The sequence below is a fragment of the Periophthalmus magnuspinnatus genome, chromosome 13 (assembly GCF_009829125.3).
Source record: "Periophthalmus magnuspinnatus isolate fPerMag1 chromosome 13, fPerMag1.2.pri, whole genome shotgun sequence".
NCBI classification, from domain to species: domain Eukaryota; kingdom Metazoa; phylum Chordata; class Actinopteri; order Gobiiformes; family Gobiidae; genus Periophthalmus; species Periophthalmus magnuspinnatus.
The window spans coordinates 5,451,087-5,595,265 of NC_047138.1; the positions used below are offsets into that span (position 1 = coordinate 5,451,087).

General features: G+C 39.7%; 3 protein-coding genes and 1 long non-coding RNA gene across 6 annotated transcripts; 1 reads left to right on the top strand and 3 right to left on the bottom strand.

Annotated features, from left to right (window-relative positions):
• Positions 1-1,771: 1,771 nt before the first annotated feature.
• Positions 1,772-81,154, bottom strand: cntn5 (contactin 5). Of its 3 annotated transcripts, none has more exons than XM_033977467.2 (25): positions 80,814-81,154; positions 62,511-62,591; positions 59,878-59,992; positions 51,371-51,574; positions 47,936-48,059; positions 47,661-47,836; positions 43,321-43,416; positions 40,085-40,288; positions 31,910-32,012; positions 27,835-28,016; positions 26,550-26,686; positions 26,262-26,391; positions 22,966-23,110; positions 19,987-20,114; positions 19,163-19,350; positions 18,290-18,410; positions 16,531-16,689; positions 13,766-13,915; positions 12,830-12,900; positions 6,828-7,062; positions 6,183-6,292; positions 5,378-5,564; positions 5,093-5,205; positions 3,622-3,790; positions 1,772-1,965 (listed from the first exon to the last, which is right to left on the bottom strand). In XM_033977467.2, the coding sequence occupies exons 3-25, from the start codon at positions 59,930-59,932 to the stop codon at positions 1,862-1,864; spliced, it is 3,291 nt and encodes a 1,096-aa protein (XP_033833358.1). In that variant the 5' UTR covers positions 59,933-59,992; positions 62,511-62,591; positions 80,814-81,154; the 3' UTR covers positions 1,772-1,861. The 3 variants fall into 3 exon arrangements, with proteins under 3 accessions (XP_033833358.1, XP_055081826.1, XP_055081825.1); XM_055225851.1 differs by having other exon boundaries at positions 18,290-18,407; positions 80,814-80,898; XM_055225850.1 differs by lacking the exon at positions 80,814-81,154 and adding an exon at positions 62,812-62,850.
• A 9,027-nt stretch (positions 81,155-90,181) lies between these two features.
• On the bottom strand, positions 90,182-93,538 carry LOC117380780 (uncharacterized). The gene is made up of 3 exons (XR_004542181.2): positions 93,489-93,538; positions 93,357-93,407; positions 90,182-92,900 (listed from the first exon to the last, which is right to left on the bottom strand). It is a non-coding gene; the product is annotated as an uncharacterized LOC117380780 (long non-coding RNA).
• A 39,158-nt stretch (positions 93,539-132,696) lies between these two features.
• Positions 132,697-137,140, top strand: LOC117380557 (F-box only protein 40). The gene is given in 4 exon segments (XM_033977384.2): positions 132,697-132,744; positions 132,857-132,903; positions 133,353-135,209; positions 136,463-137,140. Coding segments are annotated over 3 exon segments (2,046 nt in total). The 5' UTR covers positions 132,697-132,744; positions 132,857-132,897; the 3' UTR covers positions 136,646-137,140.
• Positions 137,141-137,197: 57 nt separating this feature from the next.
• On the bottom strand, positions 137,198-140,086 carry ttc36 (tetratricopeptide repeat domain 36). Its single transcript, XM_033977568.2, has 3 exons — positions 139,944-140,086; positions 139,539-139,727; positions 137,198-137,540 (listed from the first exon to the last, which is right to left on the bottom strand). The coding sequence occupies exons 1-3, from the start codon at positions 140,047-140,049 to the stop codon at positions 137,275-137,277; spliced, it is 561 nt and encodes a 186-aa protein (XP_033833459.1). The 5' UTR covers positions 140,050-140,086; the 3' UTR covers positions 137,198-137,274.
• Between the last annotated feature and the right edge of the window lie 4,093 nt (positions 140,087-144,179).

Sequence of the window (144,179 nt, forward strand, 5' to 3'; positions counted from 1 at the left end):
CTTCTGCCCAGCCAGAGATAAGGCTTAACTGCAGACAAGGCAAAAGAGGAGTCAGGGAGGAGCCGTACAGTCTTGAAGCTGCCCTTGTTGGCTGAGATGCACCTTTGTATAATAAGTTTTCTGGCACTCAAAACCATATACTTTAGAGGTGAGTAGAGCAGCAGACATTGTATTCAAGTAAGAGTAGTGTCACTTCAAGATAATATTACACCAGTAGAAGTACAAAGTAGTGATCCGAGAAGAGTTTAACAAGTTTTTGGAGAAACTACTAGTACTACTAAGTAAGGATAAACAGCTGTGGTTAGAAAATCTGATTAATATAAGATTTTTTGAGTTTGTGATCCTGTTTTTTCTGATTACTCACTCCACATTACATGTTTTATATGTCATTTAAGTAATCTCAAAGGTCCAGAAATAAGATTATAATCAGATGTCGGTGTGCACATGAACAAGGAAACTGTCTAAATCGGATCATTTTAAGTTTAACATAGCGCTTTTATCACTGGTCACTGGGAAGATAAACCTTTTACTCAAGTAAGCGAACCATTAAACTGCAATATGCATGACTTCAGCAGTAGTAAAAGATAAGTACATTTACTTGAGTTAATTAATAAATAAAATTGAACTTAAACGTAATGTGCAATCCACATCTGATGTACTTTCATGCAGCGGATATAACAGTACACGCTGAAGATGTTAAAGGCAAAAAACTCAAATATTACTGTAATTTTATGTATTATTTTGCAGGATATTGGGTGGCAAAGTAGTAGGAATGATTGTCTCTCGAAAAAGGTGGGTGTTGGGAGTTTGGTTTCAATACCTGGTCAAATGTGAAGTGTTTGAATATCCTCTGAGTGTTGTTGAGTTAATTATACCTTGGAAACACTGTTGAATAATTATCAAGAGCCCAAACTGAATCATCTGGGGGAAGAATTAAATGTATAAGTACTGTATGTATGAGTCAGGCCTTTGTCTAACTGATCACTGTCCAGTATACACCCTTATATTTAAACACAAACAAGAAAATACCACTTCTGCACCGTTGTTTTATCTTTCTGTGACACGATGCTGAAAAGAAATATATAAATAAAATCCAAAGATACAAAGAGGATATAAAAATATACATCACATTTATTTGTACTGACACAGAGTGCGTACAGAGTTATCTTTGTCTAATGATGTATTTGGGCACTACAGGTTCATCTCCGCTCCTTGCTTCCCTCACAATCCAACATTCAGTAGACCGTCATTAGCGGGCCTCGCGTTACTGCTACCAAAGACAAAGCCGACACACATCACCGTTGTTTTTGTTTTTTTTCTCTAAAGGTAACACATTGTACAAAAACCCACTTTGAAAAGAGAAAAGATTGTTGGTCGTATAAAAAATCTCCTCTTTTTTAATAATAAACAATGCACTTATCTTTACCAAGCTTCTGCTGCATTGTGATTTTGGCAGCCCAGGGGGTACATCAGGGTGTTAAAGTGATAGTAACAGGCCAGCTGATCCCTCTGTTACAAGCACCGCGGCGTTACAAGAACCGTCTGCGGCACGCCGAGCTCCAAACCAGTGTGCGCCATCTGGAAATGGGTTCTTAAGAGACCAATATGATTTCGAAGTAAACAGTCAAACATTTTTTCCTCACAATGTTCACTACAGTACAACACTACCGCCATGTTGGGAAGTCATGTCCACAGAGGAGAGAGTGATCAGGCTGCTGTTGGCTGCAGACTGTCCGGGACCCCCCTTGGGCGCGCTTTTACGGGCCCCCGAGGGATGGTTAAGGCCAAAGTTCGCGGTCAGAGCGACGAGGGAGCGGAAGACGAGCAGCTCCCTCCGAGGGCATGGGGTGGCACTGCGGCCTCACCATGACACTGAAGGCACCAGAACAACCAGCACGAGAGCAGTCCATGTTAAATTCAGGGGGAGGAAATGCACTGAGCACTGATGGTTTTTGGCTCGAACACCTGGAAGTAAATGGAGACATTCATCTCAACAAATCATTCATTCATACAGCTCTTTCCAATTAGACATAATAACACAACAATACAACAACAGAGAGATTTATGGCACCCGATTGTGGGATAACCAGACTGTGTAATAGAACAAGCAACGTTCTGAATGGCACTTTTGGGATAAATAAAAGTGTTAATTGATTAGTCTAAAGATAGAGGAGGTCTGGGACAGCTATCCATTTGCTTGTTTTCTGTGAATGTTGGTTCATCTGCTGCCCTTTACTGGTCAATGCCTGTTTCATTGTTTGATTTTCAGACTGTTTCTGTTGACGAAATTAACAATTGTGTGAAGGGCGACTGCTGCGATACTGGGCTTTACAAAAATAAGAGATAAGAGAAGGTTTATCTGTCCCGCAATGGGGAAATTACAATGTTGCAACACACAGGTTAAGAAGAGAATAGAAATAAACACTCAAAAATCAAGATAAATAAATATTAGAAAATCAACTTAAACACAACACTGTACAAGTAAAATAAAATAAAAAATAAAATAAAATAAAATAAAATAAAATAAAATAAAATAAAATAAAATAAAATAAAATAAAATAAAATAAAATAAAATAAAATAAAATAAAATAAAATAAAATAAAATAAAGGGCTACATCACTGTTTTGCTCAATAATATAATAATATACAATAAATCTAATTAAATGCTGTAAAACTACACATTACACGTCAGTTTGATTATCAGATATTCAGTGAAAGTTGAATACATAATCAGACAGCACATTTTCAGTGGATTAAATCGGGGAATTTTGGACTTGCTGAGGAGAAAAAAAAACTAAACATAATTGGGGAATAAGTGAGCAAGACTATAAAAACAACTATTGCCACATCACACATAAGATTCAGTTCATCTTTCGATTGGAAGTTAATTGTCTGGGGAAGAATAGGACGCTTTGTGTGGGAGAAGTAATTAAAAGAGTATTAGCCAAAGAAAACTTGGCTCTTACAGCAGCTGCAGTGCCTCAATTAAAGTCAGGGAATGTGAGAACACTATGGATAGATGTTAACTTGTTATCATAGAAAAACACTGAGCCTCATGCACCATAGCTTTATGAAACAGTTTATTATTAGGTACCTGTCTAATGGAAGATGGCATGATTTATACCTATTTTTGATCTGATTTGTTCATAAAAAAAAACATCCTAAGCTTGCACACTGGTTCATTGCAGCACTGATTATTTACTATTTGATTTAGTTTTAAATTTTTAATAGAATTGCAGAAAAAAATATGCAAAAGATCAAGGGTAAACATGTGAATAAAGTGTGTTAATGGATTCTAAGCTTAAGAAAACTGTAAATAAACACAATGCTAATAGAGTATATGGAAAACACTTATTAAAGCATGAAAAAAGACTTAAGTCATGATGAACAAATGGTTAATTACAAATGATTCAGACTTAGAAACTACTGAAATAATAACCTAACCCCTTAATTAACTACTTTCTAAGCCTGATCATTTGTTCATTTGCGAATTAAGTGTTTGTTCATGCTTTATTAAGACTAATTAAGATGTTATGTAGTACCCAGTATGTTCTTTACAACTGTTGAATCCCCACGTTTACGTTTCGTGTCTTGACAGAGTTCAGTTTGTAGCCGACTCACCAGAGGAAGTGACCAGTCTGACCTGGGAGCTGAGCGAGCCCTCTCCCCCCTCGCTCAGAGCGCGCACCTCGATGATGTAAGTGCCTCCCTCGGGCAGAGACAACATGGTGGAGGGGTTGATGGTCCTGGTGATCTGGTTATGTGGTCTGCCCTCCTGTCTCAGCATCACCTGCGGATTGGCAAACGAACAAAGAATAAATAGCAGTTTCAAAATACCTTCACACGCTAAGTCTATGGGAGAGTCAATGTTTGAGATTGTTTCATAGAATATATTTAACTCATGGCACCTGAAAACAATAAAGTGTAAAGAGTACACTTGTCCCTTGCTATATTGTGGTTCACCTTTCGTGGTCTCGCTGTTTTGCGGATTTTTCCAGTGCAATTCTACACGCTTTTTTACAGCGTATGAGCGTCCATCGTGTCCTGCGTCCTGATTGGCTAAGGGACTGTAGACCATTGTCCATCAGTCTCCTCCGTGCCGTGTCTCCTGTACTGTAATGCGTTCAGCCAAATTTACATAAACGTTGGATCGACACTACAGCGGAGCGACGCCAGGACGAAGACGCGCGGTCAGAGGAACTGTGAAATACGCGTGAGGCACTATTAATTGATTAAACAAGAGAGAAATGTGAGAAAATGTTCACCCCGGACTGAGAAAAGTGTATAAAGTGTGTGGTGAGGGGTTTTACAGCCTTAAATTATTCTAAAATATAAAAAAAAATTGTAAAAAATAAAGCTGATACTTCGCAGATTTGCCTATTGCTTGCCTATTGAGGGACCACTGTACGGTCATCATTTAATACTACTATAATAATAAAAGAAGATCAGTTTTTGTTTCATGTCTAATAAAGCCCAATAATTACAACAAATACAATTAACCATAAACCAAATATCTGTCAAAAAGCAAAATTCTACTATACAATTCTGACCAATCCTCTATGTGCAGTTTACAGTGTGTTGCCATGTGAATCCAGCCTCTTTTGAATCTTTTCTGGGTTAAATAGCAGAGCTGGACAGGAAACATGGAAGGAAAGATGGCACAAAGTACAGTAGGTCAGATACATACTGTACACGGCTCTTCCATTACGCTAATCGAGCCGGTAAATTGAAATAATCACTGTGTGTGACATCACTGTGTTGCCCGTGTTACTCTATAAAAATAGCTTCTATAATTACAGGTCAAATCACATTTCACGGATGAGAACATTTGTCAAACACTTTCGATTTGACTCCGATACAATCAACACGTGTAACTCCGCGGTGGAATAAGGAGCGAGCGTTTCATCATATTTAAGCTCGAAAGTAAATGTTATACTGGACATATTTTCAGTTGTGCGTCACTAAATCAGTTCAGCGCTTTGAGTTATGAATACGGTCGAAGAATATGTTACTAAAACCTCGGAAAACGATCCTGTTCTTGGATTATTTGCTGACAGGTGTAGTAGCGAGTCATTTTAGGTTACTTCTTTACCATGTACCCGATGACGTCAGATTCGTTGTCTTTGGCCTTCACGGGAGTCCAGCTCAGAGACACGTTGTTGCCCTCTTGAATCCACAGGAGATTACTGGGAGGCTGCGCTGGAGCTATAGAAAGTAACACAGGCGTTAGTACGTGGAAATACATCCTGTCAACAGACTTTTCAGCCAACTAGGTCAATTACTGCCACTTTTTTACCAGGGGACATCGAGCCAACTTAACATGTAACCTCCGTTTCCTGATATAGTAATGCATGATTAGTGTCAGCAGTGCACTCACGGGCTTTCCTCGTCCGAGCAGTGACAGCGGCGCTGGCAGGTCCCTGGCCGATGCTGTTGAAGCCTTTAACAGTGATGTGGTACAGGCTGTTGCTCTCTAGTCCTGACAACACCATCGACGTTTCATTTTTCACAGTGCGCTGTTTTTGTCCGGATTCTTCCTGTTCCGCGTCTTTCCAGTAGCTCACCTGTAAAAATAAACACATGTCAATCTTACACCTACAGGTAATCAAGACCTGCATAAGTCCCTGTGTATGAGGCCTGTGACTGTACTGTATAAACACTGAGACCTATAATTATGATCAGCCTCATGTTTCAACAGCGCCCAGATCTGGATTTACAAAGATAAGTTCAGGCGTCTGTCTCACAGTTGTATAAATCTACTAATCAGTGGTTAGTTCACAAACTTTTTAACAAATGCCTACGTTTTTGCACAGTATGAGTCAATAGATTGTAAGGGTTTTTTAATGAGCAGAGTTAATGAGAGTTTGAAGGTTGTGTAATGCCAACTACAGTCAATATCGTGTCCTTGTTATTTCACACAAAAAAAAACAAAAAACGTTGGTGACATTGATTTTGACTAATAAAATTTTAAATGTATTCAAATATCACAGCTGAAATATGCCGAGAGGGATTATGCACGAGTTTGAAAAATATGTTACTGGCAATATTCTTTTCATCGTTTACAATGTGAATAGATTACAAGGTACAGCGACGTTTTTTTTAATATATAAGTAAAAAAAAAAGTTGTGTTTTAATAGATGAGGCGACTTAGTGTTTGAAAACGATCATAAACCTGCTCTTACCTCATATCCTCGGGGTCGTCCAGGTCCAGGGTTTGGTGGTTTCCAAGTGACCTTCATTTCAGATGAGGAAATACTGTGTGCTTTAATGTCAGACGGAGCCTCTCTCGGTTCTGTCAAACAAATAGAATTCATTATGGATTGGACTATATTTTAAGATTTATTGTCCTAGTCGATTTTTAATTTTTTTTATCTAATGTTGGCACCAAACTGCCACTGATATACGTTAAATACAGTGGACTACTGCAAAGAGCTACTGTCTGTGGAAAATGTTATGATCATCAATAGAAAAGAAATAAATAAACAAAATATTATAGATTTAGGTCAAAATTTTATCTCGTCTTGTTTTTGTGGATACATTTCTTTTGTTATATTTCCTCTGGCGGGATCTGAGTCTCAGTCCTTATCTGCAAATTATTTCTGTGACTCATGTCTTTATTTTTTATGTTAAAAATAGAAAAAATAAATTTAAAAAATAAATAAAAATAAATACATATACATCCAATATTTATTTCAATATAAATAAATATTGTTAATTACTTATTTACTCATATTTTGTAACTATTTTGTGTATTAAAATAGGATACTGCATAAAAAATACACTTTATACAGTATTTTGCATAAATAAGCACAAGTACACACACTAACCTCCCTCAGCAGAGTGAATAACCACAACTTTGCTGAAAGGTCCATCTCCTTTGTTGTTGTAGACTCCAACTTTTACTTCAAAGGGCGTTAGTGGAGGGAAGGTCTCATCTCTGTATTTATACGTGGTGGAATCTGCGGAAGTCACCATCTTCTCTTTCCATCCTCTGCTCCCATTGGCCCGAAACGCCACGATGTAACCAAAGCCCTCTCCGTTCTGGAACTCCTCGGAGACCGGCTGAAATAACATGAAAAGAGAAAAAAAATTCCACATCTGAAGAGCTTATTAAAGTCAAGCAGCCCCTCTCACCAACTAGAAAATTCAAACACGAATTTCCCCCTCAAAGGTATTCTCATCTAACCAGATTTCAATTTATTATCCATTTGCCGTAACGGTCTGCCAGTGTTAATAAAGATGCAGGCAGTCTGAGTAATGGAAACAAATCATATCTCATTCTCTTGTGCCCCTTATGCCGCTATTTATCTTCTCATGTTTGACAGTCCGGGTTTGGGGGACACAGGTTTTTCGTGCGCTGGCTCGAATGTCTTTTCTGTGGTTCAGCCTGAAGTGGTTAAACCTGGGGATGTCTTCCACAGCTGCTCCTTAATCAAATCAGATGCCAATTTATTAAGTGAGCTCCGATTTAATTAAAGACTGAGCAACGGGGATTAAATCTTTGGCTAAATTTAATAATTGACAAACACCTGTACACCTGTTTTTGGCAAGATCTCCATAGCAGCCTCTGTTATGGCTAATTTGCATAAGCTTCAAAGTAATATTGTCTCCCTTAAGGGATCGTCCAAATGAGCCATTGAGTCTACTGGGGAAATGGCTCGAATGCAGATGTAGTTCACTTTATTTATTTAATAATTTTTTTCCCCAACAACGACTAATCACTACGGCTGCCTAATTACAAGGATGATCAGCAAAAGTGAATTAGCTTCTATCAGAGTTATTATCTGCGCTGGCAATGCTTTAAAGACCTGCCAAAGAATATGGGGCTTTTTAAAAAACAGCAAGAACAAATTAGCTAGTTAAGACAAAAACACTCGCAGCTCGGGGAATTGAAATGGTAGCGTGTGAGTGAAGATTAGGTCTAAAAAAAAGGGATGCTTTAAAATGAGCTACATGGGTGATATCCATTTTCCATTGTTCTTATCTGCTTTGCTACTGTGTAACAACAAACAAAAGATTTTATTTATACTTTTAGATTTAAATACAATGCACAGTATCTTAAGTATTTAGCTCCGTAATTATTGTCAACACAAGCTCATTTTTAATCCTGCAAAAAGAAAGTTATGGCTTTGATCCCTGACTCACCGACCGTGTGAATTTAAGCTCCATCCTCCAAAGACTCAGCCCTCATTAATGACTGGACATGTTTGGTTGACCAAGTGCATGAGTGTGTTTTTTAAAAAGTATTTAGTTAAGTCAGAAAACATAAACAACTTTGGGAGTCAAAATAGCCAAGAAAGAGTATGTGTTTAGAGTAAAAGGTGCTCTACAAAGTGAGCTGGGTGTGTGTGGGGCACTGCTGGGCTGACTGCCTCAGTGGGGCTGGCTGACTGTGGGGCATCACTAATGGTCCTCCCAGTGGCTCCAGGAGAAGACGCTGTCTCTCTCCATCCACTATAATGAGACGGCTGAATGAAGCTGCAGAGAGTGTTTAGTCATTCATCCTGCTTAATAACCCTGCCTACTATGGCCGTCCAGAGCGCTGACAACTCGCCACAGCCGAGTGGAGAGGCAGAGCTGCTCACACCCAGCTCACACCCAGCTCACACGCGCAACACTGCCAAAACGGGCCAACATTCCTGCTCCATCTACTTTAATATCCAACAGCATTGATCATTATCGGAGTCCTCAGAGTTTCCTGAAACATTCAAGATTAAACAGTTTTGTAATGCTGAGAGCTAAAAGATGGTTTAGGATGACATTTCCCTGTCACAGTGACACACTCCCACATCATTTCCAGTGTCTGACAGATGACAGAGCTGTTTCTTTTGTCACTGTTAAAGTGTGAACATATACATACTTAATCACTACAGTATTTACTGTCAGATAGTGACAGGTCTTGAAGTGTACTTAGCTTAATTGTCAATTTGACAAAAAAATCCTGTTCTGCCAGTGTTCTGCCAGAAAAACATTTTCATTTAAACAGCGAGTGTGTCGAACACCACATGTTTCATGACTAACCAGACTGCAGTTATAGCGTTTTGTATCTGGGCCACTGTGCCATCACAGTGTCCTATAAGATGTTGTGAGTGTAATATTAGCTGTGCTAATAGCCCTCCTGGGTTATAAATAGGCAATGGTTTACCACCAAACACAGCCCATCTGGAATGGACATTATCTCCCATAATGCACCTCTGAGGTGCTCTTCTCCTCACGTGAAGGTTATCGTCCCAGTGGCAGTTGGGCATCCATACTTAATAACTACAAGAATAACTGTCAGTATCCTGCACATCTGTTCGCTGGCCCCCTGTTAATATACCCTCATCTCAATTATAAATTCCCCCTTTTACTATGTGATTCGCTGCATGCTGTGGCCTGAGCACGGCTCTATGCAGAGCTGTCCAACAGTTCATCTATAACATCTTTACTTGAACGCCACATTTGGACTGAACAGACTCCGTTCTAATGCATTGTTAACATCCTTGAACTTCAAGGTGAACCACCATTGCTGGGTCTCTCCAGTGGGGCTGCATTTAAATTCAGTACATCTTAATCACTCCCCTGGCTAATGCTGCTCCGTGCGTACAAGCCCCGGCTGGCTTTCATCTGGCCACATAAGCACATTTTTCTGCGACCAAGTTGTGCCGCCAAAACCCTCGACCCTCACCCTGATGAGTTAAACACATTTGCAACAGAATAAGAAAGGACCTGTTCAATATGCAATGAGCAGTGATCTGCTCCTGACCTGCTCTAGTCTCACCTCACTTAGCTAATTTACTAGTCATCATAATCTTACTTTATTCATTCCTGGTATTTCATTTGCTTTGCTGGTATGGCTTTCTGCATATATTTCAAAATTTACGTTATGATAAAACAAGTACTCCAACAGTAAAAAGAGTCATTTTAAGAAGAATGCATTGTTTTTACCACTTTAATTTCCTCCGGGATGCGTTCTGTCATTTGTCTTGTGTCAGACTATTTTGTTTGTAGTAATTCAACTTCTGTTTTGAAGAAAATAGAATCTCCAACACACTCTCACAGCTTCACACATTTCTCAAGCACAGCGCGCAGCAGATGGGTCCGTATTGCTTCCCTCCGCAGTGTGTCGGGTCACACTGTCCTCACTACGGGCCCTCACCTGTGCCCCTTAAACTCCAAAGACCTCCTCTCCAAGCGCAGTGGAGCAGGCGAGACAGCGACCTCCACCCTTGAGTTATCCCCATGCTTATAATGTGGGTCTCTAATGCTTTGCTTATCACAGGGGTCAGTGCTTCCCGGGTCACGCCGCATCTCCACACCTGGGTGGTTTCGTCCGTGTCTGCTGGTTTGCGCTGATTTATGTGTGCCTCCGCCGCCTGTGGTTTGCCAAGAATATTTGTTTTAATCTATTTTTCTGCGTTGTTATATGCTAATAGTTTTCCCTTGTCGATTTCGCTCTCAAAGTTGTACGTTAAATCATTCATGCACGTTTGTTCTGTAGACACCGTTGCTCCAAATCTTTCAGTTTTTCCCTATACACACCTACAGCACTGTATCTACTTCAGTCACTGTTTTTATTTTTTATTTTTTTTCCCTCATTTAAAAATAGTGATGCACCTAAGATTTAGCCGTCAGCAAAATATCAAATAATGATCCACCGGTGTTCAACATGTTCTCCCTATATACTTCCTACAACAACTGTATATCTAGTCCCACTGTCAGATTTAGTTGTGTTTGTCCAAATAAAATGCGACGTATAAATTGCACATAAGCAAATAACATTCATTTCATACTAAGGTTATGTACAAAGTGTTAATATCCTGCTGTTTCTGCCCTAATGCACATATTTCCTATAACATGTTTGACTCAGACAGTCTCCCGCTGTGCGCTCTGTGGGTGCACTCTACATGAAGACCATAATTATTACACTATAGACATAGACAGTATGAATCAAACAAACAGATTAGAAGATGCTGTTTACAATCTACGCTGGCATTCAAAGCAACCAGGCAGCGAAAAAGCCGATATAATGCAAGTGACCTTATTTCTGAGGCTTTCCGAATACACCTGAGCACTCCAGATTCAAATTACATTTTTCTTAGTAGGTGAGGGAACGGAATGACAACCAAAAAACAAGTCCCAATCGAGTCAAAGCAAAACAGCTGCTATTAAAACAACCCCCAGTGATTTTAACCACCAATCATCTCCGCTGCGTCTGACAAGTATTCCCACGGATCAGGTGAAGATTTCTTAATAAATGACGTTTTTTTTCTGCAAGATTATGAACCAATATTTCCCGTATTTATTGCAAAGACAGTTATAGTCAAGGGGAATAAGTAAGTGTCAGTTTACAAGGAGTTTTTGCACGTTTAAAACCATAATCTTACTTATATTGCACGTAAGATTAAGCATTCCGGATAGGTTCAATAAACAAAATGTGTTTTCTAATATCCCTATGCAGTTGCTGTGCCTTGTTTATTTGGATCTGTGCCGTGTGTAGCAAATATTTACTTCCTCTCCAGTTTGCTTCAGGAATGAATTTTAATTGCCTGCGTATTATGAAGAATGTGACACTAATGCAGGATTTTATTGAGTACACTGTTAAAGAACTGACTAAATACCCCGGCTTTTGGATCCTTCTGAACACCCGTCTGAGCACATTGCCATTGTGTCTTAAAGATTTTCTGCTTGTGAATGATTAAAATGCAGTATCGCGAAAATATGCAACTGGAATGTTAAGTACCGGGCATGAACAAGTAGCATATTTTCATAAATTCTGTACATTCAATATATGGAATAGAGCGTAGCATTTTGATTACATCTGAAATGGTGAAAAAATACATATATGAATTAAGTTATAATCAATAAGTAGTATGTTGGCATGAATATTTATGGAGAAAATGCATGTTTACTGCTCTAACTGTTTACATGCAACTTATTTTTCGAACGCTTGTTTAGCATTTTGGCAATAGCTCTCGTAGAATTTTGGAGCGACATCCTACACTATATGAAAGCCAATGAAAGTGGAGCTTCAAGATTTATCTCAAAGAAATTAAGATGCATGATTTCTTTTCCAAATAATGAAATACTCCATTCGATTTCAGCATAAAACCTGCTAAACCTATAGTGAAAGATGTTTTGAAATGCATGTTACGCAGTTCATATTTGAGTCTTCTTTTGATGTTCATGCTCTTGGATGCCAAAAAATGTTAAAATTTTATTTATGAAACAAAACAAAACAAAAAAACAGTACAGTACAAAACATAACAGGACTTGACAAGAGAAAGAAACACGCAAAGGAGACAAAGAAACAGACAAGAAAATGATAAACCTGGTACAAAGCAGAGGACGAGAAACAGAAATAAAACAATGATGAGAGATTGGGGTGGGTTGAGGGGGCGGGTTGAGGGAGCGGGTTGAGGGGGCGGGCTGGGGGCTTACAATGACCTAATGTTTTATTATTGAGCAGGTAAAATGAATGAATGACTGAGTTTAGTTATGAAGTTATAACTAGCTTTGACATTCAGTTTCAGTGTTTTCTCTTTTCCTTTCTTCCCTTTTTTCCTTCTTCTTTTTTCTTTGAACGAATGATTGGATAACCTTCCCAACATCACTCCTGCCCTGTACTCAAGCTAATATACTATTTGTGTGCGTGTGTGTGGGGCAAGTCATGTCTAAAGTGCAAAAATGTTCATCCCGAGATGTTTCAGAAGCTGGTTAAAAATTTGCACTTGGACCAATAACTATGCATTCATTTAGTCCATCTGTCGGTTTAATGTGTAACCACTTTTCACATCCAGGACCTGTTGTTGTGCCCTTTCACTAGTCAAAAAGCTGCAACACGCCTTACCTCCCAGGAGATGACGAGCTCGTGCCGGCGGCCGTTCCCTCCGCTCACGTTGGCCGGTGCCACTGATGGGACTGTGTGAAATACAAAGGTCAACAATGCATCACTGACTTTTTGACACTAAACTTTTTCTTCCAAACATGAGCTGAAACACTGGTGATGGTTGTTAACTGTTGTAAGTGACCACATCGGAGCAATTTCACCCTAAATTAAACAATATTAATACAGTATGTTGAAAATCTCACTTGTATCTTGCACATTGCTGAGAGCGGCGTTAGAGATAGATCACCCCATCAGCGTGTGGTTACAGTAATTAGTCTATTAATCATGCTGAGACGATAGTACAGATTAAATAAGCCACATCCAAATGACCACTGACCTTTGTAATTATTCCATTTTGTCAACGAGAAGTGAGCAGCAAGTGAGGCACGATACCTCAATGAATTCTTACTCATCATAAATATTGTCTTCTATAAATTTCACTTGGGACTCAAATGAGCGATTCATCTAAATTGGTGGTGGCCAAAGATGTAGCAAGACTTTTTATATGCAAGAGGCTTGTTTTGGTTGAAATGGCTTCCATAAAATGATTTCAATTTGTGCCAAGTTACCGTTGTGCTTTATCAATCATAAAATGGAGACAGTATGCAAATGTTTCAGTCATTTACATAGAAAAACAAAAACAAGTCAAACCTATTTCAATATGTCACAGTCACAATAACATTAATTTGTACAAATAATTTCACTAAATGCCCTTGCAAAATCTTCAACTCTTCAAATTCACATAAGCTTCACATAAGCTGCTTATATTTGACTTCCTTCCTAATTAAAATATAAACAATGGGATATGACTTGTCCAAATAGCAAAACAGAAATATATGCACAGGCCTGGCTTCAATTTATTAAATAACAATAACAAGTAACGCCTGGGGCTTTTACCTGCTTCCTTAGTCCGCACAGCTCTGGAAGGTGCACTGGGGTCTCCAGTCCCGATGGCGTTGCTGGCAACTACCCTGAACTCGTACTCCACCCAAGGGTTAAGCTGCACGGCCACGGCTGACTCCAGGTCCCCAGTGACAGGCTCCGGCTCTATGCACGAGAAAACAGGACCTAGTTTAGCTTTGTCCACGTGTGTGGTGTGTGGGTATTTTTCCACCTACATAGAGGTCAGCTGGCCTCAATGTAAAGGCTGATTTATACCTCTGCGTCAGGGGTGCAGCCTGGCCTACAGCTACATGTGTGGGCTCAAGGGGCTGGTGCAGGGTATGGACAGGGTGAAGGGCATCCGGGCCAAATTGTATGTATGTGTTATGATTGTGTCAACAGTAAGACAAATAAAAACAGCTGTGGAAGGATTGAGTGACTGTGAACGCTGTTATTTGGGCAATGACCAAAGACTAGATGTAGACGCTGACGGAGTGTTTCACTTCACCCATAGAGTTCAGCTCCAGTCATAATGAAGCCAGTGTTATAGGAGCCAATTTGGAGCCAAATTTCATATTTGGAAATCTGAGTGTGCACTAAAAGAGCCACTCAGAAGCGAGGTTGCTGAAGGTGCTTGCTTCTTCCTTGCCTGCACCACTGGTTTGGCAGGAGACAGGCTCATCCAGCCCTGATAGCTGTCAGACAAATCTGTTGCTAACTCTAGCAGAGCTGACCTCGGGGAAAGTAGACACCTAATTCCTAATTGGTCTGCTATTACAAAATAGTGAAATTATAACATATTAATGTCAGAAGCCTGACAGCCGCAGTTACAGAAGGAGAGGAATGATGATTTTTCAATAGAAAGTGAATTGGAACCAGAGTTGATTGAGCCAAATAGCATCTATGCTCATTTCTGTCCATTTTACTGTCCATGGAAATGACGATTCATAGACCTTTTCAGCTCATACTGGGTGGAGAACTCATGAAACACTACAAAAACTAATCAGTGGCACAATATACTAAAATACACTTTATTTCTGCGATGGGAAAGAGGGTTACACTGGACTCATGGATCCAGAATGGTACATAACATACTTTTTGTATCTTCCCCAAGCCTGTATGAAAAACCATCAACAAAATCATTATTCAAATGATTTCATCTGAGGAGGCGGAGGGTTTGTGGTAGAAAGCCCAGAATGCAAAAAAAAAAAAAAAAAAAAAAATCTGCATAATATTTCGGATCCCTTTCTACTGTACTGCAACGATTCACCATTTTATTTAATCCACTGGAAAACGATGGCCTTTGTTGTAGTTGCCAATCCATTTCTCCAATTTCTTGTGACTTGGCGAGTTTTTAAACAGATGGTGGTGATACAAGAATCCTCAAAAAACTGGAAAAGAGCTTTATTAAGTTCAAAAAATTAAAATATGAATCAGTTTCCACAGATTTGTTCAGTAATTACACAAAACAAATCTGTATTCAATCAATTTTCACAGCGCAGACCAAAGACCCACAGTCATGAGTAATTAGAAAATCTTTGTGGGCAAAAATTCAAAGAACAATTTAATCAATCGAGCTACTATGGAATATGTTTACTATAATATAATATTGACTTTGCACATATTATGCATCTCAACGTAAAGTAAATAAATCAAAGGTCCTCTTATGTAAACAATATAAACTTTAGGAGCAGAATACATTTCCATAATACGGAAAGCTGTGTACATTACAGTGTACCAGCAGCTCTTCAAACATGAGCTGATAAGTGTGTTTGAAGAAGTACAGTTGAAGCTCAAACCTCTTTCAGCTAATCTTTACCAGTTCTGCTCTAACAAATACATCACAGGGTCAAAATGATGCTCTATCCAAATCAATTAAGCTTTTTTAAGGCTATGGGTGAAAGACTGTTCTGTGTTTAAGTCGGTGTGACGTTTCTGACATAGGGTTACAGGGTTTTCGCTCACTTATGTTGCTGTTTATCATGTAATCTTTTGAATACACACACAGCACATTATCTACCTCCTTGAGTGATGTGTACATATATTTAGGCTGCCCTTTCTGACAAAATCTCTCCCCATTCATTTAACTTTAGGCAGGAACAAACAGTACACTGACTTAATGATGACAGAAATGTAACAGATAACATTTGTGGTTGATGTGCACTACATAACCTTCAGTTTTAAACAAGTTCTAACATGTTCTACACCAACATAAAGTTATTTGGCTATGTAACAGCTTTAACAGAGTTTAAATTGTAAAATGGTAAATAGTCACATTTTTATATAGCACTTTTCCACCTTCAAGGCTCTCAAAGCACTTTACATCAAGGAACCACTCACCCATTCACACACACATTCACACATCAGAGTACACAGACACTGGGGGTAAGGCGGGTTAATGTCTTGCCCAAGGACACAACGGCAGCATTCGTCTGTGAGAGCTGGTATTGCGCCGCCAAACTGTGGGTCATTGTATCTGACCGTTCATCCATTTATTATCATGGTTTCACAAAAAATATGAAAAAGCTATTTCACTTTGAAATGTGTCAAACAAAATATTGAGCAAAGCTAATTGCACAGGTCAAGGTTTGATTGAATGCTTCTGATTCTTTAGTGAAAGAAATGATAGTCCTGTTGGCACCGCATCTCATTAATATGTGCATATATTGTGTTGAAAGACCTTGCTTTAAAAGAACTATAAAAAAGTGACAATGAATAGCTCTGCTGTGCCCCTGCTAAACCTCTAGATCTATAGTTTGTACTTGTTTGTTATTGATTACCTGTTTTGACGGTTTGCCAGCCTAATGAAAAGGGGCTGCGCGCCTGTATATTGTAGGTGCTGATGGGGCTGTGGTTGTCCAGACCGCACGTCCAAGAAAGTGTGGCTGTTGTGTCTGTGATCTCCTCCACTATGACCACACCAGGGGGACCGGGCGGACCTGTTGACAAGGAGACAGCCAAGACATGGGGCTTTAATTACAAGATTTAAATAGCCTCGCTTCAGGCGCTAGATAAGCACAAGCAGGCGTGCTCTGAGCAGGTCCGTATTGTGATGCTATTAGACACACTAATGGATGCAGCCGTGCAATCATTAAGAGGGATGTGTGCTACTACACGCTCACAGGGTGGACAATGCTCCTGTTGTTATTTTGCACAACAATAGAAAAGACGCACTGAATTCAACCAGAAGCCGCTCTGACATAAATTTGCGGCCAAGGATTTGTGGCTGATTAAAGGATATTGCAGCTTTCTTTTTTGGGAGGGGGATTCAGGGGCAGTCTGCCAGTTTTTGCTGAGCATGACTCGAGCTAGTTGTTGTGTTTTTGTACAGCTCAACATATGTTTACCTCTTTACTCAGAAGTACATCCAATCTGCAACTCCAGCAAATGTCTAAGGACTCGGGGGAGAACAGCTGTAAATGAAAGGCTGGCAGGTGGTGTGCTCAATGAAAACTAGTCTAACACGTCGCCAAATAGTGGCCATTCAAAGGGTCCAAGGTATTAGCATTTCATTTGGTGCAGCAGTGGGGACTGCCATCTCTCTAAAGAGCGCTTCATGCAGATAATGCACATCTGTGCATTAGTCCCTGAGGTGGACATGCGCTTTGTATTTCCAAAATCAAAATAAACAAGGGGAAATACACATACTATTTATCTCCTATTCCTATAATTAAACTATAAGCCACCTCAAGGCATCATCCGTAGTTCATTTGTATCATTATAAAACATTATTTGAATTCAGTCATAGTCAAGTCATAAAATAAAAGCATACAGTTTTATAAAGGGATCATTGATCAGACAGGGTAAGTATGATGTCCTTGATACATTTGCATTTCATTATTCAACTAAAATGATGCAGGGGCACTTCCTGGAGAGAGAGAGCTTCACCACAGAAGCAACTAAGTGTTTTCAGCTCTGGAGAAAAAAAGATTACACAAACACAATTGATTAAACAAAACAAACTGCAGATATGTTTTGATAGAGAAAACATTACAAATGGCTCTACATAATTGATTAAAACTGAAAGGCAACCACATATATTTGACAGTGTGGTATGAATACAACAAAAATTAAGATTTTACACAGCAACTTTGTCATTAGGAGATAATAGAGACCCGGAGCTACATGCGCTGTAATTGCTGAATGTAATTTTCAGCTTGAACAGATATGGCCTGAAAATGGGGTGATCACTTTTCTCATCAGTGTGTTCATGCATACACACTACATGTCTGTAGGCCACTCTTCCAGTGACCATAAAATAGGCCTGTTTGGTTAAAAGGGGCCAGGAGCTTTTCTGACCGATGTGCAAACCCCGAGCATCAGCTTGTAATTGGAGGCTTGTTTTGTAAAAACTACATTTCTTCTATAGCCCACAGTTGGACAAAGACATTTAAGTTAACGGACTCCCAATGGACTAAAACCTCCAAAACAAATTCACTACAAGAATACATTATGTTACAGGGCATTGGCTCCATTCAAGGGGACGGTGAATCAGTGGCTGTGTGAAAACAGTGCAGTGGTGCATTGATGAACACTCACCTCGTACAAGAAGTTCAGCCTCAGCAAACACAGTATCAGCACTAGTCTGGGCCCGGCACCCATATTTCCCAGCATGCTTCAGCAGAATGCTCCTAATCATCAGATCCACAGTGGAGGTCTGCTGCAGTGAGAACACAGGAGATAAAAAGTTGGGTCTTAGGAGTGCCTAAATGTGCTCAACAAGAAAAGTGTTATTCCCTTAAATGTCTAAGTGGTTTATGTGGCTTGAGACACTACTGTTTAATTCAGGTGCGCGTTGCCTCTACAATCTCTGGCTATCTGTATTTCCCTGAAATGAGAAATGCCTAAGGCAAGACTGAGAATAATTCAAGGTCTACAGGCAGCTGTTTAGCACAAAACCTGATTAAAATTGCAAACCATGCATCAGCTCAGAATGAGCCTGTAAAGAATTGCCACTGCAAATTGTCTTTTCCCAGAGCCCCTTGAATGAATCAGGGTACTCCATGACCTAAGGGAATTCAATTCAAGGGATATTTTAAAGAAGGGCTCCTGCCTAATAAATAATATGTATACATTCATCTTAACAGATATGGAAGTACTGCATTAGGTAATGGGGATTTACACAGTTCTGAATGTAATGTATAAAAATCAAAGTTAATGAGTACCTTTTTATAACATATAAAAAAAAAAAACACGGTATAAAGTGCAAGTTTCCCTGACTGTGTTTTGTAACATTTTAATACACAGGCGGATGCAAGTTTGAGCAATGCAGTACTACAATATCATAGAGTCCTCATTTAGGGTTATCATAGACCAATCATAGACAAATCCAGTATTTCACTGGGAACGGATCATTTACATTTACCAAGTGAAACACAGAACAAAATATACTGAAAACTTAAATGCTCTTACCTGTGCTCTGACTGTCTGGATGTACTCAAAATGGCCGCCTTCCTGGTGAAAGTTGATGGGTCGTTGGTTGAAGAACCACTGGAAAGCCACATCCAGAGAGGTGTCATGTGTGGCCTTACAGCTGAGCACCACACTCTCCCCCACAGTTACCTCCACTCTGCTGGGGTTCAGCTCCACACGCATGGCCTCTGCAAGCACAAAGCTGCTGCACTGTCACCCCAGGTTAACCACAGACTTCTATGGCACGAGGCAGGACTAACATGGACACATGAAACTACAGCCTTTTCAGCACAGAGCGTCCACTGCACCTGTGTTTCTAAATGTGCTGCTAAATGTGTGAGGTGAACACGTGAATCTAAAGTGCAGAGTGTATGTGGGAGTAAATGTTTTAGTGTTTGCAGTCCAGGTATCATCCCTAAAGCCCAGCCAGAGGCTGCATTGAGAAGTAGATGAATAGCATAATCACACTCCACTCAGTTTGGTATATATATTTACATTAAAATATATATTCTAATGTGGACATTTATTAATACATTTATTTGTAAAACATTTACATTTATATTACAAAAAATGCATGTCACTATTAATATCTTAGTGTGACAACAAACAGTTGGATCTAACCCCAATCCTGATCCACAAGTCTGCAGTGTGTCCTTGTAATATGATTCTTGAATGTGAGAGCCTTTGTGCACGGTTGAGTAAGCACAATATATTTCCTGGAGCCCAAGCAAAAGGCGGGGGTAAAAATGACATTGGGGACTATTTACTGGTGGCTGACTTGTGCTAATTTGGCAGAAAATAAAGGCCTCCAGGGCATCACTTACCTTTTACCCACAACATGGCCGTCATCTCCGCAGAGCCCAACTGGTTCTCTGCCCGGCACACGTAGTTGCCCTCGTCCGCTCGACTGGAGTTAACAATCCTTAGAGTGTTGTTCCGCAACAACATAATCCTGAAGAAAAGACAATCAATACTGGTATGAAGCACAAGTACATAGCAACAGATGCAATTCAAAGGGTGTATTTGTGAGCTTACAAGTGGTTAAATAGAATAGATTTGGGAAAAAAGAACAAAAACATACATTTCAGTTCAAACTACAGATACAGACAGAATTTTTTTTTTTTTTTTTTTTTTTTTTTTTTTTTTACTGCAGAGCACATTATATTACTTTAATAACTGCAGATTTTGCAGTTTTGTAATTGTGATTTTAAATAATTTATTGGTTGTAAATCTTTCAGGTTAAATTTGAATAACTGCCTATATACAACCTTAAATGGACAACATTTCAAGATTACTAACAATGTGTGTAACAATACCAAGCATAAATGTCATTCCAGACACACACTGGTGTTGGGGGAAAAAGCATCGTTAAAATGATGTATTTATTTCTTTGGGGGGCTCTCACAAAGATACAAACATGCTGCTTTGTTTTTCAAAAGGAAACCAAGCGTCCGTGCTGCCAAAACCTCAATACTGCTGCATTGAAAAGCTCCAAGCAAACAGAGTCAAAGTGAGATGAGCGGATCAGTGGGGTGTCCGCAGGGAAACACAAGTGCTATGGACTGCCACATAAAGACTAGCCCTGATAAACAGCACTCTGCAGTCTACCAGCTCCTTATGCAGCAAAAGAACCCTTTCACTTTTTAATATTTACTTGAGTTTGTAAATAACAAGAGCAGAATGAAGAGCTTCAAATCATATGTCATCACGCCTCAAAGTGTGAATGGATGAAGTGCGGTGAGCCCTCGCATTTAAAATAAAAACAACTTATCAATATTTATGTTTTTCTCACCAAGCAGCCAATACTGGAATAAATGTTTAGACTTTCCTCAACTGAGAAATCAATTTCAGTTTGAACCAAATATTCACAATGACACGCGTGAGGTGGCCCCATCTTTTAATTTAATCCCTATTTAAAACAATGAACGCTTTTATATTTGGTGAAATGATGAAATTGGCAGAAAATGAACTCATAAAGGCGTGACTATATTTTTCCACAGGCCGACCCCTCAGCCGCATCTGCAGCCGGGAGACACTTTTACACGAGGGCAAAAGTGACACTGAGGACACTGAGGTAGAAAGGACAGGATGAGGTTGACGGCTCACAATATGCAAATCATCCAGTCTTTTATTTGTAAAGAAATATTACGTCATTGTTGTCTAAAGCGACATCAAAGTCAGCAGTTTGAAAAAGCTTCATTATCATCAAATATTAAAAGAACAGGAACGCTTTTTTTCCCCCACAACAAACAACTTCAGGCTCAATGTTTGACTGTCAAAAAAGGCATCTGGCACATCCTTTCACACTAATGGGATTAATACTTTCTATTTAAGAGACAAAAGGCTTGAACATTAGCGGAAATCCATGTTAATTACAAACCTCCATTAAGTCGACACAGCTGTCAATGGCAGATAAACGTGAAGCCGCTTCGATCCCACCTCTGTTCTTCTAAGAATAGACCGTCTCTGTCTATGACTCTTCGCCCCACGCCGTGTCAGAAAATCTTTTCTGGAGTCACCCTGACCCACACCTTGAAAACGCTTAGCTCCACTCACCCTGCCTGCTATCGTCTCGTCGGATGCATTTTGGTTTTTTTTTCCTCCTGATGACACTGCTCAGTTCACTAATCCACGCAGTTAATTCACATCACTCCAAATGCCATTTTAGGCCATTAAATATCTTCACAGAGGCACTGGTACAAATCTTACGCTCCTCTGAGACAAGACTTTATCTGTGGTCGGATAAAAACAAGATCAACTGGTTTAAACAAGTATGAGTCTTCTTGTGGTTTGGGCCAACAACACTGAAAAATGGATTTGGGAGGCTTTGACAAATCTGTCAAAGACTTTATCAGATTTAGACAAGCTGGGGTCATTAATCACCATTTTAGGGCAACACAACCACTAACCTATTCCCATCCATCAGCTTAAACTAAAGTCAATGTAATGCCCCAATTAGCTTAGGAAATCACCTAACTTCCACAGTAAAAAAAAGCATTCACATTCACATTTGCATCTTGATGTCCCCTTAGAATCTGCATCTAGGTAGTTCTGAGTTGGTAGATGAGGTTTTGCTCATATAACAACAAGATTATATGAATTTCAAAATGCCAGCTGAGTCACTAGTGTCAGAGTCTTTCCACCTGTTCAGAGCCATATGATTAGTTTCTTATTGTCGAAACACCAGTCGACACGAGCCCGCTGCCCTAGTGCCAGGCTTTTAAACAGGCTGCTAAATCTGGCCTGATAAACACAGGTCGTGGTCTCTGCTCCGGAGTTGAGCCGCGGCACGCTGACTGATAATTCCTCTGGTGTCGCTTACTTTGATTGATGCTCCCTGGGCCTGCTCCCTCCTCTCTCGCTGCACAAGAGAGATGTTTCTCATAAAAGATGATGCATCAAACTGCATGTGAATGTGAAATGCAATTGTTCGCTTGAAACTGTCAGCAGCCATGACAGGGAGGTGCAGTAGAGGCAGTCTCAGGAGTTTTGCCGGGACCTGCAGTGTTTTGCTTTGGTTTTGACACTTAATTTTAGCTACAGTAATGAAAGTGTGATGTCTTATGGGCTAGACGCTCCCTAGGACTGAGTAGGATGCTACGGTCAGTAAAAAAAAAAAGACAGGACATCCACCCAAACCAAACATACGAAAAAAGGCATAGAATAAAAATAGAACTAGGACCCAGGTGTATCCAAAACCACTTCACACTAACATGTCCTTGAGCAAATTTAGCAGCAGTGAGTAAACAGCAATCCAAATAAACGTGAGTGATGCAGTCAGTAGTAAAAGTGCAGGGAAGTACCTTTTATTCGGCACGATTCGTCTGTCTCCCCTCTTCCATATAATCCGAGGTTTGGGAGAGGCTTTTGGTTTGCATTCAAGGAGCACGTCTTTTCCCAGGGTCGCAATAATGTGCATAGGGTTAGGTACGAAGACTGGGGGAGACGCTGTGTACGAAAAATAAATACAAACAGTGAACAGAACATTCAGTATCATCTTCAGTCTGTTTCACACATCCAAAAGTTGCCAGCACATCCGTTGCTCACACCCTGGATCAGTTAATTATTACTTTATTCATTCAAGTAAATCTGAAAGTTGCAGCTACTATTATCTAATTCTAAATGATCTAAAACAGTTGGATAAGAAAAGTTTTTATCTGTCACTCAATGGGAATTTTACAGTGTTGCTACAAAAAGTATTCAAATGTTGGATATTTAAGGAAACATAAACCTAAGATATACTTAAATATATGTTTGTTACAATTTGTGTCTGTTCAAATGTATATTCATAAATCAAGAGGAGTGTTGTTTTTGTTTTTTGTTTTTAAATCAAAATAATATTAACCCAGATAAAAAAACAGTAATAAAATAAAAAATAAATACATGTATCATTATTATTATTATTATTATTAATACTACTACTACTACTACTACTACTACTAATAATAATAATAATAATAAAACATTCCTCTTGATGGTCCCTAATTAACATTATTTTTTATATCTTCCAACAACTAACACCCCCCTTTAACTATTATAGTCAATTAACAGTGAAAGCCTGAGGAGCTGATGAGGACATGTAGCACAAACTCAGTCATGTTTCACATCGAGGCCAAGCAGCAGCTCTGAGGTGTTGTCTGTCGTGATTATTCAAATAGAGAATGACGTTTTATCTGTGATGTTACAAACAATGACAGTTCAATCCCATGTGGAGCTACAGGCCGACCTCTCTCCTTGCAACACTTGTGTCTCTGAGCCCAAATGCTCGCCTGAGTGGCAAAGGGTCCCTGTAGGCACCATGAGGATCGGAAAACAGAGCAGTTGCTGTGTGTATTTGTTTTAATCAAAATAGGAGCAAGCCCAGAGCTGGTGGCGGTGGTGGCAGCAGCAGTATAGCCTTACTGCTCTGCCCTCCCAGTGGAGCCAGATCTGGGACAAGATCAGAGTCATGAGGGCAGGCGGTGCCCCGTGTAGCCCCCGGTGATCACTCATCTGCGGGCGCTTATTATCCATGTAATCTCTCCTGATAGTGTTTGCTGTTGGACATCCCCACAGAGCACAGGTCACTGTGAAGACGTGTCTGGGGGGTTCACTTATGAAAACATTCATCACAGATTTCAAATAGCATCAGGGTGACTCCTGCTCTGAAGGGGAAAGCTTATTAAAGATTGCTTCTTCTTTAAGAGATGACAGGAACATGCCTCCAACAAGCACTCAGTGTATTTTAAAACTAATATTTATCTATCTTTCATAAAGGAATAGGGTAAAACTTGAATAATGTATCCATGTTTTAATGCAATGCTGTTAACATCAAGTTCAAGTTTGTAGTTACTCTACACTACAATACTACCACACTCTCTGATGATGTTTTAAAAAGTGAGATGATTTAAGCATTTTTAAACAGAAAAATGTGCATTGCTGTGTTTTATTGGTCAGGTTATATAGATATTGATAGATTTTAATCTCTAATAGCTTCTACCATGAAGAGTAAAACTGAAAATGTCTGAAAATGATTGGTTGTGTTTTGATATTTTGTGTGGTTTTAAATAGATATTTTGGTGCTACTTTTAATGTATTTTCATAAAGGACATTTGCAATAAAGACTTTTCAAAATGCCACCAATTCCCCTTCAAAAAGGGCATGCCATACAGACAGTAAATCAAACTGTCCCTTAGGGAAAAATGAAAGGGGAATGGGTGTCACCAGCTGTGTCCCAGTACAGGAGATGACAAGGAGAAAATAGTCCATCAAAGCACAACACTGGACAGCTATTCAGTACGACCGCTAAGTTTTTACCCCCGAGCCTTAAGTCTGCAGTGCACTGTTTCTTTGGCTTTAATCTGTCCAGTTCAAGGTAAATGTGTCCCATAATTCACTATGGGCACAGAAAAATAACTGTGGAGGTCAAAGTGCACTGGGTCTATGTCACTGATAAAGTCATCCTCTTTTTCACTAAACTATTCATTTGTAATATTAAAGTATAATTAATATCATGCTGTGCACACAATTTAGTCAGATGGGATAAATATACTTAAAATCCAACAATTACAGAAAATGTCAAAATGAATAAATTGGTGTGTGGACACAGTGGAGCAGAAGGATTCTGTAGGTGGTTCAAAGAAAAGAGGATTTAGCAGTGAACTAGGCTGTTATAGTTTTTCTTTATGATTCCATGGTCTTGAGTAGTTCCTTGTTCTTTGTGTATTAGCCTCTTTGGGACGTCTTTCTCAGTTCCCAGCTCGACTTTCCAGGACCTTTGCACAATACTTCACACTTGACATTACTTTTCCTGAATCACCATTATTCTTACTTTGAATGTGGTATTCATACCATTGTTCATAATTCAGGCTTCTGATTAAATAAGGAGCGTTGATAACTGGCTGAAGACTTGCTTTGTTTTGTAATAGATACAATGATGAGCACTGCGCTTCAATCACAAATTATAGAGAGGAAGATTAGATCATAATAGACTCATTAAACTTCATCACAGCCGCAGAGATGTCCTATTTCTTCTGTTGGCTTCCTACATTGAAAACGCCTTAAGTAATTTCCTCGGTGACACTATGGAAGTATTCCTGGTCATGCTGGCCTCGGTATGTGCAGACAGGGGTGTATATAAGGGTCCTTCTTTTATTCATGCCGTCCCCTGGCTGGGTTAAATCAGGGACCATTGATTGGCAATCAGCACATCTCACACTTCAGCGTCTCTCACTTGCATTTCAATCTACCGCTCCTATCATCCCCGGCCTTATTCACATGCCAATACTCACTCCATTTTATACTTACTGCAAGGCATCAAAACTGCCTCTTCACAAGACTGAAGAGTTACATCATAACATTCACATATGAGTCGTATTTACTAAAGGTAACGTTACAAATAATTTACATCAGTTACCCACAGATGGATTGAGCTTTATGTTGAGTAATCGTTCTGAATAATTAGCATTTGATTTTATTTTTTCTATTATTAAGTTAATGCTATTATTAAACTATACGTAGGGCTTGCTTAGATTGTTTGAGTGTTATTTGACTCATTTTTAATCATTTGTGTGCCATATATTGGTCTGAAAAGAACAGATAAGTAGGTGATGATGTATACCTAAAATCTTGAGCTCAGTGCTGGAATAGACGGCTCCGTATTTATTTTCAGCGATGCACTGGTACATTCCTGAGTCTGTCTGCTGCACTCTGTGAATGGTTAGCTCACCATTCACGATTTCTATACGAGCCTGCAACAAAAGACATATATGAAACCATTTTAATGTAGATATAGACTGTACAATATGCTAATGCTATGCACAGACATGATGTGGCTATATATAAGGAATAATTCATATGTTTTATGATCCAATCACCATAAGAACTAGTGCAGTCGCATTGTAGGTACCTGCGATGTCAAGGGCAGCCCATTAAGAAGCCAGCGATAGGTGGGCCGGGGCCTCCCTGTGGCCTTGCACTCCCACTGGAGTTTCTCTCCACTATCCATCTGAGTATCATTAATCATTCTGACCCATTGAGGGAGGGCTGGGGGAAAAAAAAGAAGACTTAAGAATAAAGTAATATATCTTTGCAACACATAAGACTCGAGAGGGAAGAAAAAAGTATGCACAAATACACTTAGAAATTCCTTACAAATGTAAAAAAAAAATTCAACACAAGAACAACCTTTGAGAACAGAGTGCTTCTGTTAAATGCATCTAAGCGGCTGCTGCTTTGTACTGCACACTGTCCTCTGCATAGCTCCCAGAGTGCTTTGAGCCATGCCCTTTAAGGAAACCGTATTCATGTTGGCCGTGTCATTCCTGTGAACGTTTTATATATAGGTATTTTTACATAGAATCGAGCCTAGGGGTTGGGAACAGAAGAGAAGCTTTTATTTCTTGAAGACCACAAAACAAGACGCTGAATTCGTTTATATAATATGGTGCAGAAATTTCCAGCTCAGCAGAGATTCATGCATAACATAAACAGTCTAACCTAAATTGCACTGTTTTATTTACAACCTATTATTCACATCCCTAAAGGTTATTTTGATCATTTTCTTTTGTCCATAGAATTGGATACAGTGTCAGGGGTGCTTTTATCAATACTGTCTATGTTTTGGCCTATTTGCATAATGTGCCTCTGCTCAATAGCCTCTGTGTGCTTTGATTGAATGTTTGTGGCCACAGAGGTGCGTCTCACAGCACAGGTTCAAGCTACTGGCTGACCTGAGTAAATTACATTTAACGTGAGCCTGCTACAAATTAGACTCCCTTTTCTCCTTGTGATGCCGACTGAAAAGAGTGCCAAGAACGGGGCTTTGGAAATGTGTCCAGACGAGGTAGAGGCACTCTGTTTTATTGGTCCTGGCCACAGTGAATAGCCAGAGAGAACAGAGGATAGTGAGTCAATGTGATCTCGACTGGCAAGACAATATTTAGTGCAATGTGGCCCGAGTGTATATCCCAAGTACTTTGGTACAATGCAATGCAGAAAACCTAGACAGTTTCAAATGCAACACATGGTTCTTATTGTTAGAAGTCACAAAAATAACCTGCTGGGACGTATTTTAGCCTGTAATGTCTATAGTAAATGATCATTATGGACATGCACAGTTACTAATACGATGGAAAACAATGCATGCAATGTGTAAAAGTGAACTGAGCAAAAGTAGACAACGTGGAACTTACTGTAGACCTGCAGATGACCTTTGAACGCAGTCCCTCCTCGTGGATTTTCAGCTTTGCATTCGTAAGTCCCTGAGTCGTCCAGCTGGATGTTGGGGATCTCCAGGACGGCCTGAGACTTCCTCAGCCTGGCCTTTTTGGGGATGTTACCATTTATCTTTCGCCATGTAATCGTTGGTACTGGGCTAAAAGAAAAAACAAAAAACATTGATTTTAGCCATTTTTTTCTACTTTTTTGCATAAAGAGATTCTTGCAGCTATGAACTAGAAGATACTATGCAAGAGAATGTTGGCAAAGTGGATTAGATGTACATTTCTTTATTTGCCTGTATGTATGTGTAGTTATCAGCTGACAGATTTGTTGTATGCAGATTATATTAAATTATAAATATACTTCAAGTACATGGCTTTTCTGATGCCGCGCTGAATATCAACCAAAGGATTTTCCGTGTTTATTTCAGCTCATGCATATTGGCTGATGACCTTTTAACTAATCACGGCATATTTACAGAAATGCTAATAACCTACACCATGTAATATTAGATAGCCACTCTTGAAGGACATCTGCAATATTAAAGCCAAGCTATTCCCACAGCCAGGACAGTTTTATGATTAGTGTTTGACTAATACCATCTCTCCCTGTTTATTCATGGATTCTCCTATAGGCCCTGACAATATACGGCTCACATCAGACGTAGACGGTCTGTCTATAGGCTATCACTGCGGCTCTCGTACGACAAGTGGATTTGACGGCGGTGTGAAAGATGGAAATTTGACACCGTACAAACCTCCTGTGAACCCATCAATCATTTTTTTTCGCCCAGATGAAAATGTTACACCCCTAAGCCTTTTTTTTATCTCGTCTAAATTCACAAGGACACTCGAGCGCTCTTGACTGAGATGGACTCAAATTAGAATTCAAAGCATGTTTTCGATTAAACAAAGAAACAAACAATTGTCGCTTTTCAATTTGGGTCACATTTGATTTTAGACTAACATTCCGTCTGATTTTCTCTTTCCTAAGTGTTTAGACATAGGAGTGTGGATTCTGTGTATATGCGACTGCAAAGGGATGGACAATGGTTGAAAATATAATTACAAATACAGAAATTTATGGATGTAAATCTTTCTTTTCACTATGACGTCTCTAACTGAACCCTGTATAGTACATGCATATCAATAAGACATAAGTATACTGCTATTTTTTAACGTACTCCAATGTCAAACACAACTTCCCTGTAACAAAACATCCCAAATCAAACCTATTGAAATAAACAGCTTGTGTGAATGCTTTTCTATATTGCTGATGTCAAGCTTTGCTCATGACCTTTCCTCCAAATGAATTCTTAACCTGCAGCGAAAAAGAGCAAACCCACAGGGACCAGGAGAAGCCTGAACATAAGTTTGAGTCTTCCTCAGTGTGGCAGGATTCAACTCTGGAGACAGAATAATGAGCGCCCAGGCAGCAGCGGACATGTTCAGAGACAAGGGGAAGAAAGCACGGGATATTCTGATGCTAGATTTATAACTTTGTCTAGGTCTTTCATACTCCAGTACAAATGCGCGGAACACTATACTTTAAACTACTTTTCAGCGTACAGACCCCGAGGTAGGCTTAACGGTGTCCAGACCAGCCAGTCCCTTCTAAACCGTAAAGAGCGTTAAACAATCCTGTTTTTCTTCTTTTGAGACGTTACAATCGCACTCGCTAATTTGGAGTGCAGTATGTATCCCTCAAATACTGAAGAACACATCTTATCTAAAATACTCTTGTGTTCTTTTACCTCGTATACCAAAGAGTTTCTGTGATTCGTTAAACCGCCTGTTCCAGACCCACACGTCTTTGCAAAGTAATGTAAAAGTGGTTTTGGTTGACCAGACAAACTTTTTAGATGACACCTTAATAATTAACATTTAGCACATCTGCCCATCAGTCATCTAAACATGTCATGTAATTAAACTTAAACTTAAATTAAACATCTGATTATGTCAAGATCCCAGTTTGTCTCGTGTTTTTGTGCTGTTTTCCCCCTCCCTTCTGTGTCAGAGCCTGGAGCTGGGTGGAGATTCTGGCTCCTCCCATTCACACCTGCAACTAACTGCCAATCAAGCTGCACCTGGGGAGAACAAAAGGAGCCAGGACCTGACACTCAGCGCCACATTGTCCGCGAATCCTACAGTTCTGCTTCTACAGTTTTTGCATTTTGCTACTCATTTCTAAGTTGGGTGTTTTTGCTCCTCGTCAGATCCCGCTCCCTGGAACCGCTCAGCTCCTCTGTCTTCGACCCAGCTCTCCACGACTGGCACGAACCTCACACCGTCCAACCCAGCTCACCTCTACTGGTACTTCTCATCTCTGACCCCGCTGCCCACGATCTACTCCTGGACTACTACAAACAACCCCGCTCTCAAATATCTAATCAACCTACCTTCATTTGCACATTAAAAACTGTAAAATAAACATTGTCAAACTGTTCCCTGAGTTCTGTCTCTTTGGAAACATCTTTGGTGTGTTTCAGATCATGAGAAACACAACAACATGACTAAACAATACTGTATTTACACCGACTGATTCTGACACGATTATAATCATTAAATAAAATACCCAGTTTGTTTAAATACTATGCTTTTTTAAATAACCAATATTAATACATGTTACAATAACTAATAATCAACTGTGAAATTGGGCTGCTTAAATATTAATTGAATTGAATGAGGCCATCAATATGAAATCCTTCGTCTCCTGGCCATTCTGGTCAAAACAACCCTTTTTTCATATTTCTCCTTCAGTTCACCTCCAGTGCAGTGCCACTGGTAAATACCACATCAAGAGTCTTTGACATTCACTTAGTGCCCTGCTGTAGTCTGCCGTGCCATCATACATATTGATCAGAGCCAGAACAAAACCCATTTTAACTTTAGTTTCAGAGCTATATAAAGAGTGGCATTTCTTAATTAGGTGCATTGATAAAGCATTCATCTCTTTGTAAAAGGGTACGTCACGAGGATTACTCTGACAGAGAGCTTTCACATTACAATTACTTGTCTGAGAAAGCAGGAGCTGACTTTGGATGTCCGTCCTACACACATCAGGAACACCTCTTCCGGTAATAGGAAGACATAAAGCATAGGAGGTTATAATGCACTGTCTATAGACTTAGGAAATGACTTTGCATAATGTGGGTAATTAATTGAAATCAGAGTAAACAATTACGAGGTCTGGAGTCAGCTGTAGATTAGAACATGTTTGTGCTGCAGATTCAGCAATGAATAATTCATACAGAATAATTATAAATAACATTGATTAGAAATGATAAAGGATGTTCTACAAGGAGAATTTGTTGGTTTGGCAAACAACAACTTCAAATCAAAAGTAAAACATATCTTTTTTCAATGTTATTAAGTCTGGATTCCACAGTTGTTTGATTTACTCCAGAGTAAAGATTAATTAAAATATCACGTTGGCAGTAAAGGCTAGTTAGTAAATGAGATGACTGCTTTAAGTCAGTTTAAACTCTGAAAATGATTGGCTGCAAGTGTATTTAAAATAGTAAGAAGGATGGAATAATTTAAAGCTCAGAAATGTCACTAAATCTCATTATAACAAAACACAAACAGAATTTTAGTCATTATTTCTAGTCTCTGTAGACAATGTGCATTCCCACTTGGCAGGAAATTATTTTTTTTTTTTTCTTTTCATAGACATAACCTTTAGTTTTCCTCGTTTATATCAGTCCCTAAATGCACCTATGGAAGCCCGGCTACATTAGGGCTCTCAATTATAAGAACACATGGTTCCCTTGGGCTGAATTCCCTATTCACTCTTCCCTACTATGCACTAACATGCCATCTAACAAGAGAGCTACAACACAGGCACTCCTGCACTCACTTAACATTCTGCCTCAAGACTATACTGCCCATTCAGGTAATGGAATAATATAATTTAGAGGACAGAGCCCAAACACAAACAGGATCTCAAAGCATTAGAACAATCCCAGGCTTTAGTGTATTGGATTTGGGTATTAATATGACAAAGTGGTGATACACAGTCTACAAGCGTTGCGATGCATTCACTTACTTTCCCAGAGCAAAGCACTCCAGCCTCACAGTGACTCCTTTTGCAGCGAGGACAGATGTGGGAAAATGCACTTCAATTTTGGGCTCGTATTCACCCATGACACCTAGAAAAGGTCAAAAGGGAGATTGCAGACATTAGAACCAAGCAGATCAAACCACACTTTTACGATAGCCATTTCTGCCTTTCACCGTGGTTCGAAGCAGGGTCTGGGAATTTAAATAATGACTTTATCCCTACTATTTCTACTGGCAATGCAACTGTCCAAAACGGATTAGACTCAAACTGTATAAAATGTAAACAGAAAAAGCTGACAAAAGTGTAATGGGAATCATTTGCATAGTAATACTCAGTGTCAGTTTAGACCATCGGGGTATCACTTGTGCTACTTTGTGAAACTTTCTGAAACGAGTGTAGGAGTTGGCAACAGGGACGTCAAGAATGTTCCACTAATCAATAAATGTGATTATACAGGTCACAGTAAACCATACAAACTAAGTCATAATAGTGCATTTGTGTTTTTATACGGCACTTCTCCCGGTGATGACTGGACCCTAGATGCTCCTCCTGTGCCCTGATCCTGTTCTGTGGACCCAGACCCTCCCTCCCTTCCCTCGCCTGGCTGGATGACCCGGTGCCTGGCTGCTGTGGCTCCCGTCCTGCTGTGGGTGGGCCCGTCTCTGTCCCTTAGTTGAGTGGCTCTGGTCCTTTAGACTTGGACTCTATCTGTAGATGGAGGCGCATTAGTCCTGGACACATCTGCAGCTGTCTGTCCATGGGAGTGAGTCTCTGCTTCACTGTGGTTCTCCTCGAGGTTTCTCTTTTTCCCACTGGGTTTTTTTTTTTTGAGTTTTTCTTTGCCGAGAAGGAGAGTCTAAGGATAAGGGATGTTCAGGGACAGTTCTCCATTTGCTTGTTTTCTGCTGATTAATTTGCTTGACTGTTTCTGTTTCATTGTTGATTTTGTAACTTTCTGTTGTTTAAATTAATTCCCATGTTCAGCCTTAGGAGGTGACTGCTGTTTGGGCTAAATTAACTGAACTGAATTCTCCAAATACTCGAAATCGCTCACAAAAAGTTACCACGACCAGCTAAAAAACACTTGACTAATGCTAGCTAGCTTTAGACTGTAATATTACTTGTTATAGTCCCACCTAAGTTAGTTATTTATGGCCATGTTGTGTTAAAATCAGATTCAAGTCTAAGTAACCCAAGTAACAGAGCTTTAGACGGAGCAGTGCCCCTAGCTAGCGTCGCCCCTCGCACTTGAACGGTATCACTTCAAAATCCCCTCTTTAACGTCTTCAGCTGACTAAACACAACAGTCAAATTACTGCTTAGATTCTATTGGCAGCGCGGATAAAAAATCTTGAAAATCCATCGTGTGTATTTATCCTAAATCATAATTACAGCAACATCACTAAACTGGCTTTTCTCCAATTTACTGCCCATTTTTTTCAGACTAAACACTTGGCATTAATGCAGTGTACAGGTGCACATCAGACACACCATCTGCTGCATCTTACTAATATCAACCCTTTACAGAAATGATTCTTAATATAGCTTATGAGAGGTCAAACATAACATTAAGCAACTGTAATTACTGCGTTTCTGAAAGTACAGAGGCGGCCTGTATGCTAAACCCTCACAAAAGCTAAAATGCAAGAGGACATCCCATTACGATGATGTAGTTACTGTGACAACAAAGATAAGTACAGTCCCATCCTGGTGAATTAGCAAAGCACTTTACAATTTAGCAAATACACACACTGAAGGACACACGTGATAGCGCCTTATCAGTCTTGCTAAGTGCCACTATGACTAAAACCTTCGCTCCAAGTCCCCGCCAGAGGACACGACTCCTTTTGTTTATTCATCTGTACGTTACGGCAGCCATTAATAACCATTTGCCAGGTTGATGTGTCAGATGGCATAGAGTAAATTTGAAGTGGAAAGGAAAAACACTTTCATCTGGGATTTAATTACCATTATCCATCTTATTATATGAAACTTTGCGCTATGAATACTGCATGAGTTTTCCACTGGTTTACACACGAATATTAAAAGAAAATCAAGTTAGGCTAGCAGCACAGATGGACACAGGCCTAGTGCATAAGGAACGTACTGGAGAAAGTGCAGGCGGTACAGTAACACACACGAGTCAGACAAATGACCGACATGACATTTCAGAAGCCATAATTACACCTCCCACGTGTACCTGACACTTTTTATGAGCTGCAGCCAATGCAGCCAAGCCAGACGGGGCTTATTGAATTGTGGCCTGTTATGTATGGAAAAAGTATTTTATGATATTTGTTACGAAGAACTTTTCAATTCCAATCTCATTCACAACATTTATGGCTCCAAAGCAGCCCTTCACATAAAATGAATTTGCAATATTTCAATGTCCCAGTATATTTCATGTGGTATTGAGTTTCCGAGAATAGTGATTGAATTGAATAATAATTCTGTCGTCCGTGCAGTAAAACATAAAATTCAATTTGTTAGAAAAAACACCCATCTCCAGCATTATACCCCAAAGGCTTCAGTGATGTATGATGTACAAACCACATGACCTTCCTGATATAAACCGATTTATCTGGGCTTGGGACTGACAAAAAGAGTAGAAGAGGAGCTTGTGACCGTCCTTTAAGTAGATTAAATACAACAGATACATTTAATTTAACTAATAAATCAGATTAGTAAAACTGTCTAGGTGATATCGCCATCTTTTATTCCAAATGTTTGTTAATTTTAATGTTTTTAATGAGCGAAAATATGATATAGAATCTGTGCATTGTTAGTGAGTGGCAGTTTTATCAAAGCCATGAAATAAATTATATCTTGTGAAAATCATGGTGACATTCAATATGGATACAGGCATAAGGTCCTAGATTATAATTTAGAATACATGACCCTTGTAGATGACATGTGTCAGCTCATATTACACTTCTCAGCCATCACTGTCGACGTGCAGAGGGAAAGAAAATATACAGAGACTGGATCTACACATTTAAAGCAATTGTTCAAAACTAACGGGCATGAAATATAACTTTTGTGGGGTTGAAAATAAAGTTAAAAAATTCAATTCCAATTCAATTTTCAGGTGATAAATTACATACATTTCCAAATAGGGATAACTTTAGTCATATCTCATATTAAACTCAGGGCCCAAGTCCCTTAACCAAATAGTGTTTAAAAAAATTAACTATAATCACTTGAAACATTGAAGCAAAATACATAAGACATTGACACAAAAGAAACAAACAAACTTACGACAACACGCAAGCCTATAAACATGGACACAGGACACTAACAAGTGTGTGTGGTGATTAAACTAACTGAAAAACTAAACAAACCCGGGATAGTTCTATTTAGTTTTATATTGAAAAATTATTGACAATGAACATGCGTGTGAACAAACAAAATGATGGTAATATTAAAAGGGACAAAGGCCGACTTTGTCACATAGCATAAAACCACATGGGGACATTTTCTTTGGTTACTTTTCTCTTCTACGATAAGAACCGAGCTGTAGAAATCTGAATTATGAACCCCTATGACTCATTATAGATTCAAACCAACTATTTAAGTGATTTTTTTAAATAATTTTGTAGATTTAGAATACGTTTTGGGAGATATTTTTGCGTTCTGATCATTTAAGGCGGCCATATTGGATCACTTTTGTCTCATTATAGATTCAAACTAACTATTTACGTAATTTTTTTTTTTACAATTTGGAAGATTTAGTAGATTTAGAATACATTTTGGGAGATATTTTTGCGTTCTGATCGTTTAAGACGGCCATGTTGGATCACTTCTGTCTCATTATAGATTCAAACTAAGGACTGAAGTGATGCAGCTCAGATTTTTTTTTTTTTTTTTTTTACAATTTTGTACATTTAGATTATTTTTGGGGGGATATTTTAGCTGTGGTTTCAATATTATCATTTATCATTTATATTTAGATGTTAATGAAAGTATTATTATTTTGTGTTTTACATTTTAATCAGTTGCATTGATCTTTTTCCGTAGTATCTAAATCAACTTTGAAAGACTAAACTAAACACATTTCTTTTCTAATTTGTTGAGCTTCCCCCTGTATAATAACTATGCACATACAGAAAAAAAACAATGAGACAAGCTGCTCACAAGTGTATTTTTGCCCAAAGTTCATCGTTTACCCCCGCTGTCCTCAAGGTGGATGGGGGGATGTGCGATCAATGGCGTCCTGCCGCGCAGAATACAGCGCAGATGCTTGTTTTGATTAAAAGAGCTTCACACCCATCCACTGAGTAACAACCTGAGCGTTTTACCAAGGCACACAATGTACGTTTTCATTGGTCCAAAGTCTCCAAACTCTGAGGGCGGCTTTACTTCAGGGACGTTTGATGTAGTCTGCAGGGTGTGCCAACGTAATTTTTGTCAATTGTGCGTTGTTGTGTTTGCAAGATCTGAATTCACAGTGTCGTCTGCTGAACATCATGTGACTGGCAGAGTATAAGGAGCCAATTCTTTTATTCTTTGGCATAATGGGCCCTGCAGCTGTGGGGATACGATTTGGCCAAGTTGTGTGGGTGGAAAGATATTGCATTAAGACCAGTGTAAGTGACAAGAAACTATAAATCTATGTCACAGTCAGATCTTTAATTAAAGGAATTACTTTCGAACACAAGATTTAATTACACGGGTTGGTATCAGGTGTGTACTTCATCTGGAGGGACATGGAATAAACACCTGAGTAAACATGCTTCAACATCTTGTCAAGTGGCCATTACTGCTGTTACAACAACGCAGATGAGACGGGATTGGGATTCTCAAGGGTCAGCGCTGGGATCTTTTCGCACTACAGACTGAAAACATGTAGATTTATGTTGTGTAGAGGAACCGGTTTCTTCAATACATTTCTTAGGATGATGTATTGCTCGAGTTTTGGGCTTTTGATTGATTTTACAAGTCATTTACGTGACTCGGATTTGACTCAACCTCTATAAATGCTTTTACAAACACTTTTTATGAGTATGGTTTTAAGTTTAGAGATAAGAGGTTAGAAAATTTAATTTCGCTTCAAATAAATGGCTCAACATTGGACTCAAACTCGAACAATGACAACTCAGATTTGACAAGTCCTAATTGTCTTAAAGCTACTATCTGCACATATATTGGATGTTTTTATTTACCTCTAGATGTCATACACCTGACACCTGTTGCCCGTCACCTGGCTTTTGTTTATGCTCACCTGTGCTCTCTCGTCTCTTTTTGTCAGACCAAAACTATCAGACTTTCAGACAGCAATAAAGCAGATAGCATGCTGTTGAAGTATTCTAAATCACTGCTTATTTTCGTCATTTTTCAAAAGAAACTGCCAGGCTTATTATTATCATAATGTGCTTCGCAAGATGTGCAAAATTAGCTGATGATCTTTGAGTGGAAAAACACGATTATTTCAAACATGCATTTGCTCTTGTAATGACTAAAACGTACCAAACTTTGACCTTAACTGCTGCCCCCAGCCTGTTGATATCTTAATTGCGTAATTCTAATCCTACAAATTGCTCTTTTACAAAACTAACAGCGTGCGTTGCCATGGTTATGTGCTAAATGTTGCAGATATGTCTCTGGGGGCCATTTCAAACCAGGGTATTCTAGTACAGAGGAGGAGTGTAGCTGGAGGGGCTGCAACCCTTAAGAGGTGCATTTGTGGTGCTACATTTGGAACGAGCATTCTTCCTGGGCTTGTGCGCCCTTTTCACTCTTACTCCAGGGATGTAATCTTGAAGGCTTGTTTGAAACCTTGACAATGACAGGCACCTGTGTGAAGTGATGGACGTTTGCCGGTGAAGTCAGATGGAAAAAACGCCTGTAGGTGAAACTCACACCTGAATGTAACAAACAGCTCTGTATTATCGCTCCTGAGAGGCCAGTACAAAAGAGTAAAATCTCTTCGACAGCGAGGGCCATTGATTCAGTTAATTTTATGCCGGAAAATGATTTCCCCGATGGCCAATTCACCAAAGCACACCGTGAACAAAAGAGCCTCTCCACACTAATGTTAAAGCATTGCTCATACTCTATTTATGGTGTATACTGGATTCATAACGCCGTCTAAACTAAACACGGACTGTGCTGTTGGCATCCCATTTGAACCAGTTGGATTTGAATTTATGGCATTATGTGTTTATTAAGTGGAAAGTTCACTTCTACAGTATAAGGCTCCTTTTGTAAAAACATCCTTTTGTCATTGATTATTACTGGTAGCGGCTGTGTTGTAATTATTTGTGCAATGGTGAACTATGCATTTCCATCCATCCATCCATCCATTTTCTTCCGCTTATCCGGGGCCGGGTCGCGGGGGCAGCAGTCTAAGCAGGGACTCCCAGACTTCCCTCACCCCGGACACGTCCTCCAGCTCCTCCGGTGGGACCCCAAGGCGTTCCCAGGCCAGCCGAGAGACATAGTCCCTCCAGCGTGTCCTGGGTCTTCCCCGGGGCCTCCTCCCGGTGGGACATGCCCAGAACACCTCCCTAGGGAGGCGTCCAGGAGGCATCCTGAGCAGATGCCCGAGCCACCTCAGCTGGTTCCTCTCAACGTGTAGGAGCAGCGGCTCTACTCCGAGCTCCTCTCGTGTGACCGAGCTCCTCACCCTATCCCTAAGGGTGCGCCCGGCCACTCTGCGGAGGAAGCCCATTTCAGCCGCTTGTATCCGCGATCTTGTCCTTTCGGTCATTACCCAAAGCTCATGACCATAGGTGAGGGTAGGAACGTAGATTGACCGGTAAATCGAGAGCTTCGCCTTCCGGCTCAGCTCCTTCTTTACCACAACGGACCGATACAGCGACCGCATCACTGCAGACGCTGCACCGATCCGCCTGTCAATCTCACGCTCCATCCTTCCCTCACTCGTGAACAAGACCCCGAGATACTTGAACTCCTCCACTTGGGGCAGAGACTCACCACCCACCCGGAGGGAGCAAACCACCTTTTTCCGGTCGAGAACCATGGCCTCGGATTTGGAGGAGCTGATTCTCATCCCAGCCGCTTCACACTCGGCTGCAAACCGCCCCAGTGCCTGCTGCAGGTCCTGGCTCGAAGAAGCCATCAGGACAACATCATCTGCAAACAGCAGAGATGAAATCCTGTGGTTCCCAAACCAGGCCCCCTCCGGCCCCTGACTGCGCCTAGAAATTCTGTCCATAAATATAATGAACAGAACCGGTGACAAAGGGCAGCCCTGGCGGAGTCCAACATGCACTGGGAACAGGTCTGACTTACTGCCGGCAATGCGAACACAGCTCCTGCTCCGGTCATACAGGGACCGGACAGCCCTTAGCAAAGAGCCCCGGACCCCATACTCCCAGAGCACCCCCCAAAGGACACCACGAGGGACACGGTCGAATGCCTTCTCCAGATCCACAAAACACATGTGGACTGGTTGGGCATACTCCCATGAGCCCTCGAGGACCCGATGGAGAGTATAGAGCTGGTCCAGTGTTCCACGACCAGGACGAAAACCACACTGCTCCTCCTGAATCCGAGGTTCGACTATCGGTCGGATTCTCCTCTCCAGCACCCTGGAATAGACCTTACCGGGAAGGCTGAGGAGTGTGATTCCCCTGTAATTGGAACACACCCTCCGGTCCCCCTTCTTATACAGAGGGACCACCACCCCGGTCTGCCATTCCACAGGTACTGTCCCCGACCGCCACGCGATGTTGCAGAGACGTGTCAGCCAAGACAGTCCCACAACATCCAGAGACTTGAGGTACTCAGGACGGATCTCATCCACCCCCGGAGCCTTGCCACCGAGGAGCTTGCCAACCACCTCAGTGACTTCAGCCAGGGTGATGGACGAGTCCGCCTCTGGGTCCCCAGTTTCTGCTTCCTCCTCGGAAGACGTGACAGTGGGATTGAGGAGATCCTCAAAGTATTCCTTCCACCGCCCGACAACAGCCGATGCATTTCCACCTTCTGTGTATTTTGACTTGAACAAGAATAAATGGCAACTCGAGTTAGAAAATACTCTTTTACACTAACCTGAAATGTATAGGTTGTATTGTATTTTTAAACCAGCAAGAGTGGAAGACACATACAATAGCTCTAAATTATCACATTATAATGAATAATAATCAATTTAATAATCTTAACATTGCTCAGAATATTAAATCAGAATAATCTCACCATCCGTCTTGAGCGTCAGAGGAGTCGGTGGGCTTAAGACTCTTGCATTGGTCACTGGGTTTTTGACCAAACAGATGTAGCTGCCCACGTCGGAGGGTTGGACCTTGGAGATGTACAGATTCCCTGTGTCCTGGGAAATGAAGCGTCGACTGTCCTCCGCCACAAACGAAGGAAACTCATTAAAAACCCAGCTGTAGATGATCTCTGAAAGGCAAACAGAGCAAGCAGATGTACAGGCTGCTTATGCCGCTGATTCTTCAAGTTCATTACTGTACACAAAGATGCATTATATTATCCGAATGAATGAAAAAATGCAGTTTTATGCTCAACAATCAACAAACAGATTCTAAACAGAGCAATGACTTTGGGATCTGCACCGTAGCAAAGGATAGTTTGATTCAGCAAACTAGACTATTTTTTTAAATTTTCAAATCATATTATGGGACTTAATTTTGGTCAATTTAATTTAATTTACAAATTAAATAAAACAATTAAATGATGCTTAAAGGTACAGTAGTCTGGTGGTGGTACGTCGCCTTCATGGTTCCGTAGAAATAAAACATTAAAACCAGATTTTGAAAGCTCCGCATAGAGATAGATAAGTTTCATGCCATCCTGGGAATTATAGCTATAGATTTAATGACAGCATTTCCAAGGAAACAAGCAGGAAGTAAACAAATACGAGTCAGGTTTGTGGAGATACAATCGGCTCAGCCCATGTCACAGGTTTTCAGTGCAATAAACACAATCAAATGTTTAAAAAAAGCAAAATACTGTGGTTTTAATTAAAAATAAAAAGCAAAAAACAAAAGAAAATTATTAGATTGAATATCATTTAAATTAGGTGTGATAATGAAATGAAAACACTTTAAACAACAACGGGAAGAAAACTATTCACAAAGCTTTGAACCAGCATACACTATAATATTCTCTTTACGTCTCATTGGCTCCAAATTAAATACATTAAATACAAAGTGGCTCTGAAAATCTCCCTGAAACCTTGAATGCAAACATGTTAAACAGTGTTTTATGCAGTCCTATATGAGTTTCAGATGTAACACACTTTGAGTCACTGAGGCATTCATCACCTCTGCCAACTTTATGACTATGATCTTCTTTAAAGTGATTGGAGCAGGTGCTGGGGATCATTTGTCACCGGGTGTCAGAGTAGTCGGATTATACCTGAGTCAGTATGTGAGCATATAAAATATAAAAAAAAAAAAAAAAGAAAAAGAAAACAAAAAGACAAATAAAAAAATAAAAAAAGAAGATAAGAAAAAAGAAAATAAACATTAAAGCCGCAAGCGGCATCGAAAGGCCCTCGCGTGCCGTGCTTCGCACTCGGCCGACCCGGCACTCCCTGTGGGTGGCGCTAATGCGCCACTTGTCCCTTTTTATTGCGACTTTGGGCTGCACTTGTCACCAAACAAGTCAAAACACATTGGAAGTGCTGATGCACAAAATGCAAAAAAATGGGTTTTCCAGGCATCGCCATGGCAACACCGTGCAAAATACAAATTTGGACTTTTTTGACGGGGACGACCTGAAGAATCACTGTGCCAAATTTCACATTCCTCAAAGAAGCGAATAAGTCGTTATAAGATTTTGAAATGTACGAAAATTTGGAAATTTTCCCATTAGGATAACATGGGCTGTTTTGTGCATCGCCATGGCAACCCAGTGAAAAATATGACATGTGTCCCATTGACTTTTTTGATCAGGACGACATGAAAAGTCATGGTGCCAAATTTGACATTATTCCATGAAACTAATATTTTTCCCATGAATGGGAAAAATTGAGAGGATTCCCATTAGGATAACATTGGCACATCGCCATGGCAACACGGTGCAAAAGACGACATAGGTCTGATTGACTTTATTGATTGGGATGACCCAATGGAATTTTGTGTCAAATTTGGTAACATTTGGGAAAACAAAATTTTCGCGCGCGCAACTTCGTGAAGCAATAGGCCCTACGCCCTGTATGGGCTCGGGCCTAAAAACAAAAAAAAACAGAAACTGTGGAACTACTGCTACTACTAGACTCCACAAGAAAATGTTTTTTGCCATTAAAGAATCATTTTTTGTTCTGTAAAACTGTATTTTTCACTCATTAGTCATTAACATCACATCTGTGTCACTTCCTCAGCAGAGTACAGAAAAAGTCGGTTTATTTCCCTTGCGACTCTGTCCTTTTAATGCAACGCTTGTGCCATTTTGACAATAACTAACTGAAACCACCAATTACATGACAAAGTGAGTAAAATATGTTTTTGATTTGTAAACTTGCTTTTATAGCTTTTCTAGAAAACCCTGTTCAGTTGCCTAAATTGCCAGTAGCCTAATTTGTGTATTTAGATTTGATTCTGGGACGGCGTGGGGCCTTTGTGAGTGGAATTTGCATGTTCTCCCTGTGCCTGCGTGTTTCCTCTGGGTGCCCCGGTTTCCCCCTCTACTAAAACATGTACAAAAGGGTCGCCTTTGGGGCCAGGACTTCCCTGAAAATCAGTGGGTACATGACATCCTCTTGGCGCCATGGCAACTCTGGTCAGGTTTTTAATGAAGAGGAAAAAACTCAGATGCTCTGTGCTTTCATCTGTCAGTCACAAACCATCATGAATCTTTTATTGCCTTTTTAATCACCTGTTCCTGCCACTGCTTTCTGCTTCCTATCATCTCGTACGCTGCATCTCATGACATCCACAAATGTTAAGCGGGTGTTGAAGTGCACTTGGCAGACATTCCCACATCACAGCCCATACAAACAAAAAACAAATAATTCATGGTTCAGAGAGGAGCTTATATTATAGGACCACTGTGGCGAGGGACTCTCAACGCTACACTCTTACACTGCTGTCTATGCTCTGCTGTATATGAGAAATAATTGGCTGTGTAACATTGCCTTTCATTTGTAATGACCCAGCAAATTTGATCTGAGAGAATCTGCGCTGCGGCTTAGCTGTCTCCATAACTTACAACAGCCATCATCAGACACATGGATGGATGGGAGCACAGGCGGATGTACAAACAAAGCATTAAAAGAGTCCAATAAACACAAGAAGCAGCGATCATTCCACTTTAAGAATCATAAAAGTCGTCATTGCCGTAAGTAGTTAGTATTGTGTAAAGTCATAAAATAGCACTATAAACGTATACTTAAAAGGCATTTTGTGATTTCATAATAGTGTCATCTGCTGTTGTTATATGAACTGTTAAATGGTAAAGTTAAATCTTACCTGGTGAGTGAGGGGGCGGGGTGCACATGAGGACCACACCTTGACCTTCCCGCACAGACACGCCTCCTCTCGCCTTTGTACTGAACGGCTTGAGAACTACAAGAAAAAGAAAATCTGTTTATATATACAATGGTTCATAACAAGGTAGTCATAATAATCAATTCAAGAGCAAAGTTTTAATTCAAAACATATAATTACAGGTTGATACAGTCACAGAGTTAAATGAAGCGTCAGGCGCCTGACGCTGCGCCTCCAGACTCTTCACCACATCCAATGATTCTGAGAGGACTTTGTTTATTAGTTTTTAAAAAATGACAAAATTATATTTCAGAGTAATGGGAAACAGCCCATAACTTCAGATTCTGACAAGAGTCTGAAAAAAACAACACAAATAAAGCAGCAGTTTGTGGAGCTGATCTTCTCTGAACCGTGTTTTGATTGCAGATCAGAGCCACAATTGTTTGAATGTATAATCTTCTTTTGTGAGCTGACTCCTCTCGCACATTTTCGATCTCATCATGTTGGCCAGCATCCCGAGTGTGATTTATTGGTACTAACAACCTGCCAGCAGAATGGGGATGGAGAGTGACTGATTGTCAACATGTTAAATATTGATTCAGCAGCAGCTGCCACCACTCAGTCTTACTGTCAGAGCACTGCTCTTTCCCTTTTCGTTTGGTGCTAAATCACTGATCAGTGTCCTTTGGTCAGATTTGGTATTCAAATGACCATTACATCTGCATTCATTAAGCAATATGTGGTCTTTGTGAAGAAACCACATGACTTTGTACTTAATGTCATTGGATTTATTTCAATGCAGCTGAAGGACGACTAGAGTAATTACCAACCTCCAGCACAACTGATGTCCTTCACTGTACATTTGTATAAATGTATGTGAACCTCAATTATTCATCCAGGATACTCACTGCACAGAATAAAATGTTATGTCACATCTGTGATGTGCAAAAACAAACAAACAAAAATAAATAAATCAATACAAATATATAAGTATATTATTTATTGATTTATGTTTGCTTGTTTGTTTGTTTTTTTCCACATTGTGTTGTCGATATCACTTGATAAAAGGCTTTTAGGACTTTACACCCTGTTTTCCAGAGTGAAGGTGGTTTGTGCACTTAACAGTAGTTTTATGGATTAAAAGTGCCTCTGCAGTCACCACACTGGCGACAACACATTTTAATGACCCATAATTCTCCCGTGAAAGTGAGAATCAATTCAATATTTATGCTGCTTTAATAATGCAACAATTGCATGGCCATAAAAGTATAAAAATGACCATCTACATTATACATAAACATCTTCAAAAATGGTTTGATGCTCAAAGAGACTGTACTGTTATATTTGACAACTAAAGACACACATTTCAATAAATTATGACTTAACTAGTTCTTTGTGATATCTGTGTGTTTGTGCGTGTAATGTATGAGTGTTTATCGTCCAAAGAGTGGGGTTAACTTGAGTATTACTGTACGACTTAAAGCAGCTGTACCTGAGCCTGAGCTGGGCTCACGTCTGCAGAGGGAGAGTCTTTGGGGAGAAAGATCAGAGGCCTTCTTTCTGCCTGCTGCCTTCAAAGTCATGGCTGAACAGCCCAAGTGTGAGTTCAGCCACTCCGAATTTCAAAACAAAGAGGAAAAAACATCCTCTGAAACTGAGCCGGACAAACCCTAAACAATTATATACAGGTAACTCTGACTATATGTCAGTAGAAGTCATCATGAACTTCTTTTTAATGACCATGTCACTCTGAGAAATGATGATGAAACATTAATGGCAGGTTTCTTAATTGTTTTCAAAGACTATTACTTATGCTCTGTATGCATGGCAATAGCTGCACAGAAGAGAAGACGACTTCTAGATGATTACTGAGTATAAGCTCACACACAGATGAATAAAACAACAAAGTGTGCCCTTTTGATAAATTAAGGATGTGATAAAAGCTACAAGCTAAGCTGAAAACAATAACATTGATAGATTTCTAACATAACACACTAACATTACAAAGAGAATAATGTGATCTGAACTTGACCTTTGCCTGTAACAGTGGAGCTTGTCTGACATCAGACTGACGAGCCCATGTGATAATTCAAACATCGACATTTCATCATTTCAGATACACACTTAAATGACTCAGCAGACACACCTTTCTGCCAATCAGAAAAACAGTGTGAATAAGCCTCTTATATGGACCACATGAGCTCTAATTAAAACAACAAACAACATGTTTGAGATCACATTCTATTGGAGTCTTATAATCTATTCAATCCCCCACAGAACATTTTTTGCCACTCAAACACTGCTGTGCTGTGAGCGCGTTTGGATGAAACAGCTAAAGGACTTCCTCACTGTGACAGGCCTTATCATTGTGCAATTACTGACAATGCATTTGAAAACAGTGTGACAGCAGAAATGTGTTAGTACAAAAGGTTGACATTTCTCTTAAAATAACAGCACTTTAATAGTAAAAATTCATGTACACATAGAAATCACACAGGTGTACGGCAAAGGACATAACAAATATATGTACACAGAAGTATAGTTCATGTTGCCTTTGATCCAGAATACACACTTCCTCAATACTTTATGAAGATGTGAGTCTGGTCAGCAGTGAATCTCCCAGTTTTCAGATGGGCGTGATTGACAGATGGATTAGCCAATCAGGGACACGCACGGTCCATCCAGATCGGAAAAAAATGAAAGAAAAAAAAACATTGTGAGTTTCTGCGGAATCATTGAGCGAAGCACTAAACTGTTAATCTGAGGTGAGAGAAATTTTTATTTGTAAATTATAGGTGACCAATGAGTGTGTCACTGAAAAAGGACAAATCTAATCACATGTTTGGCCAGACTGATAGCATGTGTGTAAAAAAAAAAACAGCGAGATGATTCTGGATTTGCCAGGCAACAATTCACGGGGCACACTGTAAACAAAATGTGGTCATTACTACAAATACACTGCTTTAACCAATTAGCATAAATGATGTATGAGTCTGATAGTGTCACTAGTGATGTTGAATATTTATGCAGGGCTAAAAATAGTTGTTCATTTGTCAGCCTTGATGTCGGCTCAACAATAAGTACACTAATAACTGCGCTAAGTATTATGTACGCTACTCTTGTTGGAGCAGATCTATTTTGTTGAAGTAGAAAAATTACCAAGGAAAATTGTAGAGCAGCGAGTGGACAAGAAAGAGGACAGATGAAAATACAGAACATGTTGAATCCGACACTATTTTAAGAATGACGTGTCTTTGCTTCACCATCTGACAGACATTAAAGGATTCAGCTTGACAAGTTTACTTCGTTCTTGTCCTTGCACATTTACATCAACTCTGCTGTTACTAAAGACAACGCAAACAGTGACACCAGACCTGCAAAACCGAAAACCATCACTTTCATTTTCCCTCTAACTAGTTGGTCTCTTTTCAAAAAACTATTTAAAGGTAAGCTCAAAGTTTTAATGTCAATATAGCCATTATCGCTGGAGCTCCATCCAGAAAAGCAACAATGCGTTTTCTTCGTCCCAGCCCAGAGCCCCTGGATGATGGGCTGGAGCAAGGCCAGGAATTTGCTGGAGGAAGAAATGCGCTTTTTTTCCTCTCATTTACCAAGAAGACGTGGCATTTGGGGCCACACAGCCTGTTAGCTGTGCAGTCCGACCGCATCACAAGGAGTCAGTAGAACCAGACTTCAAACTAACTCGCCACAACATCCTACGTGCACAAAGGCCAGTGTTTACTTGTGCCTATAACCAAAACAGCTCATTCTCATCCAAAGAGACAGGGGCTCCAAGCTAATCACGTGCTTATGAAGGAGCGTCAGGGTGTTTTTAATCTAAGAACCTTTAGTGTCTTTTACAACCAAACCATAATAGTGTGTATCGCTTCAAATTGTATAACTTTTGTGTTTAATATTAATTCACTCACTGAACAACTACTTGAACCTTTATTTTTCTTTTAGCACATTTCTGGATTGCGATAATATTGTTGAAATATAATAAAACAAACTGTATCATGTATGTTTTTGTCAGTATCACCCTCCCTACACTAACATGCAGTGATATTATTTTGGTGCTGGTTTATTCACATTTGGGAAAGGCACAGGGAGCGTCTGTGTCTTGTAAATATGAGTAATAACATCAACCAAATTAATTTAATACAGGATGCAACAAACTGAATGACAAACTTTTTTTTCCCCAATATTAAAAACCAGTGAATTGTGCCAATATATCTTTTATCATCCTGCTGCCTGTGGTCTTTGTTAAAAGAGATTGTGTGGTGGAGCTGAGAAAAGATGGTACCTTAATAAAAAATACTCACATGCAAATTGAAGGAGAGCGTCTCTGCTTAGAACAGTCCCAAAGCTGTTCTGGGCTTTGCACTGGTACCTCCCATAGTCTGTGGTTTCACTCGCATTGGTTATAATGAAGTTCCCCTCGATAAAACTGTAGCGGTAGTCTGCTTCTGCATGCACTTCTGAGCCATTGACAAACCAGCTGAAAAACAATAAATAATTGTTTCATTATTTGTGGAAAATGACAGAATTGAGAGCTAAATAAAGCAGTAATGAACTGGCAGGCAGTTTTGTGTCACACCTGTATGTGGGTGGAGGGTTTCCTCTGGCTTCACAGCGTAACATAACCTTCTTTTCATCGGAATCCAATGAAAAAATAACATCGTCTGGCTCCTGGATAAAAACAGGTCCAAATTCTTCACTCTCTATGGGAAGATAAAACGGAATAACATCTTAGCTGGGATTATTCATTTAGTTTTGCAATTGCGAAAGATCTCAAAGAATTTCTTAATACATCAGAGACCAGTCCAAAAAGTGTAAATCCAAGAATAAAATATACTGTAGAAAATGTATTTTATGGTGGTACTGTATGTGATACATTTCATAGATCGCTCTTGAAAATGAGACATTAAGTCTCAAGAGGTGAATATGTATAAATAAAGGATTCATATTAATGATCATGTTATGGAGCTGTTTAAAGTGTACTTTATGTAAGCTGCACCTAAGGTTTTATAAAAGGACGACAATCACAACTGTCCCTGGATGGCCAGTGACTAAACCTGCAGATCAGATAAAGTACACACGTTTTTCCAAGTATATGGAAAGGCCTCATGTGAAAGCTGAGAACTTCCAGAATTCACTCTCTGAGCTGCAGAGGCTGCACTAGCACTGATTCATGATTAAACCAACTGGATTTGAGCATTGAAAATGGCAACTCAAATGGCTCACTCTGCTTCTTGATTGGATAATTCTCTTGAGAATCAAACCAAATTATAACATAAACATATGTTACCCGGGGACACAGACAGCTCAGGTTTATGAAATTCAAAATCAAAGTTTTACATACAGTTCCTCTAACTAATAATAGCAGTAATACTAGTATTTGCTATGGGCCATAAAAGATTAACTCTATTAAAAAAAAAAAAAAGCAGTCTTAGAGTAAGCATGGACTAAAAGTGTGTGAGAATTCGGAAACTGGAATATTACTTCTAAAGGCAAAATAAGAGCTTTGTCAAAGAGAAGCAACTCTGCAACTTGACAGCCAGGTTGGATAACACTCACAGGGGGAAAAATACATGTTTGGAAATGTCACTTTGAGAAGATCAACACATATATAAAGCAGTGTTCACTTGCATTTATGTCTTTTGGACCACTGTTGTTTGCCTAGAGACTTTAAGAAGAAGAATGGTCTTATCAGAGTCAGGGTTGCAGTGTGGCTCTGCTTTTGTTTGCTATTTGAAGATGTATCGTTGCAAAGTGAATGCTGCGTTACATAACACAACAGCTTTAATCAAGGACACAGCAGTTTTTTTCCCCTTAAAACATACAGACTTGAAAAAGTTTGTTTTAAGTAGAAAAGGCAAGTGTGCCAAATGCATTGGCCCAGAGCTGTATGAGAAACACTTTGTTGGCATATCTATATGGCCAGCAAGACACATCCAACTAAAAGACCAACTGTTGAATGGAACATTATGTGTTTTTTTTTTTTTTTTTTTCGTACAACAGATACAATTTTGCTTTGCAGCTTATGTTCTTATAGACGTCCCAATTGGTACAGCTGTCCATGGACACTGAGAACATTGCCTATCCTGTCAACAAAACAGACTGGGTAGATGTTTCACTAATCCTAATCCTCCAGTAGCCACATTTCATAGCCACAAATGAAGCCACAACTGTTCATTTTGTCCCTTATGGAAAGGCCCTGCAGCTCTTAAATATGTGGAATTGTATTCTTTATTGATCATGTTCATGAGAAGCACAGTCCTTGTAAAGTCAAAACTAATAAAAATAACTGACTGCACTGGTTCTTAACTGCTTTATTTAATGAGCACGAAAATGTACTTCACTGACAAGAGGCAGAGAAATGCTTCAGCCCAAGGTGAAGTGAACTGACATTAAGCTTCATAATGCACTCTTAAGCTCACAGAACTGACTTCAGTTTTAGAAGACAGATAGTAGAAAAGATGCACTTATTAGAGACTAACATTTACTACAGCCACAAACTCCAAACTCCAAAAAACAAAAAAAAACAACTGATGACTGATAGAATTTTACTGTTTGGCCACTATACTATCACCAAACATCAATCCACAGCAGAGATATAATGTATCTGTCACCACTGACAATACAGGGGCATTACTCTTGGTTACAGAGATGTAAGTGATGTTGAACATCAATGTCATTTTCAAAAAGGAACCAACGCTGGACAGGAGAGTCCAAACAGGAAATACTATAGACTGATCCTGATAGAAACATTTGAGGAAAAGAATAGTCTCTACACAAGATGTGAATATAAAAGAATGGCATCAACACAGATCAGTAGATAGGCCACATGGGCATTATTTGTTTGCACATCGTAAGTCTGGTTGTCATCACAATGGTGCTCAAGATTACCACTGACATTCAGAGATTAGTGTGATTAACTAATTCACAAGCCTGGGACATTATATCTTGCACAATTATCCAAACCCTCACTAAAAACAGGAAGTGGCTGCTGCAGATGGAGTTTTCACACTGTAACTTAGATATTACATCTCCTTTTTGACAAAGATATCCATCATATCTATAGCTCCTGTCCTGACAGGATCACAGAGAGAGGTGGATATTGCCATAATCCCACTTCAATTTCACACAGGGCGTGACCCTGGTCACTGCAGACCATGCAGACTGGAGATGGATAGGTGAAACTCATTTCCAGAGCTGATCTAAACAGGCAGGGGGCCTGCACACATGACAGGAGAGCAGACACAGCACAGTGTTGGCAGCTGGAAGCAGAAGTCATATTTGGTCTGGTTAAACCCAGGAGTGAGGCCCGTGTCAGCAGGTGAGAAAACTGCACTCTGAACTGATGTGGCACCTGCCATTCCCTTCCGACTCACCTACAAGTTCAATTCTCAGCCTGGAATAAGTGACTAAATAGCAGTTGGCCAGCTGTGAATGAAGCTCACCTGTGTTGCACAAAAGCTCGTTTTTTGAACAAGGACAAATTTATCAATTGAACAGAGACCAAGACCGTTTGAAAAGGTTCAAAGCTGTATTTGGTCTCACACCCCATTATTTCTGTGTCATTTTCAGTTATGATTCAGGGCAGTGTTAGGAAGGACTAAGCCAATGCCTTTTTTCAAAATTGATTTGTGCAATTTCTTGATTATTTCATTGTGCTCTGTTGCTCACTTCTCAGTGTGTTCAGTGCTCCCTGAGCTCTGTCTGCTCTGCTGCTGCTCCACGCTCACATGGTCCCAGGACACACCGCTCTGCCCTCCTCAAGTCTCTCCTGGCTCCAGTCGTCTCCCTCACCTGCCCCTCACCTCCCCCCTGCTCTGCTTCTATTCTATCCTCATCACCGCTTCATCCATAATGCATTACTCACACTACTTTGGCAATAACCTGTCTGCTTGGAAACTCTAACTGTTTTAAGAGCGCCCCGGTAGATTTACAACTTTCACGGAAGATATTTTTGATATCAGCAATTTTTATTATTATTATTTTTGGAGGCATAAGAGCAGAGGAGTTTCACCTTCACTCCGGTAGTCCTCTTGAGAGTTGAGCAGGTTTTGGGATGACAGGGCATAACTGGAGAACAGGGACCAGTCAGGAGAGGACGGTCCACTGTGCTGAGGTCTGCCACGGGAGCTGAGCAGCGATGAAGAGCTGTCCGACTTCATTCGTAAAACTGCAGCTGCGTATGTCATGGGCCGTGCAGCAACGGATTCTGTAAAGTCTAGGGAACAAGAAAAGGATGCAGTGATGGCAATGCTTTTTTTTTAAATGCAAAACTCTTCACTTGAGATTGAAACAATGATTATTATAAACTCAATTTTGCTTTAAGTGCAATTCATTGATTGTGTTGTGGCAAAATTTAGAAACCGAAAGGAGCGGACGTTAGTTTTCTCTGGTTGACAAAATGTAGATTGAATATGCTTGTGAAAGAGAATTTACCTGGGTAATAATAGCTATATTTCATCCTTCCATGATAGAATAATGTAACTAATACATCACAATATCAGCCCTGCCACTGAAATAACATGAGTGTTATTCTACAGGGACATCATATTCAGGATGGACAAAAGGTCAAGGTTTTAAAATGCGCAGGATGACATTAACTATTCCCTTTAGATCTGGCAAAAAAAAGGGATGAATTCCTTTTGCTGCTATTGTTACACTGCAATTATTAGGCCCGGAAATGTATAGTTTATTGAATATATAAAGCGAAACGAAAAGCAGGAACATTGTTGTCGCATTGGATTATTTTTCCTTCCATTTCTACTATTCTTTGACCAATCTAGCCCGCCTAGAAAGTACCTAAAATTATCCCAAAAACTTTGCAAACCAATGGCAACCAACGTTTAAGCTAATGTATTTTACAGAATAATATGTGTAATACAATTCGGTTGTGTTTTTCTTTAGGGAGACATATGCTTCAAAGTAAAGACCACAATTACAGAACAAGGACTGGTAATAAATATAAAGAAATGGACAAAAACCATGGAGCATAGCACATGGGGCGTAAGGACGGGACTAATAAGAGACCGGGGAGTGTTTATGCCACGTGATAAAGTAGAACTGAAGTAAACTGAAATATAATTATGTAGCCGCAGGGACTAGTCAGATGCAAAAATACTTCTATCTGCAAACAGGAAGTGGGCAATTACTACACTGCATATTCAGAGAAGAGGCACAGTTTGAACTTCTCTAGAAATAATATAATTGTGTGTGGTAAAAAAAAACAAAAAAAAACTAATAGGTAAGCAATTAGTAGTTACTTTGTTGGGTTTTTTTCTGTGGACGCATGGCATTCAGTGGTATTATGTTGCACACTGCACATATTTTCCATGAGCACATACAAAGAACACTGTAGGCAATTGTCTTAATTGTCTTAATTTGTGACTACACGGCAATATAAAAGCCTAAAAGTCAAATGCACAACAATTACAAGAGTCAACGCTGCTAAATCCAATAAAGTTCATTCAAATTAACCTCATAAAATGCCTCCAGATTCATTTTGCTCCAACTCTCAAATGGCGTGTTTAAAAAAGAAATAATTTGCACTGACAATTAACTTAATGCCTTCTTATTGTACTGTTCAACATAGTCAGAGCTTATAATTAAGAACAATGTGTGTTCTTTACAATATTATTCTGTATTTGAAAAGCCTATTTCATTTCTATTGTCTGCTAAATCTGATGATGTTTTTGTAGAAACAGACGGCAGGGCGGAAGAATAACAGCAGTTTGTATAACAGCAGTATTAAATCAAACTGTATTTACAAATACAATAAAAATACAGTCATAATTTTATCTCACAGATAACACTCACGTGTCAATGAATTATATGTCATCAACATCAACTATGTCTTGGATGTGAGCAAAGGTTCAATTTAGTGTGACAAGTCGAAAGAACAAAAGTAAACTTTCCTGAAATGTTTTTCTTGGTGACAAATGCCACCTTTATTTGACAAAAGCATCAGGGCTCACGATCCACCTCTCTCTCAAATGGATTTCTTGAAAAAGTGGCACCAGCTTATTGAACCACAAAGTCTGTTTCAATTTCAGACGTTTACAATCACTTTTAAACATGGTACACCAGTATAATAAGATTATTAGTCATTAGACCTGTCGACATAATTACTATATTCACTTATTCTATAAATGATATTCAGTATTGTAGAGAGTGGAATAAGTAACCCCTATGACACATATGTACGATACAGATACAAATGAACTACTGTGTTTCATTTTGCTGTGTGTTCATTGCAGCTCATGTTTTTTTGTTGTTGTTTTTGTTGTTGTTGTTTTTTTATCATATTCTATATTACTGTCTGTTTTAATTAGCATCATATGAAAAAACATCAGAATGTGTTAGTGTGTCAGGCCTATTAATTATAACAGCAACATATATTTTTTGAAATGTTAAACAAATGGAGCTTCTGACTCATAGAAACAATGCAGTAACATGTAGTTTCAATTGAAAAACACTGCCAGTGATATTCTTGAGTCTGGTTTACATTTTACATAAGGCATAGGTTCAATCCTCAGACCTAATCACAAACTATTTCTGCGTGTTTTGTTCATTGTTACTGTTCTGGGTGCTCTACTTCCTCCCAACAGTCGTTTTTTTGTGTGGCTGTGTCAGCACCATCATTCTGCAGGGCGGGATCCACCAAAATCACCTCAAAACTGAGATTAACTCAGTGACCCTGTAATGATACTAAGCATATAATGAACACTTTTGATTATGTGGGATGATCTCTTTATTAGAAAGCTGCATTTCCTTGACTAGACAGTATTCATTAATAAATATGGGGCAGATTAAGCTCTGAAGCACAGACGAAGGACGCAATTGAACATGATTTTAGCTGATATCAGGTTTGGAGGAGCCTGGCCACAGCTGGGAGGGAGTGGTGTGAAGAATTCATTTGAATAACACAGTGTAAGTTGGTGCGGCGCTCGTGGGGCTCAAGTAGACGGACATGATTAGCCGTAGCCTGTAAGATTAATGAAGACCTTCACGGGGAGATTATATTGACTGAAGCTGATTATGCTTGAGACCATTTATTCCGCAGAATATCATTACAGATAGAACAATCCATAGATCATATGCGGCCTCAGCTCACTCTCCATTACAGCAGACAGCTCACTAAAACCCAGCCTATTTCGTGATCCGGTGTTCTGCATCAACCTTGACAAAAGTAAGTCATTTGGGAAGACACAGTCATTCTTTTTGATGAATGGGATTAACGTTGTCATGGTTTTAATTGACTGCGTGAAGATATACATTTGCATTAATGTGTTGTCAACGTAATCTAGAGAAATGATGAGCGAGAGCAAAGTTTGGTGACAAGATGATCCATATTCTTTTCTTCTAGATTAAGGGTAATTTGAGGATATGGTAATGTAAAATGAGTTGGCATGATTTTGGACGTAGTAAAGTGAATACTGCAGATTATCTCGTCGTCACGGGCCTTTGACTGTAGTAGACACCAGGTCAAGAGACATTCTGTCGTCTTAAAATGACGGGTTTCTGTTCTGAGATTGAGCGATTCTACGGTTTCTCTTTCATTATTGATTCTCTAACTTTTTCTTGGTTAAATTAATTCTCATGTTCAGCCCTAAGAGGCAGCTGCTGTTGTGATTTCGGGCTTTACAAAAATAAATTGAAGTGAATTTAATTAAGTTTTGACTACTTTTTACATTTTTTTGCTCATACAAATCTATAAAAAAGCCACCAACTGATTTTATAAAACATTGATAAACATACAGTGGGTGTGCAGGAACGAGAATAATATGAAAAACGTCAGACAGGTAGAACCCTGTAATTCTGCAACTCAAAATTAATACGTAAATAGGAAAATGACAAGCCACAATTTGTCATTTAAGCAAAAGCGAAACAGTAAAGGAAAAAAAAAAAAGTGGATTTGTTGTTATCATTTTTAAGTGGTCCAAGGAAAGAAAACAAGATGAAGAAGTTGAATTGAATAATAATAATAATATTGCCTTGGAGCAGGGTCCATGTCAAGCCCTTTACATTCCTGCATTCAATTACATTTGCAGCCAGGACCGGTTCAGCCTATAAACAGACTGAGCAGCTGCTGAGGGCCCCGAGGCCACCAGAGGGCCCCCAAGAGCCCATACATACATTTATATTGAAAATAATATAATATATCACGTTTTATTGGACACAGGGCTTGTTTGTTTGCATCAGCCTAAATATCCCTCTCAAACAATTACATTTTTTTTGTATCTATAGTAGAAAAATATCTGCTGCTGCTACGTTTGTTTTTGAGTCGGGCAGAGGTGAGGGCGGCTATGTGTTTACACCGGTGCAAGGACCCGACATAATGTAAATTTAAGCCCATTGTCGCAACTGGAATACATTAAAATCCACCAGAAACAAAGAAAAAATGTTAAAACTCTTGACCCCTCTTATATGTTTGTGTTCTGTTCTTGTGACTGTGGTAGTCGTGACATTCTGGATGTTTTCAGTCTGATGTTGGTCATAAAAACACAAATACAACTGGTCAAAGTGATGAGAGCAGAGTCAGAATGTTGTCAAAATTGAATCACCAACAGCTGAACCAGGAGGCATCTGCTGTCAGGGGCCCCAGAGACAGATTCAGCTTAGGGCCCCCTGAAAGCTAGAGCCGGCCCAAGGTTGTCGTGGGGCTGATTGACAGAGATACGACTGCCAGTCTCTGCCAATAGCCTCACTCACACACACCGCTTTGATACATAGACGAGGTGGATTAAGTGTACTGCTCAAGGGCACAACAACGGTACAAAAAAACAAACTGTAATCGCTGAGCCACTGCCGCTCTATTAAGTTGAAAAGAGTTGGTATGAAGTTTTCCTGGTGTACATTGCTCATTTAACGTGGACAATAACACTTCAATAGAATGCGTTACATTATTTAACTCCATCAAGTGTATTTTTTGGTCAGAGAAAATCTTTAGTTCGAGCACAGAGAGCCATTGTTCTATTATGAGCTTGTATCTACTCACAGAATCCCATGGTGCTGATTAAACTGATGATCACAGTGAACACCAAAGATGCATGACTGCCAAGACTTAACAATGCAGCCAATTTTCTCACATTTTTTGCTTCACTTTGTAACAATAGAACGAGCTGTCAAAACTTTAATTCTTCTGCCAAGTCGAGAAAGTTCACAAGTCTCTGATGGCTAGATTAAAAATGCAACTATTTTTTTTCACCCCGACATCCTCGACTATACAAAATGTAGACGGCGATACGTATTAATGCTCGAACTTTCCGATGAATGGCATTGACTATTCATGTGGAGAGGCACCGAGCTCCTATGCAAATACAGGGGGCATACGTCAACCGCAGTCCTAAGTGAATTTAGAGGAAACGCTGCATTTAAATGTTTACTTTTTTGTGTATAATCAGAGTCGTTTTTACTCCGCTGCGTGGATACAAATACGTATACATTTCCCTGAGCGTATTTGAGAGAGTTCGCTCTTTGGCCCTTGGTGGAAATTACTTTATGAATTGATACAGAGGGCAAGCAGTGGAGGGCAGGAAAATAATAAATAATATATAATGTTAAAGCAGCAAGAGGTAATGATGGCCCTTGACCCGGCGTGCCATTCTCCCTCCCTGACAGCGACCCGGGCCGCTATCTGCTCTTCAGTCTTGGAAATCTGTCTCTAGATGTGGCATGCCAAATCTGAGCTCATTTGGACTGAAAACCAAGCACTACAAAAGCAATAAAAGTGACAGCGAAATTTCAATCCAATATGACCGACTTCCTCGTTTATTACAGGGCAGCGCTCCAGTTCAACTTTAGGCTTGTCTAATGGAGCTCATATCACTGTTCTGAATTTCATGAGTCTACTCCAAAATTTGCTTGTTCTCGCTCCCAATGAGGTCCAATTTGTTGTTGCAGCGTTGAATTGGTACGTGTCGGGCGTTGTCGTGATGCCCATTTCATCACAGATTTTGCCAGGCCGATCTCCCGGTAAAAAAAATAAGTGACTCCACTAAAACCATGGATTTGGCAACTACAACTAACAACTTCTGTAACTGCATAAACGCAAGCTAGTTTATAGTATATGGTATAAGATAGAGTTTATATCAGTGTTTCTGTGCTGTCTTTCCCCCTCCCTTCTGTGTCTGCGCCGGGAGGTGGGCGGAGACTCTGGCATCACCCACTACACACCTGCAGCCATGAGCAATCAAGCCTGCACCTCGGGAGTACAAAGAGACTGAGGATCCTACAAACTCCGCCAGATCATCCATGTATCCCCCGTGGTACAGTTCCGCTTGGCTCAGTCTAGTTTTTTGTGCGTATGATCTCCGTACTGAGTTGTTTTTTTCTTGTTTTTCCCCAGACCCCGCTCCTTGGAACCACCCTGCACCTCAGCCTCCGACCAAGCTCTCTCCTCGACAGGTACGAACACGTCAGCCTCCGACCCAGCTCTCTCGTCAACTGGTACAAACACCTCAGCCTCTGACCCAGCTCACCTTGACCGGTATGAACACCTCAGCCTCCGACCAAGCTCTACTTAACTGGTACGACCACCTCAGCCTCTGACCCAGCTCTCCTTAACTGGTACGACCACCTCAGCCTCCAACCCAGCTCTCCCCTCAACTGGTACGAACACCTCAGCCTCCGACCCAGCTCACCTTGACCGGTATGAACACCTCAGCCTCCGACCAAGCTCTGTCCCCAACGATACGAACACCTCAGCCTCCGACCCAGCTCTCTCCTCGCCAGGTACAAACATGTCAGCCTCCGACCCAGCACTCCACAACTAGTATGAACACCTCAGTCTCTGACCCAGCTCTCCTTGACTGGTACGACCACCTCAGCCTCCGACCCAGCTCTCCAAAATCAGTACAAACACCCCAGCCTCCGACCCAGCTCTCTTCCCGACCGGTACGAACAGCTCAGCCTACGACCCCACTCTCTACTATCGGCTCCGTCAATCAACATTTACATTTCCGTGTTCGTAAATAAACTCTGTTCAACTTTTTACCCCAAGTCTGTATCTTTGATTCCCCAGACATTACGACAATCATATTGCGAAACATTCTAGGCAAAGCAATACCATTTTCATGAGACTGGCAGGTGATAGACACGCTGTCAAAAACTTGCACACACCTTGATTTTTTTTTTTTTTTTTTTTCCCGTAAATATTCATTTCATTGTAAAGCCACTTTTCTGCACAGATACTCAAGTGCAGAGCGTTGACATTGTTGTAAGGTGAACATTTAAAACATAAAAATCCAACATTACATTACAAGATTACCTTTGCTCATGCTATTTCCATATCACCAGAAATAAAAGGCACTTGAAAGCAGAGACAGGTGGGGAGGAACATAAAGCAAAATAAAAAGACCAATGCACTCAAAGAGAAAAATGTCAGAATATTCAGAGAACAGTGGGTCAATAATCCATTATAGCAGCCGTCATGTCAAAACTATCATAATAGACAAAGCCCGCAACACACCTCCGGAAAAAGCTGCCCATCGCTCTTGCTGCTGATAACATTGAAACGCTGTTCAAGTGTGTTCTCTTTCTAAAACCTGACACTTTTCAGATAGTTGTGAGTGGTAAAAGCAGATTCAGCTCTCTACACTGTTAAGACTGAAGTGGGACTTTTATGGGTTCATTCTGTTACAGACATTATTGAGAAAGATGATCCACTTTACCCTAAAATACTAAAACATCAGGTTTATTCGGGGGTCTCCGCTGCCATTATATTAAGAACATCCCCTATGTTATGTACTATGTGCAAACTAAAGACCTCGCTACCTCCTGAGTCCATCTTTTATGCTTCTACTGATTTTAAGTCAAAACAAAAGAATAAATACAGTGGTCCCTTGTTCTCACGAGGGTTACGATTTAAAAATAACCCGCAATAGGCGAAATCCACAAAGTATCAGCTTTATTTTTTACAATTATTCTATATGTTTTGCAGCTGTAAAACCCCTCACCACACACTTTATACACTTTTCTCACACAGGCATTAACATTTTCTCACATTTCTCTTTTGTTTAAACTCTCTCAAAGTTCAAACCTTCGTATATATTAGAAAATAAGTACAGTATTATAGAATGAAACCAGAGTCAAGACCTGTTTTCAGGCCTAAACATTTGATTGAGAAATACAAATATAAACATTTTCCTATACTGTAGATAAAAATGATAGCTTTTAGAAATACTGTAACTGTACTGTATTTAATTTTAATGATCAAACTGTGAGGTTGGACACATAATAAATTATTAATAGTGGCGCACGTGACCATAGGTGTCTTTGTCAGTGCAGAATGTGGTGCAGAGCGTGGGTTTTGTCGGGAAAAAGGTAAAAAATACATTTATATATCACTTGCTTTTTAAATTTTTGATTAGTCTAATGTTTATTGATTTTATTGCATCTGTACTGTGCTGTTTTGACACAATCGCTACATGAGTCTGAAGTAGTTTAAACGTGTGAATGCACTGAATACAATCCCGGGAAACACGCCAACCGCTTGTAGATGCTGAACCCTTGTGCAGCTCATACCTGTAAGGCCACTGACGATCGAGAAGAACAGAAATGGTTTCCATGGTGACCCCATACTTATTGAAGAGGGTCCCTTCTGCAGCGTTAGCAGGTCTGCCTCTTCATTAAAGCTATACTGGACAGAAGAGAGAAAGAGAGCGAGAGAAAGAGTCAGTCTGCTGTTTATCCGTCTGACACTTCACAGTCACATCTGTATTTTCTCATATGTATAAATCAATATTGACAGAGTTCTGAAGTGAGACAAATTAAGCGGCTCAAGGATTGTTGGAGAGATGTAATAAAATCGCACTTCCAGCTCTAAGCGTATAAACAAACAAAACAAAAATGTGAAAAAAATGTAAAACAGAGTTACAGATGAACATGACAAGTATTACAAGTATTTGTGTTGAGTCGACCACTATATATTTCATTTAACAACAGGAATTCATTTAGATTTTCCTGTTTGTTTTAACTTACAGTCTTTTAGATCTGACTTCCATATCAATTATTCCAAAATTAACACTATTCTCGGTATAATAAGCCGCCCTGTGTGACATCACTCTTGTTACCGTTGAAATAAGCTGCACTTTGTACGTAACACCTTTCCGTGTATTCCATATGGTGATATATAAACTCAAATTATGCGATTAAAAATACACTTGTCACATATTTGGCTGGCTGGAACAAGTCACTGCTTCCAAGGAAATTTCTGAAATAGCTTTTCTCTAACCCTTGAACAGTAACCACACCAGACTTAAGCTAAAGTTCAAGTGGGACTGGCCTCTGTAAAGTGACCTCAATTACACTGAACATCTGTGCAGGCAGGCAGCTAATTCTGAGGCTACAACAGTTAAACCTCCAATTAGAAGAAGCCATGGTGCTCAGGGCCTAATTGTGATTTTGGTTCCTTTGTCCCTTTTACAGAGGTGAGTGCTCCACTTCAGGAGAATAATTAGCTCCATCCTCGTTTTATTCTAATTTACTAGATAGTGTTGTAGATAGTGTGTTGTAATAGACTGATGATTGGATGACCGGCGAGATAAGACTTCATCAACACACACGCTCCCATGGCAAATTAGTAACACAGCACAAATACGGAAGGTTGTGATCGATAAAATGAAAGTTCTTCTTCTTTTCTTTTTACCTGAGTCCATATTTGGGGCGAGTGATTACTTTTTTTAAAGGTCCTATATCGCACAAAATGGACTCTTGTGACCTTTAAGCCTTGTTATAATGTTGTTTACTCATCAAAAGCAGACCTGGAGTTGTGTTTTGTTTTGTTTACACATGTTTGAGTAATCCTGCGTCTGCATCTCCAAAGCTCAAAACGCTCTGTTCCACCTTGTGATGTCATGAAGTGGTATTTTTCAAGTTAACATCTCCTTTTACCTTTAGTTCAGTAGAGATTAGCAATACCAGAGCTGAAATTAACAACATGATTCTAGTGAAGATGTGTGAAGATTAAAATCACACTTCCTGTATCACCACATGATGACATCACAAGGTGGAACAGGGTGTTTTCAGTTTGAGAGCAGAACACAGCCTAAATATGCAAGATTTTTGTGCTAAACATGTGCGAATGAAACAAAGCACAACTGTGGTTTTGTTTATGATGAGAAAATAACATTATAACAGACAAGAAAATTGCGTAAAATGGGGCCTTTAAGACATGACAAAAATTTATCTGCCTCGTTTTAGAGTTCACACTTTGAGCAATACGCCCAAAAACGAAATCACGTTTTGCTTCTCATGTTTAAAGAAGACATATTGTGCTTGTGTTTGCTGTTTAGTTGCAATCTATGAGACTGACAGACATGTTACAATTTGCACAAAACATCAGCGGACTCCTGAGTTACCGTAAAATGTGAGCTGACGTATCAACACAAATAGCTGCACATCACGAGGAGCAGATTTTTTCTCATTTGTACCAAAATGACTACGCGACGCTTCTGAATCTTATGCGTATCGCTGATCAAGAAAATAAAATTGCAGAATGAAGTAAGTACAGAGCAGTGGGTGTTTGCTGGAAGCTGATTGTTACCATGTCGTCTTGAAAATAACTAATTAAAGATCACTCAAACATGCACGAATCACCTTTGAGTGTGTAAACGGCGTGAGGAAACAACCATAACATGGTTAAAAGCTCTGAAAAGTCCATTTTGCATAATAGGTCTGCTTTAACCATCACAATTTTCCATTTTATTTCATCGTATTAAAATGAATAAAAAGGGCTTTCATTATTAACTTCCTGAACATACTGACTTTTAATAATTGGCATTTAACACAGAAATTGTCAAATGTCTTGCACCAAAGTCTAAACTCCAATCCACGTGCTTTTACTGGCAGAGAATTGGATATAAACGTCTTGATTAAAAAGACAGAATCTTGATCTTAAAATATATACATCTGCACAATCGTCCTGTCACTCACTCGTGCAGGTCGGAGGTGAAACATATGTGGACAGAGAAGATAAAACTTAATACTTATTATGATCTGTTAATTGAATTTGAAAGTTTAGGAGGTAAAAAGTGTTCTTTAACTAACGTATACTGTTATTTTTCCGTGTTTAGGAGCTGGTCAGGGGTCTCTCACTCTGTATGTGTTGGAAGCATGTGGAGATGGAACGGGATTTATTGCTTGTGCCGGCTGCTCACCTCATTTACTCCGTGTCCTCCGTGGATCCACCAGCAGCAGGGCTAGTGGCTCAGACAATTAGTGGTGAGCTTCTGTTGTTTCTAGAGAGAAAAGAAGAAGAAAAAACACAATGTCATAAAGGTGGACAATAATAACGCGATAAATAAAGAAAAGCCAGCGTCACTTCTCTTCTCTCTGAGCCGTGTGTCTGTCCTCTTTTGTTTGTCTCGTTGTGTAATTCTGTCTTGTCGTGTGCAGCCGCGTTCAAAAAAGCAACAAAAATGGGGATGATTTTTCATGTAGCTCGGAGCTCTCACTCACTTTACTCACTGACAAGTCTGCTGACTAGACAGCTGCCAGATGCCTCAGGATTCCAGATCTTGTTTGATTTCACTAAAGGACCAAAAAAAAAACATGTGCGCCACTGTCAGAAATGCATGGCCCGATGATCACAACTGTTTTTTCACGTTCATTTAGAAAAAAACCACAAATAAATGGTTGTGTTTGTCAGATACAGCAACACAAACACAGTGAGTTGTGATGGTGTTGTCCAAATGTCATTTCTGTTAAATATATTGCTTTAGTGCAGCTGTTCTTTCTGTCACACGCGATTAATTTTGAACACATTTTCGTGGGACATTTGTGGAGCTAAGTGATGAATTATTGATAATATTAATAGATATCTTTGATTATACTAGTTGCAAGAGAATAAATACATCTCATTTACGTTCTTCCTAGCGCTCATGTTTTCCGTTCAAACAGCTCTACTCCAGCGATCGTGTTTGTTGCACAGCAGCAGCTCCGTGACCTTACACCCGGCGCTCTAGTGTTTTAACATGGTGTAATTGAGTGTTTTAGTCATTGTCCCGTCTTTCGTTTTAACTGAGTCGCGCTCCGTCCGAGACAAAGCCGTCTCAAAGAAAGTAAAGTCAAAAGAAATGCAAAAATAAAACAAAAATAAATGTATCTGTATAAGTCGCGTAGAGCAGACGCTGTTTTCTCAAGCTCGCTCATCAAACAACAATGTCCTGCAGATAACATAGACTTCTGCGGTTTCCCTTTCAAGTACTGAATACAAAATCCATTGTTGTCTTTTACGATCAATAAACAGCTCTGACAGTCTCTTTGAATATAAATCTATTATTTGAAGTCTCAAAGGCACAAAGCACAAAGCATATCATATAAACAAAAATACAAATAGTTTCTCTGTAAAAATAACATATTTTTCAATTATCTGTGATGACAATAAGCAAGTGTCTGATATGTCAACTGTCTGGCTTTCATCATGAGAGAACACTGGTCCCTTGTGCCTATCAAATGAAGTAGAACTGCTCTCAAAGTTCACTCCACTTGACGCTGTGTCTCTGAGCTCAGACAGACACGCCATTTGAGGACTCGGCTTCACTCTCCGCCAATCATACTTACAATGGAATAAAGACGAACTGGGCAGAAGCCTCCACAAAAGTAAAAAATGTCTTTCCATTACACTAATGCACATGTCCACTTTGGTCCTGAAGGCTTCACAGACACTGTCCAGCGTTAAACCTGAAAGCTCCTGGACTCCAATCCTTTCAAAAGGGTCACAACATCAAACAGGGCCAGGCTTTTCTCACGAGTTATGTACTTTCAGAACTTCAGATTGATCTCAAGTGTCGTTAAAACCTATGTTATTCACTTCTTACGCGTTTCACTTCAAATACACTGAATAGTCTTGCATGCGTCACACTTATTATACAGGCGAATAATGGAAAAGCAGACGGCGGCTTGTTAGCATCAAGAGTACAGGATCAGATTAAGTCGTGCTGTTGATTTACACACGTCTGTTACCTTTGCCATGGAAACAGACATGTTCAAATAAAACAAATCTGCAGGTGAAATAAGCTGCATCAAAGATTTCTTGACCGAACACAGCCCTGTGTGATAGTGCAGCAATAAAGCAGGGTAAATGTTGTCTCTCTCAGCAGCAGAAATGACCTTTTCCACCTGCTGTACAAGTAGCCCACAGTATTATTCACCAGGAGCAATTGTAACACTAGCTCTTCTATAGGAGTACTCTAAACTTCAGGGCTTAATGTAAATGTTTGTCTTGTATTTATGGGACAGTGTTCTGCTTTGTACAGCTTCCATAACCAGGTCAAGGACTCTCCATAGTCACAGAGCACTTCTGGTTCACGGTGCAGCCATCAGTTATTTTTACTTCAAATGAGTTGTACTTTTCCACAGAGCCAAAGACAGGTGAAGGAACTATTTAACCTCAAGTTATACAAGCAAAGCACAAAAGTCTTATTGAGATTAACAGATATATTTAAAGACACCAGCTCGACAAGATCAATACGTTGTTACAGAAGATATAGTGATATAATAGTAAAGACCATGTTCTGCCTGGATAATTTAACCCTAGAGAAGGATAACCACGAGTTGCAATAAATAAATAGTACAAAGAAACAGAAAGTAACACAATGAAATGGCATGTTGCTGGTATCTATAATGATAAGTTCATTTGGTGCTGCAGAAGTGAGTTATCTGCGTGGCATTTCTGTTTTATTTGGGCACTCCAGTTTCACCTACCACTAAAACCATGTAAAATAGGGTCCAATGGTCAAATAAAGGTCAGTAAATGACTCGTTGCATGTTATGTGCTTGCCTGGCAAATCCAAAATGATATCTCTCTGTGATTTTTGCGCAGAGACTGGTGCTCATATCCTCTATCGCGTTTCAAACTCATTGGTCACCTGTGATTTACAAATAAAACCAAATTTATCTCAAATCAGATTAACAAAATTTACTTCTTCGCTCATTTATTCTGTAACGTTTTTCAGTCCTCTATTATATTTCCGATGAGATGGACCATGCCTGTCCCTGATTGGCTAATCCGCCTGTCAATCATCTGAAAACAGGCAGATTCAGCGTTGACCACACTCACATCTTTGCAAAGTATTAAAGAAGCGTGTGTTCTAGATCCAAGGCAAGTCACGTGCTACAAAAATGCAAAAAAACATTCCTAACTAGCACAAACAAAGTCCGCAACACATTGAAGTTGATCATGTGGAGTAATTATCACTACAGACCTGGTGTCGAGTCTGAGGAGGCACAAACACCAAACTGAGCGCTGTTTATCTCAGGACGGCGAGACAATGCGCTCTGTCACATATGATCGCATACGAGGATCTGTCGGCTGATTCGTGCCATCTGCTTCTTGTTAATTAAGGATCTGTATAAATATTTATGTAACTTTATTCATCACATAGGATAATTATGTTTTAAAGTTGCATACTAATACTATAATGAGTGCTTCACGTGTTGAGTTGTACGTCAGGTATAGTACTATGAGGTTTCAGGCATCAGCTGTGTCTCTTTTAGTCATGTGTACTGTTTACTATGTCACATCTACTGCTCTGAGTGTGTGTCTACTACTGTACATTTGGAATAACAGTATTTTATTAGAGGATTTTCTTACAACTCTGTTTGTCTGAGCTTAAACTGGAGCAAGCGTACACTGACTTGAGACACTTTGGAGCAGCTTGTAATACTCTGATGTCATGTAAATGCGCAATTAAATTAAATATGGTTTGTTATGCAGTACTCTAAAGTGTATTTGTAACAACAATAACAAAATACTGATAAAGCTTAGACACAGATTTGAAGCGTAAATCAGATGCAAGAGTCATTTCGTCACATCGTTGTCCTTCCTTCATTTAAATTAAGATAAAAATGTCAAACGTGGCATGTTCCCATACAGGTAAAAATCAATTATGAATGTGAATAAAATAATACAAATGATGCACGATACACCGAGGGTTTCTTCCTATGTGGCAATTTGCATTTTCTCCAAGATGCCCCACACACAAATGTATTCTTAGATCAACACAAAGGCAGACAGGAGCGATACACAAACCCTCTGCCCACCGCTCCGCCGAGGGTCTCCCCAAGCACAATTATCTCGTCCATGTTTTGTTCTTCTATTTTACCACCAAGCAGCCCCACTGTCCCAGGCCTCTCGCTGCCACTTTTCACCCCTCAGTGGTTTTAATTGTCCTGATGACCTCAATCAAAAGACAATTACCAAAGGGAAAAGCAGTGCAGGCAATTATTGTCTTCAACAGCACACCTGAATGGGTCCAGCACCTTCCGCCCAGATACAATTACATGAACAAGCGTCGCGTCCGTGTGCGATGAAGATGTGAAGTATATGTGAAGTACGGGCCTGAAATACAACATGGATGGTGTGTGTCCTCTGAGCAGAGCCACTATCACAATGCACCAATGACACTTCAAATCCCAAATGAGCGAAGCACTTGAAACGCCGCACGGAAAAGCGAGGGTCTGCGGAAGAATCCAGGCCAGGCACGGATGAGGAAGAAATAGGTTAAGTCTGACTATTTGCTTTAAGGTGTTTCCACTATTTTGTCCAACTACCTTTGCAGAAGTATTTTATATTTCAGTTCGTTTGCAGAGAACAGCTCATCAGTTATTAGGATTATCAATGTTTTTTTGGTATTTTTTTTGGCTATTTATGTCATGTTAACATTACTTTCTCATCCCGAAAGTTATATTTTTACAAAGCTCGTCATAGTGTAATTGCGGATAATTGTAAAGTTGGGAGTTGTGATGTCTCTTCTCACATTAATGGTGACGTGACATCTCCAGCAGACACCGTTAACAAGCTGAAGTTGTATTCTCACTGGTAAATAGCCTGCAAAAAGCGTCCGTATGATAGCCGCTCTCTATAATGTTGAATCATAAGTGTTTAATCCAGAGCCTCTCAACTGTGGCACTAGCTCCGCTCCAGGGAAACAAAAAAAAAACAACAACACAGGAGATGAATAATATAAAAGCTTTTGTTCATAGCCTTTCAGACATTTCTGTATTCCAGTTTGGACCCCAGTACGACGTGCAAAATGTGTAACACTCTTTTCATTTCAACAGTGTATTGTCATAAATGTAAACACGTAATCACTATCAGTTTTTATTCTATCTTCATATCTCGCTTCGAAATATTTTTCTCTCACTCTCACTGTCTCTTCCCTTCAACGTCAACATGCTTTGGCTACACACACAGATGCACACAGACGGACACGCACGGACGCACACGCTACACATAAACACTCACTCATGGTTTATTTTATTTATTTTTATGTTTTGTCTTGTCTACAAACTGTCCCATTATGGCTTCTGTCTTGTTATTTGTGTCAGTTTGTCTTGTTATTTTTTGTGGCTTGGACCTACAATGTTGTATTTAAAAATGCTTCACTTTTAAGTCTTTCTGGCTTTAAATAAATAAACACAAAATGTAATAAATAAATAGCTAAATAAAAAATAAAATAAAATAAAATAAAATAAAATAAAATAAAATAAAAAATAAAATAAAATAAAATAAAATAAAATAAAATAAAATAAAATAAAATAAAATAAAATAAAATAAAATAAAATAAAATAAAATAAAATAAAAATAAATCAATAAAATAAAATAAAATAAATGCATGTTGTTTTTTTTGTTTTTTTGTTTGTTTTTTGTTTTTTGTTTTTTGTTTTTGTTTTTTTAATTAGGGAGACAAAGCAGCAAATTGAAAGACCATTGTACAATCCCAAATCAGTCACTAACAAATGCTTCACTTGTAAGTCTATCTGGCTTTAAATAAATTAATTAAAATAAATAAATACATGAATAAATACATAAATAATATACAAAAAAAAAAAAAAAAAAAACTAATGTAAGTATTTTTTATTTTTTTAAATTATTTTTTTTCTATTAGGGAGACAAAGCAGCAAATTCTAACAAATGCTTCACTTGTAAGTCTATCTGGCTTTAAATAAATAAAAAATAAATAAATAAATAAATAATATACAAAAAAAATAAAATAAATGTAAGGTTTTTTTTGTTTTGTTTTTTGTTTTGTTTTTTTATTAGGGAGACAAAGCAGCAAATTCTAACAAAGGCTTCACTTGTAAGTCTATCTGGCTTTAAATAAAAAAAATAAAAAATAAACAAATAAATAATATGCATAAAATAAATAAATAAATGTAAGCTTTTTTTTTTTTTTTTTAATTAGGGAGACAAAACGGCAAATTGAAAGACCATTGTACAATCCCAAATCAGTCACTAACAAATAATCAGATTAAAATGTCTGGGTCCTTAAAGCTGCATTTGTATCACATTAATACATTCCCTTCAAGTGTGTATACTGTACACATATTTACATAATCAACTGCTGTATTGTTCTTCTTTGACAACACATGCAGAGTAAAATGTGTATAGAAAATCAACGATATCGTGGTGTTGAATCATCAAAGCGTTCAAGGACTGAGGGCACTGGGCCAAACTGTCTCATGTGAGGAGCTGGCACAAAGGCTCAGGTACACAACGAGAGCAGAGTGTCAACAGTGCACTACAAATCCAACACTTTATAAGAACCGCACCGGATTCGTCTTAATAAAGCATGAGTAGTAACTATTTAAATAACGCCCTGACCGTACTCCCAACCACAGACTGTTCACCCGCTCCTGTCAAATGAAGCTCATCGACGCTGGCGGCTACGGGGCGGATTTGGACAGAGAGAGGGACGACAGATTTATAATGAAAAGTGAATTGGAGCCAGGGTCGATGGAGCCGGAAACGGAGCTCATGATCACTTTTATTTGGAACGAGCGGGCTACCAGGCTTTTATGTCCATTTATATATAGAGTCTACGCTCCCAACATCTAAATTAAGTAGTTACCAAGCCTGACGGACTATGAATAAACTACGTGTTCATAAAGAATTCAGTTTTTCTTCTTGCTTCATTAACGCTAATTAAGCTGGTTATTATAAAGTGTAGCCATCCGATTTTCCTTGACTACAAACTCTAAAGTAAAAAAAAAAAAAATCGATGGCGTCACGTGACTGTCTTTAAGTTGAGATAATGCGAACAGGCGTAGTACACAGGAATCGAGGGCGAGGAAACTAAAAGTGAGAGGTGAAAATGCTAAAGCGAACACAAAACCTGTGACAGAGCACGTGTTTCTGACAGCGCCCTCTCTCTCTTTGCACCGGCGCCCGCTCATTTTTTTTCCCCTCCTTCAACAAGAACAAGAAATGCGTCATCCAAACAAGATTCGAGTTATTAGGCGAAAAAAAAAAAACCCACATATCGTAATTCTAAAGGATCAGATTTCCAAACATATATGTCTGAGTCTGTGATCAGAAACAGTATTTGGAGCGAAAAACACATTTTTACCTCTCACTTTCATTTACTGCGTCCTCCGTTCCTGTGTACTGCGCTTCTTCATATTGTCTACAGCCCTGTCACTATAAATACTGTATCGATTTACTGTTCATTACATGACAGATGGAACAATCATTTTTGGGGGTCAGTGTTTATCGTGGGTACTTTTCATTGTACTAGTGGGAAAATGTGTCGTGTACTACGTTCTGTACTACAATCATGCAATTTGAGGTGTAGAAGCAGGGCCGGTTCTAGCTTTCAGGGGGCCCTAAGCTGAATTTGTCTCTGGGGCCCCCTCCTGGCTCAGCTGTTGGTGATTCACTTTTGACAACATTATGACTCTGCTCTCATCAATTTGACCAGTTGTATTTGTGTTTTTATGACCAACATCAGACTGAAAACATCCAGAATGTCACGACTACCACAGTCACAAGAACAGAACAAACATATAAGTGTGTGTGGGGGGGTGAAGATTTTTTACATTTTTTTCTTCGTTTCTGGTGGATTTTAATGTGTTTCAGTTGGCGACAGTGGGCTTACATTTCCATTATGTCGGGTCCTTGCACTGGTGTAAACACAGAGCCGCCCTCACCTCTGCCCGACTAAAAAACAAACGTAGCAGCAGCAGATATTTTACTACTATAGATACAAAACAAATGTAGTAGTTTTAGAGGGATATTTAGGCTGCTGTAAACACACAAACCCTCTGTCCAATAAAACTTGACATATTATATTATGTTCAATATAAATGTATGGCCTCTTGGGGGCCCCCTGCTGGCCTCGGGGCCCTCAGCAGCTGCTCAGTCTGCTTAAAAGCTGAACCGGCCCTGTGTAGAAGTTTGTATTATGAACATTTATTTTACTATATTGTACATTTAGAGTGGATAATTCTGCTTTATGATCTGGTTTGGATGTTATCTTTTATCGTTTTATGTTTACTTCAGCAATATATCGCACTTTAAAATGTGTTATCATGACAGGCCTTATTGTCTACACGCTCTCAACTTAAAGATAGATAGAAATCATTTTATTATAGCCAACAAAACAAAAAAACAACAACACGGATCTCTCCTGATTTCAGCTCAAACGCAACGAGAGATGTGCTGTCCCGGGCCTAACAACCTCGAGTCAATGTTTCCACTTTAAATATGAGGGTTTTTATTTAATTTACTGGTGAAACATGGTTAGCGATCGTACAAAACCGATATCTGTTTACGTGCGAAATGCTGAGGCTGTAGTTATCGCGTGACCTGCTGTGAAGACTGTGTGCTGCTAATTGATGCTGCAAAATTAACACTTGCTGCACCTGTTCTATTATGTTTCTGATATAATAGAAGGACCGCCTGTAAAGCCTATTTGTATTCTGCGCTGTTTAATAGAAAACTACACCGGAGGATCCAAACTGCATCCATTTTATTCAAAACACTGGCAATACACAGTCGTCACAGGCAGCAATAAATCTTTGAAAATAACAATAACAACTAGAATTGCATAAATCAATTATTATATTCAATGTGAACCGGCACAGCAGCTCCGGTGAAAGGAGAACGTTAAACCTGGGAATCGAGTAAAAAAAAAACAACACACTGCTGACAAAGAGTCTTCTAAAAACAGCTTTTTACCACCAAAGTCACGCCTATATGAATAACCTTTGTGGCATATTTTATCACAGGCGGCACACTTTCTATAATCCACAATGTTAAGAGGATTGTTATTTAACCTCCTATTACACACTCAAAATAATCTTTTCTCTTCCTCAGTTACGTAACTTCTGCTTGTAAGTGTCAAAGCAAAATGTAAGTGTATTGTTAGCGGCGCTAGAAAAGGGTTTTGTAAGAGGAGGAGTCAAGTTTATGCTTTAAATCTGGTATTTAGTAGAAAAAACACACACGTGGATCATGATTTTACTCTGTTTTAGTTGTAAAGAATGAGCTGTTGATTGCAAATAACTTTAAAGTAGATTAGGGTCCAGCGATTCTTTACTAAATCCACTTTATTGTAGCGTCAAATGTTCTTTTCCTCGCGTTTTTCCTCTCATTTTCATAGTTTTGACTGTATCGGACAGGATTTCTCATCGACCAACTCAAGGGCAAAGGCAAACAGTCTACTCAAAGTACTTTTAGGGAACTTTCTTTTCAATTTTTGTATTTTATTTCAGGTGGAACACATAGTACAAGCACATTCCTTCCAGTTCAGATATTACACGTAGCAGCATTATTATTATTCAAAGTACTACTTGCTTATACGTAAAAGTACTTTTCAGAACTACACCATGTTCTTTTAGTTCCATGCCATTTTGGTGTATTAAGAAAAGTAAAAAGGAAAAACAAAACTATTACAAAAACCTGGAGCTCACAGGAAAAACAAAGTGTAGTCAAACACTGTATATTCATTGTACAGGAAAGTCAAAAAAGTCTGGTCTAAATGCGGCAATATACTTGATCCACTTGCTCCAAATACAATAAAATATGTTCCTTCGAATATTTATTGTGTAAGTTTGCTTTTCCATCCTAAATATTCCGCCAGGAGGGCACTTTTAAGAACTTTCATCAGCAGAGGGTTTTATTTTTGCACGTGAATAAGAACAAAAATCAAGTTTAAATCACTACTCAACTTTTTAATTTAGTCAATTTGCTTTTTTCTCCGGAGTATAAATATAAAATAAGCACGTTGTGAATAAGAATAACAAAAATAAGCAGCACAATAAGAATGCGGCGCACTATCTGCATCTAATTGTAAAAGGTTTTGTTGTCTGCAAACAGAAAGTCGGAGTCTGGTGCGTAGTTTTTTGATTTGGCATTAGAGCTGATGAGGCTGTGTTAAAGCTGTGCAAGTGCAACCAAAAATGCACAAATGTGAATACTAAAAAGAAACAACAAACAGAGCTAGGGACATGTGAGAAGCTTCTTAACGGTTTAGACTTCTGCTTTAGGAGGGTTTCAATGAGGGATCCACTGTCCAATCAAAATACAATCATATAGTTGTTTAAATTTTCTTTTCTTTTAGGTTTTAATAAATTACTCTCCATCCTAAAAGTGCAAAATACTCTTACGTTTTGTCATTTCTCACATATAATGATTTGTAACACTCTCACACTTCTATAAATGTGCTGTATGTCCAACATGAATCTACAAAACATAACCATAACTACCAAGTCAGTGCACAGCCACAGTAATAATAGATAAGCTACTTGATTCTCCATTTGAATCTAATTTGTGCTGTCTGCCTCCTTTCTTCCTAATAGAGTGATACAACAAAAGCTGCTCCACTGAACATGGCGTTTCCACTTAAATAATCCCTTTGATCTGCCACTGCTTAGTTTAAACCAGATACTGCTTTTAGAAAATGTCATTACAAAACACAAAACAAATCATCTGTGTTGGGCAAAAAGCATAAAAACGTACACAAAAGGATAAAAAGTAGATATTAAAGTACAACCCGTTTCTAAGTCTGAGGCGCCGTACAAAATATTGTGAAAATAAAATGCAGTAGATGACGTGAAGAGTGAAGCTGAAAGGGTTATTTTAAGCACCAACACATCCAAGAGCTGGAGATTTTCTACAAAGTGTGCTCACCAAAATGACAATTAGTCTAATCACTTCTGAAAATGCTTCTCAAGCTGTTTTTGTTAGCATCACTTTACTTTTGTGCCCTGCAAGAATTCAATTCAAAATGAGGTTTTTACAAAATGACAAAATGTCTGAATTTTGAAAGCTGTTCTATTGTGAAACAAATGAGTAACTGAAATGATTTTATTGACATGTAAATAATGACCCACCTTTTTACTTTGAACAAATACTAAAAAAGGACTAACAGTGAAAAGGCATTTGGTAATGAAAGAACAAAAGAAAAGTGTCAATTTAAATGAGCAGGGACAAACCCAGAGCCCCACAGTTGAGAAGCTCTGCTGTTTAGTGTAGCATTGTATTGGATAGTAAACCTTTTATCGTTAAAGCCCAAATGGTCCTCAGCACAGCTGCCAAACCCAATAATGTTAGCAAGTAGCAACATCAGTCTTTGTACTGGGTTCTGTTTACAACATGCACTTGGAGCATGACTGAAAGTACAATTACACCATAGACTCAAAGGATTCGGTTAAATCTATAGATGAAACACAGCATCAAGAGCCTCTACTTCCTCCCATAAAGTGTTCCACTTTTTATTATTTTTATTATATTATTTTTGAATAAATACATGTTTTCATGGAGTTCAATTAAGTTTGTCATGAAGTGCCTTTTAAAAGTCTGACAGTTGTTCATCTGCTGCACACTGTACTGTAGCATGCTGAATGGTGCACATGTGCTCACTTGAGCAGAATAAATTCAGTGTTTGTCACAGGAGGATGAACATGAAGCTGGTGGGGAGGCGGTCGCAGCAGACTTCTGGTTGTGTTCTGACAGATACCTGTGTGCTGTGCACACCTCATCTCTCCAGAGAAGGGAAGCACGAGACTGGAACGCACCAACTCATCATGAGCCTGGAAGATGCATGACTTTGTGCTGTAGGAAAGGTGACCCGCAGCAACGCTGAGATCATGGACTTCAATGCTGACCTGTGTCAAAATATTCACTGTTTCAAATGTTATGAGTTTTTTGGTGGTTTGTATTCACATGTGGCACAGATGTATCCTCATTTTTAGATCTTTTAGCCAATAGCAGCCCCACATTACACTTACATTTTTGACACAACAAGACCTTGAATGATAACCTCTTTGATATGCATCAGTAAAACCAAAAAGCGTTTGTGTTGGAGACTAATTATGAGCTGGTTATTTTGGCTAGTGCAAAAGAAATCATAATGAATACAAAAGACTGATCTGTCAAGGCAATCTGATTTATCTTGAGACTGCAGACACTTGGCTGGAGCCACTCTCTCTGTCTCACAGACATGATTTACTCATTAAGATGCCACTAGAACAGAAAGAAGGTTTTGGCCTTCAATGAATTTTAATCAGGTAAAAAAAAAAAAAACACCTGCACAAATTCCTCGGGGCACAATGCAACGTCTATGGCAATGCCATCCTGAGTTTAAGATGGAACACAAACACTGATGGTTTAGCGTATCTTACATTTTTCACTTTTTAGTCTCTCTTGGCTGGTTGGCTTTTCTCATATTGATCAATCTCAATTTTTGATTATTTCAAAAATAAAATATAAATGGCTTTCAATATTTATTTCAAGACAAGACTTTTAATCATAGTAATTTAATGCAAAAATCTGCCTATTTCTTGCTCCAAAGTGTGAACTCTGCTCCAGGCAACATGTTTTTACTGACAGAGGATATCAGTGACAATTAGAAATAACTGAATTTTCTTGATTAAACTTCTAATAATTGCCCAGCCCTAGCCTCTATCTTTCAATTTGTTGTATGTTCATGACAAATATTTAAGATCAAACACTTAGTCCTGAAGGTCAAAAGCGTTACAGATACTGGAGCTAATCTTTCCATTTGGACTATCAGCGTGATGCAGATCTGGCCTCAGCAGCTCTATATGCGCCTGTATATTTGGCTCCTCTGCCCCCCCACCGCCCGTTCACACCTCCATCTCGGTAATCTGTCTCCAGCGTGAGACTGTTAAACGTACGCACAGCTGATAAAAAATCAAAGAGGGCCGTGCTTCATCATGGCCCTGCTAGATAAGGCCTTTTACTGTCACATAAAATCAGACGGAGCGTACAGAAAAACACTTTATCCTCAGGCTCTGCCCCGACATCAGCATCATGACTCCTCTGTGCTCAATGTACACGCCCCCATCCCGACAGGAGCAGGTTACACACACAAACCTGCCATCACCTGCGATACTACGGCTCTCTCATACCATATACTACTACGTCAAGGGGGTATACTGTGATTCATGCGTTAAAGGTGCACTGTGTAACCTTTCTGATAGCTTGTCTTTATTGGAGATATTGGTTTTTTTGCCTGGGAGTTGCACGGTATGGCATTAAACTTACTTATGTTGCATTTATTCAATTACAGGTGTTTTTATCGAGACAAATCCAGATGTAACTCGGCCTGGGGGTGTCTCCATGGAAATGTGTTAATATGGAACATTTTTAGGCAAAGCACTAACATCTCCATGAAGAAAATAAGAAAAAAAAAAAAAAACATACAGCTTTAAAAACACTGATTCAATTTGGAATATTAATGCCAACTAAATCATGGTAAATTAGTCATGAAATAAGGTGAAATCACATAAATAATGATGAGTTTTCCTCTTGAATCGTAGCATTGTCAGGGGCTACAACGGCATGACATTGTGGTTTGAATATTTAAAATGATGTGAACAGCGTTAAATATGTATTTGTTTTGATTTACACTGTTTTTCATTCCTGATATGTCACTGGAAGGATTTGTCTGACCGATACATCTCTAGTGTGCAGATCTTTAAAACAGAGCCCCAGTATTTCATAATCCATAACCGCTTTCTGCCTGTGCCTTTATTAACCTTTGAGCGCAGCCTGCAGGTATCTCCACATGACAGAGGAACACGCGGAGGATACAAAGACCAACACATAAAGTGCAGTCTAATTAACCAACCAGGGCCCAGCTACATGAGTCAAACACACAGGCCTTTGCACAGAGTGTTCAGACACAGCACTGCTGCTATGGCACTGCTGTTAATTAACACTACACTCCTGCTTTACACGTGAACATTTGTGGTGGCGCGTGGCAGAATCGGCTGGATGCATCTGAAGAGACAGGCCAACCGCGGCTATCGTCTTTCAGGGACAGGAAGACAAGCCTGTAATTAAATTAACTGTGCTTATTTTCGACTTCACGCATGTTTAGCACGACATAGCAAATGGGACTTGGGTAGCTTGTTTGTTTGACTCACCGGACATCAAATCAAAGTCATTCATAACAGTGACAAGTGGTGAGGGGGCTCAAAGTCACTCTCTCTTCTAAGCAATTATATAAATTAAGTTGTCAGATGGCTCCAGAGGGACTTTTGTCTTTGTGCCCTCTTGAGACCAGAGGGTTCACTACAACAATGTGCTACATACGGGGCAACTGGAGAGGGGAAGAGGAGGAGGAAGAGGAGGAGGAGGAGGAGGAGGGGGACACAGTCGAGCTCTGCAACATTCTAAAAAAAGAATAGCTTAAATCTAACAATGCAATGTCATCGCAAATGTTCTGAACTGATGCCCAACGCTCAATGAGTCACGGCTCTGTTTGGGAATCAACTGTGTGTAATGTGGACACTGAGAATTAAAAAAACATTGATATTATTAAAATGGAAAGAAAAGTCCGCATGCATTTTGATACAGCATGTGTTTCTGTACTCTATTTCCATGAGTACGACCTAGAGTAGACCATCTAGTCCTAATTCCTTTGCCGAATCAATACAGCAATCACTGCATGATCAAAGTAATGTAGTGGACCTAGGACGAGAAAGTCAACATCCTTTTATTACATAACCCTCCGAAAAAGACGCTTTGAGTAGCCTTTTTGCAGAGCTTAGTTTCTTCGAGGAAAATTAACATAAATGAATATATTTTTTAAGCTCAAACATGCCAGTAAATGTCTTTGTTGCAGTTAAAATATTGAACAAATGTTAGATTACACAGCACATTTCTGTTAATTATGTTACTTTTTTGCCACTTTTTGGGCAGTTTTCTTATGAAACACAAAACACTCTCAGTCTTCAACTTTTGCATTTCTTCCAAACTATTTCAATATTAACGACATATTGCCAGTCTGTTGCTTTAGCTCATGTTTTGTTTATGTAGAAATACGCTGTACAATGCACCTCTTGTGGACACTGTAAGGATTTGCAGTTTATTGCTTTCAAAATTGCCCCAACGCTTTATTTCTTTTCCAGTCAAGGAATCATTACATATGCCCTTTACACCCAAGCCTGTACAGAAAGCCATATATCACTGTCTTTTGAATTATCTTTCCCCACATCACTGAATAACAACAGTCTTTGGGGATGTGTTGAATACAAAGTGGGATCTGCAAGGGTCCTTTATTCTCCATTTTCACTATTAGTCTCAGATTTTGCTGTAAAAATAGGGCTCCCTTGGGTCCCACTATTTTGCTAGACAGTTTCTATCTAGACCCATACTCTGTCACTGCTGGGATGCATTCTCTCTCGCAACTATCCCCAAGGACACGCCTTCACCAGACTTGTCATTTTCAATTAGCAAATACCCCCAAACACACATGTCTGCCGGCCCGTGTCAATAATGATAGGGATTTAAAGGGGCGGAACAGCTGTGTACTCCAAGACATTTTCAATTTCCATCAAGATCAACTGATTTGGCTAATTTACATTATACATCTCAGACCAGCCCTCAAGCAGATTTAGCAGCATTTGAAAACATGTACTGCAGGTAAATAAGTGATTCATTGCCAATACGGATACAGCGGACCCCTGATTAGAGCCAACATCTGTTCATCTCTGCATCCAGTCCCAAGGCGCACGAGTGAGGCGGCTTCCATCATGGCTGCAAATCCTAACTGATGATAAAGCTGTGGGCCAGTTACGGGACTTTTCACATCATCCCAAATTATATATTTCCAGATTGCATTTACAGATCGGAATACACGTAAAAGCTCGCATCCAAGGCAGTACAATGTTGATGTAAACATAGCCAGAATTATAGGATATAGTCTATGATGGAAGTAGACTGTCCTTGCACTGGTTTGTTCTAACTGCAGTATATGCAGTATATTGAACATTCTCTTTATAAATACTGTGCAGGCCCAATAATGCCAGTGGCTTCTTCATGATAGAAATGTAACAGATGAAAATTTCTCTAAAATCTATACACGCTGGTGGTGAAGGAAAAATATGTCCAGTTGTTTTGCTGAACCAGCTGCTATTGTGTTACGTTGTTAGTAAATTGAATATTGATTATGGTCATGGGGTAAACAATACTGTATTTATTGCTACATTTGACGTAGCTCTTGAATGGAGGTTAGTTTGATTCATGTTTAGAGCGTATGAATAACTATAGTATATTCTGTCTCTTTGGGTCATTCACTATTACAATAAGCAAAAGGACATGGTGGCTGAGTGGTTAGCACTCGCCTCACAGTGAGAAAGTTCCGGGTTTGATCCCTGGGTTGCCTGGGCCCTTCTGTGCAGAGTTTCTCTTCGTGTCTGGGCGGGTTTACTCTGGGCACTCCTGTTTCTCCCATCAAACTAAAACATGCACAACAGCTACAATCCTCCAGCGGAGATAGACGTGACCAAACCTAACACAAGATCATGGAGATGGGTCCCCGGGCGCAGCACTGCAGCCTCCTGATAAGGTGCCCCAGTGGCATTGAAGGATGGGTCAAATGCAGAGGACAAATTTCCCTACAGAAATGTTGTACTCCATTTAGTTCAAGATCTGGAGAAGTGTCCCTGGGCGCTGCACTGCAGTCACCCATTGCTTCTGACAGTTTGCCAGGGTCAAAGACAGACAACAAATTCCACAGCTGGAAGAATGAAAATGAGAAAAATAAATTCCCTCAGAGTTATTCATTTGAATCTCCTGCAGATTACATAATTATGAGAAACTATCAATTCAAATTATTCAAACAGCTGCAATTTTTGTACTATCAGGATTTAAATCTGAGTAAACATCCAACTCTTGTTATTATTACATAACACATACATAAATCAAATCTGTATACTTTCTTTCATCTCTTACAAATATACATGATACATAAGCAGGTTAAGTTGTAACTGTCGCTCTAATAAATGTATAGCATTAAGATTCCTGCTTTGGATCTAGTGCACACTTAACTGTGTCTCCCTCTGAGCCAAGTGCCAAGGGTGCAGTCCTTAATGCTGTTTCTTCACTATTTAAACCGCACCACTTCAGTATTTAAAGTGAGTTTGTGCTGGACTCAGGAGTGACTGAAGCATACAGACCACAATCTAGTTTAGCTATTTATAGAAAGGCAAAATTGGTTTGGAGTCCTTGGTTCAAATCTCCTGGACTTGAATATTGTAGCGTTGTTCATAGGAGCTATAAAAATCTATCTTGAAATATCATGATGCGCCTTCTTGGCACATCTTAATGGACTTGCATTAAAAGTAGAGAAAGCCCAAAGCAGTAAAGTGGATTTACTGACAGACCTTTAGAGCTCGTCTTTCCCTCTTTCAGGACTTTATTCTGCCTGTCACTACTTTCCTAATTGCCATCAGTGACAAGAACCTCACAGACAGCTTCACACATATTTTGTAAATAGTATTTCCAACTGATTAAATGTGATCTTTATCTCTATGTGCATCTTCTACACAGCCCCCAAAAAGTCAAAATCAATGTGATCAAAGCAAGAAGTCAGTGAGCCCCCAAGCCACAGCGTATAGAATAGTCTCACTCTGAAAATAAAGTAAACATTCAAGTAGTGGCAGTGTAAAATGAGTATTTGGTAGATTTGCATATCCCTGATTAGATGATCCCTGTGGGGAGTGTTACATACTGCACTTGCAACTCCAAAAAGTAAAAAGAACTGCCTGTAGCTCCACAGCAAATACATCATTTTATATTCATTACTATGCCTCCAAACACTTGGGTCTTCTATGAAAAAGCTTTGTTTTTATTTATGCAAATCAATCATTATGTCTTCCCAAATTGAAAGTGTATCATAATTACAGATTATTGTAGATTATTGTAGATTAATGCCATTCTGTCTTTATTGTTGTTCCATAGATACAGTATGTGGCTGCATCTGTGGACATTTTTTTTTTTTTTTTTACACTTTTTCTTACAGGAAAATGCCCTTGAGCAAAGAGACTGATTATTCTATGAAAATAAATGACATCTTAGAACAATAATATGTAATGATTCTGTAAAAATAATCTAGTACAAAGTTCCCTGTTAGCACCAAGACCTGTGTGATTGACAAAAGATACTATCAAAGCTTACTATTACCCACATGCCCACCCTGTATATGACTCAATGTAGTAATGGCTTAGTCTTTCTCAGATTTATGTGCATATTAAAGCAATGTTATCCAAATAAATACGTTTTTTTGCATTCATCAGTTTTATAGTTAGTCTAAGTAGCACATCATCACCATCTTAGCCCCAACTTCAACAGGCGACGTGCACCAAAACGCATCAAGATCCAGGTGAAATCCAAACACCAACCCGTGTCAATTCGTTCAACTTACCTCAATTTAAAGAAACCCAAAAGTCCCACGCTGAACTGGCACAATCCCACCTCCGCTTCACTCTGTCGTCCCCGACCCGAGCAGCGTAATCAACAATATCCAAGCGAGCCAGTGTCTTCCGCGTGTCCAGAGCGCGTAAACAGTACATCCATGAGTGTGTAGAAGGGACTGAACGAGCTGGAACGTGTCTGAGTCCCTTATTCCAGGCTCACCAAAGCGCTCGCCCCTGCGCCCGAGTGAAGACGTGAGCCGGAGCCGTGCGTCGTTGTGCCGTGCGTCGCTGTGCCGTGCGTGGACTGAGGACTGGTGTGTGCTCTCGCTCTGGTGATGAGACTGCCTCTGCCTCTGCCTCTCTCTGCAGCAGCATCTCTCCTACAGCCTGCGCGGAGGGAAAAGGGAAAAGGTGCTCCTGGGTGAGTAAGGAGTGGCATCTCGTCTTTGTTTTCAGGAAAAGTGGCGCGTTTTTGCAGTTCAGAGCCAAAAGTATGAAAGTTAGAATATAATTTAAGGTAGTTTTGAATTTAATAAAACCATATTTTTTTAGATAAAATGCACATATCACATAAAATACCAATAAAACAGACATTGCAGCTAGTTTAAACACAATTACGCACAATCTAAAAACGATACAGCTAAACTAAAACCAATATATTTTTAACATTTGTCTTTTCCCTCTCATTATATTCTGACCAAAACTGTATAACCTGCCTAAAATGACAATTTATTTTGTTATTAGCTTCAAATGTGTGGATTTAACTTTGAAAAAACTAGAAAAGTGTGTCATTTTTCTTATCAGATTGTAAACAGTACAACCCACAACTCTGCCCCCTAGTGGTCACTGCGTATATTATATCAATTAGAGGCAAAACTCATGGACATTTAGAGTAAAGTTTTATTTCTTTTCAAAACACCTTTTATTTATTTAATTATTCAAGGGATCAGATGGAGAGGTTATAATTTGATAGTTAAGATGCAAAAAACACAAACAACCAAACAAAACACTCAAATATTGATACGTTAAGTAAGTTTAATTGGGGTTTAGCAACACGTATGGTCATGACGCTTATTTTATTTAGTGAGTGGACTTAAAAGTTCATGCGTATGTGAGATATTCCACAGTTTTCATGCAGTAGTTGGAGGTAAAGAGGTGTAATCCCACTTTAATGAACCGATACGTTTCAGTCTGCTCACAATGATGGCCATTATTGCTTTTAGATCAATATGTGCCACCAAATCAATGAGCCGCATTACCAATCTCACTTGACCGTTGAGCACCGCAGTCAAATTACACAAGCGTTACAAAAACAGCTTTACGCGTGGCACCATACTAAACAATAACTCAGCATTAGTGTATTGTTAAATTGTAGCTAGCGTAGACTTTTTCCACCACTCTGTACTGCTGTTAACATTAATGCCACTGCCTGTAGATATGGATTCGTGTCTTGACTTTCCAAGATCAGTTACATGGCTCGTATTGCCGCGCTTTGCTTTGAGTGTTTGACTGACAATACGCAGCTAACAGCCTATCTCTCGCCCCATCATTAATTAAACAGCACCCTTGACTGAGTGGGCTTCCTATTGCACGATTGATCCATTTCGCTGCTTGTAGCTCTTATCGGCTTTTAGATTCCATTTTTTCAGAAAGTGTTTTAAGGCTTCTTTGTAAAGTGTCAATAAAGCCTGCTGCGCTTAACATCGGCAAAGACATTTCCTATAGCTTAAGCTTCGACTATTGCCTATGTAATCTTTATTGTATCCGCAGGCAAATTCAGTTATCGGAATCTAATGCGATTACTATATTCTGTGCACAAAATACGTAAAAAGACTATGCTGAGCTGCTTATATAAAGTGTTAGTGTGCTAATTAGAAAATAGGGTTTAATTAATTCTTAAATCTTGATAATTAAGTGGCATTACGAGGCTGATTCACAAGAATGACTCTGGTGAAGTCATGTAAGCGGCTTACTACAAAACGAACAACTGGTAAATCAGAATAAGGTTCAAAAGACGTAAAAAAAAAAAGATGACAACGTGACATGATTTTATTATGGAGACAATTTAGGCATGTAATGTCAAATCAACTTAATGAGCGTTTAATCATAGCGTTATAATGGTGTTCCTTTACAAAGCTGTATTTTTGTGCGTGTTTGAGTTCTGCGTTTGAGGCGTGAGTGCTCAGAACCACCTCCCACATGTCCCCGCCCACAATTCTCTACATCAGGGGTGTCCAAACTTCTATCATTAAGGGTCACATATAAAAATACAGACAAACCTGAGGGCCGATTGAGGGCCATAGACTGGTCACAAATACAGTGAATGCTTAAAATCTGCATTATTATTACAATTTAGACTGAACCGCTAGACCTTTATTCATGCTTACATCCTCAATGGGACACATTAAATATTTGATATGGGCTTGTTAAAGTAGATTTTCAGAAATATACACTAAAAAGTACTGTTTAAGGTAATATGGGCAATTCACCTGGAAGCTTGAGGGCCAAGAAAAATTGGTCTGAGGGCCGCATTTAGCCCCCGGGCCACAGTTTGGGCATGCCTGGACTACACAGCATTTTTATTTAAAATGGTCACACTTGATTTAGGGTTCAAAAATGTCACGTAGCCATTTTTCAACAATAAAAACACACACATTAAGAGGTGAGCCTGGTCAGTTCTGCAGTTTTGAACAAGAAGTCAATGTTTTTTCATCACTGTCTCACGTTATGTTGCATATTTCAGTTCTGAGCGTAACTATATAGCCTTGTCCTCTCCTTCAGAACTTACCCAACGTGCCAACTAATGCAGTATGCAGTGGGTTACACTTGGACGCAGTATTGATATTGATGAAAGTAAGAGTAGAGGCACCAGCCATTCAGTTGTAGTCGTATTAGCGCTAATATGCTGGCTAGAGAAAGTTTGTGATCTTGTTCTGCTACACTGCTCTTTACATAATTTGTCCTCTCTGTCTCTCTACCGTCTTTTGTGCCAGCAAACACTTTCACACCTCCGACGGTTCAAGTATCTGACATGTGCGGCTTGCGAGGTGCTGTGTGATGTTGCAGTTGAGTGAATCCTAATTTCCCAAGAAAATGCTAAGGAGACGGCAATTCGCAGCATTCGAGCTAACACAGCACTATCCGGGAACAAAACATCTTAATTTATCTTCATTATACTCTCAGGGAGCTGCGTTGGGCTGTACACGGCCTTACGCTACTACACTACTGCCACTCGGGCTGCAGCAAAGACTCAGCCGAGCCCCGCCCTTTATAAGTGGAAGTGCACAGGGATATCAAATAATGCATGCATGTACGGGGAATTTGCATGTGTGTCAGATTCAGCCTGTGCAACATAAAAACGTCTGAAAACTATAAAGGTACACTGCTGCAGATGGTGATTTATATTAACATGCTTAGCCAATTTGAACAATTTATCTCCACAGCTCAACAGATGCTGACTAGATAGAGGTGCTAAATTACAATTTGGTTGGTAGACTGATTCTTTTCATTACATAGCGCCAACATCTGCTGCAGGCAAGGTTTATAGATGCAGTCATGCTGAGGAATGATATACTGAGACTCGCTGTCAAAACAAAAGCATGCTTATAACACACTTCATCACTGCTTCTCTTAGTTACAACCTTTACTTTTATGATCCTGAGGTGTTTCTAAATGTGCTGCCTGGGCTGAAACCACCTGTTATTTTGCTTGTCTCTAAACCTGTTGATTCATTTTTACTTATTGTTAATTGGAGAATCATTAAATTGGGGATGGCCAAGACTATAAGACCTAAGAAAATCTAAAAAACTGACCACAAGCGATAAATTATTTGTCAATCGGTCTTTGGCTTCCACTCAAACCGCAACGTTGTGATTGGTCCAACCTGTCAGATCTACTGTGGATTTGAGCTCAAACGTATCGGCAGGAGCAGTTCACAAAGTCATAAAGCAGCACAAAGTAAAATGAAATAATATTTTTTGATCCAGAGTACACGCTTCTTCTTCAGAACTTTACAAAGATGTGAGTCTGATGGACGTGATTGACACAAATATGACAATTACAAGTAGAAAATAAAGGAAGAAATATGTCACAGGGTTGAAAAACATTGCGGATTTCTACTGAGTCAATGAGCAAAGGACTAAATTCTGTTAATCTGACTTGAGATAAATATGATTTTCTTTGCAAACGATATGTAACCAGCGAGCTCCTGCGACTGAGGGCTTGGAGACGACGCTGATATCCCACTGTATAAAAAATACAGAGGTAAAAAATACAGATATGTCATCCTGGATTTGCCAGACAATCATTTTGACAGTTTTAAATCACTGGAATTTTGGCGATGATGTTGCCATGGTAACAAAACGAAGGAGTCAGCATGAGGTAATGGACAGTCTCTAATCCATTATTAAAAACTGTTCCCATCCCGGCCTATAAAATGTGAACGTATGCTGCGCCCAAGGATTTTGTGCAGAAGCAGCCTTTGCTAATAGCATTTATATGTAGATTGGAACAGGTCGTCCACATTTGGGTCATGTCCTTTAAAGTTACCTCATTTAACGCCTGTGACATTTTGTCTTTTGGCAGAATGGCAAAGATTAAGCCCGCCTCACCTTATGCTCTGACACACAGTTCAAATTCTTTTTTTCTTTTTTTTTTTTTTTTAAGCCAAGAAAGTTCTAGTTTGGAAATATTTCTTCAAATTACTCATTTTGAAGCAGAGGTCTCGAATAACTATTCATATTTTCTTGCATTTTTAAAGAAATTACTCACTATTCAATTCGAAACAATACATTTTATTATAACGCAGTGTCACAACAGCACGCAGGGCTTCAGAAACAATTAAAAAATCTAACATTACTGAACAAAGATTTATTTAGAGGTTTTTGTTTTGCTGACATTCGCTACGTGATAGTAACAGTAGTAGTGGGTGACAGCACTGATGACAGTTTTTGTAGTAGTTGTCGTATTGGTTATTGTTACAGCCCTAGGCCTTAAGTTCCTTTAATTATTTTTATTTGTACACTATATTTCATGTGTGTGTCCCTGAATTCCAAGCCTGAGACTGTGTATTATTGTATTTTGAGTTGCGTAGTGACATATATATGATAGAGCAGAACAACCAGCCCAAGTCTGTCTGTTCCCTGGGTTACTAATTCCTCTTTTGACCACCATCTTCATCTTGGTAAGTCTTCTTCACTCTTCAGATTTCCTCCTCTCTCATATCCAGTATTACTTATTTAACAGTTAGATATAAGCCCTTCATTTTCACTTAGTTTAGTACTGACACAAGGAGTATGTTGGCCAAGTAAGAGTCAATTTTGTCAAGTAAAACGATATAGTAAGTAAATATATACATACTTAACCAGTTCTTTGCCAGACTCTCAGTTCAAAGCCTTTCTTCATTTAAGGTCATTATTGAGCCCTGCCACTTGAGAGCCTCCGTCAAGAGCTGCCATGTGCGATCTCCGGGAACATAACAACCGCTGTGAGCCACTGTCACCTAAGAAAACATCACTGCCCATGACCTTTAACCTGGACAGCTCAGAATGGCTCTATGTAGCTATAACAGGCCTGTTTGTCTCTATGGAGATGCTGTTCCACATGGCATGGCAGTTGTTCAATTTTATATATACTGCCTGGCCAAAAAAAAAGTCGCCACCTGGATTTAACTAAGAGAATATGTTGGTGTTGCTGCAGTTGGTCAAGTCTAGCCAGTCTATGCCAGGATTCATCAGGCTCAAATTGTGAAAGAAAAGAGTGTTTCTGGGAGCATGAGACATCATTTTCACACATGGATTGTCCACCACAGAGTCCAGACCTTAACCCCATTGAGAATCTTTGGGATGTGCTGGAGAAGCTTTGTGCAGCGTCAGACTCGACCATCATCAATGCAACATCTTGGTGAAAAATGAATGCAACACTGGATGGAAATAAATCTTGTGACGTTGCAGAAGCGAAATCGAAACAGTGACACAGCGAATGCACGATGTAATCAAAGCTAAAGACGGAACAACGAAATATTACAGTGGGTGACCTTTTTTTGGGGGGGTGGTGACTTTTTTTTTGGTCAGGCAGTGTAGTTTTATTGCTAAAAACTTGCATTCACACATAGCCTGCTGATATCACCTGCTTGTCTTCATGGAGATAGACAAGTTTCATGCTGTGGGACATTGTAAGCAAAGCAAAAATATCTCCACGTAGACCAGAATGTAGCGACCCTCCTTCAGACACATGTAAAAAGTACATTTAGCAATTCACCATTTCAATATCTAAACCATAGGAGGGAAAATAATGATCTAAAATAGCGCCATTTCATTTTCAGTATTGATTTCTCGTGACATCGTGGCTTGCCTTCCAACCGTGACCTTTTGCCGAATGTCTCTCCTCTCTCTGCCCCCATTTCACGCTACAACCGTCCAATCCAATAAAGCATTCGGGCCAGACAAAGAAGTGATTTCGCTCAGCCATCCCCAAAAGAAATATTTTGTTGCAGAAAGTCTCACTCCACCCCTCCGTATGTGCAGTAGAGTCGTTGAGCTGACTCAGTGACCACGGATCCACCTGCAGAGAGGGAGAGATTCGGCTCTCAAACACATACAGAGCGCGATAGTGGGAGAACATACGGCCGTGTCTCAAATCACCCCCCTCAGAACCATCAGGGGCAGAGAACGAGGCTCGCTGATGAAATAACACACTCGGTTTCCATTCGGCTGTGATTGGAAATAACAGTTATAATTACCACAGAGTAATCACGTCCCCGAGCTCTGAGTGTCAGCATCACTTCTACTGTCATAACAGATCAGCCAAAGCACAGAACAGGTCGCACACTAAAATTAGAACAGGATAATAACCAGTTTGTGTCATTTCAGGAATTATTACAATAAGATAAGGTATTTTTTGAAACATTTGTACATGGAGGCAACACTTTTTTTCTTTTCTTTTTATATACTGTATAAGTTTATATAAGTTTGAACACTTTTTTTTTGTCTTTTTTTGCTTTGTCTGAAATGTCACACTATGGCACATGTGTCAAACTCAAGGCCCACGGGCTAAATCTGGCCCTCCACATCATTTTATGTGGCTCTCGACAAGGTAAATTACAAGGTATGATGGTCTTAAAATGTCATTTTTTCAGGAGACACACAGTTACGCAGCCATATATTTGCATCTTTGCAAATGCATATGTAATATTTGTAACTTGAACAAGTAATAAATACAGAAACAATTAACGATTTAAAAAAGTAGTTACATTTATTTTACATCTGGCCCTTTGGCAGCCATTTTGCGGATGTGGCCCTCGGTGAAAATGTGCTTGACTCTCCTGCACTATGGCATTAAACTTTGCTATGTCCATGGAGATAAACAGATGATTAGACATCAGCAGATGTTTTTTTTTTTTTTTGGGGGGGGTTTATGGCAGATGCTGATATCGATTATATAGAATCTAGCAAAGCCGATGGCTGATAAGTTCTGACGATAATTTTGAGCCGATATGTTGGACAGATTTGGATTATTTTCCCCAAATGATGTAAGTAAATTAACTTTAAACTCTCCCCAAGCCATTTTTACCACCAATACCACCAGCTATAAGAGAGCTGTGGTCACTTTTTACGCTTTGTCCATCTATCTCTCCATTTTAGTGTTAATATAAAGCTTTGTGTGTATTTTTTCTATCAATTTCTATAGTTGATGCCAGTCCAGAGTTCAGATTTTTGGGAACAGTGAAACTACTCACAGTGAATGCATGATGTTCCAAGATATTTTTGATTAATTACACATGCAATTGAATAAATGGCAGGTAAGTTTAATGTCATACTGTGGAAAATTGTGGGCAAAGCAATAACATCTCCCTGGAGACTGGGGACAGAACATCCACAAAGTTACCTTAAGTTAAAGTAGTTTGAGGTGCACAAAAGAGACTGATAACAATATAGTTGAGTTAATTTAGTCTCTTCTGTGGATGAGCAGATTGTAAGTAGTATTAGGAGTAAGTTATCATATAGTAAAACACATACACTGACAGTTAATACTATTACTAATGTTGTATGTTCAAATACAAAATCACCAAATAAAACATTCTTTATGACCAAGAAAATGTTATGTTCAAATATAATTACATTTATTTATGTTTTAAAGTTGGAATCCATCTAAAGAAAAACACTGTTGTTGGACAAAGTTCTTCAAAGTATTTAATAAGTGTCGTAACGGGTGAGTGTGGCGGACCAAAGGATGCAGACTCGGGGAATATTTACAGGATTTATTGTAGAAATGGGACAAGTACAAACAGAGGGTGATCCGGAGGTGAGCAGGTGAGCAGGTGAGCAGGTGAGCAGGAACACAGGAACAGACAACATGAAGGGACGACAGGAAGACAGGCAGACCAGACGGGCATAGGGCAGAGCGGGCAGGAGACATCCAGGGCCGGAGCATGACAGGAACACAGGGACGGCAGGAACAAGAGAAGACGACACAGACAGGGTGAGGACATGCAGACGATCTCGCACCGAGTGTCTTCCCCCATCTCCTCTTATCCACGGCAGGTGTGGTGATTAGCCAGATGGAGAGCAGGTGCGCGCGGGAGGAGCCGAGAGCTCCGCCCAGCTCCAGGTACAGGCAGGTGAGGGAGGGGGAAGAGCACACAGGGAGGAAAACCAGGAGCGGACAGTGCGGATCAAGACAAATAAGTATATGTATTATTCTGACCATGTTAAATATCACGTTTGACAGATTTGTATATTTCATGTTACGCAGTGTGATTGTATCTTATGTGTCTATCTAAAAGTACTTCCATTTCACTATATCTCATATCAGTGTTTGCTCTTTATTCACTTCTTCCACCCTCTATTCAATAAAATTACAGGTGGGAATGAGGTGTGTAAAATGCGACTGTGTATTCTGTCATTCCCTCTCTCTATCTCCTCTCTTTTAGACACTTTGGCCGTGCCCCATGTGGCGGCCCATTTGTCCTGCAGTAATTCATTACCTGTTCACTCAGTGGTGACAACACCTCACTTCCATCTGGCTCCTGGCTCTCCTGGGGGCCCTGCAACTCCAGCTATAATAAGGACCACCACCAGGAAATACATTTGCTCACCTATTACCTCAATAAGTACGCCATGATTGATTTCTTGTTGGATTATCATGTGTCACCGCACCACCAAGAGCCCTTTTAATGAGCAGAGCCACATCCTCCACCTGTGACTCTATTCAAAATCACAGGAGACAGAAGCAGCACAGAAAAAGTGACAGCCATTGTCAAACATGTGAGATAGGAGGGGCTTTCCTGCTCAGCGTGCACTGCCAGAAAAGATTGTCCTCAACGTTTTTCACCCCAGAAGACAGAGAAGTTGTCCTCGCATGTAATTATGGACATATTTCACCACATTAAACTGTGAATTTTGAATCATTTGTCTGTATTAATATACATAACTGTGCATGCTTTTGAATAATGCTGTTGACAGTGTTAATGACTGTGTTTGTCTAAATAATAGACCAACAGATGCACCCAAAATCTATTCACTATTATTTTATTATAACTTAACATAAGTGATCATCTAAACTGTCTTTACTTCACTGAGTTAGTGTCATTAGTTTTACATGCATCTGTCGGTGTCATAATGAGGAATCATGATGTTTTTTTTAAGATCAATAAAACTATATTTGAGATAAAATGAGTGATATATTGATGAATTAGTATTAGATAGTTGTACTGTCTGGACTCCATCAACTGGGCACCCTCGGGAGTCAAACAGGAACTTCCTGCTGCAGAGAGCACCTGCTCGGGGAAGCTTCAGAGGACAGATGCTATGTGCATTATCAATTTTGTATGTACGATCACTTATCCTATAAGTGATCATACGTACACTCTGAGTCAACATGATGCATGTAATTTCATCTCTCTAAGGAACAAATCAAATATTATTTACATCCTTTCATTTAAAATAACATTAGCCTGGCAAATCCAGAATGTTTCCTCTGTGTATTTTTTATACTGATTGATATCAGTCTGGTCCTCCACGCTCTTTTTTTCAGTGACACATGTGAAATTGAGGAGCTCATTGGTCACCTATGATTTACAATTAAAAAACAAATTTATCTCACGTCAGATCAGCAGAGTTTAGTGCTTTGCTCATTGATTCTGCAGAAATCCACATTGTTTTTCAGCTCTGTGTGATTTTTTTATTTTATTTATTTTATCCTGAGATGGATGGACCATGCGTGTCTAATGCATGACTAATCCACCTGTCACCAGTGACCAGACTCATATCTTTATAAAGTATTGAAGTGTGTATTCTAGATCCATTGACATATAAAATGCTGCTCATTTAAATGCATTGCAGTTTGTCCCAAGGAAAATATTTTACATTTAACACCACCATATCCCATCTGTCCAAGCCCGGTTAGGACCATCCATGACATTGTTCAGCGAGTATAGAGATGTAAAGAAGAGCTAATCTTAACTCACTATAATCCTCCACAGTGTAAGATGAATTGAACACTTTGATTGTAGCTATTGTACCCTCATTAATGCACGCATCAAACAAATTACAGGACTTATAAACTGGGATGAACCGAGGTGAGATTTGCCAAATAAATCTACATTCAGCTCTCCACAGGACAACACAGAAAAAGCAGCTGCTGCATACATAATGTGATTAATCTGTATCATTCTCTCCTCAGAGTTGCATAATACATGTTGCATTCCTTTAACCCCCTGTATTTTATCTTGCTATCACCCACATAGCCTCATACACATGCAGCCAGCACACTTCCCATTGTTTAGCTCTAAGATTACGTGTCTGGGATCCGTTCCAACACTTTCAATTGATTAATAGTGGCTTTAATTCCACAGAATGCTGACTGCAGGCTGCACCACTGTGTGTCTTGAAAACATGCTTCTTCGAGCCTCATCATTGGTGCGTGTGTTTTGGAGGAGTTAATGAATAAGTCATTAGGAGGTGACTGTGATTGATGTGTTGGATACAAATAAGTTGGGAGAGAGAGAGAAGGAAGCCAGACTAACTGCAGGTGAGCCACTGTTGGATCCTGTGTGTCACTCCCACCATATGTGCGTTTATTGTCTCGGTGTTGACAGAATATTCAAATGCATCGCTTTTTAAATACACCTCCAGGAATTCTTTGTAGTGACTTACTTTGAATTAAAGAAATACATCCAAATATTACCAGGTGGGTTGAAATGATTTTGAGGAAGCTTTAGGATAGGTAGGTAGCAAAATGGTACAAAAATGTTCTGAAAGTATAAGTTGTGTCGTACACTGTTAGTAAAAGTGATGCGTCTTACATCGGCTCTCAATCAGTAATATTTGGTTCCATTTAGTGATGAATTTAACACTTTTCTGCTGTATTGCACTAGCAAAATTTGCACTCCTTGCGAATTTTGTTGCTTTGCGTAGAACAGACATGTCCAAACTGTGGCCCAGGGGCGAAATGCGGCCCTTAGACCAATTTTTCTTGGTCCTCAAACTTCCAGGTCAATTGGCCCATATTACCTTAACCCTTTAAGGACTGATGTAGCATGTATAATGCAGCAATATGAAAATCATATATTAATTGCCAATAATAATAGTAGTGCAATGAAATGGGCTAGTATCAGAAGATGTAGGTTGGCTCGAAGGAAGATGGTGTGTTAAATGAAAACCAGACTCAGATGTGCAAGTTGAGCTCAGCTGTGATTATTTACAGAAGTGCCATCGACAAAGACATTATGTACAATAATTTACAAGGTGTGTGATGTAAAACAAAAATAAAATGGGTCCAATGTATTTATAGAGTTGTTTAGGTCAAGGGCGCAAGCAGTATTGTTCATAAATCCACGTTGCTGCGAAAGAAGAGTTCATAAATCCACTTAGGCGCACAAAGAGTTCAGATCTTGAAGTTTGGTGAACCCGGGTTTCAGTCTGTGCAAAACTTGCAAAGTTCAAACAATCCACCAGCGGAGGTTGTTAGTGTGCGTGTGTGCAAGTGGGTGTGTGTGGGGAGCGGCTGCAGCGCCTCCTACCGCACCGGCGGACGGGCGCACTCAATATGTCCAGGCTCGAGGCCTTCTAGCTCGCCATCCAATACTGGAACCTGGCCTGTACAAAGCAGGACCAGCAATAAGTAATATCATTGACCATGTATTACAGTTAAGTTACAAAAGGTAACGCAATAAAACAATTTATCACAATACTTAGTCATAATGATCATAATCATCATAATCAAAATCCATGTACATGTATAAATATTTCTTCCATCACAGAGTACTCTTTGTCATATCATTAGCACAATAACTCAAAGTGTATCAAGTTTTCAATGGTAAACATCACTCAATTTCAGTGCTAACATTACGTGGACAATATCAATAAATCCTGTGCAAATATATTAATGCATTTCAACCAGTACAGAATATAGCACTTTAAGAAATGATCGTCTAAAACTTCGTAGGAACGAGTGCAGCTAGCGCCAGCACCAGCTGACAGGTCCGTAACTTTATTCAAAGGAGCGCTAGCGTTAGCATCGTAGCTCCAAACAAACAATAAGTCAGCACTCACCAGTTCCGCTTAATAGTCATCCTCAGCACATCGTCATACAGCAGGAGGCATCTAGAAAGGTTGGTAGCGTAACAGGCACTTAGAGATCGGTTTAAACCAAGATGAGTGAATTTTACAGGGCTAAATGCCTACCTGCAGCAGCTCAGACACTCCCGAGACCCACACACGACCCACAACAGTCGCGAGCCGTGGTGTGGCGCCCCATTTAAAGAGACAGTACACCAAGGCCAAGGGGAGCGGAAAAACACCCGGGTTACACTGAGCACACTATAGACCAGTATAGCTCGCCGAGACTTTTATTCTTTTTTTTTAATTCTAGCCATAGAAATCATGTTCAAGGAAGTATCAGAATTTACCGCATTTTTTCACACAACTACCTGTATTTTACATATCCATACATATTTTTTCTTTTACACATCGAATAAGTAACTGGGAAAATCCCCGCAGCACACGCGCTCTCATTCGTCACCTTCCAGGGACAATGAGGCAGATTATCACACTGATGGTAAAATATTTAAATAGACGCTATAGGGCTATATAGTACTTTTACTGTATATTTCTGAAAATCTACTTATACCAAATACTTAATGTGCCACACTGAGGATGTAAGCACGAATAAAGGTCTAGTGATTCAGTCTAATTTGTAATAACACAGATTTGAAGTATTCACTGTATTGGTGACGAGTCTATGGCCCTCAATCGGCCCTCAGGTTTGTCTGTGTTTTTATATGCGGCCCTTAATGAGAAAAGTTTGGACACCCCTGGCTTAGAATGTTCCAGAGTATGGCATTAAACATATCTATCTTGCATTTATTTGATCGTAAGTGTTTGTAAGCGTCAAAAATGCCTTGAAAAAACATGCCTCTCTAAACTCTAGATTTAAATTTTATCTAGGCCTGGTTGTCTTCAAGGAGATGGATATGTTAAATGCCGTACTGTGAAAGTTTCCAGGCAAAGCAATAACATCTCCATGGAGACAGTGGGTAGTGAGACCTCTATTCACTGCGGGCACTGCCATTGTCACTGGGGTTTTATTCCTTCGCATGGGGCTGCCGATCTTGACAGCAAAGAAGTTGTCTACAGACTACAGAGCCGCTTTAAAGCCTCCCAGAGAACGGGCGCAGCGTTGAATCGTTGGTGCACATGAACATTTTACACAAACCTACATGAACCGACTTTACATCATATTTTAGCGGCAAAACTTTTCCCAAATCCTCCATCGTAAATACTGGGATTCCCGTTTAACCAGAAGTGCCACCTCAAAGAAAGCGCAGCGTTTAGTCGCGTTTACGGCAAAAGTGGGCGGGGCACGATAAGGTCAATAGAGGTGCTAAGTGATGATGTCACTTCCGGGTCGAAACGAAAAACTTGACAGGTGATTTTGTTTCTTTGTTTTTGTATCTTATTCATCAAACAAGAAACAATTACCTTTCAAAAGTGTATGTTTAGCCACAAATTGAATGAAATATGTGAAAAAGTAGTAGTAGTAAACACGTTCATTGTTCCAGGAAGTGACATCACGTTAACAACTCCATCAGGAAGTGTGTGCACCTTTAACATTCTGCGTATATAACTTGTTTAAAAGTTCCTTGCTTTGCTACATATTTACATCGTTTGGTCCACTTTTACTTCTTGGATGCTAGTTTCTTCTCTCTATAAAGCAGAAAACATCAGTCGCTTTATATAATCATAAACAATGCCATATACATCTGAACATATGAGGACTCACCATTTCTCTTTATTTGTGGTTATGTTTATGGTTATGCTGCAAAGACATTTAAATAATCTCAAATACCCACCAGGCTGAAAATCTTCAAAAGTGCGTCATAAAGCAATGTAAACCTGATCACATGACCCCTCCCGGGCTACAACGGAAAAGCAGACGGTAATAAGCGGATATAAAGACACAAATCTATGCAGAGACAAGTTGCTGAAGTTACATTATTGGTTCAGGCCCATTGGCAAAACAATATCAAATGAGTAACTGCTTTGTCAGAAATGAATAAAATAAACTCAAGTTCTGACAAGGCATTTTAAAACAACACGGAATGAGGGTAAGGTAAAACTGTGGTGTCTACGTTTCACTCGTTTAAGCGAAAATGCACTGTTAAAACGCATTATGTAATATGTCAGGATGCATTGGTTTACAGTAGGGCAAAAAAGTATTTATTCAGCCACCAATTGTGCAACTTCTCCCACTTAAAAACATGAGAGAGGCCTGTAATTTCCATCATAGGTGCACTTCAACTATGAGAAAAATGAGAAAAAAAACATCCAGAAAATCACATTGTCTGATTTTTTAAGAATTTATTTGCAAATTATGGTGGAAAATAAGTATTTGGTCAATAATAAAAGTTCATGTCAATACTTTTTCGTTTTCTGTAAGTCTCCACGAGGTTTTCACACACTGTTGCTGGTAGTTTGGCCCATTCCTCCATTGCAAATTTCCTTCTAGAGCGGTGAAGTTTTGAGGCTGTTTGTGTTGTCCTTCTACAGCCCTTCAGTCTTGGCCATCGTGGAGTTTGTAGTCTGACTGTTTGACGTTGTGGCCAGGTGTCTTTCATAATGATAACGAGTTCAAACAGGTGACATTAATACAGGTAACGTGCGTGTAAGAATTGTTCGTTTCTGGTGTAAGAGACTGAAACAAAGTCGGAAGGGTTTAATGAGTTCCACAAGGTAAAGTGAACAATGAAGCAACACACTCTCCAGAAAGAATAGAAGATAGTCCTGAGATGTGCCTGTTGACAGCTTTTATACGGTCTCCCAGTGTGTGTGTTTGTGAGGGGGGTCTTCTTCTAATCAGCATGGTGTGATACATTTAGAAACTTTAGGCAATGTCGAAAAAGGTGACTGTTTTATGACCCTCCCAAAGTGAGGATCACACATTCCTGAGATATGGCTTTAACCAAAATGGCCAGAACATAGCTGTCATCTTATTGTCCACAGTCCTTCTAATCTCCATAGCGTCCTGGTGATCCCCCACGCATTCCCTATCCACAGTTGGGCACATGTTATTTACTTTAGCGTGAGTAAATCAAGATACCAGTTTGGAGTAGTGCTGGACAGGACAGAGGATCCTCTTAAAGAAGAAGTTGCAAGTCTGTTAGAGCCAGAAATTAGCCAGAAATTACGGACCTCCCTCATCATTTTCAGTGGGAGAACTTGCACAATTGGTGGCTGACTAAATACTCTTTTGCCCCACTGTATATAGCAAATACAAAGCAGATATTGAACAAAATCACTGAATAGCGCAGTCGTGAAGTCAGAAAAAATGGTACGTTTTCTTGTAAAATTAAAACGGTTTGCAGAATATATTGCTTTGTGGGGCTGTGTTTGGTATTAGAGCTGAAAACGAATGTCCAGCAGTTAATTTACATGTACGTACTGATAATATACAGAATATAAGAAAACCAATAGGCAGATACAAGCTCCCATTCATAATTGTAAACATATACAGTACACATGTAGGTGAAAATGAATGACTGACATTGCCTTTCCAACGAAAATATCCTTAGACCTTTCAGTTGCGTACTCTTAGACGTGTTAATGTGCCTCACTGTTTAGCACATTCACATCCAAGAAACAAAGGAAGGCTAATTTAATTATATTTAGATCATTATAGCTTCAGAGGGAGAGGGGTGATTAGTGACAGCCTGATGACTTGTAGATGGAGCTCCGGTTTACAGGAGACTTTAATTGGTGTAAGAAAGTCAACGGGAGCAGATGGGAGCGGATTAGTACATTCCTTATTGGAGATTGGACAAACGCTGGAAAAAAAAAGTTTAAAAAATATAAATATCGCATGCAAAATCAATGGGAAATGAATAATTAAATGGAGCATACGGTTAACAGTTTGGAATAGTGAAAAGAGGAGGTGTAGTTTTATTTAAAATAGTGAAAAGAGGAGGTGTAGTTTTATTTAAAATAGTGAAAAGAGGAGGTGTAGTTTTATTTAAAATAGTGAAAAGAGGAGGTGTAGTTTTATTTAAAATAGTGAAAAGAGGAGGTGTAGTTTTATTTAAAATAGTGAAAAGAGGAGGTGTACTTGGGCTTAAAGTGCTTAGGACTTTTATCTGTTACCTGCACCTTTGACTTGTTCCTGGCTCTAACAAAGCCTTTAGCACATCTCTAGTATTCACTTAGCCGTACATGCTGCGTGTGCAACTTTACACAGTTTTTTCAGACAGTGAAGCACTGTGAATTGAGAGCGGCTCTGTCTTTCTGGTTTTAGGTTCTTTTCATTTAAAATGAACTGTAAATTCAGCAAATAACCTTTAAGCAGTTTTGCCCAGATAATAAATCATGATGTTCTAAAAGCAATAGTTTATATTCAACTATCAATAATGCAGTGATGTACTGCGTAGGATCCAGAGTACACTCTTCTTTAATACTTTACGAAGATGTGTGGTCACTAGGGAATCTCCATGTTTTCAGATGGATGTGATTGACAGATGGATTAGCCAATCAGGGACATGCATGAAAAAAATAAAATAAATAAATGAGTAAAGGAAAAAATATATATATATCACAGGGGGGTAAAAAACATTATGGATTAAATGTGTCAATGAATGAAGCACTAAACTCTTAATCTGAGGTGAGACAAATGTGATTGTATTTGTAAATGTGACCAGCGAGCTCCTTTGTTTCACATGTGTCACTGAAAAAAGAAAAATCCAATTACACAATCACGTTTGACCGGGCTGGAGACTCAACGGAGGGCATGGTCAACCAGACTGTCATCAATCTGTATAAAACATATAAAACGAAACATTTTTCACACGTAGCCCCGCTATCATGCCTATCATAGGTCAGAGCAGCATGCAGCTTTTGATCCTGGCTGGCTACATTTATGTCGCCCTGATCTTACACCTGTACACCTCCCCATTGTGTGGTGCTTTTCTTCGAGCTCCATCTTCCCCTTTCACCAGAGAAAGCTTCTTTACCGGGCTCAAAGGGAATTATTCACATTCTCCTCAGAGCTCAGACAAGGTTACAGGCAGCGTCTCTCCCTCTCTCTGCTGCCTCCTGTTCTGAACCATAATTGATTAGGTTAAGCAGCGAGAGAGGGGAAGGTCGTGCCTGCAGAAGCCCACCATCTCAACAGCACACGTGGACAAAGACACATGCTTTCCATCATCCGCAGACAGTAGCACCCAGACCACCAGCTGCACCGGCCAGAGAGACCTGAACACTATCAGAGCCATTAGGGAGGTCTGGCTTGAACTGAGGGATCATTTATCATAAATAAAAGATCTAGGATTGGCTGCTGTTAAGACCCATATTAGGTGTTTGAAAACAGATTAGCAGGGAGCAAAGACTGTTAAATGTATTACAAAGCACACGGCACTTACCTCTTCTAGTGTTTACTCTGGCACTGCAAATAAGCTGCCTCCAGTTAGCTGTACTTTCTGTGTACTCCTCTCTCACACTAATATGTGTTGGTCCCCCTAAAGGTTATATTTAAAGTATTATTTTTCAGGTTGTTGGACACTTTATAGCCTTGATCTTTAATAAAGTTTAACTTAAAGAAGACCTATTGTGCTTGTGTGTGCTTTATAGCTATGATCTATGGTACCCTTGGATCGTTATGCTATAATTTGCACATTGTGAATTGCAATATTCATCTAAAACAACTTAATAAAAGAAAATAGTTTGCTGACTTCTGTGTTAGAAAACTGCAGTGCCCAATGGGAGCTGAGGTCGCTGTAAACATCATCACAACAAAAGGTCGGTACCTCCAATGGATAGATGCAGATCAACCCAGCTGCAGATCACGCTTTTTCTTCAACACGCATCACCGATTAAGAAAATAAAATTGGAGAATTAAGTAAGTACGGAGCAGTTGGCGTTTGCCTGTGGTGGTGAAAACAGGGATTGATTGGCAATATGGCGTCTTGAAAACAAGCGATTAAAGATGACTCAAACATGCATGAATCACTCCAAATGCAACTTTGTGTGTGTAAATGGTGAGAGGAAACAACTATAACATGGTTAAAAGCTCTAAAAAGTCGATTCTGCAGAGTAGGATGGCTTTACTCATACTGTAGAAAAACACAAAAAACGTCCAGGTCAACAGAGCGTACACCTTATCCAACAGCTGAGCTCCCCGTATTTCATACTTTCTGTTGGAATGCAGGACGATCTGAAACCAGACCGCAGTTAACAAGCACTTCAGCACTGGGAAGATAAAAAAAATCCTATCTGGTCTATTTGACTTAACTTGCATCTCTGTGATACTTTTATTTCTGATCTAAACTGCCCTTAAAAATCTGTACGAGACCTGTCAGGAGAGAGTACTTCTGCTGTATGAACAGGTTATATTCAACAGAGCATACTGCATCAGGAGTGAGAATCTCACAACAGTGTGTACCCAGGGTGCATGGTGACAGTTAAGTATGTAATCAGTGTAAACTGGTGAAGTTACCATCATGTACCTCCGCCTTAGCACCACTTTTGTAACAGTAAATACATTTGTTTTAGAATTTTCTGTTATTGAAAACATTTCAAATATCTGTACATGTGTAAAATGATTGGAGCAGCAGAAGCAGACGTAATGCTCACAGTATGAAATCCACATGAGAAGCAAATGGAACCATTTTATCTACAAATTTAAAGTCAACTCTTGCTCAGAAAATGTTGTGCGGCACACCTGTTTCGATTTTATCATGTTTGTGGTGATATTTCCGAAACAGTGGGACTTCCTTTTAAAACACATTTCGTTCTAACCGTAGGGGTTGAACCTTGGAGAAAATTGCTTTTCTTTTCAATTTACACATTGTTATGTTGTGCTAAATAAACATGGTAAAAGAAGGTCTGAGCCCCTTCACACGACATCACACTTTCCTGCTCTGTGTAATCAAAAGATGCTGTATTTTCTGAATATTACAGAGGATATGGTTTTCAATCATAACCATCCAAACATTAACACAACGTTATAAGATTAACTCTCCCGTGTGTGTGTTCTGTGCCTCTGCTGACCACTCACAAATGAGGAGTTACCGTCAGTCCTAAAGCACAATGGAACTTAACCCGACTAAAGAGGAACTAATGCTGCTGATGAGAATACAGCGAGTGCTCGATCCCCAGTTTGACAGCTGGAAATCCACTTTACACAGCTCACTTTCTGGAGTTTGGGCTGACAAGGCGTAGAATGGGCTGTGTCGTCCTTGGCAGAGTGCCAGCTATACAATCAGATTAATAGTTAGAGAACGCATGCTTGGAGCTGCGAAGCTCAATGGGTTGCGAGATTGAAGCGGTGCCGAACTGGCAGTCAGACGGCGGCACTAAAAGGAGCAATGATTTAGGAATTTAGATATTTTCATGAATGAGGACTGAGGAATTAGAAATGTACCTGAGCATGGAGGACAGAGCTGCCCACACAGGGACCTGGAAATGTGTGTGGGCAAAAGGGGTAAGTGCACCTACGGCACAGGCCTCAACAACTGCCTTACCACATATGCAAATACATTTAAGACATTTTATCTTTGCTTTCTTTGACTGTATCGGCAAAACATAAGCAAACCCTTGGATGGATTAAGCTATAATTAAATATCTATGAAACAACACTTGCCATTATTCATTATTCATCATCTAAACAAAGAACCTTGAAACATAGAGGCTGTAAAGCAGTTAGTTTTCCCTGTTGGCTGGTACAGTCCTTTGGAATAATATGAAAAATGTTGGTTGCCAGTTAGTGTATATCTCTAGTGTTTGGAGAGCAGCAATTATCATGAAATATCTGACAACTTGCAATCAAGGCCAGTAACTGCACAGTGTGAGGCAGGTGTTACACTGTAGTAAACAAGAAAGGCTTATTTTAAAGGGATTTAAAACATTAAAACTTTACAAACTTTATTATGGCGAGTATCATGACTAGACCAGAGAGGCCACTGAAATGCGAAAACATGCACCAAAAACTTTGAAGAGAGTGTCTACCTGTACTCCCCCTACTCTCTGAAAAAAAAAACCAAACAAACACCAAAAAGCAGCTTAAAAGACACTTGACCTGGCATTTTGCACCCTCTTTTTCACTTAAAATGGAGATACTTACTAGTCTAATCGTATAAACCCTGGAGCATTAGTGCGCCTTCAGGTTTTGCCTTGAGGGGTGCGTTGCATTTGCTTTTGCGTTAACGGATTTACACATTTTGAAGTTTCAGATCCAAAATAGAGCAAAACGATCATCATTGCCAAATTTAAAGAAGTGAACACGGAGGCATAGGTGGCATGCTTCATTATATATATATATTTTTTTTATTTTTTGTAAGTGCAGTGATTCAAAACAGTAGAAAGAACTGACATGTATATTTCTCTATTACGTGTAAAGTACGATTATTGATCTATTGAATTATTAACGGCCCATTGTTCTGAATGCAGCTGGTGTTTTTTAATAGTTACTGTTACTGTGGCTGGTCAGAGATCAGCCCGACCCGAGAGAGTCTATGAAAATATGGAATACAGTGGGAACAGTTGCATGTGAATGAGTAAAGGCTCGGATATATCCCTATGCAGACTGTGGCATGGAGAAAGGCAGGCCGGAGCCATGATGATGAGTCCACCCTCTGTGAATAAATTGAGGTTGACTTTGCGAGAGCCTTGAAGGAAGCGGAATGGGATTGAATGTGAATGTGCTGTTGCCATGCCACTGGATAATATTCACGGGAAAGATGAGAGGCAATTGTAACGTTAGGTGAAAGAAGAGGTAAGCTTCAGAAAAACCTTTGTGGGGTGAAGGGCAGATGACCCGGGCGACTGGTGCATCCGTGAAATAGAAGAAAAATCCCATTGTATTGGGTCGCATCAGAGGCAAGACAACAGGCTACGATTCCAACGGCAACTTGAGCCAAACACAATAACAAACGCTAGACCTAAGGACGATCGTGTCACGTTTTCAAAGATGCAAAACAAAAGGGTCAAAAGGTCTTTGTAAAAATACTGTGTACTGCAGTGTCACGCGGTTCTTGGAGAAAAAAATCCTAAATATTTTTCAATGACAGATCACCAAAACAAATTTTTTATTCCTACGAAAGGGCAAAACAAGATTTGAATATTCATAAGAGCACAGCAAAGAGTCAAACGCACAATTTAGTCTCTGAAATTGGTGTGAATAATGCAACCATCAACACTACTATAGCAAAAATAAAATCCAATGTTAAATTATTCAGACCTCCCACTGCGAGAACTGGAGCTAATTAGCATGAGGGTACTTTAGCCTGATGAGCAGAGCCAGGATCACACAGGTACAAGTGTCAGTCTGTTTGTTTAATAATGAATCAGCTTGTCTCTTCCAGTGTCTGAGCCGAGACGTTTGCAGAAGTCAGAGTAGTGATAGTGGGAAGTTAGTATCACTATTTTAAATGTATAACAGTAATAGCATTTTATTTAGAACCAGTTTTATAAATACAAGTACTGGTTTCTATTGCTTTGATTACAGAAGGCACATGATTTTCAATTCAATTCAATTTTTGTAAAGCCCAAAATCACAACAACAGTCGCCTCTTAGGGCTGAACATGAGAATGAATCTAACCAACAGAAAGAAATCAACAATGAAACACAAACAGACGAGAAAATTAATCCACAGAAAACCAACAAATGGAGAACTGTCCCAGAACATCCTCTGTCCTTAGACCAGGGGTGTCCAAACTATGGCCCACGGACGAAATGCGGCCCTCAGACCAATTTTTATTGGCCCTCAGTCCTTCAGTTGAACTCTCCTAATAGATCATATTCAATACTTTTTATAGCAAATCTGAGTAATCCTACCAATATAACCGTAATAACATCACACTGCGTTGTCATACAGACCTAATATTAATATTTCAAGCCGTATTTAAAGTATGTTAAACGCACCATCTGAATTACCCACTGTACTGACACTGGTCTGTGGCTCTCCGTGTTGAATATTTTTCGAGATATGGCCCTCGGTGAAAAGATGGACACCCCTGACTTAGACCCTCCTTCTCGACAACCTCAGTTTTTATGGGATACAGAGAATAGAGATCATGATTTTACATTTCGTTGATTGTAAACCTCTTTAAATTGGCTTTTCAGTAGTCACAAGTAAGTGCAAAAAAGTAGGTATGGATGAGGGTAGGTCGCATGCAGGACATTACGAGATAAGACAAACATGCATGAGAGAAGTGAAATACAAATAAAAAAATAATAACAAATGTCCGCTTTGAATTGAACTATTGCTATTAAAGAATAAGTCCACATATTGTTGATGCATGTTGTTTTGTTCCGTGTTATTGTAGCAAATAGAGGTTTAGGGTAAGGCTTGAGCTGACAGAAATCACTACACATAATAACAGGCTGATTCAAGTACCAGACCAGGGCTCTTTCTATGCAACAGTTCATTCCTCTTAAAGTGGCTCGAAGCGAATGAAAACTAGACTTCAGAAACAAAAAATGTGTTTTTCAAGAGATTCAGTGGAAGATTGTTCATTTAAGTGCAAATTCAGAAATTAAGTTTAGTCCGTAAAAGAACTAAGAAATAAAGTTTTTACATCTTTATATCACCAAGCCCCACGGAGGATTTGAACTCGATGCGCTTTTGTTGTATTTGTAGTTGTATTCAAGCAGATTTTGCAAACATTTTTTTTCTCTTTTTGTTTTTACGCAAACCTGATGAGATTGGTTTTGTGGATCTTCGCTAAATTAGCAGTCAAAGTCCGTCTGTTCGATGACAGAGCACATCCATCATCACATATCACAGCGTAGCGTCGGCCGTGGTCTGTTTGGAGTAAATATTTGTGCGGTAGTAGCGATGGTGGCAGACGGTAAAATGGGAAAAAGCAGCAGTAGTTTGCATGCGTTTGTGGGGGGTCTGAAATGGGACCAGAGGAAGATGAGTGTCCAGCCGCAGAGGTAGAAGCAGAGGGGCTCCCTGTGGTGTCCCTCCGCTGTGCGCTCTGGGATACCATGATGAACGAGCATGAGAGCTGCAGCAGCCCGTAAATCAATACATCTTTGGCTCTCTCTTTTTAAGGTGGATCCTCTGCTGCACGTCCTGTCTCATTTTAAAGATGATGGACGGGGCTTTCTGAACAAACATAGTGATAGTCAATGAAGTGGGCCCTAACCTCTGGGCAGCTGTTAGCCGTTCAACTCATTAGAGCGCTGTTTGTGTGCAATATCCCCGCGTTTTCAGACAAAGCAGATGAAACAAATGAAGTAAGCCCCTGGGGGATCGTACAGGACTGAGTGCTCTACCGCTAAATGCATTGGGCGGACGCAATGAATCATTTATCAAATACTTTGTAGCTCGTTTTGGAGCTGTTGTGTCTTCCGCTCTTTAAAAGCTTTTTAATCCCTCCCTCTGAGTCGGCAACACTGTCAGTAAGATAACCCTGAAATTAAAAGCGCTGAATGAAGAATCGAACACAGTCATTGAGTCAAAGCAGTTCCACTTATTACAGTTGGACGTTACTAATGACTGCAGAGGAACCTGGCGTCTGAACCTTGTCACACATCATTCATTTAAAAGTATTATTCTCCTTTTTATTCACCAGACATAATTATATATTCAATACGGACATAGAAAACACGTTGGATAAAAACAGGTGGATGGTTTAATGTGTAATGCAGTGTTACTTTTTTAACTAACTCTTTCTTATGGTACACAGTGGTCCCTCATTCATCGCGGGGTTGCGTTCTAAAAATAACCCCAAATAGGCGAAATCTGCTTTATTTTTTACAATTATTATATGTTTTTTGCTGTAAAACCCCTCACCACACACTTTATACACTTTTCTCACACAGACGTTAACATTTTCTCACATTTCTCTCATGTTTAAACACTCTCAAAGTTCAAAGGTGAACATTTCGTCGACATTGTGGGTTTTGACGGAGAGAAAACTTGCAAACATACAGCACTTCAGAGTCACACTGCGATGGAATATTTATGTAAATGGTCTTTTATAGTATGCTTTTATTTGGACAGGGACAGTGCCCAACAACACATTGACCTTAAAAAAAACTGGGAAGATGTACAGTTTGGTGCCAGGTTATAGCAAAAATACTCATTTCCACCTGTAGTCCCTGGACAGGCTGATGTTAAGTAAGAGTTTGGTGCAACTGGATGAAAGAAATACATCCAGTTCACACACGTGCAGAACACCATGCACCATGCACATTTATACGGCGTAATAAAAGCCTGCAAGAAAAATCCACGAAACAGCGAGACCGCGAAAGATGAACCGCGACATAGCGAAGGACAACTGTACTTTTCATTTGACCCGTCCTTCAGAGAGTCTTGACAGAAGTTTGGACACTTTATCATGGTCATATTACCCGGAGAAACAATGCGCTAAGTCCTAACAACATGCACTGAAATGATACTAGGATTTGAACATGGGAAATATCTGAAAATGCTGCTGGATCAGGATCGGTTCTATAGTAATACCGGTTCAGCTGATATCCGATCTAATCATAAGAGTATTTTCTGGCTGAGAATGGCACAGAACATCTCGTAATGTTTAAACTTGTATTCATGCAAAGTTCTGTGGTTATTTGAAGATTAAATAGCAGTTACAACTGGATCTATTTTAAGTTCAAAAATACCATTATCAGCCCCTACACTGCTATCAGCGGATACTTCAATCTAAGTATCAATTTAGTAACTGAAAACACAAAACACAGGACTGGTGCATCCCTACCCCCTTCCTAACAGCTCTGCCATGGAGTTATTCAGCGTCTCAAGTGGTAAATGGAAGAATTTTTGATTTTCTTTTTGGTTTATAGAGTGAAGATTATTTCGATTTCGGTCCTTCTAATCAGCATCTTGCCAGGCCAGGGTGTGCATGTGTGTTTCTTGCGCTCGGAGCTGGTGGGGGCTGGCTCCGTTATTGACTGGTGTGTGTGAGGACTTCCCCTGAGTACGGAGCAAACACAGTGGTCTGCCTCTCATCATCTGCACGCTCTGCACTCGGCGTGACAGCATCAACGGGCAAATATTTGACTTGAGATAAGTTTCACATTACCGAGGAGATCTCAATTTGGGAGAGGAAATGGCACCGGCGTGTTCGGTGTTTTGAAGTTGGGAGTGAGTTAGAACATCCGAATAGTCCTGCCGTCAGTGATCTATCTGCGCTAATAAGAGACTTTACAACCGCTCAGCTCTGATAGTGGAGTTATAGTGTGATAAATGTGTCTTTGGGTCTTACGATACAACAACAACAACGACGACATAGCCTCTGTATTTTTTATATTTGCCTTGTGGAAGCTTCTGGGATTACAGGTCATAATAATTTCATCATTATATAGTGGTTGTAGATCAATGTTTAGCTTGTCGCTGTTTGATACTGGACATTCGGAAGATTGTTTACCTGTACTAATAGACAACACACTTTACTGTCCTACGAAATCCTTGAAACCATACCATTGCTGATCTTTGTGTTCCTTGACATGATACAAATTCTTGAAAACCTTATTGAATAACCATATTTGCACGGCCGGTCCAGTCTATAAGCAGAATAAGCAGCTACTTAGGGCCCCAAGGCAGTGAGGGTTTTATTGGAAACAGGGATTGTGTGTTTACGGCAGCCTAAATATCCATCTAAAACAATTACATTTGTTTTATACGTATGACAATAACAAAATATCTGCTGCTGCTATGTTTGTTTTTGAGTCGGGCAGAGGTGAGGGCAGCTCTGTGTTTACACCGGTGCAAGGACCAGACATAATGTAAATTTAAGACCACTGTCGCCAACTGCAACACATTAATATCCACCAGAAACGAAGAAAAAATGTCTAGAAATTTAAATATCTTGACCTCGCTTATATGTTTGTGTTCTGTTCTCGTGACTGTCGTAGTTGAGACATTCTGGATGTTTATTGTTTTGCAAATACAGTTGGACAAAGTGATGAGAGCAGAGCCAGGAGGGATCCACTGTCGGGGGCCACGGAGACGAATTCAGCTTAGGGCCCCGTGAAAGATAGAACCGGCCCTGCATATTTGAGTAACAATGTGACGGACGTATCATTAAGAAAGCAAAACTGTCTGCTGATGTGGCGTACGTATATGAAAAGATCGCTGGAAGGAGCAGATACCACTCGATCGAATATTAAATAACACTAAAACATGACTTTATTTATGATACTCTGCAACCTTTGACTAACCTGCAACAGTATCATTTCCCAAAAGAGACACAGAGACTTTACGGTCCAGTTACGGACTTTGCTCTGATATCATCTCCCCACACTTCACGCTGTTTTTTCCCATCACCTCTCCACTGTCTGATCAAATCTAATCTGGGTGAAGCAGGTGCACCAGTTTCATCTGTCATCATATTATAATACTGTATTGTGTTACAGGCAGCACAAATGTCTGAATGTTTATTTGACTTTCAGTATTAGATTAGTAGGTCGTCCGATTCACTAAAAATGATGTGTCAGATGCATAAAAAAAGTTTTATTCTGCAAGGTAGCACCAACGATATGAGCTACTGTCAACATATGCAGATCAGTGATACTATAATTATCTACAGAAAATTAACATGACCTCAAAATTAATGAACATGCCCGCAACCACAATCTTCTTCCGGAGTGCTTTTGAAATCAGCCACAAACAAAAGTTAATAGAAATTGGCTTTGGATTGCAGAGATAAAAGCATGCCTGCGCTTTTGTAACCCAAACTGCTGTTCTCTAGTACATCAATACCAAGATAATGCCAGGGAAAGAGGGAACGGCAAGAATCAAAGAGCAGCAGGAAGTAGACTTGCGGTTCACGACAATCGATATTTGTATCAGTGGGCTACTTCCAAGTGCAGCCGACATCAAAGGCGAGGGCCGCGGGGGGCTGCGAGGATCACGCAATGCAAATGGTGCCGTCAACAGAGCTGGGAATGAGGTGAGCGCGGGTCAGAAACACGAGGCTCTTTGTACCCGGGCTGTAGCCTTCAGGTGAGATGTCAGCGCGTTCAACCACCGGAAAGGTAAGAGCTTTGGCAAAGAACAGCCAGTGAGATGTGAGACGGAAATATCACAAGCCATATTTCAGGTTGTTCCTTCAGCGCGGGGCTATGAGCAAGGTGCTAAACGGAGAGGATTGTTTCGGAAAGGACATAAGACATAAAATGCAAATGTGTTTCTGTAGCGTTTGTGCAAACTCCATGAATCACCGATGTAGCCATTCTTGATTGGAGCAGGACATATTTCAGTGATGTAAAACAGAGAATGAGTTTAGCTTTTTTGGAATATGTCAAGTCAAAGCGATCATTTACTCGTACTTATATCGAAATCCAATAAGTACGAGCTGGAAGATGTGTACAAAGCCTTGAGACGGGGACGTGAGATAGTTTAAAGCGTACATTTTCGGAGTAATCATGCCTCGAATTGTTTAAACCCGGAGAGTTGGATTCAATCGTACTGGCATAAACGTGCTGTCCCCTGAGATGAAACAATTACAGTAAAATATAGGGTTGGATGAGATGACTTCACCTTTACTGTCTCTGCACCATAACACACCATTGCATCCACCTCACTAACATTCCTCTGCAAAGTCAATCACCGTACGCACAAAGGCGCCCAACACGGCTTTAATTGCATTTGTCTGTTTGGAATTACAATGGCAAACAGCGCTCGAACCACCTACTTTCACTTCACTGAACAAGAAAATAGGGCTTCAGTTGAGTTGGCAGGGGAGGATAAATCTGCCACTCCTGGAACCATCACACCTCTATTGAACTGTGCGCGCTCCCGTCTGCGCACATATCAAAAGGCCGTTTATGATTAATAACTACTTTAAAAGGGCTGTTAGCCTGAATCACAACAGTCCCACTATTCGCCCGATTTTTACTGGCCACGCACAAGTCAATTTGCTCTTTCTCCAATAGAAGTGCCTGGTGCCAAAATGAAGTTGTCAGCCCAAGAATAATATTTCAGGCTGTGTGGCTATATGGCATATGTTATGACCTCAATAAAGCATTGCTCAAACTGGACCAGCGAACATATAAAACCTTGACTTTACAACCAAAAGTAATAATTTACTTTATAATAAAATGCTAGACTATAGAAACACTGAAGCCCCCAAAATAAAAGAAAAAAGAAAGAAAAGGTCAAAAATCTGAACAATACTAAGAGGCGTCTGGTTTTATGACAGCGTGTTATTAGAGCCGACGCTCGCAGAGGAAAAACATTTACATAAACACAGCTGTCAGAGGAATACCTGAATTGTTGAGTCATTGTGTTTAAGTTTGTCAAAGAAATGGGCCCAAACATTTCAATAGCAGATTTTGTTTATTTACTTATTACACACAACCTTTTAACAGTAGCAATATGCCAATAGTGCCGTTACAAATAGCGTAAACGTAAAGAATTGGATGGAAAGAATTAGTCACGCAGGACTCCCACAATCTCAATAATGCTATTAAGAAAACAAATGCATGTGTATAAACCAATAATGAGCCAAAAAGCCTTCAATAGACACTGCTCTCTCATTCATCACGTCCGCTGGGTGCTCTGGTCCAGCTTTTGGCTGGGCTCTGCCTTTTACCTAATGAAACACTTTGTGGTGTCTCCACAACAGCAGTTGTGTCTATTTTCATCTAGGGCTGAACAACTATCAGAGAGGAACTGCAAGACCCATTTCCCACTGAGCCTTTGTTCTTTTGTCAATTGTGTATGAATGCAGTTCACAAAAAGAACCAAGTAATAACTCAGAGGTACATTCAGAGATGCATTTGTGGCTATGTTTTATTGTAGGATAAACTGTACGACGAATAAAGGTTTGCAAAAATCAGATGAAAAAAGTTTTTCACATAAAAGTTTGAGTCTTGTAACTTACATGAGCAACTTTAGTCAACAGGAAGTGAACTGATAAAGTTTGTTAATGATGAAAAGATATAAGATTGTCTAATTACACAGTATGTATGAAGGGCTATGTTATATTTAACATGCCAAATGTGCAAAATAGGTGAAAATCCTCCAGCTGAGGTGGACCTGGCCAAGCTCAAGATCATGATGATGTGTCCTCGGCCACTGCAGAATCACTGCTACTTTTTACTTGGATGAAAAAACAGAAGCAAGTGGCTAAAAAACTATAGCAAGTTGCACTGGGAAAACATTCATTAAATTGTCTGAATATGGTCTTTAAATGCTTTAGTTAAACAATATAGATAAACTACAACGACCTGGAATGGGCGACATTATCCTTTGAATGCACCGTCACAATGGACAAGTAAAATAAACAAGAACAAGAGCAGGTCCTGTAGCTCCTTTCAACAACTTCCTAAAGCCAAAGAGAAGAAGAGAAGCTTCTATCAGTGCAGGGAAGAACGAGACTACGCTGTTTGTGCGTAGAGTTCTGTGCGCATGTGTCACGTGATTAGATGATGCGTTCACGGACATGTAATGATAGGAATTTTATATTTTACACAAAGTTAAGCCTAGAGAAAAATGAATATAATGTCAGCAAGTCCATTACACATTTTTAGAGTAAAAATAAATAAATCCCCCGCAAAACACAGCCTCGAACTAAAATACAGTAAAATAAACACCAACTATTACAATATTTTCTTAATGCTCCACATTTAAACTTCTTTATAAAATCATAATACTTGTCACCAAACTTGGGATGCGTCGTGTTTCAGTACAACATAATAATTTGGTGCCCACAGTTATTGAACCATAAAGTACATCCTGTTTGTACCAGTCACCTTCTCTCACACACACACACACACACACACACCCCACACACACACCACACCACACACACACACACACACACACACCATGAGAAAGCGAGGGTGGCTGGACACTGGAGGCGGCTGTCAGCTTCAGCCCGTCGCGGCAGAGAACAGCAGGTCTGTGTGGGCGCCAGTTTTGACACCAACAGTGGAGTTTTTTTTTCTGGGAGAGAGCAAATGTCATTTCTTTAACACATTTATGATACCAAATGTACAGAATGCCGCGAGGGCTGGAGAAACTTTAGATTTGTCCGAGTGTTAAGTCGCTAACAAGAACATTGATTGATTTTACATGAGGCTAAACCGGGCTCAGGTCAATGAATTAGAAAGTTCATCCAGTCAAAAAAAAAAAGTACAATGCATTTATTTGACAATATTTTAGTTAAAGCAACACCACAACTTTCTGGAGCTGGTACGTCCCTTTCAAATTGATTCCAAATAGAAAATTAAAACAATACTTTGGAACATTCTCTAGAGCAGGGGTCTCAAACTCAAATTATCTGGGGGTCGCGGGAGGCAGAGTCTGGGTAAAGTCATCGCTGTTTTCAACATACATGGAGAAAAATGCCAATTCTTGTGGATTTTATGATTATACGTCGTTATTTGTTGAATCTTTTCTGACGGGAGTTCACAGCGCAAGTGACACATGTGTTGGTAATGCCACACTAACATTCATACTGTCCTGCAGGCCACAAAATATCATCTCGTGGGCTGCAATTAGTCCCCGGGCTGTGAGTTTGAGACCCCTTCTCTAGAGGATAGATACATTATATGCCATACTGTGGAATTTAATACCCAAAGGAAAAACATTTCCATGGAAACGAGCGGGAGGAGGCCCTTCATCAGGCCAAAGAAGAGTCATTTTTGTGGAGATGCAAGTAAGGACGCTGTAAGGACGCTGTAAGGACGCTGTAAGGACGCTGTAAGGACGCTGTAAGGACGCTGTAAGGACGCTGTAAGGACGCGTGATTTTCTACATTTTCCAGTGTCATAAAAACATCCAAAATGAAAAAGAAAAAAAAAAAGAAGTTTGTCTATTTTTTGTCTTAAAAGTTGTGCGGTGACATTTTAACTTGACAAAACTTGACTTGAGTTGTTGCTTTACGCCATAAAAGGTTTTGAGGGACTCAGTGATTTGCATAAAAGGGAAAAAAAAAAAAAAAAGAAAAACTCACTTATTACAACCTCCACTAATTTAACACTTCATTTTAGTCTAATTCTGCCTAAAGGAATGTTTTCTGGTAGGATGCTGCTCACTCTGGGAACCACTTCATGTATGTTAGAATTGGATTTGAAAGTCAAGAGCTTCTTAGATTGAGCGAAAAGACAAATTCAAACCTTCCAACTGCTGTTTTGCCCAACTTTATGAAGGCAGTTTCTGCGAGGAAGCCTATGAATAAATGTATACTAAAACAACAGCTGCATGTGGCTTGTGTTGAAATAGTAGATGGTGAGTTTGTGCTTTTTTGGTTCAAGTCTCGAGCTGAAAATCTGCACTCCTCCGATGCCCACTGGTCTGAAGAGTACTCCTTTTGCTTTTTGAGAAAGTGAAGAGCAGGTTCACCACAAGGAGCTAAACACAATCCTTCACCGAGCCAACTGGGCACGCTGCTGCATTCACTTTCGACACAATTTTTCAAGTCAAACTAAAAGACCTGCAAACATTTTCACGGCTGCACACACAATTCTAAGTTGAAGTTTGTCTCCAACTCCAAATCTTTTGCCACAAATCACAACAGTCTGCATGCTCCTCCTGAAGAGCATGAAGTTACTCATTTGAGCTGATGCAACAAGAGAATCACAGGCCACTCGTCCAGTAACTTTCTGTTTGTGCAGGTCATTTTAACTCTTAAAAACGACTTATTTGAACTATAGTCAAATGGCTGGTTTCAAATGTTATACCAAGAGAGTTTACCTTTAACAATTGAACTGTTTATTGTTGAGGAATTTAGCCTTTTTCTCCCGTGTTTGTTAGTTTCTGCTAAGACAAAGAATAACCTTGAAACAGAGATAAAGTTCAGAAAAGAATTTACTCAATCAGCCAGTAAAGAGCAATACTTGTACACGGAGTCTGTGCAACTGATATTCCCAGGCAGAGACTAAATGTTTACGCCTATACAATGAGTTTTTATACACATACTATAGTGGGAGGCAACCATGGTTTAGACTTAGCGCCTCTTTGTTGGTGCACAGGCCTCTTGGCACGTTGCACTGTCTTATCAGACTGTGACGAGCATCCTTGTTGTCTCTTGCTCCGATTGCTGACACATATTTTGCTGTCTTGACCAGGGTGACAAGTCATAAGTCAGTACATGTCTATCAATAAGTCATTGTCCTGCTTAGTTATTTGATTAGATTTATAGATAGATGTAGAATATCTCGTACATGTCCTGAACATATATCTGCGTCACTCAGCTGTAATCTAGTCCTAGTCTTCACATGACACTGCTACAATAATAAACTATAACAATACAATAATAAACTATGGCAGTGGTTATGCAGAATAGTTAAGCACAGTTATTTAACCTAACATTACCAACACAAAATACAGCACAAGCTATTTGTAAAACTACCACAGCTTAAAGTAAATGTTCACGGCCGGACATCATTAATCATAAAGAATGTCACAAATCAGCATTTCCTCTTCAAAATTACAGTCTGTCCTTTAATGTCCATTTGACCTGCACGATTATTGACTTTTCAAATGAGCAAATGTAACACGTGTGGCATAGATGTATTGACTGTGAGCGGTGAGTAATTGCACATACTTACAAAGGCCAGTAATTGGCTCTGGGGCCAGCTGTCAGGTCTAGACGCGTGTCTTTCCTAAAGTTGTCCAGGCCTTGAGACCTCAGAAGCATATGCTGCTCTCAGCATGTAAAATGACCCCCATCAAAGCCATCCATAACTGTAATGGTCACATGGACATTTATGTAACATTTACAGCCATGAGGAATGAGGCTGTTAAGAGAGAGGGCGACCTCGGTGAGCAAGATTTCAGAAGGTCTGATGTACTTTTATGATTTGATTTTCAAACTTCAAATTGACAGATGATGATATTTCTCCTAATGCTTTTAAATAAATGCCCCAACAAAACAGAATTTACAACATAGTGCAATCATTTATCAACTGTATCAATGAAAATGTGGGATATTTGGGATAAACACTCTCTCCCATTGAGTTACATCTGTAAAACTCCTCTCAGTTTAAGTCACTTTACAATTTAAAGCATTACTCTTCCACCTCATACTCTGTGATACTCTGTGTAAGATACTACTGCAGACACAGATGCTCTGACCAACAGTGAAGGAAGAGAAGCAGAGAAACTGCGGCATCAACCCCCTCCAACCCCCAACCCCCAACCCCCACCAACCCCCACCAACCTCCACCAACACTCACACACCACATCTACAGGCGAGTTGGGTAACGTGTCTTGCCCAAGGACAAAACGAGAGTTTGCATTGGAGCCACTGCTGTCCCACCGTGGAACGTGGTCAGTCTCTCATCCAAGTACTCACCAGGCCCAGCCCTGTGTAGCTTCCCAGATCAGATGAGATTAGGAATTCTCAAGGACGTTTGGCTACACGAATGCAAACAATCCGGTCAGTAGAGAAGACAGTGATCTGGTTACAAAATTCTTAGGGCTGATCTCATTTGATGACATATTTTTATAGTTGTAGTAAATCTATATTTACCCATAAACTCTTTCCTGCTTTAATGAGAATACAGACTTTTCCTGTCAGTGAAACACATAGTGCGCCCGGTCTAAAGTTATCCTTTAATAATGCAAGTATCAAAAGTGAAAAATAAGCACTTATGAAAGGCTATTTTTACTCTTCTTCTCCGCCTCCAATCACGTAGATGAGTTCAACCGTTTTTATCATACAGGCTACACTTACAGCTTTCAAAGACAAACTCACATATTTTATTTCATTGCTTTGAACGCCAAATCCATCTGAAGTGTTGGGCTTTCAATTCGTTCAGCCTGTTCCCAATCCCAGTCATAATTTAACATCATTAGTGAATTATTTCTGAAAATTCTCTGATCAGAGAATAAGGGTCGGTGTGTTTTTGCTGACTGGTTAATATGAAACACAGGGCGTGCAGCGGGCCATGAATATTGATAAAGTTAATGCTAAAAGCGTGTTGTTGAGTCGATCGATCAGTCTGGACTTTCTCTGATGAATAAAACATTGTCTTAAACGTAGTGGATTAGGGCCTTCTACGCTTCACCCCAGAAGATGTCTTTTTTTTACGTTGAAAAGTTTTGAAATTACCAAGAGTTTGCAAATGAAGACGGCATTAATTGACTGGAGAATATAGCGATTTGAAACAGGTAATTTTGGGCAAGTATATAAGTACATTAAAATTCAGTTCCTATCATTTACACTAATTAGGCATAAAATTACAGGCGCACAAAGATGAAGCAAATACCTCCGATTATCTCTCCAGAGCACCTGTTGGCGCATTCAACATTTCGGGCTGCAAGTGAACATTTTGTCCTCGAAGTTGATGTGATAGAGGCAGGAAAAAATTGGAATGTGTAAGGACTGGAGCGAGTTTGATAAGGGACAAATTGTGATGGCTGGACGCCTGAATCAGAGCATTTCCAAAATTGCTGTTCATGTGGCGTGTTGCTGTCTGCGGAGTCACATCTATCAAAAGTGTCCAAGGAAGTGTGGAGTGGTGAGCAGGTAACGCACTTTGAGCACTTTGAGCTACCGCGGCTCAAATATTACACCGCGATTCCCTCGTATTTTCTTTTAATCAAATAATTTTAGCTAGTTTTGTTGTTTTCCCAAAATAAAATCACTGTCTATTCACATAAACATCCTAATATCTAAACTGACTGCATCCCAGGGGCACACGGATTGAGACTATAATGAAGTACCTTTGCCTTGGCCTCCCACTCCTCTTGAGCGCACTCACATTCATTATTAGGAGACAAAAAAGCTGTTTCAGGATCTGATTGTCTAATCCCACCTGTGCAATGCTATCGGCCCGAGCAGCCAAGGTGACTAATCTGCCTGCATAAAAAGTCTTAGTTCAGCCTTATGTGTGTTTTATCTCTCTGTGTAAACACGACAGTGAGTGAAAGCCTGTTGGATGAGGTTGCATAAAGATAATAATAACGAAATATGTCTTAATTCATTCAGAAGATGTCTTATTTCGGCAATACGTCACAAGAACTACATTTGATTAGCCTCAGTAACGTGTGAACTGTGAATCTGGATTAATTAATACTTAACAGTCCTGGCTGGTAGGATTAAAACGCCCAGGTGTTTTGACCCTTCGGCCTCCAACACGGCAAACTCGAAATGGCTGGTTTAAAGCAGCGCTGAGGCTGCCATCTCGAGCCCAAAGGCTGGAGGGCCTGCCTGCCATGGGGAAATAAAGGCTTTTAATATTATGACCTTTTCTGAGTCCCTTAGTCTTTTTACTTTTCTGAACCTGAAACTGATCCGTGCACTAAAGAGCACCATAGTGACGGAAATGTGTTCGTCCACGTAGCGCTTCTGTCTGCTAAAAGTCCAGTTATAGTCCTGTTTACAATAGTTTACGCATTTTATAATCACAAGTATCAGCTCCAGCTTGTATTGATATAAATAATGTGCTTTGGTTTCATACCGAGTTACTCAAAATGCACCAAGTTGCTTCAAAATCTCATGCATTATTCAGTTTTGGTGTTGGTAAAGTACGTCTGTGGTTGAAGTGCGTTGCCTAAAGACAAAACAACATCAAGTATTAGTCAATATTGTGATCAAACCCCCAACTTTTGACTCAACTTGGTTCCAACCAGTGACCAACTCTTCAGGCCCAATTAATTCGAGCGTTATATTACTTTAGTTTTTTTTTCATATCACCCTAATACCTTTTTCCAGTCAGTGATTATACTTCTGATTTACTGAGCATTATCTGACAACTCAAAACCATCTTTCTTATTTGTGCTGTGCATCCTCAGGCTCTTAGCACAGACTTTTTAATTGCATTTTATTGGCGTTCCTATTTACTTCTGAATCTTTTAATTATAATGCATCGTAAAATTTTACTACATCTAATAAAATATTTGTCATTTACACTCATCAACATAAACCAGGTATGAAATATGCATTACCATAGGAGGCTTGAAGAGTTTGCGTCCAACGAGAGCGAAAGGCCCAGTCAGAGCGGAGTGTACAGGAGTGTGCTCGGGGAGAGGTGCGAGGCCAGAGCCCACCAGGACGGAGAAGGTCTGACACATCGCACTCGGAGGAGGAGAAGAAAAGTGCACTTACTTTAATTGTGTGTTTTGGCCTGAAGCGCTGGCTCCTGGAGGGTTTGGAGGGCACCTGAGGACGACACTGGGTTCTCCCGTCTACAGCCACAGGGTGAAGAGGCGTGACACGGGTCTGACAGTGATCTGGGAGTCCAATAGAGAACAGAGAAGTTTGTATGGAGAATAGAGTGTTAGGTTTTAAAGGAAAGAGAATACACGGTGAGGTTAAACGAGCTTCTAATGTTGATATTCACAAGTTATTTAAGTATTTATCAACTTGAGATCTATGTTTTCTATTTCACAGGACACCGCATTTGTGTTCTTATACATTAACAGGAATATGTTTTTTTAATATTACTGTTTTTTGTTAATTTTTATTTTATTTTATTTTAATTTATAATATTTTAATTAATTTTTTATGTATGATTTATGTAAAGATTTTCCAGAGTATAAAAAACAAGAACGAAGACAGACAGAATATGTGCTACTAAAACACTTAGCATAGTTAGATCAGCCACTTGAAATACATGAAATAAAAGACAGAGCTCAAACACATGACATGATCTAAAAAAAGGTACTTAGACTTCAGTAAAGTTAGAATCAGAGCATGGTTGCACATTTTAAAATAAACAAATACAATCTCATACAATTTGCTGTTTTATTTATTTTCTTATTTTTATTTATCTATTTATTTTAAGATAACTGTCCTTATGACTGTGGACGTCCATAGACATACTGCATATACCATGTTAACCACAATTAAGGAAAACAATTACTATTTTTTTTCTGATAATAGAAAATAGAGAATAAATAAATAGAAAATCACGACTCTCAGTGAAGCCGATCCTGTCCCTCAGTGCAAACGTCATCATAAAAAGTGGTGCATGCCGTCGAGCCCTCCTGTGGATCTGCACATCACGCTAGCGAGCAATGGATTTTTTTATTTTTATTTTTTTCATTTGTGCCAAAATCCGTCCGAAAACAAAGTAAACCCAGAGCAGTGATCGTATATACTACGTTGGAGCAGTTACATCTTGAAAACGGTAAAATAAAGATAACTCAAACATGCAAAAATCACTGTAAATACAACTTTGCGTGGGTAATTGCATAATAGATCGTAAATAATAATTAATCGTGTTAGGAGTCAGCACTTGACATTGGCCTTTAGGGGCAGTTTAGGGGCTATAAACCACTGTACACACGATTACGCTTTTCCAACCAAATAACAATCTTTGTTTTTTACATAATGCCCTCGAAAGCAGCTCAGTATAGATTGTAGTGGAATAAAGAGTTGCTCTGCGGTGCCCTTGTGATTAGTGGTTTTGGCTGGCATCCTGCTTTTCTAATTGAACAATTGATGCATATAGGTCAGTGAGGGCGCAGTGTTGTAGATGCAGACCTTGCTTAATGCTTTCATCAGGGAAAACAACAATGGTCCAAGTTGCTGAATACAAACTGAGAATCCTCATAAGGTTTTAACAGCTGTGAAATAATATACATTTCTAATAGGTTTGTTTTGGTGGGAAATACTCACTGTCTGACGATAAATAGCTATAATATAACTCATTTAAAGTCAGGATCTTGTTGTCTCGGAGCTCATAAACTCGTGCCAGACTTTTAATAGGCGCTGTCCTGTTTACTAAATGCTCCGTTGTCACACAAGACAAATCTGGTATTGCTCTCAGGAAATGAGTGGTTTCGCTGATGTGAGTCACGGCTTGAAGTAAACAAGTGGAACAGAAGCAAAAAAACTCAGATCTTTTTTTAAATTAATGAAAGAACAGAGTGCAGATCTATGCGTCATTGGCACTGACAGAGGAGACACGTCAGGTAGTCACGCCAAGGGTCATTACACTGCAGGCCACCAGCTGCTTCTGAGCGGACATTAATGAAGACGGGGCTTGGCAATGCATTATGGGTACGATTTTCAGTCCGCAGTGTTGAGGAAGTCGTCATCACGATAGAAATAGATCAGATATGAATTGTTTTGGGGGTTTTTTACCTGTGAGGCTCAAATTTAATCAGTGTGTCACATCAGAGGTGATTGGATGTGCTGGAAATGCAATGGCACGAGGTCTGGTCAAACTAAAAGAGAAAAAAGAGAAAATAGAAATGAAATAAATAGTAGGTTCATATTAAATAAATATTATATATGAATATAAATAAATACATAAAAATAAATGAATAAATAAATAAATAATACAAAATAAATAAATATAAATAAATACAACATAAATGAATAAATGAATGAATAAATTTAAAATAAATAAATAGATAAATAAGTACATAACTAGAAATAAATACATAACTAAAAATAAATAAGTAAATACAAAATATATAAATAAATAAATGGATGAAATAAAAAATGAATAAATAAATACAAAATATATAAATAAATAAATAAATGGATGAATAAAAAATAAAAAAATAAAAATAATGAGTGAATAAATAAATAATTAAATAAATACTAAATTTATATAAAAATAAATGGATAAATAAATAAATCAAAAATAAATAAAGGAATGTATGGATAGATAAATAAATAAATGAATCAATAAATAAATAAATAAATACATCAATAAATAAATACATCAATGAAAGAACGAACAAATAAATAAATAAATACAAATTTCTAACATGAGTTGACAATGTTCTCAATAATGTCATATATAAGGGCAAAATATGCAATCAACTACTTTCTATTGAGTTGTAATAAATATATTTAATGTATTTTAACACAACAACTGTGTGAATCTGCTGGTATTATGTAGTTACAATATTAGTTACAACAATAGTAACAATAGAAGTTTAAAATTTGGGCTACTCTTTGAGCCTCTTTGATTTAATTCACATCTACATTTAAAGTGATCATTTTTTAATATCCCCTCACCGTGGTTTCCTATTATAGCACATGACATATCTCTGGCCCAGTCTGGACAGTGCAGGAGTCTGGGCTGCAGGCCAGTAACATCTGCAGGGCTGTAGTGAGACTTGCTGAAGGAGGAGTGAAGATACCTGCTCAGTGTGATGGATGTCCCCGGCTAACGTGCGCTCCATCGTGCACACCTGCAGCCTGTGGCCCACTTATTGAATCCATGAATCAATTTAATGAGGAGAAGACGGGGTCAGGACTTCAATAAACACCCCACCAAGCTTTCAAATGTAATGTCTGCCAATGAATGATACAGTATGTTCTACAAACGCCCATCGCAAAACACTTACTCTGTCTATAGTAGATGTGGGCACAGTCGCAGTGAATGGAGAGTTTTATGATGAGTGCATGGACGGTGAAAAAACAAGGGGAGCTGTAAATCACAACTTTGACCCATAGACAACACGCTGCAGGATAAACAAAATCCCAGCACACTTTAAAGCCACGCTATGTCTCCTCTGACTTGAGTACACCACCTGGTTGTCTTCAAGAAGCTGCTACATGGAGTTACTGCTTTGATTTGCTTCTACAGTATGACACTAAACTATGTATCTTGTGTTAATTCAACTACAAGTGCGTTTATTGCTTAAAAAAATGAATCTACAGTGGGCTCATCTCTGCAGAAATCCTTCCAGACAATCTTATTCTGTCTGGCCAAAGCTGGTACACGATCAGACAGCAGTAACATAGACAGCATCTAGTGGTGATATGTGTGAATACAGCAGGTAATTACAAACGATTGTGTGACAAAGTGGGATTTGGCCGCTTTTTTAATATTACCATCATTTTGTTTGTTCACACGTATGTTCATTTTCAATAATTTTCCAGTATGAAACTAAATAGAACTATCCCGGGTTTGTTTTGTTTAGTTTTTCAGTTAGTTTAATCACCGCACACACTTAGTTTAGTGATGTGTCTCTCGTGTCAAGGCATCGAAGCGTGTGCCGGGTGTTGAAGCGCGTATCGATGCGTGTGTTGATGACGTATGTGGTGACGTTCGAAGCCTCGGGAAGCGGCCGTACCACGTGACTGATTCAGGAAATGATTCGCGGGTATGGAGAGCGATTCGAAATAGAAGAGATAGTGAAACGCAATGGATTCCCCCTCACATTTTGTGTATTTGGGTTATTGCGCTTCTTTTGGCTTCTTTTTTTATTACACAAATTCACTTGTTGCATAAGCACAGACATAAACAAAGTAACACAAGCACAATTTACACCACAGCTCTCTCTCCAAATCCTCAATTTTTCTTCAGACCCCACCTTTTTATTGTAAGCACCCAGCCTGTTATGCTTTTTTTGTCCACATGATGGCGTAGTGGAGCAAATAAAGCACCTTAAAGCCTCGACCCGTGTGTGAAGCTTTTGGCTGCGATGCTTCAATGCTTCATGGGGCTTCATCTTGCCATCACTAGTTTAAAGATGTTTTATTTGGTTAAATGTATCACAATCCACTTACCTGAATCTCCACATGGTCCAGACACAGAGGGGGCGTGTCCTGTGTCGGCCATGTTTATAGGCTCGGGTGTGGTCTTGGGCCATGTGGAGGGAGATCTGGTTTAAGTTTGTTTGTTTCTTTTGTGTCAATGTCTTATGTATTTTGTTTCAATGTTTTAATTGTTTATAGTTTATTTTGTTAAACACTAATGAGTTAAGGGACTTGGCAGGGCTGATTAGACATTCGGGAGAGACATCAGTGTAGCCAGGGCGCACGTAGATTTTCTCCTTAGTTTCTTAAGTTCTGCTGCTTTGTTATGTTGAGCACAGTTAATTTTTTTGTCCATGGTGTACCACGATGCTTCAAATAAATCCTGTCAAATGGGACTTTTCTGAGTCTGCCTTCTACTTTGGCCACGTCTTCCCCACAGATAGTGCAAATATTTAGCATTATTTGCACTGTTATTAACCTTTAAACATGATCTTGAGCACTTTTGTTCAAGATCACTGGCTTTATGATGAATTATTATTGAAAAAATGATGAATTACTATTGATAAACCAAAAAACGACTAGGGTTAGCGGGTTTTTCCGACATGCTATACATATGTTTTAGCTGTCATGTTCTTCAAGGCAGCATCAAGAATTAAAACGCTAAGAATGCTGACCGATGTATCTTTTATCTGCATTTCCAAACACGTAAACTATTGATATTGTCCTTCAGAATGTCACATAGTCCAGGTCCCACAAATAATACACTCTTTATAACCCCTGACAGCTTTATTCATCTTTCTAACACGCTATGACGCTTAAATCAGACTCCAGTTAAAGCCAGTCTCGGTCCAGCGTGCCATTATGAGTCTCAGGGTGAAAGAGTCGGACTGGAAAAGGGAATGAGATGTGTAGCATTGGTAATCGATAGTGCAGCAGTGACCTGAGCCCTGCCTGTGTGATCCATTCCATTTAGAGCTCAGGGTTTGGATGTTTGACACAGACAACTCCATGATTTCCCTGTGGACTCTCTGTGCAGATCCCTCAGGTTTACCCACAGGCGCATCTGCATCTACATCTGCATCTACTTATTGATATGTAATGCCCTCATCCCGTCTCCCGTTGTGAGTCCTCTGACTGTCTTCTCTCAAAGTCAGGACAGAATTATACTCTGCTATCGCCTTTTCCACACAATCTAAATGGGCACAACTTGATAATAATGTGTTTCTAAACTGAATTATGTGTTATAATTGTGGCAGATCAAGTATTTTTTTAAAGTGACAGCTCTGACAAAACAGCAAGCAAATAAAAATAGCAATAAAACATGTAATATTTTGAAGATATTTTGCGATGTATCCACCAAACGAGAACAAGTTTGATGCCAAATTGTGGAAAATTCCTAACAAAGCAACAACATCATCATGAAAACAAACAGAAAGATTAGCGCTGATTAAAAATGGCGAGAAAAAAGTTGGTTTTATTGCTTTCATCTCCACTGATATTGTGATTAAAACCTGCATTCCTCTCCACTCGCTGAGGTCAACCGAAGATGTCACAGGACCGAGGACAAATGGCTGCCGTCCAGATGTCCGCTAAACCATCGCAGCAGCAACATCACGCACATTTTTCTTCATCCACCGGGGACGCACGGCTAATGGGGCATGAGAGTGGCACTTCCCCTGGAGCGCAGAAGCCCGGGCACGCCCCTGTTTGGACAGGACTGAGGCGCCGCGGGCTGCGTTTTGGGAGGGCACGGTGGCAAGGGAAGGGGCGCCGGGGCCAATTCAGGCTAAATTGGAGAACAACACAGCGGGGAATTTCAGACACTCCTGATCCGTGTAGCTCAAGCGCTGACGATCTTGTGACTGTGAATCTCGAAAAAACAGCATGAGTCAAATGTGGTGGGGTTGGAGAGGATCTGAGGAGCGACACATGATGAACTGTCAGTGCGAAGGTGTGAGTGAGAAAAAAGTTGAGACGCTAATATAGACTTAGTGTTAGCAAAAGTGCGTGAAAAAGTTGAAAAAACTAATCACGGCAACTGGAGATATAACACATTGCATAAAAAGACGTATACGCACATCGCAAACGAATCCCTTTGACGTTTAGTTCCCAGGAAGCTTTAAAATCACAAACTATTGGAAACATTAATGCTAATTCAACTTTTGCAGCTCTGTCTGGTTCTGTGACTAACTACTAACTTCTCAACAATGTGCCATAGTGTTTTTGCGTCCTCGTTTTCATTTATTGACTGATTTGTTCATAGAGTCGTCGTTTTGTCAAGTCTATTATACATGTTACACTTGCATGAGACAAAACGAATTTGAGTATCGACAAAAAAATGAAATAAAAAGGTTATTCACACCAGAATAACCTTTATAAGTCGATATCAACACAAAATAACTTCAGAAAACGAAACTTCTGACGCTGAACCTTTTGATTTTAGCCGTCTTTACACCTGTCTTTCATCTACCGTAGAGAATTTAGCACCTCTAACAAAGCCCATTGACAGCTCAGAATAAACATGTTTATCAGTTCACACTCTGTTAAACACATGAGTTGCACTTAAGTGACTTTGACTGGCAGGTATCTCTCCAGGCAGTGTAACCCTCTGCTTCCAGCCGTTTATTGAACCAAACGTTAATTAGAAATTTCAAGCTGTTTTTCTCTTTTGAAACTTTTAGAAAATATTCGGTGAGACGTGGCGGTTTGACATACGGACCACCCAAGAATCAGTATAAATATATAGCAGTGTATTTTAATCATTCATCACTCAGAAATCAAACTAGTGCGGCTACTACAACTGCTAATGCCTCCAAACCACAATGGACGCACGATAAGACGACTATAAATCTTCACCCGGAGATACAAATACACTTTATAATTACGAAACTACAGCACAGATGCACATAAATATACATTATACCATCAGATATCTACTTGAGTGAATTACCTAATCGTACGTCTCATCTCTGCAGTCATTAGCATTCACTTTAGCGCTAGAAGATCACAGCTGCGGTATTAGACACGACACGGCGTAGAACGGTCTGACAAAGAGTTATCGCGCAAAACACTGACGGTATATGTGCGAGCGCGTGTGTTTATCTGTGTGCGAGTGCGTGTGTGAGTCATGTATCGCTGCAAGTTAAAGTAAAGAGCTTGTTGACTGTTGTTGCCTTTCACTTGTGGAACTTCGAGGCGCTCATTAGTCCTGATTTCTAATTACATCACATCAATACCATTAGTCCACCATTACAGCTGTCTAGGGGAGTGCTGCTTAATCCATCTGTCACTAGCTGTACGTTCTTAACTTTTATTTTCTTTTAGAGCCATGCAAACTTGGATAAATAAACCCTGAAGAATAAGTTAAACCAATTCTAAATGTTCTCTTGCATGTTCCTTACGTCATTGCGCGTGTTTTCGTAATTAACGGTCAAATTTTAGAGTGGATTTCAACGTTTAAACTTCAAAATCAACCAGTTTCTCGTGATATTTAAATCCGCCGACGATGCCCACGTACGCAGCTTTAAATTACACATAACTTTTTCCCTGACTAGTGGCAAAGTTAATGTAAACATTTTAGCGAGCTGGCGATAAGCTGGCATGGATAACTGCTGCTAAATAACACTAAATCACAGTCCCTAATAAGCCCAGCCAGTGCATGAGGGAGGCGGCCGCCGCAGCAGAAATTGGCATGAAATTTGCACTGGCACATATCATTTGTGTGTGGAGTAGGATAAGATCAGGGGGGTCTATGTGAGCAGCCGTGCACAGCTCACAGCGCCGCGTTGGTAAACTTGGATTGAAACTAGGCGCTTTGTGGAGGCTCTGACATCCCGTGGCGCCGCTCTGCTCCCTTATCAGTGTCTGGTCCTTATCACTCCGCCACACAACAACAAAAAACACAAGCGGCCGCCATTTTAACTGCACCACCTGAGAAGAAATTATCTCCGTCGCTGTCTAACGAACGCGAGCCCATCTCTGTCTGTTTGTGTCTGTGTGTGTGTGTGTTTATGTTCAGCTGCGTTAAATATGTAACAGGTTGATAGGAGTACGCACAATTATACTAGATGTACTGAAGTATTTAGACCCAAAGGAAAACAATTAGTCCTATAGCAACTAAAATCTGTTCATTATGACACTCCTTTGTGGGAAAGTATTTGGCAAGTCCTAGAACTGTTAGAAATCGGTAAGCATTTTGATGATTTCGATGACAAATTCAACACAAAGGATGGTGTTTTTAATGATTTTAGTAGTATTTGACGGTATCTAATGACGGTATTGCTATTTTTTTTCCTCATAAAATCAAACATGTAAATGAAATACTGTATATATGATGTCAAGGTCATGTATCCCGACCTATACACATGACAGTTTTGACGTGATGTTGTTGTGACGTGTCCTTTCGGCTGATTTAAATGCGTTTTGATGCTGTGTTCTTACCGGTAGCGGCAGGACGACAGCGCCATCTGCAGTCCGACATCTTCACGACAATATCCCAGGTGTGCGAGAGTAAAAACGCCCCCTCGTCCCGGTTCATAGTCCCTCGTCCATGTTCCGGTACTGATATTACCTTCTTAATCCACCAGTGATGTTTGTTGCCCTCTGTCCCGATAATATTTGCTCCGTCCCAGTCCATCATGTGTTTTTTTTTCTTTTACAATGGTCAGAAATGGCTGATTTGAGTCGCTCCAGTTCTACTTTGTGCTTTGTTGCTCGTGCGCACACCTTCTCCGCTTCCTTCTCACATTCTGTCCGATGTTTCCTAACAAAAAAAAAGAAAAAAGAATCTATTATTGTTGTTACATCAATCTGCCAAAGGTCTACAGCTGAAATCGAGTATATTTTGCAAGCGCCGATGGTACAAGGATACAGCATGTTTCCTTTTTCCATCGTGTCAGAAAAGGTGAATTTAAATTAACACGGTAAAACCTTTGTGCAATTAAAAGCCTTGAAACTCAACTCATATCTAATAATGAGGTTATTATGAACAATTATTACTATAGAACAAATAACATACGACTTAATAATGGGCCACTGCAGTACTTGACTTGACATATCTGGCAACATCCAATTTATTTTCCATTTCCCCACAATGGATTTGATATTAAGGCACATCTCAGCAGTCTCATCAGCCTCCTGTTGGCAGCTGCAGCAAATTGTTTCTGATTAAAATGCCTACAGACTCGCAAAGTTACATCAAAATGACACACACTGCGTTTTCTAATGTAAGTGGGGTAGTCAGGAAGGGAAAAAGTTGTACTGGAACTCGCTGTGAAGAATTATTCTCACTTAAAACGGTAACAGAGCTTTATTGCACAGGGTTTTTTTTCAGTGTGGCATGTTTGTATTATCATTTTTTGGTGTTTTTTCCTGGATAAAGTGGTTAAATAAAACAATAACGCTAACTGTAACTCCTGTAGAGCTCATCAACAAAAGCAGAGTGTGTTCTTGGAGCGTACACCTGCTGTTCATGTGTTTAAAGCTCTGCCACCTGATTGTATCCACGGAGATGTTATTGTTTCGCAAAAAAAGAAAAGAAAATGAGTGCGTGGAATTCGTATTCGTGTAGTTTCTATATTCCCTTCAAACACGATCAGAGGACTTTTTATACTGACCAATAACTTCTGAGATTTTCTATTATCTTTCTATTGCACGCTTGATTTGTTTTCATTGTATCTGCATTTCAGAAGAGCCTGAGCCAAAAGTGGGACAAAGTAAGTTGCGGCGTACACAGCCTGACTTGCATGCATTAACACAACTTTGCCATCAATCGTTTTTATGTGCATGTAAAGGGACTTAGCTGAAATTTCTAATAATTCACATATAGGTCCCTCCTACCGGGATCCGCTCTGAATTATAAATGTGTTTGGTGCGTTTTATTATTGAACTTGTCTACAACAAGCTGTTTTACCACTTTCATGAATGTTTTATGACCCATTATTTATGACTGCTGTACATTAGGCATAAAATTACTCTGGTTGTGGACTTCCTCCTCTTTTCCTCATTATAATGAATACAAGCGCGGTGAAATATCTCATTTACAATTTGGCTTGCTTTTTTGTTCTTGAGCATATTCTTCATAAATGATGCAAAGTGACACAAAGTACCCTGCCCTGGGGGGACCTGCACAGACTCCCATTACCAGCAACTTTTAATTAGTCGTTGTAATTAAATGGTGAATACCGGGCGCTCCGAGCTAAATTGATATGGCTATAAACATTTGCCTGTTGATTGGTCAGGGTTGGAAAAGTGTCTCGATTCATTCAGACAGGTACAAAATGAGTGTGGCGACCTCTTTATAATTAAGTGAAAACGATTAAGTAGAGACAAAATCGGGTCAAACTGGTGTCAAAAACGATCTGTTCAAATTTCATGCAATTGTAAAGTTCAACTGCAGGGGGCACTGTCACACAACTCACACAATGTTTTATCGTAAAAACACTACCCCTACTCGTTATATTTAATCCGAATTTTTAAAAAAACAAAAGATTTACTGGCCTGTACATCTACCAGATACGTTTTTAATTTTAGGATTGCTGATGGATGAGAACCACATAGAAGCAACTGCCCGGGACAGATCAATTTATCCAATCAGAGACATTGTTGGATAAGAACCATTCGGAAGCAACTTTTCAGCCCATACATCACAGCTCAAGTAAAGTTTTGTTTGAGTGTGAAATATTGTTTTTTATTCAGGTGCACACGGCTTTAAGTGCCACAGTAGAACAACAGCAGCAGCAGCAGCAGCTCACCACAGACAAAAGGCTAAGAATAAACAACCAGTCTCTAGAAAATACCATCTGAGACCTTTGCGTTATTGGGGTGTTGAACTTAATTTCATTGTATTTTTTATTGTTATGGCATTTAAAGCAGACGTATTATGCAAAATCGACTTTTTTTAGAGCTTTTAACGATGTTCAAGTTCTTTCCTGTCCATATTTCCTCTCCCAAAGTCGCACATTTGGACTGATTCGTGCATGTTTAATCGCTTATTTCAAGATTATTGCCATCAATCTCTGTTTTCACCGGCACTATCATACACCCACTGCTCTGTACTTACTTTGTTCTCCAGTTTTATTTGCTTAATCGATGATACGCAGAGGATTGGACAGCGTTGCGGAGTCACTTTGATGCAGATGTGAAGTGCAGCATGCGGCGCTTTGTTGTTGTCCGTTTACAGCGACGTCAGCGGATGTGTTTCTTTTATTAAGTCGTTTTAAATGATATTGTACTTTAAAACGTGCAAATTACAGCATAATGATCCCCGGGTGTTGTAGATTACAGCTACAGAGCACACACAAGCACGATAGGTCTTCTTTAACTATGGCGATCTACTCCAAAACAATACAACTTTAGAGTCTACAGGACGGACTGTAAAATCAGTTTTTATTTCTTAGTATTGTTATTCTTTTGGCTAATCACCACATTCATACATGCTCCCACAGCAGTCTGGGTCTTATTTATAGGACTGCACTGGACCCAGCGCTGTAATAAACCGACTTTCTTTCTTTCTTCCTTCTCTCTTTCTCTGTTTCTCTCCCTCTTTCTCTCTCAGCTTATTAATACGCTTTTCCAGGTATAATAAACCAGATAGAAATCCCAAACAAAAGGCAATATTTGAGAATGATGGCGGGGATGAGGTGGGATTGGTTAAACTTTAGAGGCCATGTAAGGATACAGTGAACAGCTTTAGATGGAGGGAAGCAGTCATGTTAAAGTTGATGCAGTGGAGTTATTAATATATCTTGTGGTGGGAGCTATTGAGTGTCTTGAATATTAATCACCGAGAGCTCGGATGACAAAACGCCATCTAAAGCTGTCCAGTCAGATTTTACAGCATTAAATTAGAGTTAAATGACATGAAGTCGTGGCATGAATCATTAGCCAGTGGCCTCAGAATTGTTCAAGTCGAGCTCAGAAAATGGACAACTGATAATTATGGGGTTTTTTTTTGGGCTGCCAGCTTGCATAAGACCTCAAGCTGAGCACGCAAATGAATTCTACTCAATGAGTCTTGAGAGTGAGCCTGTTAAACACCTTGTTACTTACTTTGCTGCTTGGTAAAATATCAAAAGGTGGAACATTGTCTTCCACGATGCAGACCGCGCTGGTTAAAGGCCTGTAATAATACTTAATGGAGAGAACAGCTTACAGGAGTTGTATAAAAGTGACAATTAAGAAATGAATGTCCTTAATGGGGGTGAAGTGGCAGAGTGGTTAACACTGCAGGTATCATTCTGCAATAATGTTCTCTCAGTGTAAAATGTATCTCAGCGTGCTCTGAAATAAATATAAATGAAATATTGAGGCTGTTGAACTTGTCAGATTATCACAGTCAATAAAAGTGAAAAGTACTGTTCTTAAGTACAACGTATCTGTACTTTACTTACTTCACTTTTATGTCAGTACATTTGAGAGCAGATATATGTACTTTATATTCCACTGCTTTACTAGACTGAAAAGTTTAAGTATTTTTATTACTGTTTGAGACCTGCTGAAAAGGCTGAGGGTTTATTTTTAACACGTTCATAATCTGAGGAAACAAAAATATACAGATAGTAACAGCTAGAAAAAAAAAAGTTTGATTCAATTATGTCAGTTGAACAGAATTCAGGGCAAATCTTTATCAAAATCAACACATCTGAAGCCTTAAAAGACCTCAAAATCTGCACAAAATACTTTTTACTCTTTAAGTACAGGTACTTTAAACTGAAGGAGCGTCTTGGATGAGCAACAAAACATCTTCACTCTTACAAGGATTTGTCCAGTTGACCGATTTAAACTTCGTCTTTTGCTTTAATACTTCTACTTAAGTGGATTTTTCATGTAATATTTTTTCTTTTACTTGATTATTGTTTTGCTCTGATATCTGTCCTTTTACTTAAGTAACAGAATTGAGTACTTCTTCCATCACCGATTACATTAAAGGAGGAGCTGTGGTAGAAATGTAGTAGTGTAATGTACTGTTCTCATTTCTGCATAATGACCAATGCAAGTTCATTCAGCTTTAAACTGTTTCATGAATTGAGTTTCGTATAAAACAGAGATTAAAAATACTGCCAAAAGTTGCATAAAAAGTATGTAGTATCTTTCATGTGTAGTACAGTATATATAGCACTGTGTAAATTGAACATGTAAATTGAGTGTAAACTGAACATGTAACTGTGCTTTTGTACCTGCGAATGAAGTGTTTGTTAATGTTTTATCGAAGCTTTTAAAAGCGTGGTTATATAAAGTGTTCCCCTTTTACCTTCACTGATACTCCATACCTGAGTGATAATTACTGTAACAGTATTGCTCCTGCTATTGTGAGCGTGATGCTGATTGTTGCTTGCTGTGCAGAGGCCTCGTGTTGATTAGAGCAGCTCACGGTGAACGAGGCAGCTGTGTGTGATAAGGCGTCTGCTGCAGGATGAGAGGCTGCTGACAGAGCCGCACAGGCCCAGGGGGGTGCCTCTGTCCTGGGGAGAGTCTGGATCTGCTCCTGCTGCCTGCTGAGGAGCAGAGGCATCCATGATTGTACAGCCACTGCTAATCTAAACACATTATGAGCAAAACATACAACATTATGTACATTGAAAAGGAGAGGGATTGATTCATTCATTATATCAGTTTAGAAACAGACATGTTCTTCAGTTGTTTCATTTTGCATCCTCAATTTCCGTGCAATTAAAAACGATAGTAAATTGCCTAAAACTACACAGTTATTATAGACCAGAACAAATTAAAGCAATTAAATTAAAACAAGGCCCATATCTTTTCTGTGTTTCTGTATTATCTGCTGAAGACCAAACAAATCAACTTTACTCAAGTGTGACACTGACATCTAGTGGTCAAAGGATGAACAGGAGATGCCAGAGTATATGCTGATGGGGTGTGTGTGTGTGTGTGTGTGTGTGGGGGGGGGGGGGGGGGGGGGGGGGGGCGTGTGTGTGTATGTGTGTGCGTGCAGCTGGTTCAGTTATAACAGTGCTAATAAGATATGATTTTGACCTCTTTATCCCCTAGGCTTTGGTTGCAGTGGGTAATATGGGATAACAATATGCTGTAACAAAAACAAAAAACTTCTAACTACAGGGCTGGACTGACCATCTGGAGCATTGGGAGTTTTCCAGCAGAGGCACTTTTTGGGCCGGTCACTGTCAGACCTTTGTGCACAGACACCACGCATAGTCCTGATTTAACTTATCTTATCTTATTCAGGTTTCTCTGGCTGTGTACTCTCTAACATAAGGTCACGTCATGCACACCTCACGCAAATGTGGCTCAGTCCTTGATGCAGGAGAGGCAGTGCTGCAGATAACAGGCAGTGACCCCGTTTTGAGGCATTTTGTGAGTACTATGAATGTGTCCAAGCCCACAAAGACACTCTGTTCAATCTTCACAACAGTTTTTATTTTACATTGACAGACCTCACATTGGTTTTCCCAGTCTAGCCCTGTCTTACAAAGATATCGACAAATATTGACAGGGAACAATGAAAGGACATGAGGCTATTGGAACCATAGTTTTTTTTAATGTCATGCTGGAAAATGGACATAAAACTTGGACACACACCACATCACAACTGGGACTGAACTGGGACTAAACCTGAACTATAATAGAGCTAAAATGACTAAACCAGGACCAAACCAAGTCTAAACTGCATGTTCTCAGACTGGGAGCAAACCAGGACAAGCGTGAAAGCATTATGTGAATCTTAAGCCTATAGTAGTAATGTCTGTGTATCCACTTTATTACCGTTACATAATTCAGCCAACTATTTCCACAGGTTTAGCTCCTCAATTACTGACCACCCTTTTACACAAGCTCACCATGTTGTTGTTTAGTCCCGCTGGGCGCTGATGAAAGCGCACAAGCGGCAGTGAGAGTGTCGAGTACCTGGATTAGGAGGCATTATCGGCCTCTTCTCGTGTGGCGACTGTAACTTGACCTTGGCCCTTAATGGCTGAGTGACAATAGTGCCCCTTCCCACTGCCCTGTCTGCCCCTGTGTGCGGCTATTTATAATGTGCAGACACAGTGTGGAGAGGTTACTCAGAGGTGCTACCGAACACACCATGACAGCCACACAAGAACAAAAGGTGAGGCACGGCATTGTTTGTGTTGACATTTTAACTGCTGTCTACAATTTGCCCTGCGTTGCAAAAACATGGTATAAGTGGTTTTCTTTTCCTTTTTTTTATTGTGATGCAGGATAGAATTTTCCAGTTTATGGTTTGACTTTCTTTGGAATCATGATGGTAAGTCGACTTATTTTTATGACAGTCTGCATGGGTCATTTTCAATATATTTTCATGGTGTATAACGGTAAAGCACCATCATCACTAACAATCTAGAGGTTTGGTACAATTTTCTAGCCTGCATAAATCAAACATAACAAAAATGCTGTAAATTCTGTTGCCGAAGTGAAAATCAAGGTGTAAATCTAAAATTGTTAAATGATTAAATCGTATCATAATGAGTGAATACAGTATATATTTCACTAAAGTGTATAAATGTTCAAAAGGACAAACTCTATAGTGGACATGTGCTGTATTTCTGACAGAATCTGACTTTCTATGGTCTTATGTTTGCTTTTTTAACTCATGCCCTTGTATTTTATCATCAGCATAATCCTGTGTGTTTTCATTAATGTCGACAAATACAACACAGATTGCCTTTTGCATATTTCCCCGTGTCTTTGAACCAGGTGAGAAGCAGGACGTCAGACGCAGCCGGGCCCCACCGCCACTGTGACAAGTGCCATAACCTCCACTGTCACATCTCCAGACCGTGTGCGGTAATTAAGTGTCGTAAAAACTGCGGGGCCTGCCTTCATCTGTGCAAGGAGGAGGACCACAGTCTCCTCTGTCCTAATGAGACAGTTCCATGCATTAATGCCAGCTTTGGATGTCCCCTGTCTATGCTCCGCTTTCAGCTGTCCCACCACCTGCGTACATGTCCCGCCAGTGTTGTCTGCTGTTCTCAAGACTGGAATCGTTGGCCCATTCCTGATGATAACCCACCATTTTATACAAACATTTCACAAGACTGTCAAACTAGACAACATCTCGATGTTGCTATGGCACTAAGAGACCAGGATATGCTTTTTCAATCTATCAAAATGGAGAGCGTGTTCCCTGAGTTGATGGTTGTTGATTCTGACCCCGGGTCTACAGCTTGTGTTGATACGACTGACAATCCTCCAATGTGTGACGAGGAACTTGTTGAATGTTGTTGTGCAGAAATAAAAGAAACAGAACTGAGCCAAGAGGAAAGAGATGCCTTGGCAAAATGTAGGAATGTTGAGAATATTCAGAACTACAACTCCTGGGAAAAGATGTTTAAGAAGGAGATGGATGGATGCAAGGAAACTGTCAAAAACCTGGAGAAGAAGGAGGAAGGAAAGGAAGAGAAGGCAGGGGAGAAATCACACAGCTGTCAAAGAGAAACAAAAGGGGAATATCATTTGAGCAATGGACACGGAGACACGACTACAGTTGCTGCTGCTTTAAGTGAAAATGGTGCAACAGGACTGGCAACCTGGCAAGATGGAGCCCTGGAGAGGTTTGGAAGGGACGTCCATATGTCTGAATATAACATGTATCTAAGCCACAATGGGGCAATGCTTATTAACTTCGGTCTACTGCCAGCATGCACCCCTAGAGAGAAGGATTTTGTTTATGGAAAACTTGAGCCCATTGAGGTGAAGACTGTCCGTTCCTTCAAAATTCCTGCGAGTTACCGAGCCAGAAGATGCCAACTAAAAGACCCAACCAGAAAGATCAAAATGGTCCATCAGTGTGTAGATACTTCAGATTTGGGGGTGTAAATCGAGGATCTTCCAAAAAGCAGTGAAGTCTCTATGACACTCCTATGTGCGTTAGAAAAAGAACTGAAAGGGCATACAGTATCGCAGAGTACATCCACTGATGCACTGTACGATGAAGCAGGAACACAAACGTACAGCTTCCACTCAGCGCCATTTCAAACCGACATGTCTCTTGCCAGTATTGCACCAAACCACAATAGTTTATATGTCAAAGTTGAAACTGAGCCAGTGACGAGACGGCATAACAGAAACAGTTCAGCCTTCAGCTACTTTTGCGGACACTTCTTCAGGCGTGACGAGTTTAGTTCACACTTTAAGAACGTGCACTCGGACATCCAATCTTGTCTGAATGGATGGTTCCAACAGCGCTGCCCCCTAGCATACCTGGGCTGCACTTACACCCAGACAAGGTTTCATCCTTCAGGTCAACAGGCCACAATAAAGTACTGCCAAGATGTCAACGCTCTTGTCCTTCAGCCTCAAGCCTCCTCTTCTTCTTCCCCCATCTGCCAAAACAAGAAGATCCAAATGGATCACCTGAGCCAATTGCCCCTAGAGGTCCTCCAGCACATTGCGGGCTACCTTGACAGTTTCACATTGTCCCAGCTGTCCCTGGCCTCACGTCAGATGAGGGATGTGTGCAGCGCATTTTTGCAGAAGAGAGGGATGGTCTTCCTTAAGTGGGAAAAGAAGACAGATTCCCAGGGGAGGAGTGCCTGGACGTGTCAAAAGAAAGCAAGTATCTCTTTTTATATCGCTGCATGTTATATAAATATATGTCTTATTTAAATGTACTTTTAACTGTAGGATGCACTCTGCTGGTTTAAAAAAGGAACTACAATCACAAAATAATTCAATACTTGACCACAGGTGCTGGGGTTTGGTATTGAGGAGTCAGATCAGAGAATTTCCTTTATTTCCCTCTGGTTTTAGTAGTTTTTAGTAGGATCTGACAATTAAAAGTGTAAAGGTCACTCTACTTTGACACCTAAACAATTTTCAACATGACATTTAGAATAACACAACAAAAGTACACTGCAATAACAACATCTTATTACGTAGTTTTACTGTAACGTCAGCACTGCCGAGTATCCCAGAGACCTACAAACATACTTTCCACTGAAGCTAAGCAGCCTTAGGAGGTAAAAGCAGGACACACACAGTAGCATGTGGCTGTTGTGTTGGTGATATCAGTGAAGTGGAATGGTCTGAGCCTGAGCCCGCAGTAAAATGCGCAGCTCCATAACTTGACAGATCTGGATTAGCATGAAAACACTGAAGGCTAATAACAAGATTCAGTAGACAGCTGGGCATATTTTCCCACTGAAGGAGAGCCATCAAAACAAACATATTCAAAAACAGCCCCATGTGATAGAGATGATAAAAATACTGCAGATAGAAGTGATATAAAAAGACACAATTGTCCTCTGCCAAGTCAGGCCAGAAGGTTAACACATAAGGTTAAGGTGCTCGGAACATAATGTCATGAGTGAGCTAGTAGTTTCAATACAGATACATGTCCTCTTATTTACATAGAAACAGAAGAGGCCAGTAACACTTAGTAGATCAATGAAGAACAGTTATTATAATGAAGACGTTCAAAAGTTGGGTTAAGATCTCCTACACTGAATAAGTTCTAATAAATTATTTAACATTTAAGTACAACATTACTCTAAATGTTATACCCAGAACAGACCTGCTTAGTATTTTAAGATTTTCTTTTCATTTATAATTTTCTTTGAATTTATTAAAAATATGATTTCTTTCCTTCGCCCCATTGGCCTCTCCCTCCTGCTGCAGTCATTTTTCTGCAATGATTTGTTTTTGTTCACTGAATGTATTCTCTCTAATTCAAAACAAAGTATTTTGTATAGTTGTCCCAGTCCAAAATCACAGCAGCTGTTTTCTGACAGGGACACACAAGTGAATTATTCCTCAGCACATGTAAATAGCTCACATAGTTGTTTGTGTATGTCTTTGTTTTGCAGGTGTGGACCTTCAGCTTTGTGTTTTCCACTGTGGACAAATGGAGATTTAGTGACAATCCTCCCATGTCAGAACATCTCAAGATCTGCCCGTACTACCAGAGAGAGGAGCGCTGTGAGCCGGTGTCTTTACCCGGCCTGGGAGAGGTCACAGACAAACAGGAGGAGACCTGTCCCAGCCGATAACACCCGAGGCCAGGAGATCAGCAGGAGGATCTAGCAGAATGTATTTACAAGCACTAACTCACATGTGACTTTTGTCAACAGAGCCTCACAGACATAAACAGGCTATAAATAGGTCACATGTATCATACTGTTCTTTTTACACATCTGCTTTACCTTTAAAGGTTAATGTTAATTATATTGCACTAATTTGTATTTGTTTGATGCAAAACCACTGATGATAATGAAAAATGTGGAAAGAGTGACGCCATGTGCTAAATGTGCCCATCATCCTGCCTGATGTGGAGCAGCTGCTTTTAGTGGAAGGACAGTGACATCTAGTGGACACACGTGGGATTTCACACAGTGGAGCTTGAATATTTCACTTCTAATATGAAATGACTTTGAGTACATTTACATTTATTTAGTGTCGTGTCATATTATATTATTATTGATTTCTCTCTTATAATCCACTCACACATTATGAAGTAGTCCACATTTATTTAATCAAGGCCAACTAACAATTATTTAACTGTTTATGTATTTGTGCCCATGGGCTGTTTTTTGCCCTCTTGCTTTGAAATGCCCAGTGAATCCGAATAAAAGAAGAAAAGTACAAAAACAACATTTTATTTAAAGTCATATGTGAAATGCTAATGCACTTGAGGGTCAGGGTTGCGCAGTTTGTGGATGACCTCTGACAGCATCCTGTTGCAGAGCGCGGCGTAGGGGTTGAGTAAAACCACCTGCTGTTGAGCAAACTCACTCCCGAGCGCCGCTGCTTTGGTGAAATCCTCTCTGGCCTCGTCATTTTGACACATGAGCCTCCTCAGAAGCCCTCTCTGCACCAGGGCCTGGCTCCCGGTCCGACCCGAGGATCCACTCAGCTCCACGGCGCGGTCCAGGTCCTGCAGCGCACCTGTGTGATGCACGACGCACAGACAGGTGAGGTCAGAACATAGAGAAACAACATAAGAAAGAGGTTATAGTGGTAAAAGTGCAAGATGACACATGGAGGATGTTGAAGAAGCAAAGAACAGCCTTCAACCTGCAAATATCACACTGAAATCATGTGTTTACTGTTCAAATAAAACAACACATACTCATAATGTCAGTAAAGCGTTTGTTCTTCACCTGTATGTTCTCAAAATGTTTTATACCTAGAAAAACTTCGCTAAGCTTAAATTAGCCCATATTCCTTACAACTGAATTAGACACACCAGTTAGTTTCTATAAAGTAGGAAACAGATTAAAGCAAACATACTGCAGTAATAATTAGACCTAGTATCCATACAGAGAAGTAACATAGAACTGTGTATGTACAGTATGCACCAGTCACTCCCCAAACTACACAAAACTCACTACATACTGTCTCCTTTTTGCTGTGGCTCATATAAATTATAATAATCCCCTAATTAAATTTTTAGATAGAGGTTTTGAACAATATTTGGAAAGACGTGTGTGTGATGGAAATTTTAGTATATTCATGTTGTGTCTTCAACAGCATTTGATCTGTGTCAGTGTGTCAGAGCCAGATCAGATATTGTGCGAAGGCTCTGTCTCCACCACACAGGAAACTCGTTGTTCTACCTATCTAAGTGTAAAAGTTCATTATCATATTGTAAGGTATTTTTTAACAATGTAATACTACCCCCAGATGCCTGTAGCCCTACTCACCAAAGACCCCCACCCCGAGAGGGTCGTAAAGCAATCTACAGCACTGGGGCCAAGAAGATAACATCTAGGACCAGGGCCACTTCCTCTCTGTGGCCCTGTTCACCAAGGTCTGAGTGCCCCCATCCTGTGAGGGTCATAAAACAATGAGACTGATTGACTTAAAAACGCACATTCAGGGATTTTGCCAAAAAGGTTTTTAATGTGTAATCACATGTTGCCGAGAGGAAGACCCGCCTCACACACTGGGAGGCCTATAAAAGCTGGAAAGACAAACATCTCAGGACTCTCTTCTATCCTTTCCTGAGAGTCCGGTGCTTCATTGTTAACTTTACCTGTGATGAACTCATTAAACCCTTCTGACTTATATTTCAGTCTCTTAGTCCTCTTTGACGCTTGCATCAGAAACGAACATTTCTTACAATATGGGTGTGAAGTCACTGCTTTGAAATGTATGTAGCGTTGTCATTCTGGTATAAAATAGTCAGAGCTCAGATGCTCAGGGGATGTTTAGACTGGGGCTTGGACTGAGAAGAGAGACTGGGGGAGTCGACGAAAGCCTACTAGTCTGTGACCAGGGCAGACCAGGGCCTCTGTCCTGTCTGTATCGGCTGTAACAAAGAATAAAGCTTTTTTCTGCATTTCAAAACTCACCGAGCTTCACAAATGGATTACTTTTCATCGAGAATTGTAATTTTTCCTCAACCATGTGAATGTCTACACGCAGATTAAATCTAGGCTATATGAGTTTAATCATGTAGCTTTATCCCGTGTTGTGATTCCAATCCAAAATTTAACAAACTCAAGGATCGCACACCCCTGTCATAAAACAGAGACTTTGGTTTGTCATTGTAGCTCACATGGTGTAGAAATAACAAGGCTTTGGGCAAAATGTTCCCCATTATATTATTGAATGTAAAATATGGTATATCTGAATACTGACTTATATTGAACTTTGAGTCAATTAACAGTTATTAGCGTGACAAACCAGCGCTCCATCATCTCCATTGTCTCCATCAACACATCCAGTATCTGAGCTCCTGTCTGTGCAACATGAGCTCCCATTTCCCCCACAGCAGAGGAAACTAAGCAGGCTGCATGTTAAAGACGCCCAGTGCAGAATGTGCTGGCAGAGTGCACCTCAGACACAGAGCTGCCATGTGCTGTCATGCCAGCCCCCCCGCAGCCCCCCGTAGCCCCCCTCCTCCACCAGCCTGTGCAGAGCGTGAGCGAGCGTACGTACCTGCTGTGTTCCCCTGTAGCCGCAGGGCCTGAGCGCGGTTGTTGTAGGCTGATGCTCTCCCGGGCAGCAGCTGGATTGCCTGGCTGAACAGTTGAAGTGCGCCTTCCAAATCTCCTGCCTCTGCCGCTGAGACACCACGCGTTTCCAACTCCTTCACCTGCTTCAACAACTCTGTGTCAAAGCCGCTGTCTGCAGGGGCAAGATAAACAGGTTGAGAAAGCACTCCCCAACGCAATTGACAGGTAGCGTGCAATAGCAAAAACACAGAAATGTCACTCGAAATTCAACTCGGATTAAAATGTCATGTTCTAGTCCAGGAATGGGATGTGTTCAAGAAAATTCAATATGTCAGGCAATGATAAAGATGAAAAAAAAATGGCAAAACATATCAAATCAAACACTCACCATCATCTGTTAACGCCTCCTCCTGGTTCAGGCCTGAGATGTCTCCAAAGGGGGTGTTAGGGTTGAAAATGGCTTGGAGTACTGCTTTGTCGTGCGCTGAAGCCATGTTGTCACAGTCCGTGCAGCAGAAATGACAAATAAGACAAATTATGGCAGTGAAAAATCAGATGGGGAAAGCTTTCTCTCTCCCTGCGAACTTCCACCATCTCCACGAGCCAATCACAGAAGGGGGCGGCAGCAGAGGTGGACTTTGAGTTGGCCCACGCTGAGCCCATCTGTATTTAGTTAACGCAAAAATGCAGCTGAAAGGAAAGGGCATGCTGCAACTGGTGGCAAAAAAGACAATAAAAAACAACAAAACAAACACAAACGTTATGCAAATTGTTACTGGAATAAGTTATGAAAAGGTTTTATTCTGCACTTTTCTCCTTTAATGTTAATCTTATGATGATTATTTGTGATTATTTATGATTCGATTTGTTGTTTTGTGATTTTTTTTATTCTGTAAAGCACTTTGGATTACCTTGACGAATTGTGCTGTACAAATAAACTTGCCTTGAAAGATGAAGATTAGTGAAAGAGGATTAGTCTCAAGATTATTGGGATAACATGAGTAGGGTTTGTCAAAAGTAACAAAAATCAGATACTAATCGATTCTAAAACTAATATAGAAACTAGATACTCAAAAATATTGCAAAAAAATCACAAAATCGCGAGCTTTCCTGAACAATTTTAGTGTCATTTATGATTTCATGGTGACATAAAGTACTATTATTTTGTGTATGAAAATTGCTTTTTTTATCATTGTAGTATCATAATCGGTATCGAGTATTGAGTCAACGCCTTAGTATTGAAATCGACTAAATGCAAGTGTGCAAAAGAGCCCTATAATATTACTGTAAACTGCAAACATTGGACATATATGCATTGAACAGAGTGACCGCTCATTACCAGAATGTATAGTTTTGTTGTTTTACTTAACAACATAGCACATAGTTGTTATTCTCTCATAGTTTGGCCTATTTTCAGTCTGGGGAGGATTTGGGAATAGCTCATTTAACTCATTTTAGTCCATTCAGAGGCTGTAGTACTACAGGTTGAGTTAAGTAATGACTAAACTTTTTTACAGTAGCATAATTCCTATGTAAATATAGATGAGAGATTGATTGAAAACGGAAAAATCAAGATACCAAAGTCTGTCAATAGTCCCACACTAATGCATGACAATATACAGTATACATAAAATAATGACAGTTGAAAAAAATTCATAACTCTTTTATTTCTAAATATTTTTCTTTTATTTTTTCAGAGCATTTAGAACGACCCTCCCCACATTAATCTGAGCAAATACAGCACCGAGGAACGAACCCTCATTGTACAGTGGTACTTTGAGTCACACGGGTCAAATTTGACATTTTAACACCAGAGATGCCCCGAGCGTAAATGCCATTAAAGGAATAATAAATGGTTTTCAAAGACAGGGGGCAGTATGTGATCTCCACAGACCTGACTAGTCCTGAGTTCTTCCTGTGGGACGATCTTAAAGAAAAGGTGTTTGTGAATAAACCTCAGACGACAAATTACTTGAAATGTAATATCATGGATCAAGTAAGAGCTATAAGAGCGAAAATGCTTTCAAATATTACGCACAGTGTGTTGGATCGGGCGATTCGGTGCGAAAATTGGGTCATTTTTACTTCTCCTGGTTTAAGTAGTGATAAGTTCAAGTGTAAGTGAACAATTATAACTGTATATATTGCCAAAAATCTCAGAAGGTTCAGTTTACCTTCTGCTAAAATTTGGCAAGTATAACTTAAGAATTATAGGAGCTACTGAAGATTTAAAAGTGTCAGTGACTTTTGGGCCACATGAGAGGATGAAATACAATTTGAAATCAAACTATAACCATAATCATATGTCGTCTTCGCGCAGGACTGTCGACGAAGAAGACGAAGCCAAGGACGAACCAGCTGCTCTTTCCTCATGGCCAGATCAAACGTAAGGAGATATTTAATTCATTTTTATTTCAGTATTCATGTACTGTTTAGTTTTATGGATCCAAAATGCTCGACTTACACCTGCAGTACGTGGTTGTATATTTAATCAAAACATTAGGAAATGGAGAGAGCAGTAACCCTGGGATTTTTCCATCCTACAAACTAATTCAAAGTTCCTATAAATGTGTCTAAGTATAATCACAAAATGGTTCCAGCACAAAGCTCTTTTCCAATTACTGGCAGCAGTGATCTGGAACTGGAGAGCACGTAGAGGTATAGGCTGTGGGACTGTTCACAAGTCAGATGGTGAGAAGAAAAAAAGACTTTCAATTGTTTTCAGATTTTCTCTATATATCTATTTTTTACGCTGTTGTTTTACTTTTTCATTTCAGTTTCCAACGGAGTAAAAATCAGCTGTATAATGACATAAAGCATTAAGAAAAACTGTTAAGTCTGTGGACGCTTCCTCTTTGAAATGTGCAGCTTTTTAACTAATCTTGTTTGTATTAAGTGTTAAATAAATTTCGTTTTTAATTAAGCAAAACTACTGACGCTCTACCAAGGCCCCACCGAAAAACATCCTTTAATGAGTACATACACTACTCCGGCGTATTAGTACGTTTGGAGTGAATACGTGCTGCTAATCTTGTTTACACTATCTAAATATAAAGGATTTTTGCAGCATCATTTGTGCGAAACACTAGATCAGCCTTGGTACCTCCTCTCAAATCCAATTTAAAAAGCGCTGCCGTGTGCCTCCTATATTTCCTGGAGGCTACACGTTCAGCGCTATACGTGGATATGACACTGGAGAGGCATCTTAGTGGAAATCTTTAATGACGCCTGCCTGATTAATGCCGCAACCACTTTAACTACCCAATTTACACATCTACCGCTGGGCTGCCTCTCCGTGAGAACAGTTTTATATTCCAGAGGCTAAAAGAAAGACGAGAGAAAATCAGATCGGAATAAATTACTGCGAGGTTTAAAAATGGCAGTTAAAAACTTCCACCTGAAAAGTTATTTGCTTTGATGATAAAAATCAAGATAGAGGATTATGAAACGGTCCTTACACGCTCTATTTTTCGTTTAAAACCCCAGTACAATCATAACTATAGCCTACCGGAGATGCCTTTAGCTGTCATAAACTGTGGTGCAAAACTTAGAGTCTTTTTAGGTTTATTTTGCAGAAAAAAAACGATATTATCTGGCAATCCAACGCGTGAAATGGTCCTTAAGATGGTCCGTACACACTCTATTTTCCTTTAAAACCACAGTATAATCACAACTGTAGCCTACTGGAGGTGCTTTTAGCTGTCATAAACTGCAGTGCACAACGTAGAGCTTTTTTAGGTTTATTTTGGGGAGGAAAACAAACAAAAAAGGTATTATCTGGCAACCCAAAGTGTGAAACGGTCCTTAAGATGGTCCTTACATGTTCTACTGTCATTTAAAACTGCAATATAATCACAACTGTAGCCTACTGGAGATGCCTTTAGCTGTCATAAACTGTAGTGCACAACTTAGAGTCTTTTTAGGTTTATTGTGCAAAAAAAATAAAAAATAAAAATAAAAACGGTATTATCTGGCAACCCAAAGTGTGAAACGGTCCTTAAGATGGTCCTTACATGCTCTATTTTCCTTTAAAACCACAGTATAATCAGAACTGTAGCCTACTGGAGATGCCTTTAGCTGTCATAAACTGTAGTGCACAACTTAGAGTCTTTTTAGGTTTATTTTGAGAAGACAAAAAAGGTATTATCTGGCACCCCAAAGCGTGAAACTCATTCCACTATCTGATTGGACAATGCGCCTGAGAGCAAAAACACTATTTAACTTAATGTAAAAAGGAAAAAACTATGGATTTATCAACATTGCAACTCTGCAGTTCTCATTAAAAGTCGTGTTTGATTAAGTAGAAGTTTTCTTTTCGGCCACTTGAGAGAGCTCTTGCATCTTCTATCTCGACCTATCGCCTTCAGGTTAGCGCGGACAGTTTGATCCTCCATTTTCCGCAGGGGTAATAACAGTTAAAGAGTGAGGGCAAGGCTATCATGTTCACGGTCAGTCGGTAAGCAACAATTTTCTACAGCCTGTCCCCTAAGGCTCACCCCGTAGCACTCGAGCAAGGAGAAGCAATTGTGTGTGGATTATCAGTCTGCCATTACTGTAAATGTCACAGCCTCAGCAACTTGATTATGTCAATAAGGAAAGTATTTACTGACTCCAAAAGTTGAAA

What these genes read in the sequence shown, in the direction of transcription:
- cntn5 (XM_033977467.2), bottom strand. Translation starts at nt 59,932, where the DNA reads ATGGGGTCACCATGGAAACCATTTCTGTTCTTCTCGATCGTCAGTGGC. An exon ending in GAGTGCTTTGCTCTGGGAAA is followed by an intron (nt 28,017 to 31,909) that starts GTAAGTGAATGC and finishes TTTTTCTTTTAG; the next exon opens with CCCAGTACCAACGATTACAT. An exon ending in CACTGAGCTCAAGATTTTAG is followed by an intron (nt 23,111 to 26,261) that starts GTATACATCATC and finishes TTTCGTACACAG; the next exon opens with CGTCTCCCCCAGTCTTCGTA.
- ttc36 (XM_033977568.2), bottom strand. Translation starts at nt 140,049, where the DNA reads ATGGCTTCAGCGCACGACAAAGCAGTACTCCAAGCCATTTTCAACCCT. An exon ending in GGAGGCGTTAACAGATGATG is followed by an intron (nt 139,728 to 139,943) that starts GTGAGTGTTTGA and finishes TTGCCCCTGCAG; the next exon opens with ACAGCGGCTTTGACACAGAG. An exon ending in GCTACAGGGGAACACAGCAG is followed by an intron (nt 137,541 to 139,538) that starts GTACGTACGCTC and finishes TGCATCACACAG; the next exon opens with GTGCGCTGCAGGACCTGGAC.